The sequence below is a fragment of the Cyrtonyx montezumae genome, unplaced genomic scaffold, assembly GCF_038088225.1.
Source record: "Cyrtonyx montezumae isolate F1298 unplaced genomic scaffold, pur_monq_1.0 scaffold_7, whole genome shotgun sequence".
NCBI classification, from domain to species: domain Eukaryota; kingdom Metazoa; phylum Chordata; class Aves; order Galliformes; family Odontophoridae; genus Cyrtonyx; species Cyrtonyx montezumae.
This window is the reverse complement of record NW_027072078.1, coordinates 1,142,136-1,285,530: the sequence shown is the minus strand read 5'-3', so window position 1 is coordinate 1,285,530 and position 143,395 is coordinate 1,142,136. Positions and strand designations below refer to the sequence as shown.

The 143,395-nt window shown below is 47.2% G+C and overlaps 3 protein-coding genes across 3 annotated transcripts; 2 read left to right on the top strand and 1 right to left on the bottom strand.

The window, feature by feature from the left end:
* Nucleotides 1-69,318: 69,318 nt before the first annotated feature.
* On the bottom strand, nt 69,319-106,558 carry NDUFA10 (NADH:ubiquinone oxidoreductase subunit A10). Its single transcript, XM_065751373.1, has 10 exons — nt 106,457-106,558; nt 106,020-106,188; nt 104,541-104,756; nt 103,739-103,825; nt 102,781-102,902; nt 100,660-100,739; nt 97,828-97,882; nt 90,338-90,423; nt 81,615-81,723; nt 69,319-69,765 (listed from the first exon to the last, which is right to left on the bottom strand). Exons 1-10 carry the CDS (start codon nt 106,544-106,546, stop codon nt 69,697-69,699), a joined length of 1,083 nt encoding a protein of 360 aa, XP_065607445.1. The 5' UTR covers nt 106,547-106,558; the 3' UTR covers nt 69,319-69,696.
* Nucleotides 106,559-110,219: 3,661 nt separating this feature from the next.
* LOC136057879 (aryl hydrocarbon receptor-like) lies at nt 110,220-129,386 on the top strand. Its single transcript, XM_065750923.1, has 10 exons — nt 110,220-110,299; nt 113,079-113,266; nt 122,356-122,474; nt 125,721-125,814; nt 126,695-126,769; nt 126,933-127,057; nt 127,214-127,416; nt 127,517-127,626; nt 127,906-128,047; nt 128,195-129,386. Exons 1-10 carry the CDS (start codon nt 110,259-110,261, stop codon nt 129,384-129,386), a joined length of 2,289 nt encoding a protein of 762 aa, XP_065606995.1. The 5' UTR covers nt 110,220-110,258.
* Nucleotides 129,387-130,295: 909 nt separating this feature from the next.
* Nucleotides 130,296-142,855, top strand: LOC136057878 (aryl hydrocarbon receptor-like). The gene is made up of 10 exons (XM_065750922.1): nt 130,296-130,476; nt 134,852-134,958; nt 136,548-136,637; nt 137,213-137,336; nt 137,538-137,668; nt 138,503-138,705; nt 138,814-138,923; nt 139,245-139,386; nt 139,553-141,149; nt 141,903-142,855. The coding sequence occupies exons 1-10, from the start codon at nt 130,296-130,298 to the stop codon at nt 142,050-142,052; spliced, it is 2,835 nt and encodes a 944-aa protein (XP_065606994.1). The 3' UTR covers nt 142,053-142,855.
* Nucleotides 142,856-143,395: the final 540 nt, after the last annotated feature.

Here is a 143,395-nt window from a genome sequence, read left to right as displayed (position 1 = left end):
TGCCAACTCACTGCTGACCCTAAGGAAAGGAGGTTTAAAATGCAAGGTTAGGAGAGTTAGGCTTCAGGCTCAAGGTATGAATAGTTGAAAGAATCTGGGTTGTGAGAAACTTAACATACAGTGTAGCTGTACCCTTCCATTAAAACAAAATGACTTTACTGTGAAGAACTGAGGAGCTCAAAGGAGTTGTGACCTAGGATGTTCTTGCAGTGATCGTTGAGCTGATGGGGCAGTGAGTCTAAATCGTAGACTCACAGAATCGTAAAGTTGGAAGAGACCTCTAAGATCACCAAGTCCAACTGCCAGCCCATCCCCACCATGCCCACTGGATATTAGATATTACACAGGGGCAGGGAAGAAGTGAATAAGCTGCATGGCATTTCAGTGTAAAACCCAAGGCTCAACAGCAAGAAAGCAGCCCCCCATACCAGAGGGGACTTGCATGTTTCATAGGAGAGAAAACATCAGCACTGATGACACCTCTCCTGCTTGAAGAATAGTGATTAAGAAGGAAGAATGGTGATGAGTGACCCTGATCACCCAGAGCTCAGGGTGGATGCGAGAGGCACCTCTTGCACAAACTGCACAAGGAGCCATACCATACATTACCTCTACAGTCTTCCCTGTGTACAGCCAGCATAGCTAGTGCTGACCATGTGCCAGGGTCAGGAGCATTTCACAGGGGTAGCAGGATGCCTCCAGCTTACTTGCTGGAAATTCATCCTTTTGGTTCCATATAGGAATTTTCCATAATCATTTGATACTTAATCAAAGAGTTATTCACCTCCAAGCTGTAGAGACAGCAGAATGTGATTCCAGCAGCTTGCAATGGCTTATTAAACCCAATGATCCTTTGAAGAGAATAGGAAGGAAGAGATGAGAAGAAACTATCTTACTGCATCATTAGGCTTGTTTTTCTGAGAGGGCATGATGGCTGGTTGAGAGATTGGGCAGATTTCCTGGAGTATTCCCCATCCTTCCCTCAACCTGGTAAGGACAGCAGTTTGGCTGCAGACTGCATCTATACAGGACCCCTCAAATCAACTCAGAGTCTGCTGGCTTAGCTACGCTCCCCTGCTCATTCAGGCTGCTGAGCATTGCTCTACAGCACCTTTATACTGTGGGTCCACAGGCATGTTTGGATAGATAGCAATTGGCAGACCCCTATAGCTCAGCACTGCAAGAAATTCAGCTTTCCACTGCAGACATTCAGTGAATGAAAGAATGTAGAGACAACTAAATTAGGGTACAAATCCTGCAGTAAGGATTCAACACATAGAAAGACTTTTCCAAACTGCATTCCTCCCATTCATCTGTTTGGAAATGTGACCTCTTTAAGAGGAGAGATGAATGCACAATTGCTTCTACAGGAAAAAAGAAGCACCACATTTCTTACCTGTATAGGCAACAGAATGAATAATGCCAAACTGTTTTGTAGCTGAGATACTTTACAGATGGCATAGTTAAAAAGACTATTGTGATGAAAAGACAATCAAAATAAAGGAAAACGCTCACCTGCATCCAAAGCTCACAGTAGGAAACTCCAAAAGAGCAATCTCCAGAAAGAAACTCTTCCCCAGTGCTGGTCAGCCCTTAAATGGGGTCTGGGAGAGGTGGAGCCAGACTCCGCCCCTTCTGGTCACACAGGTGCATTGCCTTCACCTGTGCTCCTGCAGCTGACTCAGTGCTCACCTCAGGTGATCCGTCAGTGGTTCAGGCCATGATTCAATAGTTCTCCTATATTACCATAAGTGTTCACTCCGAAATGTGGATGTTAGCACCTGGCAGTTTATTTTCTAAGGACACAGAGCAGTACGAGGCAGGACTGGCTCTGGAGACAGTTGAAAAGAAGTTTCAGGACCAGGATGCACTGGAAAAGGAAATAAGAGAAAGGAGTAAACGATGAGGAAGAATGGCAGGGCGTCTAACACTTTGCATCTAATGCCTCCACATGGCTGCAAGTGCCGTGGCAATTTGGCCCTGATAACACGGATGAAGAGACGTTGCTAACATATTGCTTCCTTGTCAAATGTCTCACTGGTTTTGCAGCCAAGTCTCCTGCCAGCAAGGCCACAGCAGCGCCTCTCCGTTACTTTCATATGCAAAGAGGTTTTTAACTCAATTGCCAATAAAATTCTAGTGGGTGGAGAGGAGGACATCTGCCTGTCTAGTCCTGTGCTTGCCAACATGGTTCTTTTATTCCTTCAGAAGCTGCGAGCTCCTACTCGAGCTGGTATTTTGACAAGCATTTCTGTTTTCTTGACACAATGGGCAAAGTGGGCACAGATCTTGCATGCCACTTGTAATATGTCTTCTGTGCCATGATTTGCATCCTTTCTGGAGGATGCCTGGCACGGCGCTGCACAAAGCAGAACGAGCAGCTTGGACAGTGGGTTTAGTCTGACATGTAAATGTACTGCTTAATTATGTGCAATTGCGTTAGGAGAAATGTGAAGAGGACGCTCTGCAGGCTGTGATGGCTGCAGGACTCTGACGAGTTTTGGTTTGGGGGGGGTGGGGGTAATGGAAGTGGCTTTGGAGAAGAGAGAAAAAGGGATGGAATAATATCAAAGCAAATGAGTTTTCCTCAGAACTGCACAAAACGGTGACAGCCATTTGTGTTAACTAGCCAGTGATACTCATGGCTGCAGGAGACATGAGGGTCCCAACCGATAGAAGCTGCAGCCCCTCAAAGACACTTTCCCAGAGGAGAGGGGACTTATGGGGCATCTGTGCTTTTGGCATAGTCTCAAAACTGACTTTAAGACCTGCCAGTAAAATTCCAGTTTAAAATGAAAGAGATCAAATAAACCCCAGGGGCAGCCTGGTCACCAGCAGTGGGGTAGGTGAACTTCATCCCTGTCCGTGTCATCTCCTACAGCCCTTTCCAACCCTGAATTTTGTTTAATCTCCGCCTTCTTTCCTGAGGATGAGCCACTACCTTTGCAAACACGCAATGTGTTTATGCCTAGAATATGAGGCCAATAAGCCAGGGGGACTGCTGCAGAAAAGGTGTAGACACATCAGACTGTGCAGATGATCAGAGCCAGAATCTCTCAGGTATCACACAGGGCACAATCAGCTCTCCTCTATCCTCATCTTCCCCAGGCGCTTTCTGCGTGCCAACCATGCTGCCAAGCCTCATAAATTTCCCTCTCTGAGCACAGCTCAACAGAGGGATATCGAAATGTGGTCCAACTGCATAATCCTACAGCTGCCCAAGGGCACAGCAGCCAGCACTGCTCGGCCTCCATCCCAAATATAGACTCTCTCCTCTTTCTGGGATAACCATAGAGTTAAAGAACATCTAATTTCATGCCTTATAAAACAGCTTCACTTTAGCAGAAGAAATAAAAAAGAACTTTCTTATCTCTCTGGGGAATGTCTTGAGACTCAAGCTGTATTATTATCTGGGTTAGTTTGACATCTGAGAGGAGAAGATTACAATCTGAAATCTGGAATGGAAAGGGAGTTAGTCAATGTAATTTCCTATGTTCATAAATAAATGACCAAAAAGAGATATATGTCACTCTGCCTTCACTTACTGGGCTGAAGGTTCATCTTTAAAGCAGAAGATCAGGAATTTATTGTCTTAATAAATATCTTGGGGCTTTTTATAAGGTACTTTGACCATCTTACCCTCCTGTAACTTGATTATCCAGTCTTTCCGGTTCTTAATTGATAATTAATTTGAATAACGTGCAAAGAATTGAATGATGGAAAAGAGAAGAAGAAACAGATGGTTGGTCTATGCAGCTAGAAAACATTTAATGGGGGAGAAAGGCTTTGCATTCTGAGCATAACAATATAATTTGTTCATCTCTAAGAAGGGAAAACGGCATATGTTGCAGCTCATGTCTTCAAACGTCTGCACAGGCAAAAGAAAGGACAGAAAAGTTATTGAGATTGTGCCATTGAAAGGTGGATAGTAAACACGCAAGGGTTAGAGAGCTAGCACATGTGAAGTCTAGCATAGCTAGAAACTGGAAAAAAAATGGGATCCAGCACACAAAATTTGTTGGAGGTCACGTTGTTGTGGGCAATCTTAAAGTGAAGTTTGTCTTCAATGGGAAAAACATTTGAAGACGGAGGGATGTGAAGCCACAACATAAAGGGTTCCTTGAAAGACATCTGTATATTTTACATTCTGAGATGAATTCATTGCCTCTGACTACATTACAGAGAAGATCCAACTTTAGGAAATAGATTAAAGAAATTCACTGAAACAATAGAGTTTTTCCAAAAGCCCTTGATGAAATGTTCTTATATAATCTTAAACTTCCTGAAATCTCACTGGCTGTCATCCTCAGCATTTCCACCAACTAATGGATATTTGGGTAGAGATTAGGTACCAGAGTGGCTGAAGAAGGCATTTACTCAGGAGTTTTTTTGCACTGCGAACCATCAGCAAACACACCAGGCTATTCCCCATGAACAATACGCCATGTTCCTGCTTTTATAGGGCATTTCAAGACTGAAACTGACCATGTATTTTTCAAGCCATGGCCTCTCATTGCAGAGCTCTTCCTTTTGGTGTTTCTAGCCATTACGTGGCTAAGCCTCCTACAATGATGAGCTTTAAGCAAGCATTTTTCCTGGAATTGACATGTACGTGTTTGTAAAGGATGGTATCCAGATGTATTTGTTTTTCTTCTAAGAACAGTCTACGCTTATAAAGACAGGATAGAATAATGACTGAAGGTAACTCTGGCTGTGACTCCAGGAGGGTAAGAGGAACAAATAACCAATGTATTTGCACCCACAGATTTCAAAGACTTTACATGGAGCAGACAGGAGCACCTACATCACTTGAAAAATGAATCCGAATCCTAAAAACACAGTTGTTTTTGTCCCTTAGTTGGTGCTGTATTGGTTCCAGATCCGAAAGAGATCTCCATAGCACAAAAGGGCATGCAACAAAGGCCTCTACAGTACTCTTCCTTTCCTTTTGCAAGATGAAACGATGGTGTGTTTTGCATGTAGAATATGTTTAGGAGAAATAATACCCATGTTCTCGTGTTCATTTAGACATGAGAGTGCAGACAATATGGTTTTGAGAGGTGCCACAAATCCTCCAGAGAAAGGGGGATTTCTTAAGGGACCTGGTGGAGTATCCTCAGCTGGTGGATTTACTTGCACATGGAATGACATACTGGTAAGTAAAGTCCTAAAGAGTTCACGTCTGGTTACTAGAACTCTTATTTTTAGCAGGGCAGACCTCTTATTCTTGCCAGGGCTCTGGCACTGCCTCATGTGATGACTGGGAGGCAAAGACAGCATTTCAGGTCTGTGCGGCTAAAGCAGAAATTTCTGGATCCGTATTTATGAAGTGGGATTTCTGATGTGCTGAGCTGGGGTGAGAAAAAGCTCAGGGAAGGACAAAGTGGCAGAAGAGGCAGTGGTGCTCACCAAACCTGAGTCAGGAGGAACTGACCCCTTGAGTGGAGTCTCCATTCAAGGCAAAGTCCCTCCAGCAAAACAGGGTCTATCTTTTCCACTTGCTGCCCTCTGAAAGGAGCTGAGTCATTCACCATCACCTTATTAGGTATTCATTTTACATGCTTCCTCTCTTCCACGTAGATATCTTAGAGGCTTAAAAATGCCATTCTACCTGTCACTGCATTCTGTCCCTGTCCAGCCAGTGCACCTTCTGTCCACCCCTGAGATGCTCCCAGGGCTGCTGACTAAGAGCCAAAGATTTTTGGATTCAACCAAGAGAACCAGTGTTGAAATCAAGAGGAGCACATATAACTCTTGAAGTAAAGATGCTCTTTACCTCCACCTTTGCTGAGGCACTTGTAAGGTGTTGGATATTGATAATAACGGGGATCACAGCTTTCACTGCTCAGCACAAGCTGAGTGCTGTGTGTAGTAAGACCATGAATAATAATAACCACAACTGCAGCTGTGACATGACTACTCCTTGCAATCTTCTTCCAGTGTTCCTAAGGAGACAGAGTGCTCAAGGTCAAAACACAAACGCAGTGCATTTTCATAGGGCCTACAAAAAATGTTTCCTTTCATTTCTCACAGTTTTACAGCCCCCGTGGTGGAGTAAGGAGACAAAAAATATGATTAAAGAATGTCAGATGCAAATGGCTTGCAACAGTTTTTAGACCAGTTAAATTTGCAGCCCGAACTACTCAGCAGAATCTCTCTAATAGTTATTCTTTTATTCATAGCAGTAATAAATAATAATAAACCTAAACATTTCCATGGCTCCCCACACCTCCTGCATCTCCCTAGCTGCAGATCTCAAATATGAATAATAATTACAGCTTATCAAATCAGCCCATGATTAGAGACAACAGAAAGACATTTTGCATTGTTAACTTCCTCATACGAGAGGAAAAAAAAATCAGGTCATAGGGGTATTAAAAATTTATACCATAGCATTTGACTTGACTCGTCTCTTAAAAAGGAAAAAAACCGAGCATGTATTATGTATTTAGGCAATTCCTCTTAAAACCTTTCTAGAATGAGCATGAGATAGGCCCGTCACTCAATAGATGGATGGCTCTGTCTAGATAGTGTGTGTATTTTATACACATAGACGTGCATACACTTAATGTGTGCTCACACCTATATATAAAACCATATCCATAGAGAGAAAGGTGTAAATCTATTTATACCTCTTTGTTGAAGACTGATTCAGAGCTCATGTTAAAAAAAATCTCTGCACAGATAGCATCTTACTTAAATCTGGCAGCCTTAGAAGAGTCACTTTTTTGCCAGTTTTTGTGGTGTTGCAGCAACCTCAGCAGAGCTCGGTTCATAACAGCTTTGTTCCTGTTTATATTTGGTGGCTGTTTTTTTTGTTCTGTTCTGTTCTCTTCGGTCATTTTTCTAGCTCCCTTTGTCAAATGCTTTGGGGAAAAGAAGGCCTTGATTCTTGCGTGATGGCTGAAGCACAGGTGACTGGAATTCATCAAGTCAAAAGAGAGGCTAAACCTTCAACTCATCACTCAGGAGATTAGCAGAGGAAATCAGCAGCTGCTCGAGTGGCTTTCAGGACCCACTTCGTGCCCTGTTTATCAGTCCCGCTGCTGGGGCTGCGAATTTGCCACAGGAGTTCCTCCTGCAGAGGCAAAGCAGGATGATGAAGGACTATTCTGTGTATGCAGCCCGTATGTAAATATGCAGCAGTCCTCTGATAAGCAGACAGCCCAGAGTGAAGGACCAGAAAACAAAGAAAAGGCATTTGTTCTGCTCTGCATCAAACCTGGGAACATAGCCACTGCTCAGGGTGGGCTGAATGGGGAGCACTGCAGGGATGGCCTTCCCCCAGACACATCCCATGGTGCTGGTTGTCCCAGTGGTGTGTCCATGGGTTCAACAGCCAGGCTGGTCAAAGGGAAGGGAAAGTAATTTCAGCCTCCTGTTGGCCAAGGCTGCCCTGATCTTGGTGCCCACTATTCTCAATGGAAGAAGTCTCCACAGACTTCTGGATGCCTCCTGGCTGCTTAGGGACTTGTCATTTTCTTCCACCTCCAACATATAAAATGCAACGAACATCCTCATGGTGATCAGAAAAACTCTCCTACATGTTTCCATGTAAAATGCATTTTTGTAAGAGGTGTGGTTCCATGTCCAAGGTTGTCAGCCGTGCGTGTTTCCCAAAAGATGCTGGAAATCTGGGAAAGGTTAAGCCTGCAGAAGAGCTGCAGTGAACACCTCTGTGTAAATGCCCTGACATCAGCTTGCTGCTTTCAGGAGAGGTCAGCAGATTTACGTAGATGCGTTAATAGGGCAGTCGCCAAAATCTCCTCCAAGATGTTTTGAAAGCTGTAAAAAAAAAAGGCCCTCAAATATATTTTTTTCAACATCTGCAGTCAATGAAAGGAGAGATGCAAATCTGCTGTCATTTGCATGCAAATTTTTTTACATCAAATCAGAGACAGAATGCACAATAAACACACTTTAAATTGAAATATTCCACATTCACTTCCTCCTACCCTTGCCTGCAGCTGGGATCCAATTTTCATGCACAGCTCCGCACAGGTGACCATCCTCCAGCGCCTCTGAAGCCAGGAAGAGTGTGAGGAAGATGGAATTACAGAGGCAAAATAATTGCAACCAGCTCGTGACTCAAAAACCAGCTGTCATGAAAGAGAGTAAAGACGAAGGTTCTTCAGAAATAAATGCTTTTAAAAGAGTTTGAAGCTGTCTTAAACCCTAAAGGATCTTTATGATAACTGCTATCATTTTGATCAAGGGGAAAAATGATAATTAGTTACCCTGGAGCCCACACAATCAGAAATAATAGCAAATATCTCTTTAAGGCTTGTTTGCTGCAGACTTTAGACATCTCATTTGATATATAATACCCATGCAGGAGAGGGCAGAGTTCACAACACCAGTGCAGAGGAAGGCAAAATGCATGCATTAGGGCCAAGGGTCAGGTCATGCTGAAAGTGCAGAAGAGCTGCAAATAGGGATGCATTCACTGTCATGTTTTTGTGTCCCATCTCTATCCCCCTCCTGTTCCCTATGATTTTTCTTTTCTGTATAGGACACAGTGGCCCAGCAAGGCTCTCCATCTCCAGTCTCACATGCTGCTGACCTTAGGATATGCACAAAAGCACTTCAAAGCCCGTGCTGCTTGAATTCCTCCATGGATGGCAACTCCATCACTTCCCTGGGCAACCTGTTCCAAAGCCTGACCACTCTTTCTGAGAGTAAATTTTTCCTTATATCCAACCTGAACATCCCACAGCACAACTTGAATCCATTCCCTTGGGGAACACCTCTCGTGACCCGTCACCAGCTGTATTTAACTCCATTTACCACCACTCTCTGGGCCTGGCCCTCCAGCCAGTTCTTTTCCAAGCACACCTGTCCAAGCCATGGGCTGCCAACTTCTCCAGGAGAACGCTGTGGGAGACAGTGTGGAGTGCCTTGATGAGGTGTAGGGAGACTATGACCACCTAGTGGGTCATAGGAGATCAGGCTGGTCAAGCAGGAACTGGGCCTGATCCCACGATTGTCCTGCACATGCCGTGTGATCGTACTCAAGATGATGGGCTCCATAATCTTTCCGGGCATTGAGGTCAGTTGACAGTCCTGCAGTTCCCCAAGTTCTCCTTACGATCCTTCTTGTAGATAGACATCACATCAGCAAATCTCCAGTCATCTGGTACCCCTCTGATTGACCAGGATCCTCTCAATGTCTAATGGCTCCTGCAGTGTACTCAAAGCTATTTTCTTCACTTTTCCTACTGATAGAAAGTGTTCCCTGATGTCGGACCATAACTCTTCCCCAAGTCTTTGGGCTGCTCAGTCTTGATGGTGGTGCTCCCCAGCACAGCCCTCTGCAGTCCCTTTGTCCCTACAGCTCTGACCCAGTGCTGGGGACAACTGAGACTTCCCCAGGGAATGCACAGAACCAACAGAGACCATACAGGTAAATCAAGCATTTAAAATCCCCAGGCCATTCTCCTTGCAAACCCTCTGCATGTTGCTCCTGGTACCTGGCAAACAGATTTGCCCAGGCTGAGCCCTGCCAGGTCCTGGCTGGAAGGTTCATGGCGTGGGAGCCTTCATCAGTCCCTGGGTCTGTCCACACCCTGCAACAGTTCAGCTGCTCTCCCTCAGCGCAGACATACTTTGCTCTGACTCATGAGCTATTAAAAGCCACATTTCCCTCCATATCTCTCTACCTAAAGATATAGATAGGCACCCAGTGAGTGCTGTAGAAGTACTTAGGCTGGCTAGTTAGATCTCACTGGAAGTTAAACACCAAATTCACCTGCCTGTTAGAAATGAAATGACTTTAGCAATCAAGCCCCAGGCATTTCTAAAATCCTTGTGCAAGCTGGAAACCTTGGGTCACTGAGACACAGGTCAGCAGAGAATGAGCTGTGCACTTCCCCGTACTTGCCTCTGCAGGTGGTAAGGGCCATGAGTCTGGGGAGCAGGGGGAACACACAGCAAATATTGCACAGAGCCAAGAGTTACAGCCTACTTGGGCACATGGTTTGGAGGCAAGTTCTCAACAGCATCCCAGGAGAGAAAAAATGGACACTGAATGAGCCACAGGTATATCTGTTTCTCCTTTGTCTGCAAAACTCCCTGCAGAACCTAAGAGGAAATGTCGATGGAAAGGGGAGAAGGGTGGGATGCAATGTTATCTGGCCACGGTGGTATTGATATGCAGGCACACATACATGGGTCTGTGCTCTCCTCTGGCTTCCTGATAGGAAACAGAGTTTGCATGTGCTCTCTGAATGGCATTTCAAATGCAGAATCACTTAGTCGCTGCATTTCTCCTTCCCTTTTTTTTTCCCAAGAAATAAAAGAAACTATTTGAGATCACCTTATCGAGTAGGTGACAGGATAATTGGATATGCCTCAGTGTGGTTGACATGTCCACAGATGCATAGAGAAATAGCATGAACATCTCAGCGACAGGCTCAAACTTAATAAGTGTTAGGGACAAATCTAATAACAGCTCTGCCGGTCTCAACAGCTCTTTAGCTGATAAAAGCACCATGGGCTCTTTCTCAGTGCCTTCACTGCTATTTAACCCTGAGAGAGCATAGGTTCTGCAGCAGCAAGCCCAGTGTTTCCCAAGTGGAGCTGAGCACCTGCAGAAGGGTCACCTCACTACCACTTTGCTAAGGCTCTGCGAGTGCCTGGAGAACACCCATGCTTGGACATGTCCTAACTCAGCAGCACATCTGCCTGAGGCCTCCTTGGCAAGCCCTGTTGGCCACCCCTGGAGAAGCACAGATGTTGTCAGCTGCAGGATGGAGATCCAGCCAGCATGTATTTCCTCCCTGGTTTGTGATGGAGACAGCTGGTAGGAGACTGAGAGATACGATTGCCCTCTGAGAGATATAGAGAAGTAGCAAGCTTGCCTTGAATGAGCTGAGAAGGACATACATGACCTTACAGCCATGTCCTAACCCCCTGTGTCCTGCAGGGAAGCTGCATGATTTCCCAGGTGTTTTCAGGTTGGGTCTTAGGAGAAATTTCTTCTCAGAAATTGTAGTAATGCACTGGTATGATCTGCCCAGGGTGGTGGTGGAGTCACTCTCCCTGGAGGCAGTCAAGAACTGGGGAGATGTGGCACCGAGAGATATGGTTTATGGCCAGAGGGGGATGGACTGATGGTTGGACTAGATGATTTTGGAGGTCTTTTCCAACCTTAATGATTCTGTGATTCAGAACACAGCAAAGACCAAGGAGTGGGGACACCTCTGTGCAGACCCCATGAGCACATCCCACATCCAACACCCCACATCTCACTCCTCACCACTTGACTCTTCACCACCACAGAGATCACATCTGGTGAATCAGGCTAAGCCCTTGCTGCAGAATAAGTGTGCCTGTGCAGGCAGTTATCCTGGGAGAGGAATAATAAAAACAATGCCAACTGAATTTCCTCACGCACAAGCAGGTTTACCTGCCCTTTGGCCTCCCATACAGCTTGAATTTTATGGCAAAGCTTTTAAGAAAGACTTGCACAACCTTATGCACTGGCCGTTGTCTGGCTTCAGGATGGTGTGACTGCTTGCCTGTACAAAGGCTGAGGAAATTACTGCATGGGGGTTGTGAAGCAAATGCTGGACCAAAGCATTAGCTGGCCTTTCCCATCCCAGGGTCCATCAGCTCTGGAGCCTGTGCCAACACCTCTCTGCACCAGCAGCAGGACAGTTTTGGCTGGGAAGGGCCACTGGGAGTGGGTCTTGCAGGATGCTCGAAACCGAGTCAAGATCATAAAATCATAGGATTTTTAAGGTTGGAAAAGACCTCTAGGATCACCTAGTCCAACCAACCCATCGAGCCATTCCCACTATGCCCGCTAACTCTGTCCCTCAGTGCCACATCTTCATGGTTGTTGAACACCTCCAGGCACAGTGACTCCGATATCATCAGAAGGTAAGTGAGCTGGGGCCTCTAGGGGCAGGCAGCTCTGTCGGATACTTTCCAGGGATAAATAAAGGCACATCATCAAGAGGAAGGGTAGCAAAGTGTATGTGCAGAGGATTTACCCAATCCCTCAATGCCTACCCCATGTCCATGCCCTTCATGGGGAAGAGATAGAACTGGACGTGACAGAAACTCAAGTCATGAGGAATCCAGTGAGAGCACAGCCTTGGTTCTGTGAGATGGAGACAGCTTTGTCCCATGGAGGGTGAGCTGCAGCAAAGCACATCCACTGCTCAGCCCAGGCTGAGTCACGGCCTGCAGGAGTGGTTTGGCATGAGAAGATGAACGTGTGAAGACAGACAGACAGCCTCCCTCCCCCAAAGGCTTCAGTGAAAAAAAAAAAAACCAAAAAAAACCACTGCCCTTTTCCAAAAGTGCTTTGCAATCCGATTGCTCTTGTATCTGTTTATTAAACAGAGGTTTGAGAAGGAAATAATGCATTTCTGAGGTTATCTGGGAGCACAGAGCAAGAAGACGGTCATTTTTCATCCTGATATTTAGAGAAATATTAAGTGCTGAGCATACATACAGTAACACGGTTATGGGATGGTGCACCTAATCAGACCTGACTGCAAGGTATCCATAGGATGCCACCAGCATTGTTTCAAATATCTGCTTCCCACGCTGCTCATTGGATCATGGGGCTCCTTTGCAGTGGTGGTGTTCAGGCCCACGTGCCTCTGCAGTTCGGATTTCCCAGCAGAGGTGAGCTGGATTTTATTTGCTCACTGCTGAGTAAATCCCTGCCTTGGTCATGCAGGTCTCACTGGAAGGGTTTGCGTTGTATATCAACCACAGCCACAACTAGAGCTGGGCAGGAAAATTTCACTGGGAGAAGCCAGCAAGATAGCCAGCATCATAAAAACGCTAAGAATTTGGCATGCTTTTCTCACAAAGTTTGTACTTTCCTGTACATCAAAGAACAGCTTTATCCAAGCAGAAAAAAAAAATGCATATTCCTGCTGCATCCCCATGCTGAGAGCACACCAGCTTCCCTGCCCATGGAGCAGCCACCCGCAGCATCCCCAGCAGGCCTTGGCACGGAGCATCTCCAGGCTCACCCAACCCCCTTTGAAGAAGCACCCCGTTTTCAACAACCCCCACCCCCAAAAAGTCGAGAGCCCAGCCACTCCCAGCTCTTCCATAGCCACTTTCGAGGTTCACACACTTAGCTGTTGAAGGCTGTAGACACATTTATTATCTTTTTGCAGTGCCATCTGGCATTTGTGTATCAGAAGAAGATTACATATATGTCAAACAGGGGGAAAAATATCTTTTCCTGTAACAGTTGTAGAAGCGGGGGGGGGAACATAAAAAAATTAAATTCTGTGGACCATATGGAAGGCTTTTTCTTCAGCAATCCATCTTGAGCAATTAGGAATTGTCACAGCCTACGAGCAGAGCCTGTGATTGCTGTGGACGCTGGGTGAGCTGTGAGGTGACAGGGTCAAGATACCTGGGATACTGCATGGCCTGACATAACCTGGGAGCACGAAACCTTCCCCCACCTCCCCAGAAGAGAAAGGGAAGAGAAAAAAAAAGAAGAGAGGGAACGAAACAGGACAGCTTGCAGCATGCTAAGTGAATCAGAGCAATGGCCTTTCTTTGCCTTTCGGGGTTTTATCATCACACGTCTTGCGAAAGCAATAGGTGTGAACCCGTGGTGGAGCCTGGCCAGGTTTTCACTGCTTGCTCTGTGCCTCTCTATGCTGGGGATAGTGGAAAATTACCAGCGTCTCCTCCCAGTGCTTCCATACAAGCTGACTTTGGCAGGGCGAGGGAATCCACCACTGGCACAGGGTGGAGACAGAGCTGCAGGGGTGCCCTATGGAGCATGGCATGCTCACAGTGCTCTCCTCTCAGCCGTGTCTACCTGCCTGATAAAGCAGCTGCACGGTCACAGCTTCACCCAACAGCTGCCAAAAGCATCCTCAGTGAGGGATGCACACAACACGTGGGCCTTCCTTTCCCACCCCTAGCCTGCAGTAGCCCCTTGCCCATAGGTGCCTTAGGATGGGGTGTCAGGCCCCTTCCCCACCCTGATGAGCTCCAATGACTCATGCCACCCTGCTCCTGTGGAGGTCTGCTCCCGGTGGGACTCCCAGGTTCAGCCACGTATGAGGCACAAAGTTGCTTCCACACCATTTCCCTGCATTGCCTGACACCAAGTCGGGTGTTTTCCTCCCACTGCTGAGCTGAGGACGAGCCTGGTGCACCCCACACTCAGGGTACAAAGAGCTGTGCCACACACTGCACCCTAGTGCAGCACAGTAGGTGAGTAACAGTTTCAGGAGCTGGACTCAGTGATCCTCACTGATCCTTTCTGATCTGGGATATTCTATGATCGATGCCATGTCTCTCAAAAATAAATGTCGCTCAGCACCCCACCCAAAATAGAAACCTCACCCAAACACAGAAGGAACATTTTGGAGGATGTTTGTGGTCTGCTGGCTCAGCCTTCCCCACTCTCCCCATGTGGGCCAGGACACCAGCCTGACCCTAGGGATGCTCCCACTTTTCTCACCTCATTCCCCTACGAAAGACTCCCTCTGGCCCTGAAGGTTGGGTTGGGGGTTGGGCAGGAGGTCTAACCCCACACATCACATCAATTCCTGGCCGGCAGGCTGCACAAAACGGGGAAAGCTGCTGCTCCCATGCAGACGCACTGGCACCACCACACTCCCATCCGCTCACCTCGAGGTGCTTCAAGTGGCATGAAACGAAAGCAAGTCACCAATGCAGCAACTGCCTACATGAATACCTATGCAGCCATGTGGAGTTCAGAACCTGCTTGCTGTCAGGTACCAAACCCCAGGCCTGTGAGTCCCTGCCCTGCAGTGCTGCCCATCCACAGGAGGGAAATGAAGAGGTGAGATGGGAGGCTGGATGCAAGGATCCCCGCCTTCCATCTGCTACCCATTACTTCAGGTTTTATTCCTATTCTGAAAACCGGGGGAAAACATGTCCAGGCTCAAATGAAGCATTTTCTTTTGCTAAAATGGGAAGATTTTGTCTCTCCCTCGGCCTTACAATAATTTCCATTTCAAAAGTCAGCTACGATTTTGAAGTGAAAATTCAGACCGTCCCATCCCTGAAAGCTAACAAGGGATATTTTGACTTTTTTTTTTCCTAGAGGGCACTTTTGCCTGAAATCAGCACACCCCTGCAGCACGCTTTCCATCTAACAAGCAGCAACATTTCACCAGCCAAACATCCCCGTGGATCTGCTCCGTCCTTCCTCCGGGATATCGCCTGGCAATCCCACACGCGCCTCTCATTAGCACTTAATACACAGCAAGAAGGAGATTATACCTATTTCTTCCAACCAAATTAATCTTCTAATGTTTGAAAATAAATTGCTGTAATATGTACCAGCAGGTGTTACCTCTTCAATGTTGTCTTGTTTATAGCCAGTCACAAGACAACATTCTCATAACATCAGAGGTAAGCAGATGGCACTTATTAATTTACATTGCAAATGTATTGCTAATACGTACGTTGAAAAGCAAGTTCTGCTGAATGCAGATTTACCTGGCTCACAGTGCACATCACAGCCCAAACTCCTGAGCTGAGATCAGAAAAGGTGCTGGAACGGTTCTGTCCCATTGCTCTTGCTGAAACAAGACAACAACTGGTTTTCCCAGCCCCCTAAGTAGTGCTCTTCCTTAATTATTGTTCTATAAGATGTATTTATTTGGTGCAGAACGTGCCATAGCCACGCTGGTGAACTGGGTGCATGCAACAAGGCACTGTGGCACAGAGCTGTGGGCTCAGCAGACCCCCTTGGGGTGTTATTATAGAGGAGAAAGTGAAGTAGACCAGAAAAATCGGGATGTTGTGCTACTTTTTTTTTCTGCAAGGAGAGATTGTGTGTGTTAAATGCACATCTCCCATCCGCCCAGGCAGCTTCCAGGTGCAGCAGAGACCTTGCAACAAAGGCTCAAGAGAGACTTTGTCCTTGGCAGCACTGTTTGCTCTCTTTGAGACACACATGCCTATCGTTATAGCACCATACACACACACAGCCATGCAGATCCACGCAGATGCAGCCTTCCTTAAGCTTCCCGAGGTGGTTAATTGCAGCATGCTCCTGGCTCCTCCCATCTCCTTCCTGTGACTTCCCATGGAGGATCTGTGCCTCAGGAGCAACATGTGCAATTTTTTAATAGCAGCAGTAAAGGAACTACCCCAGGGGAGCAAAGTCTTTTTGCACCCCCTTGGAGGCCCGTTTCCACAGGTGTCAATCAGTGCCCCAGGCATCAAACCGGAGGAAATTACACCCAAAGTTATTAGAGGCAGTGAGACTCCAGGCTGCATGAACACAGCATATGTTCAAAGTAAACAGATTGCATGAAACTTTTCTAACACGCTAAGGGGCCATCAGTGCCGAAATCGCTGTTCCTGCGATGTGGAACTGACTGCAGGGAGAGGAATGTGAGGTGGAAAGGAGCTGATGGCTCTGCCTGTTCCCCTTGCTGGTGTCTGATTTTGCAGCTCTGCTGATGGCTCTGCTGAAGCACGTGCTGACCCACCATGCTGCAAGGAGAGATGCATGGGCGTGCAGTAGCTGAAGCATTTGCCAAGCATAGAGTCAGGATCAGAGTATCATTCAGGTTGGAAAAGACTTCTAAGATCATCAAATCCAACTGTCAACCTGCACCCACTGCCCCTCAGTGCCACATCTGCACGGCTCTGGAACACCTCCAGGGACGGTGACCCCACCACCGCTATGGGCAGCTGTGCCACTGCATCACCTCTCCACCTGAGAAGGAATTTTTCTCAGTATCCAACCTGAAATAGAAGGTATTGGCTTGAGGACACCTCTCAACGAGTTTGTCAGTGCTGTCCTGATCAGCAATTCCAGTAATGATATAGAGTATTATCAATGCAGATGGAATTAGATTAAAATAGCTCTGTCCCATCTCACATCCCCCCCCCACCACTCTTCCATCTTCTGCCAACCAGCACACTTGAAAATTGTGGACTAGATTTCTGGAAGAAGAACAAAAACATGGGCAGCAAAGGTAACACAACATCAACAAGGAAATCATGGAGGTGCATTTTCTGGTTAAAGGCACCTTGAAGGTTCTGGCAGTCGTGACCAGCAGCCCAACCTTCTTGTAGTGGTTGCAAAACTCAGCTGTGGCAAGGGAGAGGGATATTCAGGTTGGATATTAGGAATCATTTATTCTCAGAAAGAGTGGTGGTGCAGTGGCACAGTTCCCCGGGGAGTGGTGGAGTCACTGTTCCCAGAGGTGCTCAAGAGCAGTGGAGATGTGGCACTGAGGGATGTGGACAGTGGGCACGGTAGATGGGTTTTGGTGGTCGGTGACTGGACAAGATGATCTTAGAGGTCTTTTCCAGCCTTAACGATTCCATGATGCTATGGCAGCTCAAGGACAACCACCCTGTGCAAACTCCCAGCTTGTCCAGCTAATTCTCTCAGTGTTGCCTAATGCTGGGGCTAGGCCTGAATTTGAGCTACCACAGACACAGGCTCAGGACTTTCACAAAATGGTACCAAGGTCTCTGCCCTGCCTCGTGTGGTTCCAGCAGCACTATTCTGGGAGATGCTGTGGGGCATGCAGGAGTCTTGCCATGGGAAAGGAGCGGGTGCTGGGAGAAGGAGTCCTGGCAGCTGTGAGCTCAACCCAGTGGGGAGCAACGCAAGACAATAGATGCCTCTGTTCCAAAAATAGCTGGCTATGTGGATGCTTTCCAAGGAGGAACCCAAATCTGCAGTGTGCACGAGGCAGGCAGCAGCACGTTGGATGCCAGAGGAGCCGGACAGGCACATTTCAGAAAGCCAAACAAACACGTTGGCAAATAGGCAACGTGGCAACCAGAGGCCGAAAGGAGCAGGTGGTGAAACTGCACATCTTGCTGAAAGACACACTGGGCTTGGAAACTGGTCATTCAGGGCTGGCAGGGAAGCCTGCACCATTGCAGAGCCAAAGCACATGGCCGTCGTTGAGCAAGTCTGATTGCCACAGCACTGCTTGTCTGGTCCCACCATGGCCACCTTGGCCTGCTCTGCTCCTTTGCCAGGGGGTCCCAACTCTTCCAGAGGGATGTGCTATGGTCCCGCTCCCACAAGTGAGCCTCTTCTGTCCTTCCCAGGCACAGAGAGTCAGAGCCAGGTGGCACCCACCAAGGCTCACCAAGCTTTTGGAGCTGTCATTTAACTTCTTTGAGCTCCAAGGAGCACAGGCAAAGAGTCCTCAGTTGGAAGATGCACCCTTTCCATGCTGCTGCTTCAGTGTGAGGGGAATCATGGCTTCCTGGCAGTCACCCCACTGGCCAGGCAGTTCAGCATAGCGAAAGCATTGCTTCTAACCCATGTCTCCAATGTCACTCATATTCAGCAACTACTGTGGATCTCAAGGGAAAAAAATATGTGCATCAGAAGGCCTTGTTAATTTGGGTTCATTTGCATTTCGAAAAAGCCTTCAGCTTCTTGAGCCTGCCTGGGCTCCATCTTCAAGGTCTGCCCTTCAGGCAGAGGAACACAAGTGCTCTCATTCGCTCCTCCCTTCAAACAGAAATAGAACTACTGATGGAGGTAGCTTAGCAAATATCACAAAGTTAAAGGGGAGCATACAATCTTCTTTGTCACAACATGCAATCTTCCTGTGTGGTGGGCCCTGAGGGTTGCACACTAGCTCCAGAGTGGTTTAGGGACATCAAAACTGTAAGTGGGGGATCAGAAAGGGGATGTGGAAAGAAAGCCTATAGAAGAAGATATTTCAGATCCTCCAGGAGCAATGCAGACCACTGGAGACAGACATGCCATTATGCAGCCCCACCAGCTCCAGGCAACAGCAGTGGGAACCAGCTATCATCCACTCTTTGGCAATGTGAAATCCCAGCATGGCAAGTAGAGTGTTGGATCTCACTTGAAGTCAAGATGCCCCTAGAGAGCACGAATGTGGGAGATCCCCCTGGTCGTAGTTGCAAAGTTATTGCGATAGGTTCTTGTAATTCCACATATCACTGTCTGTGCTGGGTTGGTGCCTGTCATTATCATCCGGGCTGTGATTATTGTCTTTTCATAGTGGTAATGGGCAGTGGTAGTGAGTAGTGACTCAGTGCAGCTCAGGTGGGATGCTAGTGTAGATGTTTAGTTGTTGCAGGAGGGACTGAGGAGATCTAGTTCCTTTCCCTTGAGTCAGCAGCCATATGAGCAGCATCATGGTGATGCAGATGTTTTGGCTTTTTACTAAGCTGTTCTTCAGCCAATATTCTTAAAGTCTGTTTAATACCTGTGAGTAAGATGTAAAATTAAGGTACCTGGGCACACTGGCATAACGTTATTCTCACAAGTTTTAAAATCCACACTCCATTGGGTCTGAGAAACATGCCTACCGTGAGGACTGGATCTGCAGGACCCAACATCAGCAACGTCTGCAAAGTCTGCACTTGGGAGAGGAAATTCACACTGCCTGCCATCTCTGGGTGATAAGGCAATCTTCCTTCTTCTCTTATTATCAGTTGCTCCAACTCTGATAGTTTTTTCCAGTTGCACCCAAAAGCCTGCTCTCCCCAGCATTTCATATCCTGCTCTGCATTTTCCCCAGATTACACTGAGTCACATTGACGTCAACCAGGCAGCGAGGGGCACGCTAATGGGGCATCTTTCATAACCTGCCTGCCCCGGGGCACTCATTACATGCTGGGGCTGCAAGATACAGGTAACGGCGCTGGGACTGATTGCAAGCAGTCCCCAGGGAACTCACACTGGTCTTTCCACACAGAAATCATGCTGGGAACAAGACTGGAAGGGGGCAGGTACCTTGGCTGGCATGCACCAAGCTGTTTGCTGTAGTTATTTTTACATGCATTGATGAACGCTGATGCCCTGCTCCCAGGCTCAGCAAGGTGGCTCCAGAACATATCACCTGCACAGGACCCACACATTCAGCCCAGGACTAAGTGCAGAGGTCTGACCACAAGCTTCCAGCTCGGGTGATACTTCTGCTGATTCATCCTGAGGGTATCTGTGCTGAGCAGCAGTCCCATCAGGAGTTATCCCTGCTGGTCACAGCTGTATTGCAGTGCCAAACAGGACTTTTTCCATTTCCCTTTCACTTGCATGTCTTCTGAAAAAAAAAGAAAGAGCAATAGATCAATTATAATCATTAAGAGCTCTCCAACCCTGTCTCCTTTGCCCACATATTTGCTCCTTGCTGGAAAACTTCAGCTGCTGGATTTCTCTTGCTCAAGGAGAGTTGTTTGCATATCTCCTGCCAATGCTGGCCCAGCCTGGGATTCAAACGTTTGGGGAACAGGGCACAAATCTGGGCTCTACTTTGGGCCACAGCCTTAATTTTCAGACTTTGATGTCTCCTTCCCACGTAAGGAAAATCCATTTCTTGTCTTAGGGAGGTCTATTGAAGACAGAAGAGACTGGCATGGTTTGCACATGGGAAAGAATTACTATGAGTTGCTTTTTAAAACATTTTTATTGATGTGCTCCCGGTCTCCTGTTTGCTGGTGGGTAATTAAGTCAATTAACAAGCATCTGTTTATTTATTTCCCTCGTTTATGAATGTAAGCAGTTTGGGTAGCAGTTTGTAACAAGGGCCTGCTGTAGCTTGCCTGCTGATACATGAATATTCAGGCGATTGCTAGTCTCCATCCATGGCGACTTGCCTCCTCCGCCCCAGAAATTGGATGGAGCTCTGCACCCTTCACAGAATTCCTGTCTCTGGTTCCTCCTGGTGCAAGAAGCAGCAGCAGCATCTTGGAAATGTATCGCCTCTGCATCCCTGAGGAGACCAGAGTTGGTCCTGACCTGCTGGTGGCCCTGACCTTACCTCCCAGTGGCCATGTTCTCTTGGTGGAAGCTCTGGTGGGCCCTGAAGGCTCTGTCCAGAGCAAAACAGAGTTACAAGAGCATCCAGATGCTGCTTTCCCTTGGCTCCTTTGCAAAAAAAATCTTCATCTCTCTGCAAGTGACATTCCTGCATGGAAGAAATAACTTCTGGTAGTGTCTTCAAAGAGTTGTTTAATCACAGGGAGACTAAGGCGGCCTAGGAGCAAGAGAAAAGGGATTAGCAGTATCTGGGAAGAGCATTCATCACGGCGAGCAGTTTGCAGGGGCACATCTGCTGCTGACTCCTCTCTTCCAGATGCACCGGTTTTATTGCTGTGTCAGCAGGATGAATGTTTACTCCTTTCTAAAGCTGTCAGGCGACTCAGATGCCGAAATTGTGTAAAGCTAAGCATGCTTGTTATGTAGAGGGGGAAACGATGCTTTCAGGCGAGAGAATTGCCAGAGAGAATTAGACTGGGCTGCATTTTCTGCTCCTGATGTGAGACATCCTCAGCACCTCCATAGGAGGCGGCAGGAAAGCCCACAGCCTGAACATGTGCTGGGATGTGAGAAGACAGAAGTCCCACTCAGAATTCCCGGACTTCAGTGATTGAATTAGTTTAAAGGAGCAACTGGAACTCAGTGTAGTGTCATTTGGTTGCAGCATCCACCAGTTTGTTGGACTTTCCTCTACTCTTCAAACTTGATGACCTCATGTTGGGGTTGTCAGCTCCAAGTCTGGTGTGCAAGCTAAGATGGAGAACCTTGCAGGTCAAGAAGGTGCAGGTGGCAGGGGTGAGGGAGGGAGGCAGTGCCCAAACTGATGATGCCCCAGCATGTGTCAAGGTTCAGGATAAACAGCCCCCTTTTCACTCCTGTCTCGCTGCCCTTCTTTCTGCAGGCCTCCTCTTTCCCCCCACTGTCTCTCCCCATTGCAACCTTAATGCCTGCAGCTGTGAGCATGCCAGGGTGCTGACAGACATCCCACCAACCACACTCCACGAAGGTCCATGCTGCGTGGAGGTCCCACTGGAGCACAGCATGGTCCCCCAGCCAGCATCAGGCTCCATGGGCTGCCCAGGACTCAAGGATGGTGACAACAAATCTAGCCTGAGCACAGGGAATGCTGACTCCAGCTCTTGCCCCTCTTCAGGGCTGTCCGTGTTGCCAAGCCCCAGGAATGGCAGGCTGACACTGGGTTTGGTGCACAGGAACATTCTTTGGAAACAAAGAGAGAGGGAGATGTTCTGCCCTCCCTGGATAGCATCCCATATCGGGTGGGATCTGGATTAAAAGCTGCTTCTTGTCAGCTTTTGGTATTTGGTCTGTTCCACTGTTCCATTCTAAGTGTGTATTACGGAGCGTAGAGTGGGGGGACAAGGAGTTACCAACACCACAATAGAGGAAATGAATGTTAGGGCAAGTACAAACCTCTGGGTTATGACGGAGGAGGGGAGTTTCTTCCTCTTGCTTTGCCCTCAGAGAAACCACACTCATAATTGTATCCTCTAACCCCTCATTTAATCCAAACCCTCATTTAATTCTTTTTAAGTCTCTGGAAGACACACACAATGAATACGTATTATTTTCCTGGGCAAATGAAATGGTACACATTTCCCCAAGGAAATAATTTCAGTTCTGCACCTTTTCCTTAATCCCACACAATTTGAGAGGCAGCTGATTTATAGATTTTGGAAGTTCTCCTTTTCCCCTCCACTGCTGCCAGTAACAAAACAGATCCTATGTTACTTTATGTGGGGTGGGGATGAGCAGTCTCTGCTAGTGCAGGACTTGGTGCCCACAGCATGGCCGTGTGCTCACCAAGCATAAAGGTTATGGCAGAGGCATGCCACACGCTTCAAAGGCCAACAGAGGATTCCTTGGTATTGCAAAGTGACTTCTGAGCACGGGACATGCCAGGGATTGTCCATGCTTCTCAGTATTCGAGGTCCCTAGCAGGACCACGAGATCCACCTTGGATTTTGGGGTCAATAGAAACCAGATGCTGCAGCGTTGCATAGGAGAGGCTTGGGGGTGAGGGAAGCTGGGAAGCTTGCTGTGCCCCAGGAAGGGAGAAGGAGGGCCTTACTCCTCACTGTGTGCATCCAGCTGAGAGTCTTTAATGACTGTCTCTGGCAACTGGAGCTGAGCTACGCATCTGTGCTACCGCTTTGTCTGGCCTTTGGATCAGAAGACACAGTGAGAGGCATCGGAGGGCTCACAGGGATTAAAAGAATTATTATTCTCCCTTCTTCTTTTCACAGGACAAGGTAGGAGGAAGATACAATGGCCACTGAAAGGGGATCCAAATCTCAGGGAGGAGAAAGAAATACATGAAATGGGATGAGTCCAGTAATTGGTGCACAGGAGGAGGAAAGACAAAGTGGAGCAGGCAGAGAGGTTTCTTTGCAGATGTGGGTGTTTTCACAGCATTTTTATAATGCAGTCCAAGCAGGGTCCCTCTCTGCAGTTGTTTTATTACCACTAATGATTACTTCTGTCTAATGCCTTTCCTCTTCCACAGCCTCTCTAGACATTGTGTGTTGTGCATGGAGCCAACAGAGATGCTGTGAGTGCTGGGTTGGGTGGGGGAAGGGAAATGCTGTTGTTCAGTTAAGACTCTGTTTAGTTAATCTTCCCAGCAGGATATCTGAGGGTCCAATCCACCCTTCACTCAAACTGTGTGCCTGATGCACCGTGATTTTATTCTCTCCTTCAGCACATCTTCCTCCATACTCCTCAGGGCAGATATGGGGTTGAGCATCCCCTGTGGCTGGTTGCTGGAACATCTTGTCCTTCCTGGAGAGAAACTCTCCAGGGCTTGCACATGTTTGTGGCTCCTGCCCTGCAATGGTGCAAGAGCCCCACACACGAGGATTTCACTGACAAAGGGACTGCTCTGGGCTCCTGTTCAACAGGGAGATGAAATAATCCTAAAGGCATCATCTCACTTGGCCTTTTCTTTGCTCCAGCTGTTCCTGCTTCTCCTTCAGAGATGCAGCTGCCTTCAAGAGTCGCTGTATTTGGGGAAAAGAGTTTTTGACTTCCATTCCCTCATTGCCCCCTGCACTTTCTGTGGTGATGGAGCCGCTCCTGAGGACGGTAACACAAGCAAGACAAAGGCTGTCTGTCTTGTGTGGCCACGTCTGGATTTCAGGGCAGGCTTTCCTGTTTGGACAAATGCACAGCTCAGGCTGAAATTCAAGAAGGTGAAAATCCGTGGGCTGCACATCCAAGAATATATCAAAGCAAAGGAAGCGAGAGCAGCCATTCCCATGGAGCGTCTGCTGGCCTCGCATCCCTGTGCAACCATGGTGCAAGGAGATGTCAGCAACAGTGCAAGCCACGGTCTGCCTGGATTTCCTCCCAGAAGTGACCAAACTGAGAGCTTGGAGGGGGTAAAACTAAAAAATACCCATGTACCTAACTGTACTGGAGGCACCAGCATGGCTAATTACAGTGTCTCCATGAGTGGTAAGGTTTTGGACTGTTGGGAAGCAAGCAGGGCTGTGATCCCACAGCAAGGTCAGCCTGCAGATTTCTGACCTCCCACCACTGCTTTGGTTCAGGCATGAGCACTGCTGAAATTGCTCCCAGTTCAGAGAGGAGGGTGTAAACCTCAGCTGCAGTAGAGTTTGTGAGCAGATGTGGTTGCCATTCTTTCCTCATCCTGCTCTGCAGGAAAGTCTCCCTGGTGGGCTCAGGTTTTCCAAACAACAATCACTGCCACCCTGTGCCTTGCACTGCTTCCACGTGGCCCAGGAGCCAGATCCTTTCTTCTGTCCCTGTCCACTGAGCACTGGTGCAGCACTGTGCTAATAGGACAGAGCAGCAATGTCTGCTCCCAGAAAACAAGCAAACAAACAAACCAAAATCCCTCCAATACTCACACGTCCCAGAAAAAAAGAAAGAAAGCAAAAAAAAAAAAAAAAAGTAAAAAAAACCCAACAACAGCCATGCACTTGCTCCGAAGATCCCCCTGATCCTGACTTTGTGCAGACAGAAAGCATTCCCAGACAGAGGGACAGTGGCAAGACCCACAGAGCTGGTGCACGGAGGGCATCCAGCACAGCGGACCCAGCAGCCCTCTGTGTTGCCAGTTTGTTCAGCCTCCCTGCATGCTTCATGTGTCATTCCCAATTAGGGGCTGACAGCAAGGGACCTTGAGCCGTGTTTCTGATCAGCCTCTGGCACTGGCAGAGGATTTTCTGCAGAACAGAGCTAGGCAGGGGACCAAGCACCATGGGGTGGGCCAGCGGGGACCCGGCTGGCAGCCTTGGCTGAGCTCCTGTTACTTCCATCCTTTACCACATGTACCTGCTCTTGCCACAAACCTGAGTTTTTCCTGCACCCTGGCAATGGCTCTTCTTTTATCTCAGGGGCACAAGTGTGTTGTGTGAGGAATAAGAGAAATCACGCTTGCCACACCAGGCTCTACTCACATCTCAAGGGTATCCCCGAGGAGGAGCCTGTGAATATGTAAAATATGGGACCTGGCCTTGGGGGACTGGGACAAATGTCCACCAGACTGTTTTTTCCTTGGCCTTCAGGTGATCTTTGACCTGGCTACCAGAGAAAAGCACTGTATAATGTCTTCTCAGAAAGAGTGGTAATGCACATTGCCTGTGGAGTCATCATCTCTGGAGGTTTTCAAGAAACATGGAGATGTGACATTCCAGAGTTAGTGGCCACGGATGTGATCAAGCTGGATGATATTAGAGGTCTTTTCCAATTTCAGTGATTCTATGATCCCATGAAAGCACACCCCATGGGTCATGACGTTTGCTTAATGTTCTTTATGTCCACCCATTCAGGACCACATTCAGTAAAGCTACCACATATCACTCTGGACTTGACACCTGTAAAATATTCACCAAAAACCTCCCTTTTGGCGTCAGACTACATATTACAGGCAATAATGGCTGGCAACGTGTTCCCTGAAGGATGCAAGGAAGTCCTCAGGTCTTTTTTCTGTCAGCTTTTCCAACCTTCATTACAGGCATGACAGTGCTTCCACAGTGATGGCTTCATGTAGAGGAAGATGAACGTGGGGGATTCAGCTACAGGTCTGCAGAGGGAAGAATGGTCACCAGTAGCAAAGCAGGCATCTGACTGCACCCTACTGCCTCAAAAATCCCTGCCTCTTCAGCATGCATGCCACTCACATCTCCCTTGCATGGCTGGTAGAGGAGCCTGTGCCTGCAGCGTGAGCCTTTCCCTGCCATGTTCTGCTTGCATAGGCAACATTTCTGCTATTAAATTCAGAAAGGCAATAACATCCCCAGCAATAGATCCTGCTCACGATAGCTCAGGGAAAAGATAAGAATCCAGGAGATAAGTTATTCCTGTTGAAGTCTTGGTCACAGTGACCTCTGTGGATTATTTAAACCAAACTGATCTTTATTTGTTTATTGTTCCATCTTCTTTTTAAAGGAAGTTTCACAGACCTTCAGCCCTGCTGTGTATCTAGGTTGCCTTTTTCATTTAATGAAGCAAAGACATTTTAATTTAAAAAAGATGTCTACCTCCTATGCATGGAACTATTGCTGTGCCCATGTGCAGATGCCATCTGTGCTGGAAGAAGCTTGCAAGCACCCATCGGAGACTGTGGAACTGGGGAGACCCAACTGAAATAGGAAGGCAAAGTGACAACAGCAAAATGGAGCTGGCAGAGCAAGAGCTCCCTCTTCCTTTTCCTCCTCCAGAGAGATCTCCCCTTGGGGAGATCTGATGTGCCATCTTGCCTGCCATGAGGGGGATGTAGGCCTCCGTGAGGGAGATGTAGGCTGCCTCAGCCTCCTCTTCTCTGGGCTGAACAAACCAAGGGACCTCAGCTGCTTCTCTCACGTCTCACCCTTCAGACCCTGTGTCATCTTCATAACCTTCCTTTGGATGCTCTGCAAGGTGTCCTTCTGATATAGTGGTGTCCAAATCCATACCTAGAGCTCGAGGCCAGGCCACATGGGTCTTGATTTCCCCAAACGAGGTTCCTTCCCTCCTGCTCTTACAGAAGCTCTGTTGGCAACCCCAGCATCTCCAGATGGGATGGGTCCAGCAGAGCACAGCCAGCCTGTGTCCTGGGAGGTGCAGAGGAAGGGTGGGAGATCTGGTGGCTAGCGGTGAGCATCCCGTAGAGTGGGGGAGAGGGCTCTCAACCACTCCAACAGAGCTCCCCATGGCTGTCCCTACACCATTTCTGGGGGGCTACTTCTGGAGCAGCAGGCGCACACAGCATCGTTCAAAAACCCCTCTGTGTAATTACAGATCCGTGGTTTCTTCTGGGCTTCCACTTCTTTAATCTTCCTGTCTCATCTGCATTGAATACCCTGAGCTCCGTCAGAGGGCAGAAACGCAGCCTTTACATCCAGAAGGACACGAGTTCCCTGCAACAGCTGCTATATTTAACAGAAAAATACACTGCGTCGCCGTGGCAACCGTGCTTTCCAAAAATAGAAATACCATATCCAGCACAGCCGAGAGCACAGGCAGCCGCTCTGACAGCGCTGGGAAATGCAAGCAGACTTCTGTTCTTCGGGGGAATCGGTCTCAAGCAAATCAAGCAAAATCACCCAACCCTTCGCTAATTAAAACCTCCGTTTCCTGCACAGGATCCCCATTTCCCTCGGCTCAAATACACTCTGTACCCTCTGTCAGTGCTGTGCAGGGTGGGAGCACCGGAGCAGCTGTGCAGCGATGCACCGTGTGCTGGCCTGCTGACCCACGCAGAGCAGGCTGCCCCAGTGGGAGCCCTCCCCTCCCTGAATTACTGACCCCACCAGCACAGCACTGCTAGCAGCGGGCACCCTCCAGTATAAGCCAGCCGAGCATCTCCCGAAATCTGATTAACGAGGCTGAGTAGTCACAGCCTGCTTCAGAACAGCAGTTGTTTCCAATTGCAGCCTGGGTCTCCAGTCATCTCACTAATCCTCCTTGACGTTTCTTGCTCCAAGTGAAAGGCGCACGCTGACAGATTGTGACCCCCCCGGTGCTGTTTCCGTGCCCCGCTTCCCCGCAGGAGGAGCAGCAGCACGGTTGCTGCAGTGCCCTGCTTCAGCAGTCCCCCTGCAGCACTGGCTTCTAGGAATCCTCAAGAGCAGCATGCTTTCTGGATGATGCACTGCTTGACTTCTGCCCTTTTCTTTAAAAGGAAGGCATTGGATTAGCAAGGAAGGGCTCCTGAAGAGGAAAATACTTCACATTGTTGTACCACTGAGTGCCCATTGTTTTTTCCCCCTCAAGAAAAAACAAAACAAAACCAAACCAGCTGACCAGACCTGATGGGAACCTGAGTCAGTCCAGCTCAGTATTAGCCCTATTTCATGGCTATCACCAACCACCCCAAAAGAGCCCAAGAAACCCTTCAGTGCTCAAAGCTGTAATGGTTTGCATCAGTGCCAGCACTTCCCCAGCGCTCAGTGTGCACTCTGCCTCAGCTTTCTGCCACTCTTGTGTTTCCTAGGTGGGAAACATCACCCCTTTGACTGCAGTGTTTGGAGTTTTCCCAGTAACTTTCAAGGCAGAATCTTTAAACAGCTAAATTTAGACATCTGTTTAGAGGAAGGGATTTGGTGTACTATGTGGTCCCTGTGGATAAATTGGCTGAGAGGGATTAGAGCAATCATACGTACTGAAAATAAACAACAATGCATAGTGTCCCTGTCCGAGAAAAGTGGAGATATGGCACCTGGGGTCATGGTTTAGTGGGATGGTTTCACAGTTGGACTACATCTGAGAGGTCTTTTCCAGCCTTAATGATTCTTCAGTTCTCTTCTATAATAGTGAAGTCTTACTGTGAGTTGAAGTATCACTGAAGAGGATGGCTCTTGGCTTCAAACCCAGCTCACTCAATAGCTCGGCCTTCAGCTGCAGGCGCTGCTGGCAGCTCGTGGTGCCCAGCAGAGATGTGCCCACCAGCTCAGGCACTTACAGGTGCAGATGTGGCTGTTGCTTCTGCAAGAGCAGCTTGTCAGGTGGGTGCACAACATTTAAGCAACCGGGCCACAGTGTGTTCATGGCTGAAGCCTGAAGCTGAACCCTAGGGATGGATAACCAAAGACCCAGGAGAACAACGGCCAAACCTGTACCCACTTCACATCCTTTGTGGTTGAAGATAAGGTCATTGCTTTCTCTGGGTGATTAAACACACATCAGGTGCATCACCTGCCAGTTTGGACAGCTTGACGATGCCATGCCAGGTCCACAGGCCTTCTCTGCAGGCTTTCACACAAATTCATCATCCAGAACTAAAACCTTTGCTCTGCACGTGTGAGCACCAGGTGTTGTCAAATTCAGGAACCCACTCTCCCTGACAGCATACAGGGAGACCAGTGTGTGGAAGGCTGGCAAGCAGCAGGGATCTCTTGGCTCACTGCATCTCCAAGCCATGATGGACACATCAGTGCTGCCTCCCTTTCAGCTCTTGGCAAGGGATCCCAGCTCCATCAGCTGGGTCTCTGCCTCTGTGTTTGCACAGTCTGGACAAAGCAGCAGCATACCCTGTTAGCCCAGAACCTGATAAGATAAAAACATTTATCTTGGTCTTTAAACTGGTATGTGCCCAGAGTGTGTTACTGGGCACACTTGTATGGCTGCACCCATCACGGTGCTGTGGCTGCGGGGAGGTGGCTGAAGGCACTGCTCAGGAGCACCAGCACAGGCTCGGAGCAGCCTTGTTCAAGGACTTTGGGTTTTGTTTGCCTCATCCCACTTCATCCTGACCCAGTTCCTGACCAATCCTAACTCGCTGCGAGCTCTCAGCAGAGGGTATATAAATAATGGATGTTTCTTTGACTCCTCTCACCACCTGTGCTGTCCCATTATCATTTCTGCTCAGCATCTTTCTGCAGCCTCCCTGGGTCCCTAGGAGCTGAGCATGCTTGTCCTCCTGTATTTTATCTTAGCTCTGGCCTGCATTTAGTCCTTTCCCCCTTGCAATGGCCAATGATGGCATTGCTTCAGCTTGTAGGCTGACACTGGAGGTGGGATCAGCATGGCAGCAGTACCTTCTTGCTACCAACAAGGGCTGTGAACTCCCTGACACTTACAGTGCACAGGTAAATCCAGGATGCATGTGTGGTGTCTGGAAAGAAACACTGAGTACCACAATTAGAAAAATGAAAAAGGTGTGGATGAGATTGAAATCCCAGTATGATGACAGGCAGTCCATCTCCTTGGGCTGGGCGTGGATGTTAAGCATTGAGCCAGACCAGGTAGATCAAGTGGAGGATGCATGCTGCTGGGTGCTGATGCTTTTAAAGAAGAGCAGGGAGTTAAGTGCACAGATTCTGTTATTGCTAATGGTGTTTGTGTTTGCAGCTCCCCAGGCGTTGCTTTAGAAACAGCCATGCCCTGGCTGTTAACCCAGTCTCACCTGCTGTTTGGCTTTGGGTACTCAGATGAAAAATTACATTTTGTTTGGATGTGCAGAGCATGTCATGAAATGCTCGCCATGAGAGCTTCAGTTTGCCTCCTGCACTCCTGACTTTTGGCTATTTGAAACAAAAAACAGCACCTCAGGAAGAGCGGGCAAGCAGGCAGTGGTCTCACCTGCTGTCCTGGATGCTTCTCAGCACTGGATGAACACAACACTCCATAGGGTAACAGCAGCAGCAGAGGTAACATGAACAAAGATCAGTTTCTTAAGGTCCTTCACTGTCCCACCTCATCAGCTGCCAGTGCAGAGGTGAGCCATGCCTTCCTGCTGGGTGTAGAAGGAATTTCTGTAGAGGACTTTTGTTAAAGGAAAAAAGCCCTGGTTTCCTTCCTGCTGAGCACTGCAGCATCCCCTTCAGGAACCTTTCTTTCCCGGGGTCTTTCTCAAAAGAGATGAGCTGAAGATTTCATGAGGGCATCCTTTCCTTCCCAAGAGGATTTCCATTGCTTTGTGAGGATAGATCACATGTGTAATGGCAGCCTTCACAGACTGACCCTCCCAAGAAATGCTCACTGTCAAGGTAGGTGCTTTCACAGGGAAACCCAGCTAACAGAGCTGTCCCAGACTCAGCCTACTGATGTCAACCACATGCTGACAGATGATGCAGAAACACAGTATGTTTCCTAATTCTGTTGTAGATCTGAATGGATTCATCTCCACCTCCGGGATCTCTGGAAGTAACTCTGTTAGCTGCACAGGACCAAAGATCCCAAGGAGGCACATCCCTGCAGGACCATGGCACCAGCAATAGAAATGGAAATGATCTGATCTCTTCAATGACAGCGAACATGGACACTCAGCATAGCTGCTCTCTTAACGGAGGGTCCACTCACAGAGACAGCATGATCTGATAAAAATTTATTCAAGTTTCTTCTTTCCAAGAATCACAGCTGAAGAAAAAGAATGTGATTCATTACCAAGCCTTCCCATTGGCAGCAGTGCTCTCTAAAATAAGAGCAGACATTTGCTTCTCCTTGTCCCTCACTTTGCATGCACTTGTATTGCTAAGATGACTTTTCTTCAGGGTTCATTCACAATTTCTAGGTCAGAAGCAAGCCAGAGACACACTATGAACTCACTCTGTTTTCCCATTCAGGTTGAAGACCCTAAAACCAAACCTGGCTGATGTTGTAGAGCCAAGCAAACATAGATCCAGGACTGTATCTCACTATGACTTCTCCCTCTGGCCTTTTCCTGATCAAAATGCCATATAGCCACCCTGAGATTTGCTTTGCATTTCATTTCTTTGCTCCAAGTTCTTCCTTCAGGAGGCAGGAATTGAGCAGCACTATTCTAAAATAAACAGCTCCACGACTGCTTTTCCATAACAAGGAAAGTTGTTTTCTCAGGGCAAACCATTTTAGTTCTGGAAGAGAATGTTGGTAGGAGGGATAGCCGGAGAAAACCCGGATATGTGGCTCTTCTGGAGCTATTATCAAGTAGAAAAGCCAGTGAGTTTCCCCTCTGCAGTGTTTGTGGCCAAGTCAAGCTGGCACATGGGAATGACCTGATCCTTAACTCTGCCACTCTGCCTTAGCACAATGGGAGATGTCAGAGTTGGGGTTCTCAATAAATACCCAGGGCAAGGAGCTGCAGTGTAGGGAGAACGCTCTGTCTCCAAACCAAAAGGGCAGAGAAAACATGGAGCTGCTCCAGCAAGGGAGAAATGCCTGTAATTAATGCAGTGGGAAAATTACACGTTTATATAGCCCCTCCAAACACAATAGCAGACATCCATTTCCTGCAGGGCCATGGACGCTTGCCAATGTGCAAATAAATCACAAAAGCACAAAGCCAACAAGGAGGAAAAGAAAGAGGAATTATCACATAGGATGCAGTAGCCTTTGTACCAGGAAAATAATCAGCGTCTCCATCAGACAGCTATTGTTTATCAGTAATGTTCTCTAACACTCCAGCCACTGAAGCCTCAACAAGGAAGCGATGATCAAACTGAATGATGGAGGTCTCCTTGGGCTTTGCAAGCTCCAAGCACGCAACGGAGTGGTAGAGTGGGAGGTGCACTGACCTTCCCAAGAGGCAAAATGAAAAGAAGAAAACCTTAAACACAACAAACCTGGTATTGCATAGGCTTTGGCATGAGGAAAATGTGGAATAAAACCAAAGCTCCCCACTTTGTTGTAGGGAGAGGGTGCCTGGTGTGCAGGAGTGGAGGCATGAAGGCACCTCAACAGCAACTGCATGCACTGATGCTGGAGACAAAAAATGAAAGGAACAGACAGTTTTAGTGAGGACTTCCAGTTCTACTCCCCTACATTTCTCCTCCTTTTGCCTATCCCCATCAAGGTTTAATGACACAAACTGTAACCTCACAGCACATTCAAACCAATGAGAGCGTCTCCATTGGCTTTCAGCTGCTGAAGCACTGGGATCGTGGCACCAGTTCTATGACTTTCCCTGTGGCTTATGAAGATGGGCTTTATCAGAAACAGGAGGATGGAAGAGAAGGTTTCTTAGCCCAGAGCTGTGACAAATGAATTACAAGTGCATGCTACACTTCCCCAAACATGTTTTGGCTACAGCTAGCAAATTCATGAGCAGTCCCAAGTGTTACCTTCCCTGCCTCTGCTCCATATATCGCAGGGTTAATGCTGCTGGCAAGACTCGTGATAAAGACCACAGAGAAGCCCCATGGGGCTCTGGTGCCACCACACTGATCTCTGTGCCAAGCCTCGGTACACATCCTCAAGACCCTTCACAGCACAGTATTGATCCGTTTCCTTTGAGCTCTGGTGTGACAGCTGGACCTGCTTATGTGCAAACTCCATGAGAGAACCCCCAGATGTTTTGTTGGTCATGTGGAAGCTTCCCCATCACTTTTTCACATGCTAGAGGAATATTCAGATGTGATCACTAGGTCTGGGATTGGTATATCACACTGAGCATCCTTATTTTTCCGTCTTGCCACCAGAAGTCCATCATGAGCACAAGCCCCACGACCAGAGATGAAATTCCTACCCCAACTTGGGCTTGCCAGCCCCAAGTCCTCACACCTCCTGCTCTCATGTTATCATTTCTGGGAGACAAGGGATAAACATAGCTGGTATTCAGCAGTGTCAGGGGATCAAGCAAAATGCTTTGCTGCACCTACAGCACTTTAGCTTTTCCTTTCTTTCCTTGGACTGCTAAAGAAACCCAAGACTGTATATGTTGACACACACACAAGTAAAACATTTATTTAGCAGAAAATTGTATTTCTCTCACTGATTACCAGCTGCCTTTCAGGAGACAGGGAGAACAGCAGCCATTAATGCCTGCCTGTTCTTCAGTGATTTGTGCTTTTGTGTTTTGAAAGACATACATAATTCTGGTAAAGGTACATGTGCATTTCTTGGACAGAATAATGAATTATTAAATGCAAAGCCCTTTATTTATGTGCTTCAGTGCTGAGAACTTAAATGCAAAGCACTAAAGACATCCAAATTCTCAAGGTCCCCACAGCAGATCTTTCCATATCCCATGAATGAAGGGTCCAAACTGGTTTGCCTGTATTTATAGGGTGCACATTTCAGGGGCTGCTAGGGCCTAATGCAGGAATCTTTGGATATTTGTGCAGCTCAAAGGTGTCTGGAGCCCACCATGCAGCAGCCAGCAGTATTTGAGAGCAGTGGCTCTAGCAGCAATATCCTCCAAACCGAGTACATAGCAAGCTCCCTCTTGAGCTCATTATGACTAAGCATCACACAGGAACCAATAAGCACATTCAGGATAAACACATCTGGAAGCGAGTCGCAAGCTACAAAGAAATGCTTATTAACACACTTTTCAGAGTGAAAATGGAGCAAAACTAAAATATGGCAAGCACAATTTAAAGTTTTTGTTTTTCTGGATCGGAAAAAAAAAAAAAAAAAAAGCCTTTTTCAAACCAGAGGATTCTAAAGAGTTTTGACATTTTCCAAACAACAAACTGATTTTTTGTTTGTTTGTTTTGTGTTTCCATTTTCTTCTAACCAACACTGCTCCTATTCAGGCTTTGGGCTTGTGGAAAACTGTCATTTCCATGCTGGAATGAGATGCTGAGATTTTCACAGCAGCAAATGCAGCCTTGCTGTTTCCACCTTGATTCTGAGAGGTTTGGCAGGGCACAGCTCACCCTGGGGCACAATGGCCCTCAGGGCCACCTCTTTTTGACAAGGATCTAAGATCCTGGCTTGGGAGCAAGGAGTGGGTCCAGCCCTGTGCCCCATCTCATTCTCCTGTTACTCCTGGGACTGTTCCCATTTCATCCCTTCTTCCTTCACCTGATCTCCACGGATTCACACTTCCCTCCAGCTCCATGTGAGAAGGGAGATTTGATATCACAAAACACCAAACCGAGCCCTACCTCATGTCTGTGTCTCCAGACAACTCGTGTGCACCACTCCTGAAGCATTCTGCAGCCCACGTAGTGGTGTGGACTCAGCTCAAAGTCTGCCATTAAAGACGTAATAGGACGTTCCAGAGTCATCAAGTGCTCAGTAATTCAGACAACAGTTGTCAGAGCCTTGTGTCCTTGTTCAGTGTCGAAATACTGAAGGGGAGAGCAGTAACAAGGTGCAGCTCTAGAAAAAGGCAGCAAGCTCACTGAAGGCAATGTGGGCCTGGAGGAGCATAGTTGGCTGTAGAGTGCAGGTCATCCAGGGCATAAAATTCATGAAAGCAATACTCAAGGCGAGTCCTGACCTGGGTGGAGAGCAAGAAATAGAGGATATGCACAGAGGGGAAAGCCAGGTTAGTCTGTCTGCACAGGCAGTTGGAGTTGATGATCTGAGGGCCTTTTCCAACCTATTAGCATTTGATGTTGAGAACATAGAGCATGAAGTTTCAAAGTAGGATGGAATCCACGAAAGCCAAGTGTTGGCAGCATCATATGCTGGGTGCTACAAAGCTGGATGCTTTTTCTTTTGAATGCCAGGCCAAGGAGAGGGCACAAGAAAAAAACAATGTATTGAGGTCAGCAAACGCTGCATTCCTAGATATGGTGGTTACCAAAGGCTCCCATGCACACACATGGCAGGACAGTGGATGTGTGATGCTGCACCCTGAGAATCTGCCTTGCTCACCCCTCGCTGAGGATCCCTAATACTGCACACATTTCCCACAGGAAACACCGCATTGACCCAGGGACAAGCTGCTCTAGGATGCTCAGGCTACATGAAGGATTTCAGTCTTCCTCCCCAGGCTGAGCTGCAGCTGAAGATGGGCAGTCTGGCACACACACCTGTAGCATCAAACAAATAAAGGAGGTTCTTTTCCTTTCCACTTCCAAGAAAAGGGAGAAAAAACCTGCACAGCTTTATTCCAGACCAGTCCTAAAGTGAAAGTTTGTGTTTTTTAGATAGACTTCACAAACAAAATCTTTGACCTGAAATGTTTAATTTGGCTTAAAATCTTCTGCCTCGCTTTTGGTTTCTGTAATATATTGAGGAAATAAGACAGTATCAAAACCAAACAATAGTTTAACTCAGGCACTTTTTACAGCCTCCTGTAATTTATTTTTAATTTTGAAGTCACTATACAAGCAGCCAGATTGTGAACCCTGACACAGTGACTCTAGCCAACAAAAGCTGTGGGACATTGTCCTGTGCGTGTAGACATCACTTCGTGCTGTGAAAGATCCAGGTCTGGGAGAGAAATTTTTGCTTTTGACTAAAGGCAACAAAGACAACTAAAGCCACAGCTCAGGCAGGAGGTCAACATGCTATTAGTCCAGGGCTGCCTCCTCTGTGGAGCTTTGTCTGGGTATGGTGATGCAGAGAATTTTCTTCCCCAGTGTTCCAACTCATTGAGAAGAGCCTGAATGTCCTGGCCTGGGGACCCCAGGCATAATATTATCTCCTCTGAACATGCTCTTGTGGCCCATCTACTCCATTTGGTTTATCAAATGCTTTCAAATGCCCCTGTCCTCCCAGGAACTTAACTTGCTATTGGATTTAACTTGTGGTGGAAACCAGCTCTGGCTTTGGTCTTCAGCAGCTCTTTCATACAAAGAGGGTTTAAATCTAGAGTAAGGATTTCCTATGATGGGCTAAGAACTCTGGCTGGTGAAAGAAGAGGAAGACAGCCCTAAGATATCTCAGTGAACCCCTGCTTTGAATGCTAAAATTGGCATGTTCTGGAATGATCTGCAGACCAAAATAACAATTTGCTGCACTTTGATATCTTCTCCCTTCCCTCCCTCCCTGCCTCTCTCCCTCCCTCCCTCCCTGCCTCCCTCCCTGCCTCCACCTTCCTTGCCTCCACCTTCCTTGCCTCCATCCCTCCCTTCTTCCCTCCCTCTGCTCACAGAACATTTCTCATCTTCACCACGTGCAAGGTGCTCTGCCAACAGGGCACACCTTTTTTTCACAAAAATAGCATAATTCATTTTTGCAAATGGGAAATGGCACTCCCCCACACCTATGAGTAATTGCTTGTGCTCAGTGGGGCTGTGGTTCTCCCCAGGTACTCAGAGAACTAACATTTAGCAAGGAAAGGAAGTATAACACAGCACTACTCTGGGAGACTCAAATTGTGCAGCACCAACAATCCTGACCTCAAGGGGAGAATAAAACCTACTCTGGGGGCCTGACTGAAGGCAAACTGCACCTAACTTGGAGGCATCACCAGCCTTGTTCAGAAGGCAGAGGATGGAAGGTGGAAGACCATGCACACCAAAACTAGGACAGCAAAACAGAATCCCTCCTTTATAAAAGTGCTGGGCAGTAGTGGCATTTCTTGAGGATGAAGTCTGATAGCAGGCACATGGGCTTGAAAAGGGCTTAAGAGTCCACCATTCATACCTTTGCTTGTACAGCCCTGGGGAGTGAAATCTGCCTTCTTTCAAGACTTCTGTAATTATCCTTAACACAACTATATAATTCTTCTCTCCCTTTAGCAGATTGCTCATGTAATTTGCAGGCTTTCTGGTTGTTGTATACACTCACTGATAATGACTCAACAAGAAATCTTAAGCATGTTACAATAGCAGAATTTGGTCACTGGAACTTTTATCCAGTCAGACACATGGCTGTTGTGGGCAGAGGATTTCATTTGTTGTGTCTGAGACCATTGCTCTAAATACTTCCTACTCCTCTAGATTTTCCCAGACACTATATGATCCCAGAGGGTATTTTGTATTCCCTCCAATTCATCTTAACTGCAGCAGAGTCCTAAACGTGCACTGCCTTTTACAGCACCTAATAAAGTCTCATGAGAACAACAGCTTTTTGTGTGCAGTTACTTTCTATATACAAAGGATATTCCTGAACTTTAACCTGACTTTTACTTTTGGCTCCTCTCCTAGGACTTTGATCCAAAAAACCCTCTCAACATGTTCCACTTGCTCAGCTGGGGAATTCGGCGCTGCAGTATCTTGCATTGCAGATTATTTTTAGGGATGATCAAATCAAAACAGATAAAATAAGAAACAAGCTAGAGCTGACTGCGAAATGCTGTGACCTACAGCACTTGCTCTCATGGCCAGACTTGGATTCCTGATGCAAGGAAGTGGAAAGCACATAACAAGAGACCACATTATCTACTGAACCAATGAGATTTCCATGTGCAAGCCTTATTCCAAAAGAATTCTGGTGCCCCTAACCAATCCTGGACAGCAAGAGCACACCTTCATCTAGAAGAGGCCGAACAGGCCAAGGGTGCATCATCAGGCCTTGGTGGCTCAGTGATTCTGCCTACAGCACCCAGCCAGTAGTACAGTTAATTAATTTTAGGACTAAAAGCACAGATCATTATAGGTCAGCATAGTCATCTGCATGTCATGATACCAAAATTAAATTCAAATTTCTATTCAAAGTCAAGCAAACATCATCCCTAGCTGTGAAAGACAGCCTGAACAATGATGGCCAGCAAGACTGGAGAGGCACAGCAGAATTCCACTTAAGCCTTTTAATGATTATCTGATCTTTAATACACTCAGCTAGGCTGTCTAATCTCAGCTGTCATAATCTTAGTACTTCATTGGAGGGAAAGGAATGGTAGAGAACAGAGACACATGCCTCTCTGTGTCATATTCCAAGACTTAAGTAAACTGTTTTGGGGAAAACTCTAGAAAACAGCGCAGTAGAAATGTGAAGGACAAAATCTTACTTCTTCAGTGGTGTGAGGAAACAGGCTTTGCTCCTAAGTGGTCAGTGTTACTTGGGAAAGAGAAAAAATAACACAGCAGTGAGGAAAGAAGCAGCTAGTCTAAACTGGTCTCCTAGAGGCATTTATTTTTTAGCAGGGAATTTTCCCCCCTTTTTTTTTAGGTCGATTATTGCCAACAGTGTTTTAGCCTATGCTGTGCCTGCTGACCTACCACATTTGGCCTACTTATACTAATTAAACTTTAATTAAGTTTATGAGGCGTTCATCTAACATCAAAAGTAAGTCAAAGGCTTTGCGAAGTGCTGGCTGGAGCTTTAGCATGACTGGGCAGTTTGGGATTAAATAACTGTGTATGTGTTTATATAGAGTGTGTTTTAAAAGAATAAGTCATTTCTGTCTAACTCACCATAACCTTCCTTAAAGCCAACAACAACTGTGTCTACATATTAATTCAGGACCAGCATTACACAAGAGGTATAATGGAGTATAATGGAGACCCTAAGAGATGGGCTTGTGTTTTAGAAGACTGCTGTGAGTTCAGACCCCTCAGGTATCCCAGGTCTCTTCTCCCAGGCTGTGTCTCATTACATTTTTCTCTCCTTAAAAAGGCAAGGAAAGGATTCTTCCCCAGTTTCATCCTGTCGGTACAGAGTGGAGTCTCCACTTTGTGCATGGACAGCTGTTTTCCTGACAGATATTTGCTCAAATAACTTGAATAAAGATCCCTCACAGGTCAAATCGTATCCTCACAGAATCAAAGAATCATTAAATTGTTTGAGTTGGAAGGGATCTTTTTGAAGGCCACCTGGTCCAGCTCCCCTGCAATGAACAGGGACACCTGCAGGTGATGAGGTGCTCAGAGCCCTGTCCATCCTGACCTTGGATGTCTACAGGGATGGAGCATCCACCTTATCATTTCCATGTTTTCCCTCACCTGACATCATCCAAATCAATTTCCCTCATGTCCTGGGATGTTTGCCACCACCACAAGATTCTAAACAGTGGTGGAAGTTCCAAGGGAGACCAGTGAATCCTCCCCTCACCTTTCTACTCTTTAAATTCCACAGGATTAGCATGAAAATCGTCCTCTCATCAAAATAAATCTCTTGTGCTTTTGTCAAAAGGCACTGACCTGTGCTAGGGGTTGTTTAGATGTTGTATTAAGGGGTATGGTTCAATGTGGAAATGCTGGTGGTATTGTATGGCTAGACTTGAAGATCTTGGAGGACTTTCTCAACCCATGGTGATTTTATGATTCTAAGATTATAGAAGTCACAGAGGAACTTCCCTACTGCAAAAAAGATAAAATAAAACAAACTTGCCTCAAAAACAGCACACAAAATTTTTGAGAAGGAGAAAATAAGCTTTTGGAACAAGACGAGTTTTCACTTTGGACAAAGCTTTCCAGACATGCTGCGATAACCATGGCACAAAAAATTATGCAGATGATTTTCTGCATAAAAATTCAGGGGAAGAAATGATTTTAAAAAACTTTTTTTTTTTTAAAGCAAGTGTCAACTTTAAAAAAGAGGTTTTGGAAAAGAGTGTTTTGGCAACAAACCTCTCAGCTTAGAGCTTGGCAGCCGCCAAATATTTAGCTTTGGAAAATAAGAATTTGTTCAGTGCGTGAGATTTATATTTTATAATGAGAGAAAGTGCATTGGTACTGTGAGAGAGAAGGGTGTGACAAACAACACACCAGTGCATTTATGTGGACTTTCATTTAAGAAGATCCAATCTGAGACCAAGTCCAAATTCCCAGGAGTGTGTGTACCTGCATGGGTTTGATGACAGATCAGTGAGCATTGGAAGGCATTTGAATGGGTGTCAGAGTCACAGAAAAGCAATGTGTCTTGACTTACAAAAAGTCAAGAGACTTACTTCCACATTTCTAGATCCACACAATCAACAAAGAGGTTGTTTTTAATTAAGGCATGGGAGGATGGCATGTTCTGATGCTTGTTTCTCCAGCCATCAAAGTCACCCCAGCAGAGTCTGAAAAGCTACAAAAAAATATATATATATACAAGTGACTCTGCACTGATGGAAAATGCCAATTCTAATCCTAACCTACTCCCACTGTCCATAGGTTCATAGGCTCATAAGGTTGGAAAGGACCTACAAGATCATCTAGTCCAACCATCCTCCTACCACTATCCCTACCCAACTACTAAATCAAATCCCCCTCATGGTGACACATCCTCGAGCCAGAACTCTGCCATATTTCTCTTTGGTTCCTATTTCCTGACGATCCTGCTGTCTCCATCCCTTTTACCACACCGTTCAGTTGCTCCCAGTGCTTGTCCCAGGGTACTCACAATGTCCTGCAGCACCACTGCCTTCGTAATGGAGATGAATGAGTCAGGGCCTCTTTTGGCTGTGTGCATCTGGATGCACTGAAACAGAGCTCCAACTTTAAGAGAGAAATACCACTTTGTAAACAAACTGAGATGAGATTTATCACAAAACAGCCATTGTTCCAAACTGTAATCACCTATTTATTTTATTTTCCAGTGTATCAAAAGAAAAATGTTCACCATGAGTTTTCTGCACACAACCACAATTTACTAATGAGACATTCTGTACATCAGTTAAACCAAACAACGGAAATTCTCTGTGCAAGAATGGACTGGGTGCCTTTACCTCCTCCAGCAGAAGGGAAAGTTTGGAGTCAGTGCTCCTGGTGACTCCATTCTAACTCTGGAGGTGCTCAGGGTCAGGCTGGATGAAGCCCTGGGCAGCCTGAGCTGGTGGGAGCAACCAGCCCATGACAGAGGTTGAGGCTGGACGGGCTTCAAAGTTCCCTTCCAACCCCACTCTGCTGTGATTCTGTGACTCTAGGGTTCTCAGATCCCTTTCTTTGCAACGTATAGGATACTCTTGCTTCCCAAGGTGAACACTCCCCCTTCTTGCTCTGCTTGCACTGACATTGATTCGCAGCCCTTCATGGAATACATGCTATAAATATAGATGCCAGTTTCCAAAATAGCCTTGCAGGGCTGTGCTGTAAACAGTGCTGCTCCCTGATATTTCCTGCTTCTATTTTAGTATCTGTGCATAACCCGCAGTAAACCCCATTTTCTGGGCTCCTCTCTTGCAGCCTCCCCTTCCTCTCAGTGCATGGAGGCCGGAAGGGCTCCAAGCTAATTTGCTTGATGGCATGGGAAAAATCAGAGAGGTAACTAGAGAAACAGAACATTTGGCAAATGTGCATTGAACTTCTCACAACAAACCCATTAGTTCGTGAGGCCCATCTCTATGGCAACCAAACAGCAGAAAAACAAGACATCAACACCTAAATTTATTAGTGTGCCAGTGCCTAGCTATTATAATTCCAGGGGTATACTCCCCCTGCCCCCCACCTCATTTTGGTTCGTAATGAGGGCAACTCAATTCTAGTTCAAAAGCCAATGTAAACATCGGCACACAATTTACAGACAGCGTATCTAGGATTTCACATTTTTAATCACAGTTTGAAAAACAACAACAACAACAAGCTGTTTTGTAGAGAGTTACTCAATTTCCATTTTATTTTGCAAAATTGTTGAAGATTGACAAGTCATGGGGATGGAGGGAGAGATGCTATTCATCCTACCCCCTGAAAGATCTACAGAGCCTTCCTAAGAAGGAGGAGCAGTGTACATGTACTGCCTCTCCCCCAAGATTTCAAAGCAGTTTTTCTTTATTTTACATGACCATTACCTACAGCTCCCTGAGAAGGAAAGTGTAATACAAATGGCACTGTGGTCATAGTATGTCACTGTTTGAGTATGTTCCCTCCAGAAGAATGCAAGGGGAGGGGGGGGTTGCAATAAGATGCTGGGAAGTGAGGATGGAGCACAGCATCGTGTTCTTTGGCAGCCACACTAATGTTTCCATACATTTTTGGAGATCCAAGTGTGCCTGGGGGGTCTGAGTTCAGTGCCCTCAGGAGCTCAGATCACACTGGGACAGATTATGGACAAGGGGAAATGATGGTGATGGTTTGATGGTTGGACAAGATGATCTTAGTGGTCTTTTCCAACCTGAATGATTCTATGATTCTAAGACAATGAGGTATTAGGTCTCTACCTTGGCGAGGCAACATGATGTAGGAATACAAAGGATGCGTCTCAGAACAATGCAAGCACATCTGAAGTCATGCTGACCATTCATGACACTGAGATACTTCAGGTTTAATTAGTGTTCACTGAGTTTCTCTCTCTGGCTTTCCCAGAGTGGATGTTCTTAAAGAGAATCACTCTACCCACTGTCAGAGACACATGCACTACGTGGGCATCCCTGCACAATTTGTCACAATAGGTATGAAATGTCAGATCTGTCTGATCAAGGCCAGGAGAGATGTGCCCTTCATTAACCTAAAGCTTTCAGCTCCATCATAGAATCATGGAATTGTTGGAATGGACCTTAGAAATCATCTAGTTCATGCTATAGGCAGGGATGATTCCTCTAGACCAGGTTGCTCAAAGCCCCATCCAGCCTGGCCTGGAAGGAGAAAGTAGATGCTCGCATGAAGAGGGAATGCTTTTTCCTTCTGTGTGTAGACCATATAACCCAGTGCTACTTCCTAGTGCTGAAAGAAAATTGATTACAGGGAACAGATGATAAAGAATCAAACCAACCTTCTCCTCCAGCTTCGCTCAAGTGGAGTCAATAGAGCATTTCTGAGCTTAAACCAGTGAAACCATGAGCTGGACTCAGCCTATCACTGTGCAGAAGGTCTAATGGCAAATTGCCTGTCATCTAATTTCAGACGTGATCAGAAAATGTATAACGTAGGGGTTGCAATACATTAACCACACTGCCATTAGCGGTGGAACAATCCATTACTAATATCCCTCAGTCCCCAGGCAGCACCTCCTCCTGAAAGCCTGTTGCCAGGATTTAAGCTGACCAGGGCCCTAATTTCCAGCCCCTTCAGGCAGCTTTCAAGAAAGCAAATTAACAGGTTGAAACCCTGACAATTTGCTTCTGAAATAAAGTCACCAAGGATCCCAAAAGTCCCTAACTAGCTGGCTCACTATCATCTGAAAGACTTCACAGGAACGTTAGTATCAGTGCCAGAAATGTCTGGGCTTGTCCCTGCAGCAAAACAGCTTGAGGAGAAGAAGGCTGAAGGCAATGTCAGTGTCAGAGCAAGTAGAGGGGTGGGTGGGTTGGAGCTGCTGCCATGTCATTTCCTGCAGTATCGCCACTGTCAGGATGGGTGAAGCAGTGCTGGCAAGGAGGGGATGTGTCTCAACAGCAGAGCAAGGGCAAAAGCATGCTTGGGAAATCACTGCTCTGCAGAGTCCCTGTTGACCACTAATGAGAGCTCAAAAGGGCCCAGCAGGCAAAGTGGTTGTCCTGCTGCAGGCAGGAGAGAATGGCCAGCATCACCCAACCCACATCACTCCAGTAGATCTCTTGCTCTCTCCTCAAATACTCTTTGTCACCAAGGGTCTCCATCAGCTGAAGTCCTCTAACAATTGTTTTAAGCACACAGCAGCCGTGCTGGCTTGAATGAACTTTCAGCACATCTCCTACAGAAGATATTCCACCAATACAGCATGCTTGGCAGCATCGTGCTCACTTTTCTTCTATGGGAAAATCTCTTCCCACACTGGTCTCTTTTTTCAGTCTTGTCAGAAGGAAAGCCTTCTGTTTTTCTCCCATGAATTATTCCTCTATAACAAAATCTAGCAGTCGAAGGATAATCCATAGCCCCAAATTTCCTTATAAATCCAGCCCAATAAAAGTTTGGGATTGACACAGTATATGAGCAGCAATGCACTGGCACGGGCTGCCCAGGGAGGTGGTGGGGTCACTGTCCCTGGAGGGGTTCAAGAACTGTGGAGATGTGGCAGATGGGCACACGGTCAGTGGACATGGTGGGGTTGGGATGATGGTTGGACCTGGTGATCTTAAAGGTCTTTTCCAACCTGAATGATTCTACGATTGTAAGACGTCTCAAAACCCTCTTTCTTGACTTTCTCTCGTGTTTTGGATGTATTTCTAAATTCAGGATCTGGAAATCCCCAAGCTGTGTCTTGGTGCCCTTCTCCTGGAGTCCCCCAGGGCTGGTCCTTTGCTCCTGCTTCATGGGGACACAGGCCAGCTCTGATTCCTGAAGTTCACGTCACCATGCCACTGCTCTGGGGGAGAGAGATGCTGACTTGTACGCAGACCCTAGGTACAAGCTTTATTATACCCTCAATCCAACATAACTATGAACATAGATGCAGATTGTGCAATAGCTTTGAAAAATCATCTGGGCCCTCCAGAGACTGTGCCATCTTGAATCCATTAGCTTTCTTATGAATAAATGAATGAACAAAAGCCAATTTTTTTTCTGATCATGTGGCAAAGCCACACCTAACAACAGAGCGTGACTCTGCAGATGACACTGGTGGAGCCACACAGGACCAGGAGGTGCCCGAGCCCAGAGCTGGAGGCTGTTGTTAATGAGGGCTTTTATTTCTGTCCTGTTTGCATGCCCACATACATGTCCACAGCCTGCCTAGCCCAGCCCTCCATCATCAGGCACGTGCCAACACCATTCTGCTCGCACCAGCGAGAGGTCACATTTCTTGGCAGAGAGCTCCGCTCCTTCTCCCCTCTCCCATCCCCCAAGCTCCTGGTAAAATATGAGAACAGCCTGCCACCTGCCATTTGCCTGGCCCGTTTTTCTCTGCCTGCCAAAAAATCAGCAACGTGCCCCCAAATATAATTGGAAACACTGCACTGCACTGCAGGGGTCCCATTTCTGTTGCACGGAAGAGGCTTGACAAAAAGCCAATTTAATTTCTAGATTCCCCGGGCTGCGTATAGCTGCTAAGTGGGGAGGTAAAAAAAAAAAAAGTCACTTTTATCAGGCCAATTCCTATTAGTAGATTCAGATCTTCTAACAAGCCATGCTGTAGGAATCAGCGAGCTGTCATTGCAAGCAGATTTAGGGCATTGTTTCTTGGAACTGGAGTTGTGTGGGAGGTCAGAAGCTAGAGGCCAGCATTCCCAAACTTCAGAGTGGAGAGTTGGGTGCACGCAGCAGAGCTTCAGTGCTGTGTTCAGTGTTGGGCCCCTCACTGCAAGAAAGACACGGAGACCCTGGAGCGTGTCCAGAGAAGGGCAATGAAGCTGTGATGTTCTGGAGCACGAGTCTTATGGGGAGCAGCTGAAGGAGCTGGGATTGTTCAGTGTGGAGGAAAGTAGGCTCAGGGGTGACTTTATCACTCCCTGATAGGAGGTTGTGATGAGGTAGGGATTGGCTTCTTAACCCAGGTAACAATAGGACTAGAGGGAATGGCCTCAAATTGCATCAAGGGAGGTTCAGGTTGGATATTGGGAAGAATTCCTGCTCAGAAAGAGCATTAATGCAGTGGCACAGGCTGCCCAGGGAGGTGGTGGAGTCACTGTCCCTAAAGGTGTTTAAGTAAAGGGTAAACGTAATACTTAAGGACATAGTTTAGTGGGCAATATTGGTGGTAGGTGAACAATTGGACCTTGGAGGTCTTTTCCAACCTTAATGATTCTATGAATCTACAATCTGCCAAGCAATGGTGCTGTGCTAGAAACCAGATCTCCCTGAGGAAATGCAGACACAGGGAACTCTGCCACCTGCACAGCAATAGACACTGGAGGGCTTCAGCTCAGAGGACAGCAGTTGGGAATGCATAGCCAGGCAGTGAGCGTTTCACTCATCCCCAGAAGTCAGCGTGGGCCATCATCTATTTTCCACAGGCCTCATTGAGGTAACTCATGTAAATGAATTACCAGGTCATCTTCAGTCCCAGAGGACACAAGCAACCACTTCACAAATGATGTGCTACTAAAATAAACACTCCCTGCCATCCATCCCAAGCAGTAATATTACCTCCTGCTTGACAAATGACTTCAGCCATATCACCCATCCTCCAAAGTAGGCCTTGACTACTTTACCTGTTGAATTCTGCTTTCTTCTTGACCTTATATAAAGACTGCTACAACACAGTTGAATTACAGAATCATAGAATCATTAAGGTTGAAAAAGACCACTAAAATCATCTAGTTCAAATGTCAGCTCATCACCAACATGCCTGCTAGCCCATGTCCCAGCACTACTACATAACTCCCCATACTGCTCTGAAGAGGCAGAGTGGAAGACAGTCTAAGGTTTTGTAACACTGAGGATGGGGAGGCCTTCAGTGAACACCAGGAGAACAAGGTGCCCAAATCTGGTCCCGAAAGTTTGGTAACCCAAGGGACAGATCACCATAAGAGGTTCAGGAAAGGAAGCGTGCCTCTCACAGTCACGTGGGGACTAGCTCCAAGAGGACTAGAAGCGTCCATACCTGATTAAAATCAAAACAAAACAGAATCATCAAAAACCAAATCCAAAGACCTCCACTGTCTCAAGATGTTTTCACTACTCTGTTTCTACTCTACAACTTCATCTTGCTGAAACAGCTCTGATTTGCAGAGGATATAGAAGGTACTCAGCAGAGAATGATGGCTCTAAATCCATCCAAGATTCAAAAATGGATTCAAAATGGAGTCTGCAGCATTCAAGAGAGCAACATTACCTTTGGGCATTAGCCAAAGATTCTCATTTTGACCATCTCTCTTTTGAGACCATACCTGGGATGTGTGTTCTGAAAGCTCCTCTTTGGCCAGGTTCCTCAGGGAAGATGCATAGGATCACACAGATCAGCACACTGAAGTGTAACTAAGAGCATTATTGAACAACACATAAGGCACTGTGAGATTTGGATGTCTCTAGAGCTAGGGCAAGACACTATATTTAGAGATTGGACTTGAATACTTCCATCCACTTATGGATCTGGTGCATGAGACTCTGGCTTGTCTTAATTTCAGATTCAGAAGGGGAGAGTAAAAGGGAGCCTTGAAGAGTCCCTAGATTCTTTCTCATCAGGTTGATTAATTAATAGAGTTTAATAGATTGGGAAATGAAAAAAAACAAAACAAAACTGAGATTTAGTTATCTTGAAATGAGATTTTTTTTGTCTATATCAACTACGGCATGAAATGATGGGATGATGACCTTCTGTTTCCAGAAAAGAAAAAGTCATCACAAAATCCACAGCTGCTCCTCATTCATAATAAGTTGTTTAAAACAAAATAAACCAATACATTTGCTCCAAGAAATATGCATTAGGCACTGGCAGCTTGCGTCCCTCATTCCTCCATCCCCAAGTACTTAAGCTGAAAGGAGAGGAAAGCCTTGAAGTAATATGTGCATGAAACAGCCCTGGGAACAATAGCTGTTCTCCAGTTGACTCAAAAGCTGTTATTAAACTTGAAGTTCCTGTGCTAGCGGAGCACAGCTTGAGCAGAATGCTCTGCATTCACCACCACCATCACCAGGCTCTGATAATGCAAGCGAGTCAGATTTCCACCTACAAATTCCTGGAAGTTCATAGCCTAAAGAGCAGTGTGCCAATGGTATGAGCAGGCTCAGCTGGATAGCATTATGAAAATCTCCCCTGCTAGAGCAAAATATCAACAGATTAATCCTCAGATCAGAATGGACAGGCTCTTGCTTGGAGCCAAGTTTCACCACTGTGTTTTAAATGGAACATTTCTCCATGGTCTTCAAGGTGCAGTCAATGTGAAGCAAATGGAGCATGGCATGCAAACCTTACGCAAAAGTTCAGCTCCTGATGAGGAGAAAGGTTGAATCAAAAATGGAAAACTCCAGAAGCTGTGCAGTGGACTCGTTAAGCCATCATAAACATCTGGCTGAACCAGGGTATGGTCCTCACCAGTGGGTAGGCAGTCCAGCATTTCACCAGCACCACGGGAAGAAACAGACTCATTCAGTGAGCCACAAGAAGACACAACATGGTGGGAAAATAAGCAAAAACCAAGGACTGCACCACTGCCCAAGACCGAGCATGAAAACGACAGACTGGGACCTGTTTGCAGATGTTAGAAGTCTCCAGGGAAGAAGAAAAGAAGAACAAGGAAGGAAATCCAAGAAAAAATAGGGTTCAATTGAAGGCAGCAGTTCATGACTATAAATATATCTATGCAGCATGCGTTGTTGATTTTCAATAAGCCTAGCCACCTATCATTTCAGCCAGGCCTGACACAACTATTCATTATTCAAGTTTTGCCTGAAGGAGCATAAACCCTGGCCGCAGAGCTGCCACCCCAGAAACACACCATAGCATCACTGGGAGGGCAGGAAGGGACATGGCCTTCTGCATGCTCATCCTGCACTGCAAGCACAACGTTTGCTGGCTTGTTCTCCAGGGGAAACAGCTTCTGTTCCAGACGGAGGGGCTAATAAACAATCTCTGACATGAAGCACTGTGCTTCTGAGACAACTGGGAAGTACACACCAGGGACACACCACAGCTTGTGGTCATGCTGCTGGGCTACGCAGAGCTCCCGCATGCACCCTGCCTGACAGAGGAGCCCTGGCAGCAGCAACATCCACATTTCATTGGTTTTCTTCCATCATTTTCAGGATGTGCTGCCTGTTGGTGCATGGGGATGGGAAAAGCAGTCAATAAGTAATGAAGCAACTCATTTCGAAGGCTAAGGAACCAGGCTGGGAATGGGAGCTGGAGGTGGGAAGATGTGCTGCAAGCACCAGCCCACAGTGCTCATGGATTAGCAGCACAACCCCTGGATGTACCAAACAGGGTCAAGGAAGCGGAGAGCAGCTGGTCGCATCCAGCTCATTGCTCCTGTTCCTCCTGAAAATGGAAAGAGGAATTAAAAGATTTGTCCTGCTCTGAGGAAGACACTGAGGGTCTCCTTTTTCTAGAGGCTGACACTGGAAAATGAAGCATCTGTAGACATGAGTAACTACAAGTGCAAAGGATTTTTTTTTCTTGGTCCCTCGGACCCTGAGCTGGCTTTATGAGAAACAAGGTGTGAATGCTTTCTCTAATTGTGTTTAAGATCTGAAGAAGCCCGTGAGGCACCATTTCCAAATCATGTCTTCACCAAGAGACACAGCCAAGAAGAGTAAGTAGCCCAGCCTAGCTCCTAACAGAACACACCACAGAGCAAAAAACAGACATGGAGGAAAATCTGAGCAGGAATAAATTACCGTGCTTAAAACCAGATTTCTGAGCATCAAGGATGGAAAAGTGGGAAAAGGAAGGTGTTGGAGACTGCAGATAGCCAGAGATTCACTTCCAGCCCAGCACGTTGCATCTTTTGCACACAGTAGATCTGTAAACTCTTCATGGTCGGAGCAAGCCATGCATGCTTGGTATCTGCAACTAATCTGTTTCTCGTAATAGCCAAATGGAAGCAGTTAAAATTTATAGTAAGAATCCAACTATCCATCAGCATTCCTGCACAATGACAAAGAGGAGGTCTCCCCTCCTCCCATTCTGTGGGTTCCCTCAGCACAAGGGATGAAGCCAGCTGTTCAGAAACAGGCTGCTGACAGTGCTGCAGAGCACGATGTTGGGTATTCTGAGTCAATTAAAAGTGTATTAGGAGGAAGAGCACGAGCATGAGATAGCGATGCTCTGAATCCAGCTGTTTCACCCTTCTTGCAGGACAAGGGCCAGGCTGCATCACCTAAGAGCTCCAACAGAGCACAAACATGAAACTGGGAGTGCTGCTTTAAGGGAGAAAATGCAAGTCAGAAGAGGGCTTCAGGAGACAGCCTGGGAGCTACATGTACCTCGTGGCAAGCAAGACAGTTGGAACCGTAAGAGAGCAGAGTGGAAGACACAGGGAAGAGGAACACATCAGGCCAGCACTCCTAATAGATCCAAAAAGCAAACGGATTGAGGACAGAACTGAGCACAAAACCCAGAGACATCTGTGTGTGATTTTATTACTCAATGAGATGCCTACATCCAGATTTCTACATAGAGTTGAAAGGGATATTCTAGGAAAAGAATGGTGAAGGATGGCCAGAGGGATTGTCCATCATCCAAATGGAGATGGAACAGTCAGCCATTATCCCATACAGTCCGAGGCCTGAGGGACATACAGTAATAGAGTGAGTCAGAGGGTTTAGCACCACAAAAGGAAACATCTTCTTTGTCCAGAACACAGTAAAACAGCAGAACTCATTGCTGCAGGACTTTGCTGGAAACAAGACTATAAGAAAGCTCGAAAAGAATTAGATCTGCTTTGGGACAATAGACCTAACAATGGCTATTAAACACCACTGTATAATGGAAACTTCCAGGCCTGAACATTACCCCAAATGCTGGAAGCTGAGACAGTAGCTCATACATGCAGTAGTCTAAGGTTTGTCTCTGCTCCTGGGGTGCTGAGCTTCAGATGTTGGCTTAACAGCACTGATACGGCCACACAGGATAGTTTTATATCAAACAGGCTGATTGTCTCTGCAGCAACCAAGTCTATCTCTTGAGTTTGTTCCCCTTTCCGAAACCATTTCTGAATGTGCTGTCCCTTTTATCAAGGGAGGCTTGGAGGTATTCAAGATGAGGAAAAGCAAAATTTGGCAGTGCCACCTTTCTTACGGCGCATGCATTACCAAATGGAAAGGTAATGCCAGCCTGAGCTCAGAAACAGCAGGGACTGAGTTTTGACCATTTCATCTAAGGTTCATCCCTAAGGTTCTTCCATGCCAGGTTGTAGGAACAGTAGCTGGAATCCACAGCACTCCTGCCCAGAGTCCATTTGAGAAGGGAAGAGATGTGGGTGGCAGGAGCAGCACGGTGGGAGCAGGTACTGCTGGCTGGGAGTTTTCTTACTTGGAGTCATGAAGGCAAAAAATCCAGGAGCTCTCCTCGAAATGGGAGAAAAGCAGAGCAAGACCTTCCTCCGGCATCTTGAGAAGGCTTGATTCGCAGGATGCTCTGCCAGGCTTTCTGCAATATTTCCTACAGCCAGGCCTGTTCCCTTATTTCCCCACCAAGGAACATTCTGTTCAAAGTCAGCTAATGACCCATTTACAAGTGCCTACAAAGTGATACTGGTTTATTTCTCCTCTCCTCTTCCACCACTTGGCTGCCTCTGGTTTGCTGAGCTTGTCAGGGCTAATTACATCGACTTTTTCATTGAGGGAGTTTTTCCTCCCTGCATGTGTTTTCTGTTCTGAGCATAGCACAGTTTCAACAGGTTTTTGATGCTGTTGTTGTTGTTCTTGACAAGAGCTGCTGTTATGAAACTCATCCTCATGGCCCTGCCAACACCCCAGCCAAGTGAGAACCAACTCCATTTGACGCAGGAGCAAATTGAGACCATTTGGGTAGCTGGGGCACTGGACATTGCGCTCAGTCTGCTGGAGGGAGCTGGGAAAAGCACTGAGTTTCTCCTCCCTCCCCTTCCCTTTCAATACACTCATTTGTTCCTGCAGAAACAGCCTGTTCCTTTTCCAGTCTTCCCTTTTCCGTAATTTTATCCATATGCAGTCCAAGATAGACGTGGAAAATTACCTGCCTGTTACTCTGAGCAGCTGCCTTCTGCTGGTGGGGTCGATAAGTTAGGTTCAGGGACACAAGCCGTCCCTGACACCAGGTTCAGATGGCATTGAAACCAGAGCAGCCCAGGCAAAGGCTGTTGGCCAGCCTGCCAACAGAGGGCAGAGACCCATTGCAATCCATGAAGCCAAACTTCAGGAGAGCACCCTCTCTTCCAGCACACTGTAGGATTTGAGATCTAGAGGAATAAACAGCAGTTCCCCTACCAAAAGAGACCTTCTCCTCCATGGAGAGAGAGTGCTTCATCCTTGAGGGGGCCCACATCAAGATCACAGCTGTTGTGTGCACTCTGGGCAATAGTTCCTCCTCCCCACTCTGCTCTTCAACGTATCAGCTCATTTATCAGAGCAATGTGCCAATGAACCAAGGTGGTGGGAGAGCTGAACCACAGCTGTGCTCCCAGCAGCCCTCCACTCACAGGGAGTTACGATGCAGCGACCAAGCAGCAGCTTGATGGGAATGAGATGAAATGGAACCATCTGCTCTTACATGCCATGAATGCCAGGCCAACAGGCCCAAAGATTCCTCAGGAAGGTAAAGGTTTTTGTCCACAATCAAGGAGTTACACATAACATTCTCATTGCCCAGCAACATGGCAAACTGCAGGGTTCAGCATTGATTCCCTATGGGGAATCAATTAATTTTTTAGGTTGGAGGGACTTCTGGGTTCATCTAGTCTAACCCCTGCTTAAACAAGGACACCTAGAGCAGGGTGCCCAGGACCACATCCAGGTGAGCCTCTCTGGGCAACATGTGCTAGTGCTCAGCTGCCTGCACAGTACTACACAGAGGTGCTATCTGGTGGTCAGACAACCTTCTGTGGCACTGGACACCACTGCAAACAGCCTGGATCTTTCCACCCTACACCCTCCCTTCAGGTATTTATTGATGAGATCCCCTTGAGCTCCCTCTTCTCCAGGCTGCACAGTCCCAGCTCTCTCCTCACAGGAGAGATGTTCCAGTCCCTTTAGCATCTTTGTGACCGTACCTCGGACCCACTTCCAGTATGTCCAGGTCTCTCTTGTACTGGGGAGCCCAGGACCAGACCCAGCACTCCAGATGTGGTCTCATCAATGCTGAGTAAGAAGCAAGGATCCCCTGTTTTGCCTAATGAAGCCCAGGATACCTGGGCCATCTTGAACTTGGTGCCCACCAGGCCCTCAGCTCCTTTTCTGCAAACCTACTTTACATATGGGTTCTCCCAGCATGTCCTGGTGCTGAGGTTGCTCCTTCCCAGGTACAGGACTCTGCTCTTCTCCTTGTTGAACTCCATAATGCTCCTGTCAGGCCATGTGTCCATTCTGTTCAGGTCCTTGTGGATGGACACATTTTCAGCTGCTCCTCCCAGGCTGGTGAATGAGCAAACTTCAGGAGAGTGCACTCTACACTGTTGCCCAGATCATCAATGAAGATGTTACACAGGACAGGACCCAGTGTTGACCCTTGGAGCACTTCACTCTTCGTTGGCCTCCTCGCAGGCTTTGACTTTTTGATCTGCCTCACTGTCTATGCATCCAGCCCATACATCAACAGCTTCTCTATGAGGATCTAATGGAGGACGGTGTCAAAAGGCCCTAGTGAAGACCAGGAAGAGAATATCCACTGCTTTCTCCTCATCCATCAGATTGGCCATTTTATTGTGGAAGCTTATCATCAGGCATGACTTCTATTTGGTGAAGCCATACTGGCTACTCCTGGTGATTTTCTTCTCCTTCTCGTGCCTGGAAGTGATTTTCAAGATAAACAGTTTCATCATCTTCCCAGTAATATTAGCTTTCCTCCAGTCTTCAAGCACTCCTAGCATTTGCCATAATTAATTAAAAATGGAGAATGATCTCACAATGACATCTTCCAGCTGTCTCAGTATTTGAGTGTCTCCCATCAGTGCCCATGGACTTATTTTGCTTAAATATTCCCTGACCCTCTTCTATAAAAGTCTTCCTTGCCTTCCACCTCCATAAATTCCTGGATTTTTTCTGCCTAAGGCTGTCCCAAACTAGAAGCAGGCCAGAGGACCAGGCAGCCAGAGACCATGGTTTAGAGCTGTACACCCATTCCACATACAGGGAGTAAAATTTCCCATAGGCCGACTCCATCAAGAGCCCAGGTATCTTTTCAATCGATGGGGATGGACTGTTTTATGATGCACCCCATCCCACCAGCCCTAAAACAGGAAAACCAAAGGACAGTAGGTGGGAGGTTGTACTATTCAGTCCGAGGCATTGAACTCAGCCAAAGTGCCAAGCAGCAGAGCCCACATTCAGCCCCATGCAAGCCTTGGGGAGCAGACACGAGAGAGCATCTCAGCAGCACCTGCTGTTACCCTGCTCTGGGAAGCCCCTCTGCAGCAGGAGCCCTTGTAGCAAACAGCAGTAATTACACATTAAAATCTCCACTTCTAGTAAAACTCATTCTTACACCTTCAGAAGACTTGTGTATAAGTTTTAACTGTTCCCAAGCCCTTCTATTATTTTCATCCGTTACAAAATTGTCGGATAATTACAATAAAAGTGCACGCGGGGGTTGGCTGCTATTATTTTTTTTTTAATCTCATAGTTAATTTTTTAATAGCAGCAGTGGCAGCTCTGGTGAGGGGTTGCAGTGCTGCTCTGCTCACCACCCCAGGTATAGCAGCGTGGCTTCACCCTGCCTTGGCAGCAGCCCACACAGGTCCTTCTTTCCACACCTCTGCTAAAGAAACACTCTGTATTACTTCCCTGCAATTAATCAAGGACCTTTCAGTGCAAAACAATGATTCTGCATGGTGGAGGGGATAACTGCATCCCCCCTTGCATTGCTTCACCTTGCCTGGAGGAGATGTGAGAGCATAAAGGCCAGGTTGTAAATCATTTTCACACATGCTAATGCAACTGTTGTTGCCAGAGAGGCTGGGGAAGTGAGGAAATCCATGCAGATGATCTCCAGCTATTTTTCATAAAGAAAAGCCCCCTCTCTCCCCAGAGTACACAGGATCAGAAAAGCACAGGCTCGTGTCTCGTATCTTAGCTGGAATGCTGGAGCTCCTCGCTGCCCTTCCTGCCCTCAGCAGGCTGCCTGAAGGGCATTCATCACCCTCATCACTGGCCCTGCTGCCTTCCAAACTCATGCTTGAGGAACTTCCCTGAGCTCCATGGCGACTCTCTGCTGAGCCCTGCAAGCACGACTGCAGGAAAGATGCACGACCTGCCACCCCTTCTTCCTACAGCAGCCCAGATCTAGGCATTTCTTGTGTGTTAGCAAAGAAACAAACAAAAAACAAATGGGATATCCCTCTCAAATAGAGCCTAGGAATGTCCTCACAGATCTATCTGTAACCAGCGCCCCATGTGGAGAAAGAGTAGTGAGAATGTCATCACATGCAAAACACTTCCTGGATCACTGACTATATTTAATTCATCTGTACCAAACCCATTTTAAAACCTTCAGCAGTAAAACCACATCACCTTGAGCACAGTTTTTGGTGTGAGAAACAGCAAGTTAAAAAAAACGAGTAAGTTTACTTGAAGACGGATAGGAAAGCTGCACAGGTTACATGTTTGACAGAGGGCATGAAAAGAGAAGATGAATCTGTGGAAGGGAAAATTTAAGAGGGAAGCGGGTGATAGGTATATTATTGCACACTTAGCACTGTTGAATGGTGATCCTTGAAGTCAGACACATACCACCCTTCCTCTTCTGACTGCAGAAAGGGCATGGGTGAGTGTCAAACATGACCAACCTTGTCCCTGGCTCAAGCCCAGGGAAGGATTTTGGTCCTTGAGCAGTGGTGTCATGTAAGGAGGTCACAAGCCTCACCCCTTGGGGTGAATGTTTCCTCTTCCTTCCACTTGCAGTGCTTTGCAGGGGCAAGCACAGGGTGAACTGAGTAAGGCAAAACAGCCTGTGCCATGTAAATGCCTGTGCTCAAGGGTGCCTTTGTTTTCCAATGAGGTCCAGACTTGCTTGTCATCTGTCTCCTGCCATGGACAGGAGTGGCTCTCCCTGGGCTAACTGTTCAAAGGACATCAGCTAATGAGCTGCTGTGATTTCATGCAGCCAGGATCCTCATTTCAATGGAAATCTCATTGAGGAGGAAGTAGAGTTAAGTGACAAAGGACTCAAACTTATCAAGGTCCAGTTAGGGACAGCCAGAGGAAATGCAGCAGCCAGAGTACATGCCAATATTATTAATGCTTTTTTTTTCTTTTTGTCTGTATCTTAGAGAGGGTTTATTTTGGCAGCTGCAAAGTGTATTAAAAAAAAAAAAGTCCTTGTGGTATAGATTGAATAGTCCATCGAAGAGAGCCAAAGCTACTGGAACACGACAGCACTCCGACAGCTGATGGCAGAGCCGAATCCTCACCTGGCAGAAGTCCACCCAGCTTCAGCAAATCCAGCAGCACTGCATCACTTTACACTCACCAAGCATCTGGCCTCAACGTGCTGCTTGGTCTATTCACTGTTTGTTTTCTAACGTGTCCTTTGGGCTTCTCGTGTTTCATCAACAACAAGGTGGCTTTCTGGGTGCCTGAGGGATCCACAGATCCACCGTATTGTCATCAAACTCAGCCTAACACCGTAGTGGTTCAGCAAAGTTGTGATGGGCTCTTCGGGAGCCAAGCCTTCCTCTTTGTGTCAAGATGGCTTTCTCATCTCTAAGAAGAGACCAGGCTTCTGGGAGCAAGCTCAGATGTAAGAAGTCTCAATTGGCCTGTGTCCATTTGAGCAAGTTTTCTCTTCTCTCCCAGAATTTATTCCATGAAAAGCATTGGTATAGAGGGCTAAGAAAATGAGCCAAATAGATTGGCTTGTGGTGCGCAGTGACTCATCAATTAATCAATAAAAAATGACAGATTTGCATAATTAGACAAATTTCAACCACACAAGCGCCTCTTGCATGCCAGGAAGAGATTGCTCTGAATGCATGATGTCTTTCCCAGTGCCCAAAGACAGCAGATTGGAGACCATGGGCTATTGGTGATGGTGTCCTAGAATCATTAAGGTTGGAAAAGACCTCGCAGATCATCTTATCCAACCGTCAACCTACCCCCACCACGCCCACAGATGGTGTCCCTAAGTGAACACCTCCAGGGACAGTGACACCACCACCTCCCTGGGCAGTCTGTTCCAATACTTCATAACTCCTCCTGAGAATAATTTTTTCATTACATACAACCTGAAACTCCCCTGGAACAACTTAAGGTCATCACCTCTCACCCTAACACTGTTAACTGGAAGCAGAGGCCGACATTCTTCCTTTCTCTGCAGCCTCCTTTCAGATCTGCCCCTCCAAGAGAGGTCAGGGTGGTGGCCCCTCACATGGATGGTGGTAACCAGCATATTTCTTGTGGGGCTCATCAAAGGAGCGACTGTCATAGTAGCACAGGCAGATGGTCATCTTTGTGAGCCCATGGAAATGTGACTACAGTAGCATTCCCTCCATGTGAGCTGGGATTATATGTGAGCATGGTGTACGTTAACACGGGGGTGAAGTGCCTTTGCCATGCTGTGGTTCACTGTTTCTGTGACAGATGGGAATCTCTCTGCACAAACCACTTCCCTGGTAGGGCCAAACACATCCTTCTCTTTGACTACAGGAGGAGACACCAAGTCTGACCAAAAGCATTTCCTTACAGGATGCAAATAAAGCTTTAAAGAGAGTGAACCATCAAGAAAATGAATAGCTACTTCAGAAGTACATCAGGGATGCCTGGCATGTTTCTCAAGCCACACACCGCTAGGACCATCTGGTGACAGCAGGTAGGCTAGTACATCCAAAACAGGCTTGCTCTGGCCAGTGGCATGTGACAAGAGCTTCGTGTCCCTGTAAGACAGTGCAGGTGATGAAGGCAAACAGTATTGCCTGCAGCAATCCTCACGGGGGGGACAGGGAACAGAGAATCCCTTCGCTGAGTTTTCTGCATGCTCATTTGCATCCTGGGCTTCCTTCCTTCAGCCCTGCAAGCAGCAGAGGAGCTGAAATCATACCCATCACATTGCTATTGGCCACTCCATCTTTTCTCCCCCGACTCTCCCTTCTGCCACCCCCACTTCATCTCACATTTTTCACATTTCTGGGGATTGTTTTTCACCTCGCAACGCTTTCTGGAGCTTGCCCAATAGAAATAAATGCAGCCTGACCATTGCTGGTGGGGCAAGGGGGGGAGGTTATACTCTCAGTAAATTTAGCCTCTCACTGACAGATTTATCTCCCTTAATCAGAACCAAGTGTAGTTAGCGAGGTTTGTTTTTGTAGACTGAACTTCCCCAAAGTCAGTGCACGTACACCTCCCCCTCCCTCCCCAATTACATAAATGCTTTTAGTTAAGAGCTAATTTCCTGCAGTGTTTGCCAATGCTCTCTCCAAGCAAACAAAACAAAGACGACACATTAAAAAAAAAAAGGAAAAAAACCCAGCATTTTGCATTGAGAGGAAAGTTTATGCTAATAAAAAACCCAACAGGAATGTGGAGGTGTCAAAGGGCTCTTTTCTCCTCCTTCATTTGCCTCACACAGGACAGAGCAGAGGCCTTTCCAGCCCTCAAACACAGGTTGTCGTGGTAGATGGCCTTGTAAAATACTTGAGCAGCCTTGTTTGACAGCACAGAGGTTGGTGTGCTGTGTTGCTGAACTTGCTGGCATCTTCCTCACCAGACCTTGGCTGGCTCAAGCCAGGGGGACCCAGAAAGACACACGTGCCATAACTGGCCGTGTGTTGTCTAGTACAGGCACTGAGCCCTCTCAGATGCTTTGGTGGAGGAAAACGGCTTTAAAATAAAGGAGGGAAGATTTAGATTAGATATCAGGGGGAAGCTTTCCACTGAGAGGGTGGTTATGTGTGAGCCTCACCCCTAGAGGTGTTTAAGGCCAGGTTGGATGGGGTACTAGGCAACCTGATCCACTGGCTGTCAGTCCTGTCACAGCAAGGGCTTGGAAATTGATGATCTTTGAGGTTTCTTCCACCCCAAGCCATTCTAAGGTTCTAATGAATCTACACTTTTGCCTTTTCTCCTTTTGCAAAATCCCACTTCACCCAGTTGAGATATTTCCAGCCAGAAACCAAGACATGCCTTTCATTAGGCAGGCAAGCCTGGCAGATGCACCAGGAGAACTGCACAGCTTCCCCATTTTAAATCCCAGCTGTCTGCTCTCGTCCTTTCCTCATCCTACACTCACACATTAGCACCACCCAACTGTCCCATCCCATCACAGCTTGGATCAGCAGGGGGCTGATCGAGCCAGGGCTTGGCTCCACAGCCCTCCCCTGGGAACAGTTTGGAGTCTGTACGGTGGGAGAGACTTCATGGACATCCTCCTTCATGGGCTCCTCCTCTACATCTGTCCACGATCCTGCTCTAACATTTCCCTTTCGTTTTAATTCCCGTTGTGCTATTAATTAAGAACACTTCCAACACGTGCCAGCCTGGAAAGAAACGTGCTGTAATGACCATTTTTCTTCTGTTTCAGTTCAAAAGATTTTTTTTTTAAACTGAGGTCCTAAAACACAACCAAGCCCATAAAGGAAAGATCTGAAGAAAAAAATTTGGATTCAGACTCCAGTATGGTTCAATAAATTCACATTAGGTTTCAGACAGGTGGATCACGCCAAGGGCAACCATGACTTCTGCTTCTCTTCATTGCTGTGTGTCATGCATGAGGAGCCTGGGTAATATAAGTGAGCCGTGTTGTTTCTCCATTTTCTTCAGGCCATGCTGGTTGCCAGCTAGGAGGCTGTCATTTCTTTTAGGAAAAAATTAAAGAAGGAGAAACGGGGAGGGAAGCCCAGGCTACCTCTGGTCTTGTTATCACGTTCCCACAGTCATCACAAGCTTTTATTGAATCTGTTTTAAAAGCAACGCTGGTCCTAAGTTCTGTAGCACTTTTGGCAGATCAGGGGGTTGATGATGTTACCACCACTTGTACCCCAACATTTCTCATGGCTACTGGGCCCAGTAAAACATAAAGGCCAGAGCAGACATCTTCAGGCTCAGCTGTGTGGTCATTCAGCCCTCCAGAGCCAGGATCTCAGCTGGAGCTCCCACGTGTGGTTGAAAGGCACACAGAGATGAGGAGGGATGCTGCGTGCTGTGTTCACTGAATGGGTGTGCAAAGCTCAGCACAGGCCAGCTGAGGGTGGCCTGCAATGGGACAAGGTGCTGGAAGCTGTAGCATCCAGAAGGACCAGATCTAATCACAGCTCATTTTGGCTTTCACATATTAATTACTCCGGGGCAAAGGCTACCATTAGAAAAAGCACTCTGCTCTGACCTGCTCAATGCATGGAGTCATCAGAAAGAGTTGCTTGTGCCCTGTTAGCTTGTTCTCCCTGGTATGCTTTCCTTTCTGTCAGAACACAGGAAATTAAGAGGATCTGCGAGGATGAGACAAGGCATTTAATAAACTGATTTCTTATAAATCAGCCCATCTCTTGGTCTTCCCACTGCTGCCCCTGTCTCTGCAGCAACAAAGTGCAGCTGAACTTCAATACTTTGGTCACACGTAGCTTCTGATGCTTGTCAGCTCCAGCTTCTGTGGCTAATCCCAGGCAGCTCCCTGTTCCTCATCTTTAGTGGGAAGATTTGACCTTTGAAGGGTACACCATGGTGGACAGGTGGCTACTGACAGACCTCTGTGCCTCCTGTTAGGCGTGAAGCTTGCAGGACCACCTGCACCACCACAATGGCACCCTCAGCCAACTGTGAGCATGGCATGGGGCTGCATCAGGGGCAGGCAAGTGGGCGTCAGGAAAAGATCCTTCATTAGAGGGCAGGAGGTGTGGAGCAGGCTCCCCAGGGCAGTGGGCAGAGCCCCAGGCCCCCAATGTGCTAGAGCTCAAGGAGCTCTCAGACATTGGGCTTGGTGGTGCTGTGTGGGGCCAGGAGTTGGATTTGATATCTGTGGGTCCCTTCCAACACAGGTTATTCTGTGATTCTATGCTTTCTATACTCTTAGCACATCATTATCTTATGCTGCGTGGCATTTAGAGACCAGTTCTTCTTCTCTAGCTCTAACGTAGCCAACTACCCTCCATTAACCCAGCAACAGGAATCAAGCACCTACTGAAGACACTGGAGGAGCACCCACACAAGGAAAACCTGTAACGTGGGACTGTAAGGGGTGAAGTGCAAGAAATGAATAGTACCAAATGGTATTGTTAGGTGATATATTTTATAGATAGCATAATTAGAAAGATTATTGGGATGGAAAAGAGGCAATCAATATAAAGAGAAATGCTCACCTGTCTCTGAGGATCAAGGCTTGCAAGGAAAAACTCCACAGGGGAGGGATCTCCAACAAAAGACCCTTCCTCAGTGGTGGTCAGCCCTTAAATGGGGTCTGGGAGAGGTGGAGCCAGACTGCACCCCTTCTGGTCACACAGGTGCACTGCCTTCACCTGTGCTCCTGCAGCTGACTCAGTGCTCACCTCAGGTGATCCATCAGTAGTTCAGGCTGTGATTCAACAGCTCCCATACAGGGACACATCCCCACATCTCACCCTGAGTCCTTCTGGACACAGGGAGCTCTGCCTGGTCCTTGCAGTGCTGTGCTGTGCTGCTGGGCAGACAGAAGCCATGGGGCGAGCTCCAGCCCCAGCTGCCAGCTGCCAGCTCCCAGGGCCTGTGCAAGTCTAGGTGGGGCTGTGCTTCCATTACAGTGCCATTAAGGCTTTCTTCTCCCACTGCTGCAATTAAGGATGGATACTTCTGCTTCCTTTTGCGTTCAAAACGTTAGGTTTGGCCGAGAGAGTTGCTCAAGCACAGGCAGCTTAGAGCTGGGCAGAAAGGGAGGATACAGCAGCTGAGGGAAATTGCAAAAGATGGAAGAAGCCACACAGAGGGGAGAGGTGCGTTTACATATCCTATGAATTAGCAAGGGCTGAGGTGGGGACCCTACCCTGTGACACCTTTAATCCCGATTGGGCATCTTCCTATGGGAAATTGCCCCACATGACCCCATTTCTCATCCAAACAGCACTTTTTCTCCTTGCCCTGTGCAGGCGAGCAGCAGCTCCATCTGCACTGAGGACGGATGCAGCCAGCAGCTGCTTCCAGGGGCTGCAGCAGAGCAGGGACACCCAGAGGGAAGGCTGCGCTCCGATCTTTGCTTCACGTCAACATTCCCCTCATCCCCCCCAGCGGGCAGGGGACACGTGGGACTATTTTTAACCTCGGTTTATTTTTGCAGTCTTCCCAAGGCTGGCTCTCGCACGGCTGCAGGGAGCTCGGAGCAACTGCAGTGCCGTGATTCCACCTGCGGCTCCTCAGCCCAGAGGACATGCAATCCAGGTCCGTCCCCACGCTGCCTCTGCGGCTATGTCACCTCTCCCATGACACAGCCATTTCCCTGTCCACATCCCCAAGCGATGCAGCAGCTAATTAGGAGTGCTCTTGCGTTGCACTGCCTGGTCCCGAGCCGTTAGCTAGCCGACAAGCTGCTAAAAGCTTCTTTATTTTCAGCTGCTGTAAGAGATTAACCTGACTTCAGTGGCAGAGACCCCGCAGCAGAGCTGCTGGCAGGGGGAGGGATGCAGGACAGCACCCACGCCCACCCCGCTGCCTGCAGATGACAGACACGGAGTATTGGGGTGGGTATGGGAATTGGCTCTGCTCTGCATGGGCTCCCATCTTTTCCAAGTGGGACAGCCCTGAATTAAACGGAGAGCTCAGATGGCAGCACAACCCCTACCTGAAGCACCCCCGAAGTGGGGAGGTGTGTGTGTGAGCAAGCTGGGGTTGGGGTTATTCTTTTAGCCACCACTGATCTCCAGGATGGTGCTTTGGCAGGCACACCGGGCAGCTGGAAGATCCCCATTAGCTGAAGTGTGGCCATCGTTCCAGGAAAAGCAATCCATTTATCAAAGTGCCTGCAGCTCCCCAGTTCAAGGCAGGTGAAGCACTAATAAATATCGAGCAGAGCAAGTGAATCAGACTCCAAAGTAGCTTAAAAAATAAAAGGCTATTAAAACAAAACAAAACAAAAAAAAACCCACATGCAGGTGCTTGCCAACTTTCCTTTTGCTCTGGGTGCTGGAGCTCTGCATTCCCACCTCGAAGGGACAGCTCACTGGGTGGGAGAACTGCAGGCCCTCACTCTGCAGAGTGGCAGTTTCAAGCTGAGATGGGATTGAAGGTTGTTTGTTTGCTGGGTAAACACTTCCCCACCATCACAGCCATCCTGAGGATGCAATCAAAGCATGCCCAGCTCCTTCCAGCCACGCCAACATCCGAAGGTCCAACGCGTGCTGCAGGCTGCATGGATGGGGCCTGTTGGGAAGTGCTGCCTCTCAAAGCAATGAGCTGCTGTGGCAAAAGGATGAGCTGCTGATTTACGCTGGGGCAATGCATCCGAGTGTCCCCCTCTCCAGAGAGTCTCTCCATCCCTATTCCTCCTCTGGGCCATCTCCTGCCCTGCCTGTGGACATGGGGACATCCAAGTAGAGGTGATCTTGAGGTCCCCCGGTGCCCAGTGCTGGGGCCATCCTTTCCCATCCTCCTCGTACTCACACTTGGCAAACAATGGGACATTCAGCCAAAATGAAGAGAAAGTCGATCCAGAAGTGGTGGGAAACAAGGACTTATTTTCACTCAGTTCACCTCGGGCCATGAAGCGGCCAAGGGCAGGGATGTGGGGGATCAAACTGCTGGGCTGACACCGAGGACTTCTGTTATTTGTACTCAAAATATATATTAAATGTAAATGAGGAGGGACTGCCAAGAGAACCACACACAACATCGAACAACACTGACAGGGGAAGTTTTGCCCATAAAACACCACACTGGAGATTTCCAAAGGGGAGATCACCTTATCTTGGAGCAGGTCTGGGAGTAGCTTGGACACAGGCTGCAGGGATCCGTGCAGCTCCCTCTGAGGATGGTGGTAAGTCAGAAAACCCCATGATGTCACTAGGGGTGGCATTTCCAACACAAGGATGGGAGCCAAGATGGGATGGGAACCGGGATCAAATGGAAACCGGGATGGGACAGGAACCAGAATGGCATGAGAACCAGAAGCGGGCAGATACAAGGATGGGACAGGAACCAGGATGGAATGGGAACCAGAATGGGACAGGAACCAGAATGGGGCAGATACCAGGATGGCATGGGAACTTACACCTTCATGCTTTCCAGCTGCTCCTAGATTTCCCTTGCACCCTGCCTGCTTCCTGCACCTATCTGTGAGGGGATGCAGCGGTGTGCAATCCCAGCTTTGCAAACGGAGGGCTTGACGTCTTGCTTGAGATTCAATGATTTCTGAGATCTGAGGACATGCTTGAGTTCAAAGCCCCCACATACCTGCAGTTAATATTCAGAGGAGGTTAACACACCAGTGCCCGAGAGGGGACACTGCTTTCGGAGCTCTGAACAACTGCTGTTTTTCTGTTTTAAGTCACTCAGATGAATGTTTTGAGAAGACATAATAAAATCGTGGCAGCTTTCTCCAGGGAACCATCAGGACGATTTTATTTGGCCAGGACGTGGTAACAGGGTCAGGCTGTCAGCTTCTATTAAGATTTGGATGTGCGTCACGGAGCTGGAAGCACTTGGCCATACCACTCCTCATTAGATTGCCTTATGGTGAACCTCTTTGTGAACTTAGTCCACGTGGCTGATCCGAAGGCTGTGAGCCTGGCTCTGCAGCTACCCCGATGGGATGCTCACTGACACCCGGCTTAGGGTGCCCAATTCCTCATCCCAGCAGGATGAAGCTCTCACACCAGAGGACGTTTTGGGCTGATGGCTTGGTGTGAGGCTTCCTCTCTGCCTCTCTACCTTTCATCCTATCAGCAACAAGAGTTTAGCTTCCCATCTTCACTTGTTTTTAGGCTAAAAACACAACAAAACGCCAAGAAGAACACAGCTCCCTGCAGTGCTGCGTGGCTCCCCATGCCCTGGGGTTACTGACAGTCGGGGTGAACAACCCCTGCTTTGTGTGCAGGGGGTTGGCCCCGCAGCTGGTGCACCCCAAACCAGCTGTGCCCCAAATGGGGCGGTTGGGGCCACGCTATCTCATCTGCAACCACACACGGAGCGGCAGCCGCAGCCGGGAGCAGCTCCCTCGCTGACTCCAAAAGGGCTGGGACTGCAGTTCAAAGTTCTCCGTGCTACACAAACCAGCTTTGAGGGTAATTTGCTTCAGCTCAGAAGCAGCTGAAGTTAATTACACGGCAATGAAGCATCACGTGTTAATATTACTTAACTCTCTTCGGCCGGGCTGCTGCCGAACGCCGCTCTGTCGGAGATTCGGACCTGGGAGTGTTCTGATCTCCGGATAACGTCTCTGGAACACAGGAGATATGGGAGATACAGGATGCTAGGCTTGTGCAGCCCGAGGGCTGGCCTTGCAGCTGGGTGTTCAGGGCACCACGGACCCACATTTCAGCCCCTGCCCAAACCTGGCATCTCCTCCAGGGGTGATGCTCCCTCTGGTCCATGAGTGATGCTGCCTGGGAAGTCCCCACCACAGCCAAGCATGCCAGTGCTTGGCCAGACAAGCTCCTTGCTCACATAATTCTTAAGCAAGAGCTCAAGCAGCCCGGCCAGGGCACTGCAGGTGCCACCATCCCCTGCAGCTCCAGGGTAGTGTGCTGGGAAGGGCAGCACAGAGTTCCAGTGGCCTTCTTGTGTGCTGGGAGCCCCAGTGCCACCAGCCCATCACAGTGCAGCCTGCAGACCCCAGTCTGAAGCCCACACTTGCTGCCTTCGCCCTCGGGTGTTGCATGCAGGAACAGGCTGCATTGCCACCTAATGGGACATGCTGGGAAAGCCCTCTGCATCCCACTGGGAAGCAGCAAGTCAGGGTGGGTGCCAGGGGCTCTGCACAAGGCAGAGATGCTCACGCAGTTGACCTGCACTTTGTTAACTGTTTACTGGTCAAGATGTCCTCTGCACATAAAACCATGCACAGGGAAATCAAAGGGGATGGGGAGGAGCTGAGTAGCTGCTGCAATAGGAAGCCAAAGACAAGAGACCTCGCACTCCTGCAGACAACAGGAGTGTGAATTTCACCCACACCCAACAGAGAGAAGCAGCAAGGGGGCTCCTCCTCTAAGTGCTCAGGGATCCCCTGTAAGCAGGCAGAAACCTCTGTCTCAATGACCAATCCCACCCACTGGCCTGAACACCCTTTCTCCTAGGGAGGATAAAAATCAACCTCATCTCCCAAGGCAATCCAAGACGACAGCAAACAGGCAGAGCCTGGAGACCAACCACGCCATGGCTGAATGGACTGTGTCTGCTTTTGGTCAATTTTCTGCAAGCATCAACTGTTATCTGTGCCACGGGGAGAAAGCTCAGCCATCTCCAAAGGCACTTGGCTGCCACTGAGCTAATTGAGACAGTTTTCTCAAGATCTGGGTATTGTCTGTATCTGGAGCTCTGCGGGGCAGGGTGGAGAAGCCCAGCAGGAATCAAACAGTCGGGAGTGGTCCCATCAGATAGAAGCAGCTAGGCTGGGCTCCAGCAGAGGAATTACACGGCACCGGCAGGCAACACTTTTGTTTTGATCTTGCTGTGCATATGTATTTGGCAAATAAAACTTAAAGCTGGGAACTGGAGCAGAACTGGCAGGTTTCGTGCCATCCCACCGCCCGCACCGCTCCTGCAGTGACGCTATCTGATCAGCAGCTATGTGAGGAATGCTGTGCTCTTATCAAGGTTAAAAGGGTCAGATCAAATTAAGAGCTCCTTACTGAATAACTGCGAGGGGAAATAGTTTCCCTTTCTCAGAAAAACTCCCAATCTCCTTCCTCTAGCACGATGGGTATCTCCAATCCACAACAGCAAACCTGGAGCACGGCGCTCCTGGGTGGCCACGGCCCAAGAAGTTTGCTCATTGAGATGTGCAGCAGGAAGAGAAGCTGGAGATGCAAAGCTGCACAGGAACCCAGACCCCTTCAGCATGGAAAAGATGTATCAAGGGATGAGGGGTCAGGCTAAACCTGATGAGGAGCTCACCTAAGATCACACGCAAGATTACAGGTAGCCAGGAACTGAAGGAGGAAAGGCAACCTCCTTTTACTGAGCTCTGGACCTCCTCCAAGGCCTGCTTTAGCACGTATGTATCCTTGTGAGGACTTTCCTCAGTGCCTGCAATGAACCCAAGCATGCACATTCCTGGAAAGCAGCTCATCAGGGTATGGTGTGCAATCCCACCTCTCCATTGCCCCGCTCGCTTCCATTAACTTTTACACGAATGATTCATTTTGCCCAGTCTTTTGTAAACAGCATTCAAAGCCAGCTGGAATTGGTTGTGCATCCAAATTACACTCGCTCAGCAAGCTCTTCAACAGAAGGGATTCACTGCACTTTGCATTGGTGGCAGGGGCACAGCAACGTGCACCCTCGGGTTTCATTTCAGCACCAAGGACTCTTTGCTTTCACAGAACTTCAGCAGCACAGTTAACACCTAAACCTCACGTGAAAGTGAGGTTATGTTAAAACACGAAAGTTGCACCTTGAAGGAGGAAGTGGAAGAAGAAACTCATCGGATCTCTTCATTGTAGCCCTGGGTCAGATGTTGGTGGATGCAAAGCACGAGGGGCTCAGGCACACATACTCCAGCTAAGGCTGACCTGGTTCCACTCTGGGCAGCTACAGCTGTCCCCAGCTGGCAAGGTGGCTATTAAAGCTTGTGCTGGGAAAGCACAAACACTCATCCACCAACCACAGCAATGGCCAGAGGGGCTGGATAGGAGACCAAATCTGAAGTGTGGTAAGCCAAGCTGTTAGTGTGGGACGAGCATCAGCATGAAAGCACGGGCTCCTGGGGCTGAGAGTCACCACCTCACCCAAGGCTGCGCCGTATCAAGCCTTCATTTTGGTGGCAGGACCTGCTCCCACCTCCTGTTTCTTTCTTTTCATCCTCCTTGAGCGAGCAAGGCAGTGAACCAAAGGTGGTGGGTGTTGCTGGGCTGATGCAGATACTGGGAAACACGGCGGTTCTGCCCACAGCATGGGGTAGATGGCTCTAAGTGAATCAACACCTTTCCCTGTGAACCTGCCTCTGGAAAGTAGGCAGAATCAAGCATGGGACATGACAGGCAAGAGGCAAGCTTCCCCATGCATTAATATAGGCAATGGGAACTGGGGATAACAAGGCAGACTGCAGATAATATCACACATGCACCTACGCAGTAGTGAGAAGAGGACTTGAGTCATTTTATCTTCTCCAATCTAATAAAGAACTGGAGACAGTTTCAATTTAACTGGCACAGAATAGTCTTCAAAAGTCAAAGACTTTACAGCTGGTTTGCTAAGAGATTTTTTTATTTGAAGTGTTGGAGTAGGAAGGAGGGAAGAGAAAAACACAGCTAACACTCCTTCCCACAGCAAGGGGGAGAGAAAGTTATTTCCTTCACAGAATTAGTTTATAAACGGCTTTACTTTGGAAGGAGAGTCGAAACTTGGATTAAAACTGCATGTCCTGTACGTATTTTGTCACACCACACTGCTTGCCACACAAGCCAACACTGGAATTAAACTCCTTCACATCCAAAGCTGAAGTCGGGCCCACTGGAGCAGGCAGGGAAGGCTCTGACAAATGCTCTGCACCACATCGTGCCCTGCTAGGGTGAAGCTGAACTCCACAGCTGTGCCAGCACCACACACACAGCACAGAACGCCCTTCCAAGAGCTCTGACACCTCGCACGCTGCCAAGTGAGTTACAACACCTGGGAAACAGAGCAACACCGAGATGGAGGACACCTGTAAAAACAGAGCTGGACTACTCCAAAGGGAATCGAAAGCCCCAGCAGATGTTCTTTTCATCTCCACACTCATTCCTGACTGCTGTGAGACAGCTAAAGAAAAGCTAGCACGCTAATTGCTCAGCATCTCATCCACAGGAGCCAGTGGCTCAGGTTCCCAGGCACTGGACCATCAGGACATGCCTTCCTGGGAGCAGCATGGGGTGAGGAAGCACGTGGCCTTGCTGGAACACACTGAGGTCTAGAAGGTGAAAATGCACAAAAACTCCAGCGAGGAAGACTTCATTTCCACCACAGCTGGGGCCAAGAGTGACAAGGTACCAAGAAAGGCACAGCCCCTTACAAGCTGCCTCGTGCTGACAGCACAATCCTGCAAGGACCACACTGAGCAGCTCCTGTTGCTGACCAGGCCTGGAGACTGGAGAACTTCAGAGGGCTGAGGACGACAGGTTCACACTCACGTGCTTGCTGTTGCATCCAGCAATGCTGCATTCCAATGCTGAAGTACCCTCGCTGGAAATGCAGAATTTCTCCAGACTAAATCTGGACAGCAATGCTTGAACCGATGCCAAGGTGCCTCATTTGTGTGACTAACTAATACCAAATGAATCACTGATTTAAAAAGAAAGAACTTGGATTTTCAGGGACTTACGAAAATAATAATTACTTCTGCCTTTCATACCCCACGAACATCTTGATCTATGGTTTCCCTTCACGGGGAGAAGCTATGAGAACAACTGCTGGCAATTATTTTCCTTTCTTGTTTGTTTTAAGCACAGATATTTTGCTGTTTGCATCGAGGAAAGTTCTTTCCTTCTCTCAAAAACTTTTCCCTACGTTTTGTTGTTTTGATACTGATGTCTGGTAAGAGGCTTTCAGAACATGATGTGAGCACATTATTTAAGCAGGTGCTCTCTTCTAATGAAGCAAATAAAACACCATATATGACAGAGCAAGAAATTAACTTTGTGAGAACCAGGAGGATACAGGTTTAATTTCTCTCGATTCAGGAAAACAACAATAATTCTGTATAATAGCATGCCACAGTCTTGATGAAGAAGTTCAGCACTGATCTTAAGTCTGCTTCTGTAATACCACTTTTCTATTAAGCACAGACTATCAAGCATCCAAAGACAAAGCACCCTGAATTCAGCAGGGAAGAACAAACCAGAATGAGGTGATTTACATTTGCCTTCCAGGAGTCTTATGCTGTAGCTGGAAGATGATTTACCCAGCATTTTCTTTCTGCTAACACAGAATTGATGCAGAGCAGGCACACTGAACTCAGCTTCCTCTCCACTCAAGCACTGTGGTTAGGGCTCCTGAGTGAGGCAGATTTCATTTCAGCCAGATCCATTTGTCACCAACTTCAGCATTGTAGCCTTTCTTAAAATTGCGACCTGGAAGCTAGAGAAAACACGAAGTTTAGTCAGACTTTTTTTTGTTTTCTTTTCCCATTTACTGAAATTTTTAGATTCTCAACATCAGTCGCTTTGTAACCTGCAAAAGAAACACACAATTGTTTGCAAAACAAGGACCAGTAGTTGTAGAAAAAAATAATCCCTTCGAAGAAAAATAGAGCTGGAGAGGACAGACCCACAGAAAATACTATTTCAATCAACACATATATATAAGCTAAGCCAGTATCTCACCAACAGAAAAGCACGTTCCATCTGGATTCACCCTTTTCTATCACTGTATGCCATCCCTTGCTTTAATTAGAGATGACCCCCTGATCTTGGTGCACAGTAGAAGAATGGTGTAAGTCAGTAGAATCTCATGCCAAAATAGGCAGGCACTATTAAATGCACAAGTTTCACGCATGAAACTCTGAGTTAATTACTACATCAAATTAAGCCATTCAAATGAAATTGCATATTTAGCCTTCAAGAGATCAACTTAACTTCACAGAAGCAGAATGCAACGTCTGCCTGTCTCCATTAGCAAAGACAGAAACCACCACTTGCTGGAAAAACTCAAGTTTCTCAACACCCTACCCACCCAAATTTCACAGGTACCCTTGCACTTCAGCAGCAACCCTCACTTGCAACCTCTGACCCTCACTGACCTTAAAGAAGCAACTCTTCCACACAGACCTTTCAGGTTTCTGGGAGCTGACCTCTGCACACTTGCTGGTTAGCATGACCAACCCTTCTGTGCCACCAGTTCCCAACCCAGGGCTCGTGGAAATACTGCTGCTGCAGTCTCATCTCTTCTTCCCTGAAGTGTGTTACCCACTGCTATGCATAAGAAGTCAGATAAGAGAGGTGATGGCAATCAGAGTGTGTACAAATTGTGGGACCCAATCAGGATGTAAATGGTATGGAATAAGAGTCTTCGTTTCAGCTGGGATGGAATTTTTTCTTCAGAGTGCCTGGTATGATGCTGTATTTTGGTTCTAGGAGAAAAACAATGTTGGTGACACACTGATGTTTATAGCTGCCTGCTAAGCAGTGCTGTACCAAGAGCCAAGGCCATGTGCACTGAAGGGCTGACAGAGCTGCGAGGGAACAAGATTAGTACAGCTGACATAAACTGGCCAAAGGGACATTCCATACAACATGACATCATGCAGAAGGGGTGGGAGTTCATCTCTCTCTCTCCTCTGCTGCTCCTGGGCTAGCTGGATATTAGCTGGAGGTGCTGAGCAATTGCTTGCACATCACTTGTTAGATACATTCACGTAATTATCATCATCCTTTATCTCAGTAAATAGTTTCCATCTCAGCCCATGAAGTTCTACTTTTTCTACACTTCTTCTTTTTCTCCTCTGGTTCTCTCCCCAAGCCCAACTCCCAAGCCATTCTACTTTCAGCTTTCAAGACTTGGGGAAAGAGGCTGTTTAGGCAGCAGCCATTTTAAGAGATTACAAACACAGCATGCAGGACTGTGAGAGAGAGCCTGCCAGTACAGCAAAACAGCACACGTGCTCTGTGCAGGCTAGGAGAGCAGAGCTCAGGCTGCACCAGCAGGTCAGCAAAAGCATCTCTTAGCAACTCCTTTTGCAAAAGCAAGGCAAAATTTTAGTGCTGTTGCTGCCTGAATAAACGTGAACTATGCTCTGTACCCACAAGATAACTGAGCCACAGGGCAGCACAACTCCCAGCAACAGGATCAATACCTGAAGTCACTGTGTTGGCAATTACTCTAAACTGAGTGATCCTACAGACAAAAGAGATGCAGGTATGAAAATTAAAATAAAAAATAATAATGTATCAGCTACACTCGCTGTAAATTAAGTACAGAATGTCCACACAACTCCACACAAAACCTGGTTTCACACAGGACCCTTAGCACGTCCCAGTGATCTTTCCTTTCAAAGAAACTGGGCAAGTATCCTGTTTAAGAGAGCTGCCTTGGTGAAACCTACACCCGGGCCACAATAAGAGCCATTTAATCCATACTGAAACCTGTTTTAAGGAAGCTAGAGGTATTTTTTGTTTTTGAACTTATTTCTTTAAGGTGAGAAGACATCTCTTTCTATCAAGCCAACTGAAGACTTCTACTCCCTTCATGAGACATTCACCACCCTGCTCTGTCACAAGCTATTACAAGTCATTCTTGATCAGTTTTTCTAGGGTTTTTCATTTCAACTTGTCTTTAATGTCTTGTCTAAACATCAGAAGAAACCATGCTGTCCTGTTAAAGAGTTACTCCAGCTGAGCAAAGAGGAGATGTGAGATGAAAATAAATGATTACTATCCCTGCCCTACAAATTTACAGTGGTGAGCTAGGAAGGCATCAGACCTGCTGTGACCAGCCTGCATCTATTAATTCTAGCACAAAAACATCTCTCCCTGGTCCTTTCTGGGCAGCACATAATTGGCCCTCTGATACCTAAGAGATTCCCAGATAACAAGATTATTAAAGCAACAGGAGCTCTCTGGGAACATACAGGACTTTACAGTTTCATTCCTGGGGAAATCTCCCCTCTTAAAACAACACAATATCAATCCCAGCAGAATTCATATTCATTGTCCAAAACAAATTCCACATGTGCCTTTGGTTAAAGACATGCAAAACATCAAAGCAATTTTTATAATAAGTATTCATCCATACCCCATCACTCACAGTGGGCCTTGGCAAAAGCAGTTGAGTTTCAGGGTATGTTAAGGGGCCTTCCAAACAGCCAGGAAACTGCACATAAACAAACCTCATTTTACCTAGCAAGCAGAATCGTGTGAGTTCATGTTCTGTGCACTATTTACTTTAGCAACAGAGACGACTCTGAGAAAGAGCCCTTCAAAGCTTGCATTTTGCAGAACTGCCCATAGTGAAGGTGCACAACTAGGTACAAGGCTGGTCTAATCCAGAGGAGAGGAAACTGTTCCACTTTCCACATTTGGAGAAATACTACAATGGGAGTTGCTCCTGTGGTGCTCTGCCTCCCCTCCACCTCCTGCTAGAAGCAGCAAAACTAAAGAAACACACCTCAGTGACCATGCAAAAGATGGCTAAATGGACCAAGCAGCTTGATATCAAGATAAGGGAGGGATCCCACAGTACTCATCTTCTTCACAGTCCCTCTGCTGTGCAGTCCCAACCCTCTCTGCAGCTTGCTGCATCATTCCACAAGCCCAGTCATCTCCCTCACCCAGTGAGAAGCTATATACTCCTTTTGGCTGGCTTATTTTCAGTGACTCAACGAGATCCTTTGGCCAAATGCATACCCAGCAGCTGCAAGAGAAGTGGTGGGAGGCAGACATGGAGATGCAGGAAAGCTGGAGGATGTGTTCCTTTGGGGGGCAGCAAGTGGCTATGCTGAGACTCCATCCATTCTTAGCTTTGAGCCAGCTGAAGCTCCCAGCCTGCTTGCTGCTGAGCCAACAGCATAAGGGCAGGGATGGGAATAAGCAGCCAGCACCAAGGCTGCCTGTGCTGCAGACAGAAAAGGTGATGGCTGGAAGAGAGGTGCCTGGAGGGAGATGCTCCACAAAACTCACCAGTAGGTACGAGAACAGAAAGAGGGGCTGAATATTTGACTGCTTCTTCCAGTATAAGATACAGGTGCCAATAAACAAAGCCAATGTCTTCATGGATCCCTTGCTGAAGGACACCGCTGACACTAAAAATTCAGTCTCTCAATGGGAGATCAAGCAAATACCTGGAAGAGACTTTCATTTTCCAGAGACTCAGTTAAGAGTAAGTTTCCCAGGCAAACTTGCAGCAATGCCACAGTGGCTGGCACGTTCACAGGACTGCTCCACGCTCTCTACCTTCAAACCAAACTTGAATAAGATCAAAGAAGAAGTTCAACTTAATCACCCTAAGTAACAGTAGTGCATCCTATTATGCATGACCTCTATCAAACATTTCCAAGGAAAGTAAGTGTAGTAGCATGTAGGGTGAGACAAATTCCCCCTCAACCCTTTCCTGGCATCATCAGCACAGGCCTACAGAGGTCTGTGTCAGGTCTGTGTCCCAATACCAAGTGTCAGAACACAGTTACAAAGTTGAACCATCATCCCCATGAAAAGTAAAAAAGGCCACCTAGTTACCACTAGTGGCAGTCCAGACACATGCTTTGTAACACAGGATTGCAGCTCTGCCCTCAGGAGCTCGTGGCTGAGGCACTGCTGGAGAAAGCAAGTGGGAGCAGAGATCCCTCCGGAGAGACCCAACGGCCTGAGGAGGTGAATGTCAGCTCCTGCAGGATCACTGCTGAATAACTGTTTTTTTTTCCACTGCATGAGAATGGAGGGGACTGAGAATCAAACCCTGGTCTGCTATGATACACTGCAGAAGCTGGAGCTGGCAGCAGGGATTAACTCAAGAAGTACACTATAAAAACCACCATATGAAAAAAGGAACTAATGAAATAAGTTCTACCCAGCAAAGGTAGAGCTGGCTCAGAGGAATCAAACTGCTCAACTTTAAAAGAACATCAGTAAAAAGATGAAAACAAGATCATCTCATCAGTTAAATTAAGAACTCTGCCACAGAAGTGCCTGTCAAAGCTATAAACCTGATGAAAAGCCCTATAAAGTGGTATATGCTGCAGAGTAGCAACAAACAGCTACAGCCAGCTGTTTGCTATGTGCTGTAGCCACAGCATATAATAAAATCATTTCAAACCAGACATGTACAGGTAGAGCTCTGGAGAATTTTAACGGCCTGAAAAGGTCTATATCCATAAGCTTAGAGTCTGTCTTCTTTTCCAGTATGCCAGGAGCAGGAAAGAATTACCATTCTTTTCCTCTCTGCCCCTAAACATGCATTCATGAGGTGCACAGTTTGATTTCCAGAGGGCTGGCAAAGACAGACGTTTGCTTACAGCTTGACTCCTACCATTCTTTACTTAACACTGTGAACATTTGCTATAGCCCAAGTAAGACAGCACTCAAAAGCTTTACTGAACCAAGGTTAAAATAGCCACAACTTAGTGAAATGGTTCAGTTGTTCAATGGTTCCTACCCTTCATTCATTCATGTAATAAGATAAACCAATAAATATCTCTCTCAAGAAAAACAACCCAGAAAAACAACAAAAAACAGAGAAGTCATGAGAGATCTTACGGAAAGATAAGTGCCTGTAAGGAGGACATGGCTTATTTCTTTAAAGCTAGATTTTCATTTCAAATCACATAGCTGACTATCAGCCGGAATCCAATCTGTAGAAAGGAATTTGCAACTTGCAATTTGAACAACTACAAACACCATAAACAATCTAATGTATATCTCCAGCTCTGCTTTTGCAAGACAGCCAAGAATAAATAAGCAACAGGGCACGGCTAAATATTTTGCTGCAGCGATTTTCCAGTGTCAACTTGCAACAGTAGCTGTGCTCCACACAGGCACAATAAAAGCTACTTCGTTTTTGCTTAGGAAAGATCATGTTAAGAACACCCATTATCCACCTCAGAGTGCAGAGTCCACTATCTAGCATGGGAAAAAGCAACTAAATTCAAGTTACAAAGACCTATGCTAACTGTAGGTTCATTGCTTTACCTGGACAGGCACAACAAAGCTTCTTGCAAGAGGATTCTCAACAGAGCTCTGGTTGCAACTTCAGATGACCTTTAAGGTCCTGTCCAACCCAAGCTATCCTGTGACTCTGACACCATAAGTGAAAGCAGCTCTTTGAAATACCATTTCTAAATTAAAAGCCCCTATAAAGATGCTATCAGCAGAAAAGGAAGACGGCATACTAACGCTGTCCCAACCCAAATCCCACCATCCCCACACAGCCCAACAACTCAAATTCACACAACTTCATGCTTTAAGACCCGTGGAGATGTTACCCCAGGAGCCACAGCAATGCAGGGATAGGAGGAACATTGAAAAACAGAGCCAAGTCCCCCCCGTACATACATGCCAAAACCATTTCCTGATTTAGAGCATGAGCATCAGTCAAAGAAACCAACAGTCTGATGTAGGGTTTCTTCAAAGTTCCCTAAGAGATGCAAAAGAATGGAAACAGCTTGGCTGAAACTTCTTTTCTCCATTTCTCCCCATCAACAAAAGACCTTTTTTCCCCCAACTATTTTTTTTCCCGTGCTGTTTTTTTGTTTGTTTTTAGTGTATTAACTGAGGTTTACCTTGGAGATCGTGCTCCTATCAGGTTATGGGACAGAGGGTTTTGGAGGGTGAGAATGCGCTCCCCAGAAAAGTGCTTTCTTTCACAGGACTTGATGGCAGAACATCAAGTTTGGAGCAGATTATTTTAATAGCAGTGGGATGTTACTGTCTTTTTGATTTAGATAGGCACCCAGTGCCTGGGACAACAAGGCCTGTCGTCTAAAGCAAAACAAAAAAAAGATCTGACATAATCCCAAGGCCTCTCCAAGTCCTCTTCCCCTCCTTATTTGGGATGGATAGCCCTGCCAAATGCCCATGCTGTCTTTGAAGGTAAGCAGGGAAGAGAAGCTACACGGTTCCCAAGTAGCAGAGGGGCTGTTTAAACCTTTCATGCTTCCCATGTGCATTTAAGATCGGTGAGAACAGAGGAGGACTGGTGAGAAGGAAACAGAAGCAGATCATGTGCCTATTCCCACCCTTTCCCAGCAAGCCTTCAGAAACAACATTATTAACCTTCATTTTCAGTTGTTCCTCAGGTTCCTGTAGTTCTACAGCAATCTAGCTAAGCAACATCTTCCTTTATTTTAGAAATGGTTAAAAATATTTTTGGAGAGATAAAGCAGCAAAAATAAATGGAGCTTTTCCTAATTTATTGCGTGCCTGTTTTCATTCCCTCCGGAACCCAAAAGCAGATAGGGCTGGGCATTACAACTGTCAAACATCTCCATAAAAATAAGAAATGGAACAGGAGTCCTTGGTCCTAAAAAACAAAAAGTTTGGCAAGACAAGAAAAAAAAATGGCAAAAGAGGAAAAACAGAAGATTGTTACCATGGCATCCAGCTTTGATATAACTGCAAACATAGAAAGAAAAAAAAATGAGGGTGAGAATATCCTGAACTCCTTCATTCTGCAAAGGCAAGACTACCTTGGAAGCCAACTCTTGTTACCTGAGTAAACTGTGAGAAGCTACAGGCTTCTGTGGAAAAAAAAAGCCCCACAAAAACAAAACCATGACTTTTGTCAAGTTCTACTTATCCACGCAGAGCAGATCATATGCATCTGTGCATGTGCACAAGGTGTCTAATTGCTGCAACATGCCTGTGTATAATCTGAGGCCAAAAGCTAAGGTGTGTACCACACCTCAAGACTTACCACCACAGTAAAGCTCACTGCATTACTTTCACTCACTCCCTGTTGTTTATCCACGCTCTGGCACCCTGAAAGCTACAAGATTTCATAGTTCAGGGTATTTTACACAAGGTACTGCTGAGCCCCTCATTTACAAGCTGCCACCTGTACCCATGGCTGCCAAGAAGAGCCATGCATGCAATGTGGGCCACATCCAACTCACTGAAAGCCCTCTCTTAATACGGAGCTGCATCAACTAGACGAATATAACGTGATGTGTGTAAGGGATGGATGGGATAGCTGAAGAAGAATCAATACTTCAGCCTCTGCTTTCCCTCACACAGCCCAAGTGCAAAGTTTATCTCACGACAGAAAGGGATGTCACACAGTTTGGTTTGGAGGAGGACAGGAATACCACGTCAAGAAGTCACTGGATGGAAGCTGAAGGGATCCCCAGGATGAGCCAGTGCATGGTGGGGAAAAGCAGCACGTGAGCAAAGAGAAGTGTGGGGTTCACCAATTGGGAACAAGAGCAAAAGGACACCTCAGATGGGAAGATGACGACTAACACTGATCTAAGAAAGCTTTACACACACACACACAAGCACTCCCTGGAGCTGGAACTCATATTGCAATAGAAGGGATCTTTGAAGGTAGTTCAGGAGTGTGGAACAAAGAATTCTTCATAAACTGCCTGCTCCAAGGGTAAGGCACACGTCCCTGACTTTCTTCCAGCTGTATCACTGGGGTTAACAAAAGATAAAAAAACATTCTGATAAAAGATTTGCTTTATTACAAAAGGAGCTTCTAGGTGCATGGACCTGTCTTGTGGGAAGACAGTTTATGTGCCCAAGCATTTGTTCATTTTCTTTAATACACACACCCACACACACACTTAAAAGAATCCCAGCAAGCTAGAAAGAGGATGCAATACTCCCACTGCACGTTCTTACCCCCTGGAGAGAGGATGGAAAAAACCCAACAAAAATCCTAGAGCGTTAGATGCAAGCTGTGTTTTATAGCATCCTACTGAAAATAGTCCTGCTCTCCTCATGGATTTCTTAGATCTCTCTCACAAAACACTGGGCAAGCCACTGGACAAGTAGAGGAAAGTGACTGCACAAACCAGGGTTGGGGCAAGTGGGCTAATACGCTTCCGTTAGAAAGGATGACATGAGAAAAGTGATCAGGTATGAGACATTTAGCTTTACTGTTACAGCCAAAAATCCTCCACTCTGATACGTAAATGAACAGCAGGAAGTGCTCCATTCCCAACTCCTGATCACCTCGTGAGAAGCAGCAGCCTGACTAGTTTACTTCTTTGCCTTTTTAAATACGAAGTTTGGGTAAACTAAATACTAATCTGTCCCCCCTACAATCTGCAACAGAGCCATTATTTTAAAAGTTCTGCAGCTTTCTTTTCAGAGCTAAAGACGTAGGTGACAGCTTGAATACGATGCTCAGACAGCTGCACTTTTATGTAGACAGCAAAGAGCATGCACGTAAACAAATTCTCTTTTCACCATCCCTAGGAGAGTCAGGCAGGACTTGCCAACGCCATTCAGGAGCGTGAAGTACAGAAGTACATTATTTAAGTGCACTGATTCCATTAAATAGAACCATTTGTTTTTGTCTTCCCTGCAAACACATCTGCCTAAGCACTCCAGCTTCTGATGGTGCATGTGGAGATTGGAGTGCTATCTGTGGGACTGTGCGTGGTTGGGAGAAAGTACAGAGATGCAGCAGTTGTGGAAAAAGAAAAAAAGACACAGCATTCAAGCCTTTGCTAGTCTGACAGTTCCTAAAATAATGTTGCTTCACTTAAAAATGAACACGCTTATCTCTGATCTACATACCCTGACTAAAAGGTTATTTTTCCCTTGCCAGAAAAGCATCTTTAGAAGTTTATGAATGCCTGAACAGAACGTCTGAGCCCTGCCAGATGAGTCCATGGTAAGAGAAAGAGGCAGAAAGCCACCTCCTCACGTATGAAAAGAACATTTACAGAAGAAATTAAGAGGATATACATAAAAAGCAATCTTATGGTGTTGAGAGCTGAATGTGGTTACCTCGCGATTTTGAGGAAAGGAAAATGTACTCAAATCTTGCTCCCTGAGAAGTGATTCCTCCTCCTCCTCAGCTGCTTGTGACTAATTAATATTTTGAACAAAAAACCAGCTTCTGCCTGGAATTTGCAAATCCCTGAAAACCACCATTATTAGGCAGCATGAATTGTGTGCATGCAGCTCTGAAAAGCACAGCAGTTAGTTGCCTATTTGTATGATCAGGGATGTATAACTAGTTACAGGACTGCCAAGGAAGAAAAATCCCCTACACAAATCATTGTGTTTATTTGGTAAACATCATTACTCTAACTTTAAAAGCACGCGTTTCCCACAAGGAAAAGTTCAAGTTCTGTAATTACACCATAATTAAGCCTTTATTTACAAGTCACGTGAGCCTAAAATCTTTATCTGTCTTCAAACGCAGGAGTGGTAGCAGAGCTGCAACCATCTGTGCAGAGACATGGGCTTCACGAGCTGAGATTCCCTCCCATCAGACCCAGCAAACTCGTAGCCAAGACTTGCATCTACAGTTCATCTGCTTCTCCTGTCTGTGCTGCTTGGTGTCACGTGCTGTATTACCTCTGAAAGCAAGCAAGCAGAAACTCACAACTTCATTTGCTAAGCAAAATTAGAGGAAAAACGCAGCTCTTAAGTTTCAATGCAAATAATTGGATTCTCAGAAAGCTAAGCAGCACACGGGGCTGGCTTTGTGCTCACCTTTCCAGTAGCTCAGGCAAAGCAGGAATGCTTCACATCTTTTCCACTGTACACATTCCCTATGCCTGAGGGCTTACAAGAGTTTAAGCATCCAGAAGAGGAAAAAAAAAATAGTAGTTGGTATTGTATGAATGTAACATAATGCTTTGTGAATCACACATGACTCCTCCTTATTCCAAATGACATTATCACTTTCCATGCTACTTCCCTGAATCAGGGCCTAAAAGCATGCCCACAGATGGGAGATTTTATTTTGGCAATGTTTTTTCCAATGAAAAGCTCAGACTCCTGCTGTCAACTAACTGGCACCGAGCAGAGCAATCCAAGATCCCAGCTTTCCTCCCCAGGTACTCATATACCTACTCCTAAGCACTCTTTTGCTGCAAGGGAAGTCACAACTATCCTCTATGGGAAGAAAGGTGCTGTCAATGCAGATGGATGTTCTGTGCTGGTGACAAGCCATGCAGTACACCACTCTGAAATATGGGCTGCACACACGTAGACATCTCTTGGAGTGAAGGACTCCACAAACTCAAGTTTGGGATTCAAAACGTGACGCCAAAAAGCACAAAATGGGTAGCTCAGATGAACTGCAGCAGTATTTTTTCCAAACATGACACAATCTTAACAAGCACGGAGAAGCCTTCTGCTTGCTTTAACCCTTATCATTAGCCCCTTTTACAAGGTGGAAAGAATAAGTCTCAAATGAGGCAGAACAGCACAGACTTAGAGCCTCTCCACTGTCCAGTTAGCCGAGGAGGAATAAATTCTGTTAACAGTTGTTTCAGAAGTCCCTATGAATATTCAAGAGGAAAACGCTGCTAGTTTTGTTTCCAAATGAGCCCACAAAAACAGTTTTAATTCTATTAGGAGATTGTATACAAGCACGACCAGAAAAATGACAGAGTGCAAGCCATGATTTGCACGGTTAGAAACAATTCACACAGATACTCCTTCCTCTTGCTCAGTGATTTCTAGGAAAATTAAACAAACAAAAACCCAACAACCTAGTGGCAGAGAAGATTTCAACACAGCTTGAAAATGAACCATCACCTGCAACTTCTGCTTGTCCAATCATCATTACTTAATTGCTGTCAGTGCCACAATTTCTCTGACGAGAGCTCACAATACCTGGGTCTCAGGAGAATGCTGCCTGGTGGGGCAGGACCCCATGCCAGCTGAACAACAATAAACGATAAGACAAAGTGCTAAGCCAATTGGAAGCCATTGTCTGCAGAATCAGAAAGGCAAGCAGCTAATTAAAACATTGTGTGGGAGCCTGCATGAGGTGTATGAGAGTGCTGGGCCACAACAGGCTTTGGATGCATGCCCGCTTACAGAAACAAACTATTTAAAGCAACAACAGTTTCAAGATCCAATGTAATGTTCATACCTCCTCAGCCCACTTCAGAAAAACACCCCCTCCCCAAGGGTTTTATAAGCAGCCTTCTTTAGTCGCCATGGGTTTCCAATTTTCTTGTTTGACTCAAAGGATTATTTTAGATTTCAGAGGTCAGGGACTAATCAGGGCAGGAGAAACAAAGACAAAAGAAAACCACTTATCCCTTAGTCCACATCCAAAGATCAAAAAAGAAAATCAGCTTACGAAACAAACCATTTGTTTCATTATTCCTCTTATGTGGAAGCTAGACTCCAAAAAAAAAAAAAAAGAGGAGGGAATCCAGGCAAAATCCAGAACTCGCTCTTTGAAATGTGCATGAGATTAACACCCAGGCTGAGCACAGGACACTGGTGAATGCACTTACACTTTTGCAGGGACATTTGTCTGGCTGTGGGACAAGTGCTCCCCTTCCCAGGATTACTTACCGAGCGAAATTCGTAATAGATTTTATCATATTCAGTGCCTCCAATTGTGATTTCTGGAATGAACCGAGGGATAGCTACAGGATCCAGCACTCCATCTTTGTCCTCAACACTGAGGAGTAACAAGAAGGAAAAGGAAAAATACAGTTAGTCCAGATCCTGCCCAGGAGGGAGCAACACCAGTTCTGAGTTTGACCACATATTAAAGACCAGTTTCTCTGTTAATTAGTTCTCTCACTGCTTTTGCCTCTTTTCTGCATGTGATGCACACATAGCCCTGTCCCTCACACTGCTGCTGTGTTTCCTCCTTGCCCCCAGCTTGATCCTGCTCCAGCTTCTTTCTTTTCCAACTCTTCCCCTAGGTTTTACCTCCCCCAGAAAGGCTCTGCCACTCCTGGGCACCTTCTCTTAGACACCTTTTTGCCTTCGTACCTGAACATGGTAAAATTGGTGATGCTACAAAATTCCACATCTTCATTTTAACTTCATTTAACTTCATTTAATTACCCCTCCTGTTCCATTCACTCTCACAAATGAATCCTCACGAGGACTGTGAGAAGACAGCACTCTTCATCCTAAAGTTCTCATTGTAAAGGACACTGAGGCAAACACGGTTTGGAAGCATCCTGCCTGGGAGCAATCAGGGGAAGCTTGCTGCAGCAGCTGGCAGGACAGCTTAGAGACAAAGGGTGCAAACAGCAGAGTCCCCCAGAAATCTACAGTGCCCAGAGCTTCCAAATATCCCAAATTTTAATGTCTGAGAAACTGCTAGAAAGCCACATTCTGCATACTGCCACTAATTTGCAGATCAACAGTGCCACCTACACGTATCTGGGGAAAAACACATCTGCTGTCCTCTACAGTGGACAAGGACCAAGTTCTGCATTTGACACTTAAGAGCTATTCAAATAATTGCTTGTTAGCCTCCAGTAAACTGCACTTCCTGGCAGACACAAATGAAACGTGTGCCCCAAATAAAACAAAGTTAAGCGTTTTTTCCCCTAAATCACAAAGTTTAGGAACTTACCTCACAGTTTCAATTAGTAAACAAGACTGCTAATACATACTGACCCACACGGTGCAGACTAGTCAGTAAGGAGATGCAGGAATTCAGTACGAGATGAAGAGAAACAAGACAAAGATAAATGCCCATTTAGAGGGCCAGGATGAACACACCAAGGATATTCCCTACGAACTATTCTAGCAGCTACACAATATTAAGCCAAGTATTTTCTAACCACCTGGGCAAACAAAAGCAGAAGCATCACATATTTATTCTGAAGCCTGTGGAATGACACACTGTCTCCATAAGCACTCTGGAGATCTGTTGTTCTGCACTGAGACACAAAAAGTCAAACTGTAAATGCAACGTGAACCTCACTGGATTTAAGTTATCCCTTTGCGCAGTGCAGATGTGGAACTGCACCTAGCAGGGACAGCTTGATAAAAACAAGCAGCAGGAGCAGTCAGATGAAGAAGAAAACCAAAGCTGACAAACCCCACGGCACTCACACATGCTCAAAACCACAAGGAAGAGCCCTCATGTTTGCTTCCTCACTACTACAAAGCAAGCTGTTCTCATGACATGTGGGCACTGGCCCTCCCACAGACCCCTCCAATCCTTTCCACTCCGTGAGCTTGGATAACTGAGGATGGAAAAGCTTGCCCAGAGCTGCAATCCGATTATGGTTTTATTTTAGAGTCCTGGTATATTTAGAGAAGAGCACCTTCACCCCAGCTATGTCTCAGGCCCATGGTTAATTACCAAAGAACAGACAGCAGCTCCTCAGCTACCAGCTCTTCACTACTTAGGCACAGTCCACCCTCCAACCACACCTGGGATCACTACTGACGTCACAAGCTTTCATCTGCACTTTCACCATGCAGAGAGCACAAACAAGCAGCAAAGACACTAAGCTATGAATTGAAGTAGTTACGAATTGCCTGCTACTTGCAGGCAGTGTTTAAATACCTTCCTGAGCTCAGGCTTATCAGCATATCCCGTGGAATACCCACTCATTTATTGGTGAATAAGCATTTCCTGCTTTCTCCCCACATCTATGTCCTATAGAAATGGGAGACTCAGCATCCTGCCAAGCAGCAGCAGATGTTCTGAACCTGACAAGTCTGTAGGAGAATAGAGATAAAACCTGTTCGGGCACAGGTAAAATATAATTTGACATAGGCACAAAGCAAGACCAGCAGTCAACCAGCCTGCAACAAATCTATTCCTTCAGCCAAATGGCAATTTTAAAGGATAATTCCCAGGCACAATCCATTATAGTAGGTGACTGAGGCAGAAAACCTGCTGCTCTTACCAATCCTTTGCTCTTAGAACTGCTGCTTCCAAAGAAAACGCTGTACAACAGAAAATACACACAAACCTAATGCTGCCAAAGATGGCTTCTCCGGGTTCATCTCTGCTTTATACCTTCAGAAAGACTTGGGCATACTAAATAAAAGCACCACCCAAAGACACCTGCCACAACAACGCCTGTAACCACAAAGCCACATTTGCTTGCCAGAACTAATTCACTGCTCAGCAGGAAGCATTTACAGGCGCCTATTAAGTTCCCTGAGCTTTGTCTCCACCAGTACAAAAGCACCACTATTTATTGTTGTCAGGCATCTTCTCAAAGCATAACGCAGTTATGCAGCTACCCAGAGCACACTTTACCTACCCATAAGATTCTGTGACACCATAACTTTGTGAGCACAAATAACTGCACAGTGCTAAGACCACAGAACCACTAGATTTTAGCTCACCATTATGACGGTCCAGAATCCTACTGGCTACATGGGAATCACACGTGCAGCTATGCTATAGAAATATAGCTCTGATCTCTTCTCCAGAAGCCTCTACATACACCATGTTATGCTCTGTGTGATGTGCAGGAGGTGGCACTGAGGAACCAGGATACAAACCTGCCTCTTTTCTATGCCTGTATTACCTCGGCCAGGGATCCTCACCTTCTGCTGCAATGGGGAGGGCAAAGCACGTGGGAGTGAGCCAGCAAGCACATGGTGTGCTCACAGCTTTCCCCATGCTTGTGAGAGCACAAGAAAGGAGAATTGCTCCTGACTCATGCCACAGGCTCACAGGCTGGGTGAGAGAAATGGCCAAAGGGGTTCCTGCACCCATCTCCAACTGCACTGACCTCCTCTAACGATGCTCACACCCAGCAGGCACACAGGGCAGCAACAGGCTGCATCTCCCTGTGCTGCGCCTTTCCCTTGTTGATATTTCCTCCTTGCCCACTCTCTCCAGACCTTCACAATGGCAGAGCAATGAGTTGCAGAGCTCCTTCAGACCAACAGACTCATTGGCCCAGCAGTGCCAGCATGCCATGCCCTAAGTGAACCGCAGCCACTCCCTGGTGAACAACAGGCACAAACAGTCACTACCAGGAAAGAAAAACAAAGAGCTTTCCAAGAAAAGCAAGGTGTGCAAAAGGTGAGAAGGTGCAATAACAATGCTTCCAACCTCCAAAAAAAGCTGCTGCAAAGGGGAACTGACAAAGAAGAGTTGCTTCAGTGGGAGGGACGAAAGGTGCTAAGGAAACAGTTCTCAGTAGTGCCAGAAGTTTTACGATGGATAGTTCATGAGATTTTGGGGGTCTCCATGACAGAAGAGTTGCAAAATCAAGTTCAATACTCCCTATACAATCACCTCAAGTCCTCCTATTTGATGACAGACATATTCAAAATGGATGTGTCTAATTACCAGTTACTGCTCAAAAAAGATCCTTCAGCGGCAACTTCAAAATGTATTTCTGTTGTAATGCCAAACACAATACCAGACAATTTACTACACAGGGGACGTAGCACACTAGTTGTAATTAATGAATAAAACAGAACATATGACAGTGGAAAATCCTTTCCTGGCTAGATTGTTACAGATGAAAATTGATCCCTTTTCATCAAGATAAAATAAATGTCGATACCTACTGTTTTTTAATGAAAAAGTAACAGTGGATGAAAAAACTGAAAAAGCTTGTCCATTAAAAATATGTTCTGCTACAGCAAACTCTGAAGGAGCTGCAGTAATGTAACAGATCTAACTAGGGACTTGTACAACAAGTCAAGTCAAATGCAGTGTTTCCCTCACCCGCTGGCCAATTAACACAGGTGACACTACACCAACTACAGCTCCTTGCTCCAAAACAAAATTTATTTTGCTGGGCATACATTCAGTCACACAACTTTTGCCACGAAGGGCACATAAAAACACACCTGAAACACTGCAGAAACCTGGGAAACCCCTGGGACATTCCAAAAAGCCAGAAGAATGATTTCTGTTGGACTCGGGCACTGGGGAGGGAGGAGAGAGATTCTCTGGGAGAATGCTTACATCACACACATACGTCCTCAACCTTTTAGCAAGACATGCCTCAATCCCACGATCACACTGCTCTCTATTAAGGCAAGGGAGAGAGGACTTGAGCGCAAGGCAGGGAGATAAAAGATCCGTTTTGCAACTGATTAATATGGGTGAGGCTCTCTGGTCTGATTAGCTTGCTTACTATTTGCATTACCAAAGAAGTGAGGCCCTGCTGGGGTTTCCATATGTTGGGAATGTACACATGTGCAATGGAAAAGCCATCCTCACATGCCCATCAACTCCCCTTTGCCCAGATGCGTCGGTGTGGACTGAAGGTGGGAGAGCTGAAAGCATCCCTGCAGCAGAGGAACATGTCAGCAGCAGAGCCAAACCCCTGCTGCAGCCTAATAGTAACACGAGAGGGCAGCAGGTGCTGGTGTGCAGGATCTGTAGCCCATCTGGGGTGCGTGGTGCCACTAAAACTTCCTTCCAACAGGAGGAATTAATATGGGGACAGGGCATCTGAAAGCCCATGCAAGTACCACAAGCTCTTTTGTATTTGTACTTGGTGTTGGGAAAAAAAAAAAAGGAAATTATCAGCTCTAACATTAGCACCTGAGTTTGGCATCTGATGCTCCAGGATGCAGCTCCAACTCTGAAGGAAGCCTGTCACCTGTCTGATGTCATCTCTGGCACATTTTCATGAGTGTTGCTCGTGCAAGCTCACATTTGCCCTGCATTCATAGAGTTAATGGGAGAAAGGCTGATGTCCAAACCTACACATTTTTACAAGAAGTTGCCCACGATCTCATGGACAGTTTTACTTCCATCAAGCCTCTGAACACAAAACCACTACTTAGACAATGTTATTCTGAAGGCAAGTGGAAGCAGTAAAACTCAAACCATATTAACATATAAATTAGCAGTTTGTTGAATTGTGAGATCTCAGTAACATAGCCACACGCTGCCAACAGAAGAAGTGATTTCTTATTATCTGCAATGACAAGTCTTGTAAAGGAAACCCTCTCATCATCGCCTGGGGTTCAATGAAAAATTAACTCCTCAGCAATGCTATTTATTCTCTTCCACAGTTACAAAGCACAATTTTCATACAATATCTTAATACAGCACTCTTTGTGTGCTTTCTTTTAACTCCCTCCTACACTCCACAATTAACAGTAATCCTTCCTTAATACCTGTACCAGTGTGAAGCCATAGGAAAAACAGTAACTTAAAAGTATTTTCTCCTCTCAAAGAAAATCTGATTTCCATAGCTTCACGGGATGTAAGCCACCAGATGTATCCTTTAATTACTACATACAGAAAACTCTTCTGAGATGCTTAAAGGGCACTCAAATCCTGACTTGTTTCTCTTAGATGCCACTCAAAGCTGCTCTTCTGTGGTCTACCTTCAGCCCTTGATAGAAAAGACAGACAAAAGGCACCAAAATTAGGAGGCAATTGTAGTAAGAGCACAGATGAATAACAGAGATTTACAGGATTCTTTTTCACATAATGAATCTATTTAACTTATTATTCCAGTGCTTGTATCACAATCAAGACTGAAATCCTAAGCTCAACAAGAGGAAGCACAGGGCATGCAGGGGGCAACCAGGTGGGAGGCTTTGTGACAAAGAAGGCTGATTGTGTCCTGAGTACACTGAGCAAAGTATTGGCAGCAGCTCAAGGGAGGGGATCCTTCCCTTCTGCTCAGCACTGGTGAGGCATCACCTGGAGTGCTGGGTCTAGTTCTGCCCACCAGAACAATAGAAACCTATGCATACTGGAGGCAGTCCACTGAAGATGCTGAAAGAACGTGCAGTCTGATGATGAAGAAATTCTGTAAAGCTGGAAGCTTATCTCACTTCAGTCAAGGCTAAACCTATTAATACTCTTCCAAGTGTTTCCAATTTTTTTAGTGTAGGATTATCCAGGGAACATTTTGTTCACCAACATGACTTAAGAGTGGCAGTCCTGATGCTTCACTGTAATGCATGTACACTCACTTGCTTACGTGCATGCCAACCACCTTATTCATGGCCCTTTTAAGTTTAGAGGGCTAGCTCTCTTTTCAGCATTGCTCTGTGGACACATGCAACCTTACCAGTAGCACACCACAGCTAAATTGGAATAGAGATCATCTTGGAGTACTTGCAAAGAATTACTTTAATCAAATTTGACTTTATTCCAGCAAGGAGCTTTCTTCCACTGTCTGATTTTGATTTCTTCACACCCAATTAAACAGAAATCTTTAAGGAAAAAAAAAAACCCCAACACAGAACCCTACCTGTTACAATCTTCCTTGTTATTATACAGAACAAAGGAAAAAAGTGCAACACCCCATTCTGTGAATTAAGGTTAAAGCTCCAATTTAGGATTATCTTCTGGGGGTAAGCAAAAGGAGCAAAAAAGCACTTATCTTCCACACAGTCTTCCAAGTTTGGCTGTTTCCTTTTTACCCTACACTGTTCAGCCAGCTTCTTGACTGCTGTGAAGATACTTAAAAGCAGACAGCTAAAAAAATTACTTTTAGAAAAGCACTCTAACTACAACTAAACAGCACCAGACCTAAATCCCACTACAAGGTTGCCCTGTCAACAAGCTCTGTTGAAGGATGTCATGCTGCCAGAACAGCAGAGACACCACCAGGTCAACTGCATAAATGCTATTTTAAAACTGCATGCTTGTCTGTATACAGTGCTTTTAGCCAGGAACAGAAGTGCTTGCAAATTACATTTCCAATAGTAAGAACCACAGGTCACAGTACTTGGGAAATGCCTGGAGAAACTGGTTGCTTGTGGCCTGGACAGATGTACTGATTGCTGGAGAAAGAACAGCCTAGATGGCCAGGCACACAGATGCTGCTAGCAGAAGGCTGATGGTAGCTGGTCACAATTAGTGCTCCCTCATCAATGATCCTGATGATGGAATCAAGTGAACCCTCAAGAATTCTGAAGACACCAAGTTGCAAGAGCTTTGACCCGCTCAAGGGAAGGAAGGCTCTGCAGAGTGATGCACACAGGCTCACCAATGGGCTGAGTCCAACTGCAACAACAAGGCTAAATGCTGGGTGCTGCACTTGGGTCACAACAACCCCGTGCAGTACAGGCTTGGGAAGAGTGGCCTGAAAACTGCCCAGCAAAGAACCTGAGGATGCTGACAGTCACCTGAATGAGGCAGCAGAACAGCCAGGTGGCCAAGGCAGCCAACAGCACCCTGGTTTGCATCAGAAATAGTGTGAACAGCAGCACTAGGGAAGTGAGAAGTCTGGAGAAGAGAAAGCTTTGAGGTGACCTGATAGCAGCCTTCGAGTATCTGAAGTGGAGCTACAGGAAAGAAGGGGACAGACTTTTTAGCAGAGTCTCTGGCAACAGAACAAGAGGAAATGGTTTCAATGGTTTCAAGCTCAGAGAGGGTAGATTTAGGTTAGATATAAGGAAAAAATCTTTTACAGAGAGGGCAATGAGGCACTGGAACAGGCTGCCCAGAGATGTGGTTGATATCCCATCTCTGGATACTTTAAAAGTAAGGCTGGATAAGGCCCTGGGCAACCTGATCTTTGCTGTGGTGCTCCTGCTCATTGCAGGGAAGTTGGACTAGACAACCTTCAGAGGTCTGTTTCCACTCTAAGGATTCTATGACTGTCCCCTTGCACATAGCAGTGGTGAGACAACACCTTGAATACTGTGTTTTGTTTTAGGCCTCTTGTTACAAGGACGCTGAGTTGCTGGAGCAAGCAACAAAACTGGCAAAGAGACTAGAAAACAAGACACAAGGAGAAGCTGAGGGAACTACCATTGTTCAGACTGGAGAAAAGGAGAATGAAGGGAGACCTCACTGCACTACAACTACCTGAAAACAGGTTGCAGTGAAGTGGGTATTTGTTTCTTCAAAAGACCAGTGAATAGGACACAAACAAACGCCCTCAAGTTGCAACAAGGGAGGTTTAGATTGGATATCAGGAATAATTTATCCAGTAAAAGAGTGGTCATGCATCAGAAGGGGCTGCCCAGAGAAGTGATGGAGTCCCCCTCCCTGGAGGCATTTAAGAGACATACGGCTGAGGCCTGAGGGACATGGTTTAGTGGTGGACTAGGTAGTGTTAAGTAATGGTTGGACATAATCTTGAAGGTCTTTTCCAATCTAAATGTTCTATGATTGTTGTATTTCATTAACAGAATGGGATCTGTTTGTCTGAAGTCTCTCCTCCAACTACTTGTTAGCAGCAATAGAACTCTGCACACATATTACAATAGCAACAGTATTACATAAGGCCATGGTCTTTGTTGACTTGACAAAAAACAAAGCACACTGTAAATATAAACATACCTTAAAAAAAGTCAAAGCTTCAACAATTCCCAGCAATTCAATGCTAAACAATACTCAATTGTTGGAAGATACTTACAAAAGTCTCAAATGATGTAAAGAGACATCATCTTGTTCTAGCCATGGGCCCTTGTCAAATTTCAAGTACTCAATGTCTTCAATTACCTGAAATCAGAGGAAAAATTACATTAACAGGTGGTCTAATGGAAGTGTCATCGAAGCAGCCCACTCCAGTCAATGAAATAATTGAAATATGCTCTGAATTCATGCAAAAAAAAAGGTATCCCAGCTAAATCTGTATTAACAGCACAGGTGGTTTAAGCTAATGCATGTTCTCTCAGACACATTTCTGGAGGCAGCAGCCCTGCTGAAGCACTGGACAGACACATGGTGACCAGCACTATAGCTCCTGCTGCACTAAGCCTTGGCTGGGATAAAGTAGTCTGAGAGGTGCTGTGTTTCCAAGTTCTTACACCTCCCTTCTTCAACCTGTTCTTGAGACTGAAAGGGAAAAAGTGCAGAAGCTCGCTCCAAAGACAGAACAAAGAGAGAATGAAGAGCAGTCTAAATTTAACCCTTTCTGTTGCAAGGAAAAAAACATTATGCTTTGTGTCACATAGGAATCCTGTTTTCTTTCAAAAAGACAAAGTAGTCTACAAACTGAGAAAAGCTGAAGAGCAATGCAACTGTTCCTTGATGTTGCTGGGTGCAGTCCAGAAGACAGAAATCAGGGCACACTCCAGGATGGAACAGGGTGCCTCTTGAAGTAGCAGTAGAAGTCCAAAGAATCTGGATTTGATCAGACATGAAAACCTATCCATGCACACATGCATCCAGCGCAGAAAGGAAGGGCAAAAGTCTCTGTCTTACAGCAAGAACCATTCAAACAAGTAACACCTCAGCAAATCACCCTGCTAGCACCCCTAGAATTTCCAATCCCATACTTGAGCTTCATTTACAATCCTGTTCCCTCAGAAAACAGATCTTCACTGGTCCATTGGGCAATTTTTTAACACAAGCCTGAGGTTATCACACATGACCTACTTGCTACAAAGGAAACCCAAACCAGCGTCAGGACGATGCACTTAAGATAAAACCTTGGAGCAACCTGGGAAAGAATAGATCATGACAACTCCCACCACTTCACAGACGCCTCTTGCAGAAGGAAAGGATAAAGCTATTGGGGTCAGGACTGAAATCCTCATGATGCACTGTCGATCCACTGACAACAAAGCAAGCAGACACCAGGAATAAGGTGATAAAATAAAGAATAAAAGCTTCTCTTTATTGATTTCTGTATGTTAAATCCATAGTAATCTATTTCCTGCAATCAAAGTGAACACTAAATCCCATTTATTACCACCTGAAGGGTAACAAAAACATGCTACTACAAAGGAGTCACAACTAAAAAGGTCCACTCTGGCAGTATTACAATTTTATGGTAAGAAGTAGCAGCTTAGAGATATGAGTGACTTACCTAAGGCTTTTTTTTTTTTGCTAAAGACAGAATAAAAGACTTTAAAAATCTGGTTAACGTGACAGCATCAAAGTATACTTAAAATTGCAAGCAAGATGCTGTTTAACCATTTTTGATCTCTTACAAATAAGCAAGTTGTTGAGATACCTACTTAACAACTTACCTTTCACATTAAGAAATAAAGCTGATGACAACTTCACTTGTTGATGGAAAAATGTTTCAAGACTCAAAAGCACTGCAGAAAACTGCACCACAGACAGGAGAGTTTTCAAAATTATACTTGGAAACCTTGTGTTACTACCTGTTTGATATAGTAACACTATCATTTTTACTAATGAAAAAGATGAATGTTGTTAGTTAAAATGTCTGTTATTCTTTATTTAAAAGTTATACTTCTCCTAACGTTCTTGCCATTAGATATGCAAAAGCAATTACTTCCCTACTCCATAGCAGAGCTTTGCAGACTCCCCACTATAGCTGATGACAGGACTAATAATAGAGTTGCTGACAACAGGGCTCAGACCACGCTGAGGAGAAAAAAGAAATTAATACCCAAATTAGTTTTGCACGCTTACTACCGTATCAGAAATCTTCACCAGCAGCTCATTAATAATGGTATCAGTCCTCCTCCTCTGACCAGGCCAGAAGAACAGCTTTTTAATTCACAAGGAATGCATCAGCACCTCCTGGGAATTAGTAGCAAATAAATGGTTTGAACCTGACCAAGCAGCACAGCGCGTAATAATGGCCAGCAGAGATCAGGTCATAATATACCACAGAGTGTGGCAGGATTTAGAAAAAACAGTTTTCAATAATGAGACTCCTTCCCATAATCTTTGCAATTAAGCCAATACAAACAGCTTACAATTCCTAAGCTGGTTTTCATGGTGATCTGGCTAGTTCTGCTGTTAGAAGAACTCCAGAGAGAGCAGAAAGCAACACTGTTATGGGACAAAGGATGGTCTGTCAGTCTTCCCCTCAGATTTCTTTTTAAGCAAAATCCAGGGTACAAGGAGCAATGCAGTACCCAACCCCAGGAGCTCCAACTACAGCTTGCAGGAAGAAGCTCAGCCCACATAGAGCAGCTGCAACTGAAAACTTCATGCCAGCTAGCTTGTAAGCCTTGCAATTCCACACTGGCAAAGGACGTGGTACACAGCTGGTCTGCCAGCAGCCTCCCACCTTTATCATTTCCTCCAATTTGCACAAGGTGAGGTCACTGAATAACATCAATACTAATGCAAAACACTATTTACAAGTGAATTGGAACCGTTTCAGTCTCCCTTGCAAGCTATAACACTTCCACATCCACTCTTCCTAAGAAAAAAAAAAAAAGGAAATAAAAAATTAATTTTTTTGAATTTAAAAAGCCAACTTTTTACTGTTTTATTCTCATGTAAATGTAGTTTGAAATACCCTAACCAATTTCATTTGAGCACTCCCAAATCCTTTGTTACAACCAACGTTAATTACAATATGAAACACCAACTCATCTTTCTAAAAGACACTTCAGAAACAGAAGTTTTCCCTAGGTTGCACATTTTCTATATGCAATTCAAAAGCTATTAAACTATAAAGTCATACGAAATTAAGTTCCCAAATTGCACAGTGAAGAATTTGTAGATGGAAGCTGGCTAGCAGTTAAACACCACGCTCTATTAGCAGGATATAGCTGCATACACAAAACATCCTTTAAGCCAAAACCAATTCCCTCCTGTTATCCCTCATTTCCAAGTTTCAGTTATTCCATTTCAAAGGTAAACTGAATCCAAACAGAAGGGATTCTGTTCTTTCAAGTGGAAAAAATCATAGCTTCTGTAACTAATATCTAACAATGAAAATATGATACCATCTTGTACTTGGACTTCAATAATCCTTCCTCTGGTCCAGATTTGTCCAACTAAATTAAGGAAAGGATCATCAGTGTGCACTCTCATTACAGCCAGTGATGACACAAGACTGCAGAGCTTGGTAGACTTGACTTGAGCAATAAGAGCTTTAGACAGACTTTAAACTCTGATTTACAGGATTAAAATAAAGCCACTAGTAATGGCTTTCCAAGGAAATCTAGGGAGGAAATAAACAGCTTTATTCTGAGCACTTCAAAACACGCTCAGAAAGAAGAAAACAAGCTGAGGAGCTCTTCCTACCTAAACTCTCATTTCTTCCAATGAACACCTCCACCATTCCTTCAAACACCGCCCTCAACTCTTACTATCCTCTCTGATATTTGGAAAAGCTAACAATAGTCCTCAGTATTCTCATCCACATGTTTACCACTTCTTTTTCATTCACTTACAGACTGGAAAGTCCCTCCCAATATTTCCAGCTTTACAGAAACCTTATGCATGGGAACACGAGGCTATTAGGTACACACTACCATAATGCACACTGCACAAAGTAGCATCTACTTTGCACTTCCAAACAGAGTTAGTCTTTAGAGAATAAAGTCTACTGCAGGATTCAACTGAACTAAATCACTGACTCCAACTGCATGAACTACACTTAAAGAGCCAGGAGATTTTCCATCTGCTTGCTCATAGGATTAAGCTTTGCCATCTGGCTCAAGGAGAAAAATGCAAGTCGGCAACACTAACATTATGCTTCTTTCTGAAAAACAAGTAAAGTTCACTATCACTGTACATGCTCCAACATGGGTGGGTATGAGTGTCAGAGCTCTACTAACTGAATAGAGTGACAGCAGAGCCCTTTTGACAGAAAGAAGTCAAGCCTAACTTCCTCTTGTATATGGACATAATGAAATGCCTCTCTTACTACTCCTCATTTCACAGCTGTAGCCTGGCCACAGCAGCATAACATACTTGTTGCCTTATGGGAGCTATTACTCCCAGCCATTACCAGTTCTTTCTGAAAACCTGAAAACACACATTTCAGGATCTCCAAGTTTCACTGCTGCTGTGATAAGTCTTCCACAGCTGTGGTGGGCTGATCCCAGCTGGCAGCTCAGCACCCACCCAGCTGCTCACTGCTCCACAGTGGGATGTGAAATGAAGGAGCAAGAGAACTGGAAGGACAAAAGCAAGAACAATTACTAAGTCAAGACAAAGACAGTTGAATAAACAAAAAGTAAGGGAAAAAGCAAAAAAAACAAGTGATGCAGAGGCAATTACTCAACCAGTTCACAACAGCAGACCTATGCTCAGTTAGTCCTCAAGCAAGGGCTCATGGCAGAGTGTGATGTTTACATAGTACAGAATATCCCTTTGGTCAGTTTGGGCCAGCTGCCACAGCTGTAATGAAAGATTATTTCCATCCCAGCTGGACCAGTACATCCATAAGTGAGCAAAGCAGTAGTAAGTTGCTTCCCTTCCTGCAACACTTCTAAATCTTCAAATATGCTCACCACAAGCAGCAAGCAGTCACATACCTTCCTTACTACAAATGCCAAGGTTGGCAGTAGCGATACTAATTCAGCCTCACAAGAGGGATCAAGGACAACAGAAAGGGCTTCTTCAAATACACTGAAGACAAACTAACACTAGAGGCAGTGTAGGCCTACTGATGAATAAGATAGGTGCCCTGGTGACAGAAGACACAGAGAAGGTGGAGTTATTAAATGCATTCTTTGTCTCTGTCTATACTGCTGGAGTCTGTCCTGAGGAGCCCCAGACCCTTGAGGCCCCAGAAGTCAGGATCAAGAAGGAATTTACCTTGGTTGATGAGGACTGGGTTAAGCACCAGTTAAGCAATTTAGACATCCCTAAGTCCAGAGGATGCACCCGAGAGCGCTGAGGGAGCAGGCGGAAGTCATCGCTAGGCCACTCTCCATGATCTCTGGTAAGTCATGGGGAACAGAAGAGGTGCCAGAGGACTGGAGGAAAGCAAATATCAGTCTTGTCTTCAAAAAGGGCAAGAAGGAAGACCCAGGTAACTACAGACCAGTCAGCCTCACCTCCATCCCAGGAAAGGTGATGGAACAACTTAGCCCTGGTGCTGTCTCTAGGCATATCAAAGATAAGAGGGTCATTAGGAGCAGTCAGCATGGCTTCACCAAGGGAAGGCATGCTTAACCAACCTGATAGCCTTTTACGAAGACTTAATCAGGTGGACAGATGATGGTAAAGCAGTGGATGTGGTCTCTCTTGATTTTAGTAAAGCATGTAACACCATCCTCACAGCTAAACTGAGGAAGTGTGGTCTGGACTATCAGGAAGTGAGGTGGACTTTGTGGCCAAAAAGGCCAATGGCATCATGGGGTGTATAAAAAAAGGTGTGGTTAGTAAGTCAAGAGGGGTTCTCCTCCCCCTCTATTCTGTCCTGGTGAGACCACATCTGGAATACGGTGCTCACTTCTGGGTCCCTCAGTTCAAGGACAGGGAACTGCTTGAGAGAGTCCAGCACAGGGCCACGAAAGTGATTAAGGGATTGGAGCATCTCCCTTATGAGGAAAGGCTGAGGGAGCCAAGTCTTTTTAGTCTGAAGGAGACTGAGGGGTGATTTCATTACTGTTTATAAACACTTAAACAGTGAGTGTCAGGAGGGAGGAGCCAGGCTCTTCTCAGTGACATTCAATGGTGGGACAAGGGGCAGCACGAACATGATGGAACACAGGATGTTCCACATAAACGTGAGAAAAAACTTCTTCATGGTGAGGGTAACAGAACACTGCAACAGGCTGCTCAGAGAGGCTGTGGGTCTCCTCCTCTAGAGTCATTCAAAACCTACCTGGACACATTCCTGTGTGACCTAACCTAGGTGTTTTGGCACCAGCAGGGGGATTGGACAACATGTGATCCTTCAAAGATCCTTACAATCCCTAACATTCTGTTCTTCAGTAATTTTTCAGTTAATCGCCAACTTGGAGGCTCTAAAGTATGTCTCAAGGCAAGACAGAAGTGCCCTCAAGAAGCTACAAGCAAACCTCTGTATAAAGATGGCCTGTTACCTGCCAAAGGGATGTCCTGACACACTGCAGGTGGCAGATAGGTGCAGATACACTGAAAGAAAAGGTTTTTCACTACCACATCTGGATCTCAACACTATCTTTTCTTTCCTCTTGGAGGAACTGGTAGTAAGAAAGAGATATCAGAGCTTTCTAACAAGAAACAGAGGAAAGAGTGAGACATAACAGAAAAAGGACTAAGTAGCAACAAGGGTCTCAACTGCACTACAGAGTGCAAATGAATTTTGAAGGATTCACTTCCATCCCACAAAATGAAACCCATCCACTACAAATCTGTACAGAATTACATAAAGCTTATCACTGTTTTCAGAGGGGATAGCAGCTACAGAAAAAAGTTCAAAATTAAGAAGAAAGAGGTTCCTATTATCCCACTATTGATTTTCCACAAATAAGAACATTTACTGAAATAAGTGTCAGTGTGTCAGGCAAAACACTTTGGAAAAGAAGGTACAGTACAGACACCAGGTGCCAATCAATACAGAACAATAACCCAGGGTTATAAGTTTTGTAACACCTCTGATTATCAGAGTGCTTGCAATAAGCCAGTAATTATCAGTTCTGAGAAAACAACAGCTATTTTACTGCAAAGGAACCTGTGTACCAGCCTGGATCATAAGAAGCAAGAAGCAGCACAGTGGCAAAAGCCAACAGAAATAGACCTTATACTGGTAGGAAGAGTCTCAGCTGGCTGCTGAGTGTGACTTACCTCTTGACTAATGCCTTTAGTTCCCAATTTAAGCTATAAAGAACCTTACCTATCCCACCAGCCATGACAAATCAAAGATGGATAACTAACCAAAGAGTCAAATACTGTACAGCACAGAGACTCAGGAAACGCTGTTTCTACTGCCTCAAGATTTGTTTGAAAAAAATAAAAAACAGATTTGGAAGCACCTAGCATAAGTTAAATCAGCTAAAAGATTCTTCTGAAGAAAAAATATAGCATTAATCATACAGTGGAATTTGCTTGCTCAGACAGACAGGTAAATTGGCAAAAGGGATGGGGGGTAGGATGTTCCTCCCCTGATAAAAATACAGTCACTCACAGAGTAATCCCAACCCAGAACACTGACACAGTAGCAAGCACTAATTGCGTTGAGTAGCTACGTTTACAATCTAGGACAAGGCATTCTCTATGTTTCCATTTTAGAAGCAGCAAATTCTTTACCTTCTCCATATCCTCTGCCTCACTTGCTGTGTACTGCAGAACTTCACTGGTCTCACTGCAATGGAAAAAAAAAACAAAAAGATTGAACTCACAGGATACAACTGCTTTCAACATCATCTCACCTCTACATCAAAATGAAGCAAAAATGACATACAAAGGCACAAAAACAGAACTAACATCAATTTCTTTTTATTTCTTTCCAGAGTACTTACAGAGTCTGCAATAGTAAGTTGTTTCTTTCCTGACATAAAATTGCTTTCCTTAGTACTAATGACCTGCAGTACATCTAGTTTTAGTTCAATAAAGAAAAATGGAAATATTCCACCTATGAATTTGTTTCCATTTCACTGATGTTATTGGGGCAACTATCTAGAACTGCCCAATCTAATCGACATCTTAAAACTGTTTAACCCAAAGCTTCAGCAGACCTTCCATTTTATGTACACTTTAATACTTGTGATAAGTCTGAAGAAAATAATACATTCATCGTTATTTACTAAGTCTGAGCTAACTGAACCAATGCAACAGAGGTAGCAGAATCGATGTGTAGAACAAAAAACTTGTAAAACAGGCAACAGTATGTTTTCTTAACTGTACAGCAGCCTTCATAGAAAAGTCATTCTAAGTTTAATCAGAATTGAGGCTGGCACGTAAGCAACGCTGCTGGAAGCAGGAGTGCTAACAAAACAACTTAGAGCTGCAGCAGTTCAAGCTGGTTCCTATTCTGCATTACCATCTCTCAGTCAGAACAGCCCTGGGCAACAAAAAAAAGTATCATTTATTCCTACGAAGCCCCAGACTTACAATGTCAGCCATTCAAATGGTGCTCCCAACAGTGGGACTGTTTGAAGAGGCTGTTCTTCAACTTGGGGGGGGATAAAAAGCAGAAAGCCTCACACAACTCCTCAGTCACAGAAAGCAGAACAAGAGTGGCCCACTTTATTTTTTATTTTATTTTTTTTTTTTACACTTTTCAACTGTTACAAATCAGAAGGGAGGCCAGGTCTCAAGCCTTACACTGGTGGCAGTGCAGATGAAATCAGTCGGTACTCTGCAGATTATCAGGGCTTTCATTGTGTGAAAACAGCTGCTCAGTGGAAGCATTATTGGATATGAAAGATAGCATCAGTAATCTGAGGCATTGGGTAAGAAAATAAAGTCCAAAAAATGACAAAAGCTGTCTGCTGATAACCTGCCACACAGCAGCCAACTCACAAACTGCATAATTAAAAAAATTATATACATATATATATGAAGACATTCTTAGGCACGTCAGACTAGAAAGGAAGTACAAATTTGAGTGAATATTTGACTATCATAAAAGATTCAAGTATCAGGAAATCAGCATAGTCTGTCAGACAGCAAGTAAACAGTTAAAGACAGTCAAAGCCTGCATGTATCTATGCAATATACAAGTCACAGTGAGGTCCAGAGATGGGCACAGCTGAAGTTTCACATGTTCAGAGCTCCTCCCACCAAGTGGAAGGAGACATCTCTCTTCAGGACTGAGCATGCAGATTGATGTGACAAGCCATTGTGAGCCTGGATGCTGATGAGGATGCCAAGTAGAGGGTGTTTGCTTAACAAGTGTACTGACCATGTACAGACAAAGGGGAAAGAGTTGAAATCACAGCAGGACCAGCTAGGCTAGGTTTAGCCTTGCTGAACAACACGGTGTGTTTCTGAGGCTAGATTTGATCCAAAGAATAAGCAGCATTTTCCTCCTTGCCAAGTAAATTCAAGCCAATTCTGCCCTCAGGGGGATGACAGTCCCACCGTTTCCCACCCTTCCTCCCTGCCACTTCCTTCTAGCAGCTGAAAGGATACTCAGAGGCAGCTAACCATACACTGCAGCAACAGTTTCTGCTCCCATATGAATGACAAGCTCAATATGAAGTTATCCACTTCAATTGCTGATAGCACAATTACACTGATTTACCATGGGAGCTGGAGCAAAGACAGTATTCCTGAAGATGTTATTTGACTTAAAGAAATGAAACACAATAGTCAACTCCATGAACAAAACAAATCTTGCATGAGTAGAGATTGTTTTGATGTAAAGCAGATCTGACTGTGACCTTCAACAGCTTTTTTTTCTGAAAGTCATTTGTTCAGATCAAGATTGCTCACGCTCACATGTTTTCATATTTGTAAGGCAATTCTGATAGAGTTACTTCTTAAGAATCAGGACAGCTGGCAAACTATTACAGTCTCAAGTTCACAGTTCATACATTCTCACTTCCCAGCTAGAGAAAGCCTGGGGAGTTCAAAGACAAGCACTTTGGCCTCTAAAGGCAGGTAGCAGTGCAGTGTTTAACAGTACCAACAAAGTCCTCTCCTGGCTGTAACGTGTATGCCTCACAAGGCAGAAAAACAGAACTAGAAAAGGGAATGACAAGCCCTTACCTAAAGAAACCTCTCTCCTTCTGCATCACCATCTATAAATTAGCCAAAGCTATGACAACTGAAAGGAGTTCTTAAGACAGGAAACATCCTAAGTGTGGTATATAACAGATCATGGCTTATTAGCTCCATTTACAAAATCCAATGGATTTACCACTGTACAACATCTCTCCCACTCTGCTCCTGAAGGCGTTTCACTTTTAATATTCCAACACTGTAGTGGTGGCATCAAGCTTCTAAGAGGTAACAAGTAACTATACAAGCACACATAGACATTATACCATGGATACAATACTACATAATTAGGGCATCGCATTGTAGTTCATAGCAGAAGGATTATCTCACATTATTTTATTTGCTTCTATTTGCCAAGAACTTACATATTTTTTACTCAAAGATTCAGTGGACAGAGCAGCTTGGTTTGCTAACCTGATTTCTGGTAAGAAGGTTTTCTTATAAGCATCCTCAATGTTCTGGAGGTACGAAGCCGATACCTTTTTTTCATAAGGCTAAAAATAAACAGAAAACAGAAGAATAATATTGTAAAGTATATTCTCTTTTCTCCATCAGCTCAGAAGACTAAGCAGAAGTTGGTCTTACACCAGCTATCAAGAGTTGACTCTTGTATGCAGTGAACTGCACTTGAGTTTCAAGTATTAAGGTGTTTAGAGTTTCATAAACACCTAGAGTACCCCAAGGAATGAGTCACAGACTGTAGTAATCACTGCTTTACACCTGCTGATGATTAAAACTACGGAGACAAGAGCAAGAATCTTCTGATGTGATAAACAAAAAGCTTTCTTACAGTCTATTTCAATTTATGGGAAGTCTCTTTTCCTGAGTTCACATGAACCAAACAACGAAACAGCCTCAAAACGTAACTTTCCAAGGACTGATTAAATTCAGATACTTGCATAATCAAGGAAGTTATATGTTATCATCTAAAAGAAAGGAGAGGATTGTCTGAGGGCCACCAAGAGGGACAAGGTTAACCCATTTCTCTAGTTTCAGACAACCATTCTTTGCACTCTCTTCTTTTGGGATTTAAAGGATATCATACCAGCTGTTGGACAGTCCACCACTTGTACAGCACACCTCAATGTCATGTTTGCAGAGCAACAGGAATTTCTCTCATTTAGCATGTGTTCCTTTAATTCAGTCCTAAAATCAAGTTATGATTCCTGCCACTATTCAATTAGGAAACACACATCAAGATGCCCACTACATCAGAAGGCCCTGCATCTCTGCTAGCTGGGCACATCAGAGGGCTTTCCTTTTTCCAGTGCTGAATACCAATCACGTACACTCCAACCACCAGAAAGTTCCATCTTCAAACAAGCCCTAGAATGCCCAACAGTGCCAGTGCCCTAAGGCATTTCTGTTACACTAGCAATTCATGCCAGAATGCCTCAAAAGTGCCACTGACCTTTTTCGTCACAGGGGCAAAGAATGTGTAGGTTCCCACAATACATTTTCTATTTCAGTAGCTGAAGTTGCTAAAACAAAGAAATCTATAGTTTTCCCACACAGGAGTGCCTTGTTCATTAAAGAGAAGAGGCGTGTTTAGTCAGCACTCAAACTGCTGGAGGGCAGGAATGGAGCCACTTGAGCAGTAGGCAAAGGCATTCTGGTCACACAGATCACAAAGCAGCAAGGGCAGCCTTCCACTTACAGCTCTGAAGTCACTTCCCCTTGGCAGTCATCAGCATCCCTCTTAAATGGGCAGGAAATAAAACACTACTGACCTAAACCCAGCATACCAATGTACACACATTTGTTTCAAGAAGCAGACATTGCTCACAAAGCATTTAAGGGATCTGAGAATGTCTTTTGTAAAAAAAAAAAAAAAAAAAATTAAAGCTTTCTTCTAATATACCAAGCTTTCCACAGTTAAATACTTCACTTGAATACAGTCTCCTATAGCCTTTGAATAAGGTATAAAGTAAACATCATTTAACCCTCATGACTGATCTGAGAACAGTTACAAGCACATGTCCAAATATCAAAGAGGGAGAAGGAAAAAAATCCAAACCAAACATCACATTCAATCATTACACAAAAACATCCCACCATTTTTCTGATAAAAGGCAACTTGAATAATCTAATAATCTAGTATGCTGATGAGCAAGAGGTACATTTTAAGAGGTAATGCTATACAAATGAAGTTACTTTTATTTTCACACAATTGATGCCAACACTGGTCTGAAAGAGCAGTCACGTGGGGAAGCTGGAGAAGGGGCTTCTGGCACTCAGCAAAGACCTTAGAGCAAGGAGCACATGACCTGAAAGCAGCTCTCAAAACAGCAGCTAGGAAGGCTAACTTTTAAGAGCTGATTAATTTCATGGAAGGGAAAGCATAGTGAATTAGTCAAAATTTTCACTTTTTTACAGCAGAATACAACACCAACACACAGATCTTACAACTATGTAAGAGAACTAGAAGCTCCTCAGGAACAGAATTCTGCAGCGAATCCAGTGGGATTCACACTCACGAAGGCATGATTACAACAAACAGTAGAAAGGTGTGATAGTGGTACAAGAGAAAATTACCTCTCCTTTCTCTTGAAGCCTCTTCTGCACATCTGGGACAGGTACATCTAAATAAATGACCAAGTGAGGTGGCAGGAATTCACATATGCTGATCTCTTTGATCTCCTTGTAGTGATCAACACCTGCATTAAATAAAACAAACAGAGAAAACACAACAGCTAAAGGCAGAACTTAATCCAAATAAGAAAGAATAGCAAAGGAACAGAATGAGAACTATAATCCATTATTTCTTGAGTGTTTTTCTTGTGTTTGCTAAATACATTCTATTTCCAAATAAATCACATCCCCTACTACCTCATTTGCAGTTTCCTCTTCATGGCAGATATACCAAGCTTAAGGGTAGGCTTACCAGATTCCTCTACCACATCAGCACCTTAAGGCATTCTTTAGGTAATAGTTTGGTGATTAGGAACCTACAGAGGTTCAGGAAAAGCATTCCTTAATATGTTTAAAAATGGCTGCCAGGAGGAACATCTCCATTACCTTTCTACAGATCGAGCTGAGGCTGACTGGTCCACAGTCTTGAATCCTTCTCTTTACCTATTTTGCAGGCAAGAAAGGCATTTGCATTCTCTGAAATTCAAAAGGAAACTGGCAATCTAAGGCAATTTTTATGCCAAATCCTGATAATCTGTGATTTACATCCCACCTAATGCTGCAAGAACAAGGTTTGCCTGAGGACATCTCATCTTCCTGAGTATGCTCACACACTTTATGAGTGTATTACAGAATATATAAGCAGAACTGAGCCCTTGAAGAAAGATAAGGAAGTCTAATGGATTGAGACTGGTCTTCAATGAATGCAGAACCAAGGTACCAAGTACCTCACAAACAACTGCAAATATTTAAAGTAGTCAGTCTTGGCAGCAAGCTTTTCTTTTCTTAAAAAATACTAAGCTATCATACTCTGGGTAAGATTATGACAAAATAACTTCCCTTTTTTGTGCAAGTAACTTACACCGTTTGTGGATATAGCCCTCTTTAAACATGGCATCCAAAAACACAAAGTCACTGTAGGGAGAGCGCTCCATCACCACACCTTGACCTGCAATTGAAAGTAGATTCCAGTCATGCAGAGCTCAGAAAGACCCTTGGCAGCAGCATTCAGAATTACAGACACACATCGTTTTCTGAAAGCTTACCTAAGAGATTTTAAATAAAACAGAAGAGTGAGGGCTGTCTAACCTATACATACTCATACTGTGCCCAGTGTTACAACATCTAAGGATCACTATATTTAAGCAGCACATTTACTTTTGTGTTTGAGACACCTTCTGGTACTCAAACTTTTTATTTTTTTTCTGGAAAACCTTTGTATTAAAGCACAAGGAACAGGTAAATCAGTACTGATTGAGAAAAGCTTTTCACACCAGAAGAAACTCAGAAATTAATTGTTATAATCATCATCACAAAGCAGTACTTAGTGAAATCAAAATGACTGAACAAAAGATGCCATCAGGAAATATGTCTAGGGAATTTTAAAAAGGCTACAGAACTCTCTGCTGCATTGGCATGTTTAAGGTGACCTTTTGACATGGATCAACCAATGAAACTGATAAATGGTATGCATTTCCTTCATTAGAAACAATATCTAACACAAAATATGCAAGGTATTTTTCTAAATGGGCTATACACCCACACTCACTTAAAAGGTCTTAATTCCAAAGCACAGATTCTAGCGAAACAGTTAAAAACACCTGAAGGCTAGAATTTTCACTTAAGTTAATGTAGAAGTGAATGCATTCAGTGTGAAATCTAACCTGTGGTCAGCAGATGCTCCAGTGCATCAGAGTACTGTAAAACACGGTTACCAAACAGCCAAGCTTGTAGCCTGTAAGAGTGTCCATCAGGGCACTTAGGATCATTGTAAAATCTCTCAAGGTTACAGAAGCCATTAAATCTCTCATCCAGCAGAGTTCCATCTCCTGTGGTTCTGTTTTGATAATAGATATCCACTTCCGGGAAATATTTCATTCCTGACAAAAAAAAAAAAAGGATGAAACTCAAAAGAGAACACCAATCAGAATACTAAGTTGTACTTGCTTACAATGAGCATCTCCTATTCAGCTCATTTATATATGAAGGTCTACTCTAATCAGTACTTCAAAAGAGCACCCAAAGCCCTCTGACCTGTCACCCTGCAGAAAGTTGACAAAACTCAATTATTAGGTTTAATAAAACTCCAACTCTATGAAAGCTGAGCATTTGTTTTTAGCAGAACTTTTATCATACCAGTTCTCCACTCAACTGGATGCTCTGAGCACACACCACACAAAAACTTCTAACGGTGCTCAGTGACTTCATGACAGCTGGGAGCTCAGTGAGTAAACTGACCTAATTGGAACCAAAATGTCATTTACAGTGACCTGACAGTGTCTCTGTCACCTCAAGCCTCACCAGCACTTTACTCTGCCTGTATCTATACACCCTGAATATTAACTGTGACACTACGTAACAATTTGCTAGCCAAGAATTGATGTTTTTGGTTCAATTCTTTTATGCAGGAATCACGGTGACACTGTTAAATTCCAGTAAACATTAGAATCATAGACTCATAGAATCAGTAAGGCTGGAAAAGATCTCTGAGATCACCCAGTCCAACCATCCACCTACTCCTGATATTCCCTCACTAAACCATATCTTTCAATACAGCATCTAAATGTTTCTTGAACACCTCCCTGGACAGTGACTCAGCCACCTCCTTGGGCAGCCCGTTCCAGCACCTGAGCACTCTTTCAGAGAAGAAATTGCTCCTAACATCCAACCTGACTCTCTCCCAACTTGAGGCCATCGCCTCTGTCCTACTTTAATCACGTTAGAGAAGAGGCTGACCCCCACCTCACCACAGTCTCCCTTCAGGGAGCTGTACAGAGCAATAAGGTCTCCCATGAATCTTCTCTTCTCCAGACTGGACAATCCCAGCTCCCTCAGCTGCTTCTTATAAGAATTCTCCCTTTGCTGGTTATGCTCCAGGATCTCAATCTCGCGGTGAGGGGCACAACACCAAACACAGTACTCGAGGTGTGGTCTCACCAGAGCTGAGTACAGAGGAACTATCACCTCCTGCTCCTGGTGGTTGCACTGATTCTGACACAAGCCAGGATGCTGTTGGCCTTCTTAGCCACCCAGGCTCAGTGCTGGCTCGTGGTCAGCCAGCTGTTGACCAGAACCCTCAGGTCCATTTCTTCCACACAGTCTTCCAGCCACTCTGCCCCATTACAGAGAAAATAAAGCCATACCTAATTTTTCTGCTATATACTGTGCCAGCTTGCCCTTCCCAGACGATAGGTTGCCCTCCACTGTGAAGATTTTACTGTATTCAGTGAATTTTTTAGAAGCTCTCTCTCCCAGCATGTAAGCCAGCCAGCCATACTGCAAAGCACGCCTGGAGCCGGTGTGAATGCTTGCCTGAAAGTCAACACAGCAGCACGATTAAAAAACGACAGCACCCTCGTCCAAATCGGGTTGCTTCTTCAAGAAAACACATCCCACACGGGGTACTACCGCACAGCAAAGCACAGTGTACAGCGAGTTCTTTATTTTCACTTGACAGCTTCGCGCATCCCACCCCCCACCAAGGCCGCACCGCAGTGCTGAAGGTCACTTTCCCCTCCCCTCTCTTCTCCCGTCCTCTCCGCCCCATACGAGACCCTGCCGCTCCCGGGCTCCCGCTCACCGCCGGCAGGACGGCGCTCCGCAGGCGGCCGCGGGCAGTAACCGTAACGGCGGCCGTCACCGGGCCCAGACGGGCCCGCCACAAGGACATGGCGGCGCCGCGCTGCGGTCGCGGAGTGATGACGTCCCCGCGGCCGCGGAGTGATGACGTCACGGCGCGCGCGGCCTAGGCTTTGCCAGTGGCGTTGAAGTTCGTGGTTGTGTGGCGGGCGGCAGCAGGGGCGTGCTCTGATGTGAAGGAGTGTGACGTGGAAGCGTGGGTGAAGCGGAGGTGTGGAACTGATTCCTCAAAAGACGGCGCCCGCTGACGTTCAGCGCCAGTTGCTGAATGGTTATGGGCTGATCCGACGTGGTGTGTTTCAGCAGTGGTGACTGCGGCAGTGGGTCAGCCCTGATGGTGTGCGTTTCTATGAGCGTGGCATGACGGCTCTTGTTCGTCGCTAATGGTGGTGAGATGTGCCAGAAATGTGCCTCTCTCCTGAGGTAACCTCCACTTTGCTATGTGACAAGGAGCAGGCAGTAACGCTTCAGCCATGCGCACACAAAAGACCTGCGAGGACAGGAGCAAAACAGCGTAGGCACTTTCCACATTTCAGTATGCAGGCACCTTTCAGCCACCAAACTCACAGCCAGCACTGCTTGCAGGTGCTGCATCGCCAAGCCCTCCGTGAGTCTGCTCTCAAGAAATTGTGTTGCTGAAGGAGACCGTGTGCCAGGAGGCCGGCACGGGGGCTGCAGGAGGACAGGGGACGCCTTCAGGTTGGATATTAGGAAAAATTTCTTCTTCAGAAAGTGGTTGGGCACTGGAACAGGCTTCCCAGGGAGGTGATGGAGTCACCATCCCTGGAGGTGTTCAAGAAATAAGGAGATGTGGCCTTTAGGAGGCATGGCGGGGATGGGTTGATGGTTGCACTAGATGACCTTAGAGGCCTTTTCCACCCTATGGTTACAGCAGGCACTTCTGGGGGGGAAAGACACCCCTTGGATATTCCCTGGCTAGTGCTGCTGGAAAGTCAGCTGATGCCCACACGGCGAGCAGAACATCCCTGCTGCTTTCGGAGGTTTTGCTGATCCTTGCCACAAGATGGGGCTGGGTAGTGCTGAAAGAATGCTACTTCTCTGCCAGATTCATTGCATGCCTCTCTTCTGCTGCAGGGTTTGCAAGACATTTGGGTTGGTTTTTGGTCTGCACTCCATCGATGTCAGCTCTTCAGCATTGGACCCCAAATCCCCACCCAGCATCTTACAGACTCCATGACTCCATGCTCTGTCCTTGCCATGGCTCCATGCCACCCTGACATAGCCTGACATAGACAAAGGACTTCAGAAGAGACCTCTCTGTGGTGCTGTGGGAAGTTCTCAACCTGATCTCAGGAGTAGTATATCTTTCTAGTAGAGCACAACAGACAGCATGTCCTCTCACACATCGCCCATTCTCCGCTTCATGTCTGTGGGACAGAGAGAATGCTACAAATCCACAAACATTCATTTCTTCCCATTGCTTCAACAGAGCCACACTACTGAGTTTCAAAGCTAGCCATTGGTGAAGTCCTGGACTCAGACAAGTCCACAGCAATCTCTCCTGAGCAAGCAGTAGATCTCTAGGTGAGCTGATTGTCCAAGGGGGGCAGTTTTATAGCAGAGAGATTAGTGTTTCTACCTAGGCTGCCATCTCTTTTGATATCTACACTGCTGTCCAAATTCCTGCTCATACCATCTTTGTGTGTTTGGCTGGCATCTGAAAACTTATTTGTATGCAACAGATACAGAGAGCAATCCAAAGTAGCTAAACAGGGAGAAAACAGCTGCTAGGGGTATTGTTTTACCTTCTGTTAATAATGATCCAAGCACTTGATTTGGAGTAGGACATTCAGCCCTGGACAGCTCTGCAATCACCTGCAGGTGACTGTTCAGCCTGCTAAAGAGAAGGCTCTGGGGAGACCTGGTAGCAGCCTTTCAGTATCTAAAGGGAGGGGTACAAGAAGGGGACAGACTCTAACAGAACAAAGGGAAAAGGTTTCCAGCTAAAAACAGAGGAGATTTAGATTGGATATAAGGAAGAAGTTTTTTACATTAAGGGTGGTAAAGTACAAAAACACGTTGCCCAGAGAGCTGGCATATGTCCCATCCCTGGAAACATCCAAGGTCAGGCTGGACGAGACTCTGAGCAACCTGATTACCTGTAGATTTCCCTGTTCATTGCAGAGGAGTTGGACCAGATGGCCTTTTCAACTCAAAAGGTTCTAGGGGCTTGCTGGAGTGGCAGTACACAGACTTCCTAATTATTCTACAAACTGTGGCCCACACTGCCTTCCCCATCTTTGCTGCTGTGGTTTAGCTAATATCTGTTTGCCTAGTTTTGAAAAGATTGCATAACAGAAAACAAAACAACACTCAGCACTTGGCAAAGGAATGAAAGATAGAAAGAAATTAGCTTCCAAAGGCTAATTCAGATAGGACTGTCCAAAGTGGCTGTTGGCAGAAGGACAGCTTGGCACTATGTTAACACTTTACCACCCAGGAGATTTTCTCAGGTCCTATCCTATGGAACTGGGCAAACGTCAGAGAGGTCACCCTCTCCCTTTCCCTACCTCATCCAGATTGGAAAATGAGGAGGAAATAGCACTTCTAGACTGAAAGATAGCAATAACATTTGCACTTCTTTGTGGGGTTTTAGGCTTGAAAAATGTGAGATGCTCCCAGTTCCACCCGCTGTGGGTATAGGGGTCAGGTGGGTGTTTATCCTCAGAGGAGAGCTGGCAGAAGATGTAGGACAGTAACACAGAGCTGCTTTGTAAAGGCACTGAGGCTTGTATAAGCTAGTGAGAAGCCTGGGAGAAGAGCCTCACAGCAAAGAGGGCCTGGAGCAGTTTGGCTGAACAAGACCCCACATGTGGGCTATGCTGGAACTTTGTCTGCCAATGTGTCTGACTTTCTGTCTTCAACAGTTGTCTGTGAGATGCTGGCAAATCCCTCCAGTAAGAGAGCAGGAACATCTGCAGAGGCTGCGAGAGCCCTAGCAACTGAGGCTGTCGGGATGCTGGGAGGGGTGACCAGGACTTTGTAAGGGACAAACCTGCACATGTAAGGGACGTACCTGGGCAATGGATAATGGGTTGACAGTTGGCCTAGATGATCTTAGAGGTCTTTTCCAGGCTTCATGGTTCCACGATTTTATTTCTCATCTCCTCTCTTCTTTTGCTGCTATCTACTATATGCGTATCACCACTACTCAGGGTGTTCGAGTCACAGGGCAGGGTGAGGGACATGCCCAGGCAATGCCCCAGGAGGTGACTCAGTCACAGGAGGGGTCTGGTGTCTCAACCAGTCCTGGACTGGAGCCAACTACATTTCAGTCTGGCTGGGGAGGGCATCCCCTTTTGTTTTGGTACTATACCAAGGGGTTGAAACCAGGATAGTGATCTACCTCTTTTCTCTCTTTTCCTTTCCTCTCTTGAAGTTGTTAAGTAACACGAAGCTTACTTGAATTTCCTATAACATTCCTATAATTGTGGGAGAGCCAACACATACAGGATAACTGTCTTGTAGAAATCCCATTATGGTTCTACAACTCTATGGTCCTGTGAGTACAATCACTCTCCGCCAGCCTGGACGGGAGTGGGGTGTTCGCAGGAGGAACACAGCGGCCAAGAAGCGGGGACAGCATTGCGGGCTCCTCGGACGGGCAGGACCGCGTGGGGCGGCTCGGGACCGGGCGGGGAAGGGGCCGGGGCCGCCCCGCTTTAGTACTGTTTAAACTCCTCCTCCGGGAGCGGCCGGCGGTGCTCGGTGCTGCCGGAGGGATGTACGCTGGGAGGAAGAGAAAGAAGCCGGTGCCCAGGAGGTGGGTGCGGAGGAGGACCGTGCCCTCGGGGCCGAGGGCAGGGCTGGAGCTCGCTGCGAGGAAGCAGGGAGGCGGGCAGGGCTGCGCTTCGTCCTGCTTAGCGTTCATTGCTGGTGCTGGCTGGGGTCTGCCGCGCTGGGTAAGGTAAAACAGCAGCCAGCCCGAGTTGTCTCTGGAGGTAGCTCGGCTGTGCGTGGCTGCAGGTGCGGGCTGACGCTGACCCAGCCCTGGGTAGCTCAGACGTGGGGCTCCGTCACGGTCCGACGCTGTTCCCCGACTTTAGGGCCCCATTCCCCCCAACCCTCTGCAGTCGCACCTTGCGGCTTGAGGTCAGCAGGCATGTGGGACACTCGGGTGCCTGCTTCTGGGGGCTGCTTCTGGGATGAGCTGAGCTCAAGCCTGGGGTGGAGGAGAATGTTTGTTCACAATCCACCTGGATACTGCGCTGGGCACCCTCAGTACCTGCTTGTTCTGCTTCTGCTGGATTCCTCATCCAAGAGCAGCCGGGGAGGCAGTGCTGCAGCCTTTGCCCTGCTCGCAGCCATGCAGTCCACGTGTTCTCGCTCCTGCTGGCCAATGCTGGGGCCGTTAGCTTTTTAATCAGCAGCTTCATCACGGACTCTGGTTTCTGTGCCAGGAAACTGAAAGCAAGTCCTGCTTGTGGGATGCAGAGCCCTCCAAGACACCTTTATCTCACTGCTTGTGCAGGCATGGAGCTGCCAGGGCTCAGTGTGTTGTCCCTGAGACAAAGCCCACCCTAGGGACATGGAATCTGAGCATGTTTTGCGTAACACAGGGACCTGTCCAGCCCAAGCCCTGCTATTTCTGCCTTCAGAGGAAGCATGGTTTCCTCACAGTGCTCATCTGTGCAGATTCTCTAGTGGCTAATAACCTGGTTGTGCTCATGTCCATGCCTTTCCCATGCTAATTGTGTGCAGTCGGGACTGGCAGTTTTCCTGCTGCCTTGCACTTTGAAGCTTAATAACTGCTCTGTAGAGAGCAAAGAGTGCCCAGATGTTTCTCTCTGGCATCCGTGAGGATGGTTTGGAGCTCCCATGCTGCAGGGCATGGTGTTGGCCTACGTGAATGAGCCAATGCAATTCTGCAGCTCTCCTGCCCTTTCCCTGCTGTGCCTTGGTGCTGGCCACACCACCCCACACATGCAAGCACCATCGGTGCTCCTGGGCTGTCCAGGAGACCCTGCTATGACTCTGCATATCTCCCCTTCCATAAGAGGCAGCACTACCTGCTTGGCTCCCTTTTCCTTTCTATGGAGTGTGTCTGTGCAGCGAGTGTGCAGATATCTGAGGAAAGTTAGAATTACTTAGTTCACTTTGTATTCTGTTGGGTGTTTGTTGTTGTTTGTTTGTTTTTTCCTTGATGCTCTAATTGAAAACTATTTCATTTTTTTTCCGTGATGGCTGTGGTTTCAGAAGGGCCTGTTAAGCCAGTGGCTAATGGAGTACATCAAAGCATCCGTGCCAGTGTGTTCTGCTTGGCTTGTGTGATCAAGTTTGGCGATGAGTTGCACCTAATCTCTCCAGAAGAGGGTCTGTCCATCCTGATTCTCATCTCACAAAACAGCCTGATAGAGGTTTTCTGGAGAAATGCTACGATTTCCCATCCTTGCTTAGAAGACCCATGGGTAGCTCTCCGTAATAAAAATTCAGTTGGCACCTCGTTGCATTTCATTTAGTACTCATTTCCCCTCTTGTCACACATGTGAGCAGTCCTGCCACATGGGATTTGAGAGCAGTATTCGAGGGCAGAGCTTAAATTGCTTCTAAGTAATGGCAGATCCTGCTATCCGAAGCTGCTTTGTGAAGCGAGGTTCCCTGTGGAAGGAGAGTTTGTGGTTACACAAATTACATCAAAACAATATAGATTGCATGTTAGGAGATGCAATTTAACCACATACAGAGTGGGTTGTGGGTCCCCTGTGAAATCTAAAGTGTTTTTCTTCAAGCTAAAAAATTGGAAACCAAAGGAGACAAGGTGACATCCCAGATTCATTAAAGTCATTAGCCAACCTCTGTCTTCTATGGCTGGGATTTCAGTGGTGGGACTGCAGCTGATGGGGATGGCTCTCCAAGCCAGCTTATGACAGACAAGAGCTGCTGTCACAGGCCCTGCAAGCTCAGTGTTTGTCCCAGAACCTAAGTCTGCCATCAGATGTTGTTTTAGTTTGGAAATGTCCATTTGAAAGGATCAGAGATCATAATCTTGGAAAGAAACAAACAAACAAAAAGAAGGTTTTTTTTTTGTTGTTTTTTTTAAGTGCTGTGCCCTAAAACCATCCTATGTGATATCTCTTAATCCAAGTGCTGCTGTGGATTTTCATGAGTGTTTTCCCTTTATAGCATCAGTTAACAAGTGAAAGAATGGATTCAGTCTCTGAGCACTCAGGCTCTCATGCTGGGTACAGGACGAGGAGGAAGAGGAAAGAGTAATAGTAGCCAGAATGGGATGTGGGTGCAGGAGTCTAACCTGACCAAGCGATGCTCTGATGGCTTGTAGGTCTCCACTTGGCATCCCTTTCCCTTCCAGGGCTTTGTAAAGGGAGCAAGGCTGATGCATTCTCCATGTTCCCACTGGAGAATGTCTACCAGGACTGCATGTTGTCCCCAGCCTCATGGCTTTGCTGGAGCTTGCTTTTACTGCCTCATGGTCTTACCTTTTTCTGCTAGCATTTTACCGTTATGGCTGCAGTAACATCAGCTCTGGGGCTAGGAAGAGCCTGCTGGATGCATTTAATCAAACTCTGCTTTGCCTTTTCCAGCCCCAAACCACCAGCTCCTGAGGGGGTGAAGTCCAGCCCCTCCAAGAGGCATCGAGATCGGCTCAATGAGGAACTGAACAAGCTGACTGGCTTGCTGCCCTTCCCTGAAGATGTATGCACCAGGTTTGATAAACTCTCCAGCCTGCGACTGGCAGTAGGATACCTGAAGGTGAAGAATTACCTTATGGGTAAGTGTCTTGTGTCGGGGTGAAAAAGCTTCTGGGTTCAATCCCTGCTGCACTGTTTACATCCCATCCTGAAGTGATGATCGCTTTGGTGTGGAGGGTTGTATCTCCTAAAGACAGGATGATTATGATATCAAACCCTTGTATGTTAATCGTAGAATCAGAGTATGGCTTGGGTTGGAAGGTACCCTAGGGATCACTGAGTTCCAAATTCTCAGTCACAGGCAGGGCCACCAACCTCCAGATCTGCTACTAGACCAGGTTGCACAGGGCCCCATCCTACCTAGGCTTGAGCATCTCCAGGGATGGAGCATCCACAGCCTCTCTGGGCAGCCTGTGCCAGCACCTCACCACTCTCTCTGTGCAGAACTTCCCCTGTCATCCAATCTAAACCTTCCCTCCTTGAGCTTAAAACCATTTCCCCTTGTCCTGTCTTGTAAGAAGTCGATTCCTCTCCTGTTTATAGCCCTCTTTTAAATACTGTGTCAACATTGCATCTTTAGCTGTGGACCAAAGATACTCTGGAAAACTGGGGAGAAAAGTTCCATATCTCCTAAAATGTGTAGGCAGTGGTTGCTGGGAGATATGATCATAGGACATCAATCACTTGGATCTTCCAGAGGAGACACTTTTTGTCCCCTCTGGAAGGAATCCCCTTCATTTTTGTCTGCTGCACATCCAGATCTAAACCTCTTCAGCGAGTTATAGGTCTCTGAAAAGAAACATGTGAGGACCAGCTTGGGCACCTCCTCCAGGAAGGACATTGCAGGAGCCCACGTGGGACATGGAGGGTGAAAGGGATTATCCTTATGAACATTTTCAAAGATTCCTTTACACCATGGGGATCTGTGGGCTGCTGCATCTCCTCTGGGCAGGTGTAAGTAGGAGATGCAATGCAGGGCTGTTCTGCTTGTCACTCCGATGGTACTGTTGCCCCGAGATAGTTACTGCTGATGAAAACTCTGGTGTTGAGGGCTCCCAGTTTTTCCTACAGACATTGCCTTTGCTGTGAATGTGTGCACAGAGGAGTACTTGCTGTGCATGTGCTTTGGGTACTGCTGGGCTCCTCTAAAGCCACGCTGAACTGAGAGCAAGACTTGCTGAAAGTTTTCCTCTGTCTGCTTTTTGGGGAACAAATCTGGGAAATAGGATTCAATCCCTCTGTGTGGTTGGGTCCTTGCTGACATGCAGCCTGATGCCGTGAGGGCGAGGTAAGTCTGGAACACTAATACTGTCCAAGGTGGTGGTGGAGGTATAGCACCAACCCACCTTGCTTGGTTGAAGTTCAGAGGAGGACAACTCTGTAATGGTGTGATGGTGCTCTGCAGCAGGTAGGAGGTTAAGCAGCCATACAGAGCCAGGCTGGCAGGGTAGACTCCACATGCCCATGAGTCATTTCTGGCTGTCGGGAAATGAACTTCAGACTGCAGCACAAATAAAGCTGGAAAGGCTGCTGGGCATTGCTTTCATAACTTGTTTACAAAGGCAGGTGAATATTACAGAGCAGTGTTCATCCTGCAGCTAGGGGAGACAAGGTGTGCTTGGCATGGGGGGGGAACAGGGACAGGCACACGGTTCTTCACCAGTGCCTTGTGCTCTGTGGGACAGGTGCTATGTGGGAGAAGATGAAGGCCAAGCACACTGAGGACAGAAAGCCATCCTTCTACACTTAAAAGCTCTTCCTAAGTCACCTTTCCTCTAGTACAAATAAACTCAGCTATCCTGGCTTTTGCCCCATGCCAGGTCTGTAACCTGTCCCCTGGGTCATTCCAGCTAGGGATGCACGTCACCATGAGGGGAGGACCCCATGCCAAGCACCACACTTCAGCAGGATCTCAGCCTTTGAGCAGGAGTGCATTCCACTGTGTGCTCTCAGCATGCGTTTTCCCAGAGTGAGAGCTGCTTTAGGAAAGCAATCATCATTGTGTATATTCACATTCAACTTGAAACTCATCCTTGTATTGGAGAACCCTTCTGCCAGCCCAATTACTTCCATTTGGGCACTGTGCCCTTGATTTATTTCCCCTCCCTTGCTTTGCCCATGTCTGCCTTGAAATTAATCTTGTTTGACTTCAGGTCATTCCACCAATTCATGGAGATCAGCATCAGTTCTGGCCCTGTCTGCTGAAGGCCTGTGTCATCAAGGAGTCATGGCAGCCTGCCTGTAGTTTCTCACATCACGCAGTGTGGGGGAAGACAGCAAAACCCCTCCTATTGCTCTCTCTGGCTTAGTTTTGCTGCTGGATATGTTCCATTTCATGCAGGAGAGCATGGCATTGCCTGGCGAGCATTTCCATCCCTTGCTGGCCCCTTCAGCACTCAGCCAGGCAGCTTTGATTTGTGCCATATTGATGGAGCTCCTCTTTCCAAGTGTTTTTAGTGAGTCCAGGCATTGCTCCTTCTCCTAGGTGAAAGGTTCATGTGGTCTGTGTGGAGCCAAAGTACGTGGTTATAACCGGTTTGGCAGGGAGGTGGATGCTGGCAGCCCTGGCCACGTGCCTGCACAGGCTGTGTCATAGATAAAAATCCCACTGCTAGAGGTGGTTCTTGCAAGAAATGCAGTATGTGCCAGAAAATCCATCTGAGACTGTGACCCCTGCAATGACTGGAAGCCAAAGCAGCAGATATTCAGGGCTTTGGGGCAGGAGTTTGCATGTGAAAGCAGGTATAAGCAGATAAGAGGAATGGGCTCATGCCCACTATCTAATCTCTCTCTGATACTTTTTGCTTTGTCATATTTCACATGCAGCCTCTTCATAGAATTGTAAAGCTGTTCAGGTTGGAAGGGACCTTTAAAGGTCATCTAGTCCAAGCTAAGTTGCTCAGAACTCAGTCCATCCAAGTTTGAATAAACTCCAGTGTCATTCAAGGTCAGTTATGCTTCTTCCTCTACTCCAATACTTCCTCTACTGCAATAAGCAGACATCCATGGAAAGCACTGTTTGAGATCCCAGTTCTTATGCATTTTGGAGCTTCTGGATCTGGCTTTTTGGTGCTGGTGGTGCATTACTTCACCTTTTTATTTTCAGTTTGAACATTTAGGTGAGACTGGTGAGAGATGGATGGAACAGTCCCTTTGTCCTCCCTGAATGCATGCATTGGCCATATTTCTTCCTGCCACCTCAGTACAGCTCTTTTTGGTTTGGAAACCTTCTCAAGAAGACCCTGCAAAGGTGACAGCCCTTCATCTGATTTCTTCTTGGTAGTGATGGAGGGATCCATGTACCTTGCTCACTAGATGGAGAGGGGCAGTCTGACCTGCAGAGCATGCAACACCTGCTGGAGTTATTAGGGAAGTCTTCCTGGAGGCTGGCCTCTGTTGAGCTGGTCAGGCTTTGAGTTGGTGTCCAGAAACATGCTTTGTCCATGACAAGATTGCATGTCCAACATGGATGCAGGTGACATCCAGCAGTTGCACCTTGTGGTAAGGTCACATCTGTGGTCTCCATCCTACTGTAGCACATGGGCTAAGCTTGTCTGACTGAAGCTCTTCATCAGAGCAGCTTTTTCCATTCTTAAAGCAGCAAGACTTGCTGCCTGGTCACTGGAAGCAGGAAAACCAGTGCATTTACCAGCACACTTATGAAAATGCATGTGGCAGGTGTGACACTGCCCCAAATCATAAATCATTTGCCCTGCTAAATGCCATAAACAAGCACATGGGGATGTTTCAGAAATGGTTAGTAAGATCTCTGAGCCTGACAGAGATGGTATTGACATATATAGATGGGCTGAAAGCTCAGCGAGGATGGTTAATGTTTTCTGACAAGCTCTGCAGCTTCTGTCTAGCACATGATCTGTGCCCTTTTGGGGGTCGACTACAGTTCATGGAAGAAGTGACCATTTCCTGGTGTTTTTTGGTCCAAGCATGGCTGTCATTTTGAGAGAACAAGCCCAGTTGCCTTCCTTCATGTTGGATTTAGAGCTGGGTTTGTTGTGCAGATTTTTGTGCCTACTGTAAATGTTTACATCACGACTCATGTAAGATTGCATTATCTGCAAGCCAGGTGCATGCTTTTCATGACAGATGCATGCAAGCTCAGTGACCTAGAGGTGAGTTTTCACTCTGTGTCAGCTTTGCATATCCGGCCAGCATGCTTAGTGTGGGCTGAGGTACCCTCTCCTCCTGGTGTTTGCCCATTCATATCAACAAACTCAAAGCAGAAAAGGAATAAATGACCAAACTTTCTGAGAAATGATTTTGCAAACCTCTGGCATCTCCATGGCTTTCCTTTTCTTGCCTGGTGTGAAGCTTGCATGTCCCTCCTGAGGTATCTCTGCATTATTTCCCCGTGACATTGCAACATAGCAAGGTGCAGGTTCAGAGCTTGATCTCTTCTGAGCTTTGTTCATTGAATCTAGCCTTTGACTGCTGGTAGCAAGGATGACTCTGGTGCTATTGAAATGTGCCTGCTAGGATTTATTTCAATGACTCAGCTAGATTGTGCTTTGCTATCATAGGCTGTGACATGGTTTTAAGCATAGAGGTGTTTTAGCAGTAGGAGCAACGGAAGTTCTCTCTCCAGGAGACAGCTTGATGGCAGCCCACGTTTCAGTTAGGAGGATAGCTCTTTTCTGAGCAGCTCTGTGTTGCCAGTGCTGCTCTACATCTGGGAACTCTGGTGCTGTGAGAACTAAGTGACCCACTGTCCCATTTTTCATTTACTTCTCCCTACAGTTGGCCCATCCTGACTTCTTAGCAGCCTCTTAAACCATCAGAAGAGAAAGTCATTTGAAGTCACTTTTATTACTTCTTTTCAAGATAGATGAAGCTCACCGTGTTTCTGTATACAAGCAGTGATTTGCAGTGGTTGCTACTTGGACTGGGATCCAACAGCCTCTTGGATAAATCTGGAGGGACTTTGCCGATCCTCATCTTCACAAGAGTATGCCAAAGGGAAAAAAGCTTGGCTTTGTGTTTGCAGTGCTGCTGGATGCTCTGGGCTCCTCCTGGTGTGATGGGACCACCACTTGCTGCAAACAGTGAGAGCTTCTCAAAGCCTAGTGCTGAGTGGTTTGGAAAGCTTCCAGCTAACTGGAGATCTATGCTGGGGTTAGTTTTCTAGAGTTCATGTAAGAAAAGAAGCAGATGCTGAAGACTGTGGAGAAACATCTTGGAGTAGTTGCTGATGTGGCAAAGTGCTGGCTGTGCTAAGGGCAAGAGCAGCAAAAAAACAAAACAAAACAGCAGCAGTGCTTAAAGTGTTCTGCCAGGTGGAAAGTACGTGCTCAGGGTGTGTGCTGCTATACCATTGTCCCAGGTTAAGGTCATCCAGGTGGCAGCATCTTCAGAAGAGAACCAGGGACAAACTCTCTTCAAGTACAAGACCACGCTGTGGAGCTGATAAAACCAATGGCCAATAGTAGGACAAGCAATTGACCAAGCAGGTGCTGGTGCAAAAATGCATCCCTTGAGAATGAGCTTGGCAGTATGGTTCTGTCATTATAGGGAGCTGATGCCCTGCTGGAACTCCAGCCAGCATCAACTCAACTTTTCTATTCACCTCCTCGTTGATTGTTATTCCCATAGACCAAAGCTGCAGGAATCTAGGCTTGAAGTAACTGATTCAATGCAAGAAGTCAATTTTGTGGGCAAGGTCCTGTAAGGTCATACAGGAGCATTCGCAGCAGCAGGTGGGAGAGGTTGGTGTGGGATCCCGTGGGGCATTTCTGCACTCCTTGGGAGAGTACTGGGTGACTTCTTGAAACTTCTTGTGTCTGGCACTTACCTGCAGAAGGCTGTTCTGCTTGGATGGAGTGCACCTCTTCTGCTTGGCACTGTGCACTGGTTGAACAGCAGAGGTGAAAGTTGGTGCTGATTTGATGGGTTTGGGATTGGGTCCAAGAGGAAAACAGTAGCATGTGGCATGGTGTTATTGAAAGAGCAGGGAGCTCCTGGTTTCATGGTGTCAAACATCTCCAGAGTCTGTTCAGAGGGGAACTTTTGTTATAGGTAAAATCTCTCATCTCCAACTGGTGTAACTCAGCCTATGGGAGCAGAACGGACCCCAGGATCTTTTCCTGATTATATATATATTTTTTTCCATTCATAAAACTATGCCAGAGGCAAGGGATGTGTTAGATTCTGTGGTCACACTGCTGTAATTGGTTTCAAGAAGATGATGAGAAAAGGTGAAGAGTTTTGATTGCTTCTCTCCTTTTTCTCATTCTTGAGGCCTTTCTCCACACTGCAAGGCTTATAAACCTCCTACTGAAGGCAAGGATTACCAACCCAGCAGAGTGCTATTGGGGATGTACATGCAGTTCACTGGTACCAGGGTCTGCTGCACCCGGCTGTATTTCCTCCCCCTCTTCTTAAACACTGCACACCAAAAGCCTCTTTCCTAGCCCACTGAAGACATGAATGGTCCCTAAATTACTTCAGCAAGTGCCTGGGATTTATGTAGTAACTGCATATCATCGGTGTGTCGTGCTATCTCTTATCTTGTATTAATAGCCCATTTCCCTGGAAATCCTTGCTATGTGATTCATTCAACAGGCTGCTCAGGTTTTCTGGCCTTAGCCTTAAAAACTAACAGACAAAAGCTTATATTATGATCTTTTTTTTTTGGCTTAGTGCACATGGGAGCAGGGTATCTAGCAAAGGAAAGGAAAAAAGGGCAAAAAGCATCAGCAGTGGCTTCAGTGTTCTCATGCTGGGCTTGAGAGGGTATACAAGGGAAAGAAGTACAACAGACAGCTAAAACCACTTCTTCTGAATGGTTTTCAGGGAGGCTTGGGGTTTCTTTTAATGTGTGAACTTTGTGGTCTCAACTGCTTCTTGCAAGATCCTCAATGTTATGCTATAATGGGTGTCTTAAACTGGGGGTGACATACCCGACACATCGCCCTGCTCTGTCAGCCAGCCATGCCAGGGAGCCTGCAGGAGGGCAGGGGGCTCAGAGCTGTCAGCCTGTGTCATGGGTGAGCAGAGCCAGCCATCAAGTGCTGTGGGATCTCTGCCTTTTGTGGAGCAGTAATTCTGCTAGTTGTCTCTGATGAGAGTACATTTATGTGCTAGTGAGGTCCCCCAGGAGGTAACGTGTCTTGAGCAGTTGTTTCACAAGTGCTCCCTCTCTCTCACAGGGTTACCCTTAGTACAAATGGGATGCTTTTTCTGTTCTTGCATTAAAAGAATTTGTTTCCCTTCCAAATTAAGGTGACTGGAAATCACCTATGTACCCTTGATTGTTGCGTAGGCCTGGAGTCCTCTGTGTGGCTGTTCTCAGGCATCTTGTGTGGGATCAACTCCTAGCCCCTGTGGTTTTTGGTGGTTTTACTGTCAGTGTGTACAGAAATTTTCCTGGAGGGGTAAAAGCCACAGGGATGCTTTGTTCAAGGCTCATCACTGCAGGTGTCTGGGGAAAGTTATGGGGAACTTTGGGAAATGAAATAGTTACGATGTGGCTGAACATGAAGAGGGTCATCACCTGAAAGCAGGCTGGCTCTTCCCCTGCAGAAGCTCTCCAGAGTCTCTGGACCATTGAGGAATAGCTGTGGTTCCTGAGGACAGCCTCAGCCCAGCATCAAATCCCTCTTCAATCCCAAGACTTTACGAGAAGTGTGGTAATGGTGGAATTAGACAGCCCAGTAGCAGCTGCCTGGGCCTGCTACTGTCTCTCTGTACCCCTAAGCCTTCTACCTAAGGCAGACCATCCTAACATGCCCCATAGGATGCAGAATCTGCAGTTTTCCAGCACGGTTGTACAGAAATTGACCATTCTGCCATTGAGAATGTGAGGGGAAGACAGCAACTCCAAGGGGAAATCAAAAACCCCTTGACAAGATGGGTATTGTACTGCTAGTGGGGAGGGGAGGGTGAAATAACGTTGCTGAAACAATAAAATGAGCAAGCAGGTGTTTTGTGTTGGGTGCTGTTCCCCCTGGCTTGCTGCTGCTCTCTGTGCTGGTGCTGCTGGTGGACACAGAAAAAGCCAGGGACCATGTGCATCCTCTCCACCCTTTGGGAGCTTTGTTTTGGAAGAACTTGGTTTCTTTTTGAATTCTTCTGCCAGCCTGTCCCAGTTCAATGCTTCAGAGAGGAGTCAGCCCTTCCAGAGAATTAAAATAAATTAAAATGTTTTGCCTTGAAACTATTCCACTCCATCATGAGCAAATTGAAACCATACCAATGGTACAAATGGGCTTTGGATATTTTTCCTTGTGGATCACTTGGCAATCATGGGATAAGCTCTCTGCTTGATTTGCTTTTGCCCTGATTTGTAAGGATGTTGACTTTTTGAAAGCCTTTGCAAAATGGGATTGTGGTCCCCCCCCACGGCCTGGTGGGGGCTTCTATCTCATTGCTGCCTTGCACCTGTGAAACACCTTTAAATGTTGAGCCTTTTCCTTCCAAACCCTTCCCAGAGGGCTCACATCCCCTGACCAGACTGATCAACTACTGTTCCTCCAGGTTGGGTACGCTTTTTCCAGCTGTGACTGTGTGCTGCTGCCTGAAACCCAAAGCTTTCTGTACAGCCAGGAACAGTGGCTATACAGAACCGTGTCCCATAACTGTGTGACAAGCTTCAGATTGTTTGAGTTGTTAGAACACCTGCCTTCAGATTTGTTCTGAGGTTGGAAGGAGAGTTTGGGCTTGTGCTGTCAAGTGTTTCTTCAAAGGATAAGACCCCAGTGGAGGAAAGACCTGAAGGCAGGAGGGCCTTTCCCCACTGCAACTTTCACAGCACTGGGGCAGCTTGAAGCTAACAGTGGTGCAGCACTTGGCCCATGGTGGCGAGCTCCAAGTCTACCAGGCCCTCAGCTAGAGATTTCTTGCTGTGGTGATGGCATTTCCCAACCTGAAACATTCCACTCCCCTCTGTTTGTTGTCTCTGACTCAGACTTTGGCGGAAATGGGACATAGCAGGGAAGACACCGTCTTAGAGGAAGTGTTGGGCAAGTGAGTATGCCTTTGTTAAGGGGTTCTGCTCCAGCTCCCACCCACTCTGAACTTCTTTCTCTTTTCTCTGAGCTGCCTGCACGATGCATCCACTCACAAGCAACACCAGGATGGAGAGGAGGACGAAGAGGTGGAGGGAGAGGCTCCTAGTTTGCCCCTCCACGCTGATTTTGTGCTGCCTTACTTGCAGCTGTAGGTACAGATGTTGGCGACTGCATGCTGGATCAGCCCAGAGCCCCAGGAGAGAATGGACAGGCGCATCTGCAGCTCAACGGGGAGCCACTTCCAGAGGGGGACCTGCTGCTCCAGGTACTGTGCCCTAGTTGGGTCATTTGGGATCTTCCGTTAGCTCCTGGCAGACAGGATGGCTTGTCCCTGCCCACCAGACTGCAGCAGCAGCTACAGGATGTGTGGTCCCAGCTGTAGAGCAAGAGGAGACCCTTTTCTTGCAAGGAAGTGCTTGACTGTGGTCTTTGCACCCTGAGCAGGCACTGAGCACCTCAATACAGGCATCAGTGTCACTGCCTGGCTCATTTTCTCTCATCCTCTACTACAGTTTGCTATGGCAAAGGTACTGATTCATAAGCTTGTCCGTCCTGCCTAGAAGGGTGCATGGGCATCATATGTCAGCATAGGGAATGATCCCAATGAATTTCCAGGGTGGTGGGTTCCTTGTGCTCCAGTGGATGCCAAGAGGAGAATGGAGGTAGGTGCATGATAACGTGTCCACTAGGAATTGCTTTCCCTACCACGAGTTCACAGCTGTCTGGCATAGAGAAAGCCCAGGTTCAGTTTGAAAGTGGAAAGGAAAAGAAAGGAAGATGGATCTGGGAAGCTATTGTGGATGAAATCGATGAGCAGTGCAAGCTTTGCCTTACAAAAAGGCCAGTGTACATCTAGTGAAATAGCCCTCGCTAAGCATCAGAGAACTAGAGCTCAGGCTGCAATTTGTGAGTGCAAACCCAGAAGGAAATGAATCAGAAAGGTTCCTTGGAAAGTCTGGGTGCTAAATAAACACTTAGGCATCTCAACTGAAAATACGACGCTCTTTGTGGTTGCAGGGCAGGCCTGTAGAAGGCTCCTTGTGGCTTTGCTCTTCTTGAAGTCCTACCTTGGTGCTTCAACGCTGCTACTGCGTGGTCTTAAATGAATGCCTGCTGTTATGGACAGATGGGCAAATGCAAGCACTTTGGAGCACAGCCCCAGCAGGATCCCCCACGAGAACCACATCTCTTGAGGTGGTGACACCTGGGAGCCTTTGTGTGACTTTGGCAGCAAAATGTGGGCTATGTGATTTCTCCCCCGGGGGCTTTCTTCCCAAGAACTGACTCAGATGTCTGCAAGTATGATAGTCACAGATGAATTGGAGGAATAACACAATAGCCAGAAGAGAGCCAGCAATTGCCCAAGTCTCTCTATGAGGCTGCTCCCACATGCTCTCCAAGGGTTTGATCCAGGCCACATGATGGCTGGCAATTTATTGAGCTATCAGAGCATTGGCAGCTGTGGATGATTGAAGGCATCTGGATAGCATGTGGGGTGTTAACAGAATTAAAATCCTACAGCTGAGCTGCCCAATTTTTTCCTTAAAAAGTATTTTATTCAAACACAATACTTTGCCAAAGGTTTTGACTCAAGGCTCCTTGGGGTAGGCTGCAGCGTGCCAAGGGAAGGGACCAGTCTCACTGCCAGCTGCATGTGTATAGTATCAAGCAAAATGCTTGAACCAACAGCATTTAAAATAATCCAAGATAATTAAAATAATTTTGATTTTCCTGTCCTCTTCTTCCATTGACCAGCTGGCTCTCTTTGCTCTGGAGCATCCAAGCCATCACAGTGCACCTAGGATGAGCTGCAGGGTGGACCATAAGTCGCCCAACCCCAGTACCTTCTGGTGTTAGCAGCTGGCCAACCTGCAGTCAGCTTTATTTAGACACACTGAGAAATCATGCTTCTACCACTGCAGCAACTTAAAGTTGCCCTGAATGCATTACAACTTGAATTTGCCATTTTCTTGGTTGGTGGTGGTCCATGTGTGGAGTCTAAATATACTCACCTTCACTGTGCAAGCATGTGAGCTGTGACAGGGTGAGCTAGTATAGCTATGGTTATGGAACTGGGTCGTAGGGAAAAAAAAGGTGCTGCCTGGGAGAAAGAAATGGAGGTCTGAGCTTTCAGTTGTTTGGATTCTAAATGATGAAAACACCTTTGAAAGTTATTTGGAGAGTGGGAAGTACACCTGAGATGCTCCACTGCAAAGCAGCAGGAAGAGAGCTTGCGTCACTAGTGTTCTGCTGGAACTGCTCAGAGATGGGCACTTGCTGTCTTGAGGCCTGGATGGAATACTTTTCATACAGACTTAACCTCCTCAGGTGTCTCCATGAGCCTTTCTCCTCTGCTTCATCAAGGAAGGAAATCATTTTCCTTAAATTGAATAATTACCTAGAAGTGCTTCTCTGCACAGGGGCTGTGCTGCTCTTTGAAAGCAATGGTGAGCAATTCTCATGAAGCAATCCCACTATTATATATCTTTTTGGTGCAGATTTTACTTTAATTTTGCAAATACATTGCAAATTGGGCAGAGGGAGTTACCCAGGCACACAGGGAGCCTCCCAGCTCACTGAAGGTTGCACTCATGTCAGGTTTGCAGGCTTGGGGGAAGGCACCTGTGAGCCTCAGGCCTTTTTTAAGCAAGTAGCTACTGGTTGGATGTGTGTTTAACTGCTGCCAACATAAGCAATTGTAGAGTGGAAGTCAGGAGGTGAAGTTGGCAGACAGTGTGTTTATAACACAAAGATGTTTTATAGAGTTGACTTTTGCTTTCATTTCTTGCATGTAAAGCCTCATCTTCTGTTATCTGTAACAAAGGCAAGAACAGAGGAATCTTTGCAGGTTGGTTTCTTACAGTGACAGTTCAATGCCAGGATGTGTTTGGAGGCCTTTAGAAGTATGGAGTCACTTGAGACGTTTGTCAGAAACAAGATTAAAATCAAATGGGAAGGGATTGTGGTCCTGTGTGAGAGGATTAGAGGCTGATTTAGAATGGGGTGGTGCTAGCTCCTCAAAGATGCATCAGTTTGCATGCCTAGGACATGGGGAATGCCATACCTTTGCAAATACAGTGTCACTTGGGCTTTGAGATTTCAGATGTAGTCACCTCTGTACTTCCAAAGTGGGTGCTATTTTCAGATGCTTTCCTATCTCCAAATGATAACAGTGGCTGAATTGGTCTTTACTTCTTGTACTTCTTAGCCAGTGCTTCCTGATGCAGTAGTTGCCATGCCTGTAAGTGAACACAGATGTTTTACTATGGCTTACAAAATGACCAGGCTACCTCTGATCATTGCTCATGCTGACTGTGAGACCTCCCCACCAACAAACCAGGGCCAAAAGCCTTCTGTGATCACAAAGTGCTTTCCTTTTCAGTGTGCTCCCTACTAAGGAAAGTCTCTTCCCGTCCCTGGGTACTTAAGGAACACTTTGAGAATAGGCCAGCCAGGCAGCAGCTCTTCTGAAGCTAAGGGGAGTAACTCTGGGTTCAATGTATGCTTTCAGGCACTCAATGGATTTGTCATCACTGTGACTGAAGACGGCTACATCTTCTACATCTCCCCTTCTGTGCAGAACTATCTGGGCTTTCATCAGGTGGGTGCCTTTTTTTTCCTGAGTATGCAGTGCAGACCTGGGAAAGAGGTGCTGGCAGCCAATGCCAGTGCTTTTCTTCTCCCAGCCCACTTTGGTCGCCTCTGATGGATGTTTTCAAATGAGTCATGTTCTTCAGGGGTTGTGAAGGCCAACAATGTGCTTGTGAGCTTAGTAGCCACAGGTGCAAGCTTGGTTTTCTGAAGGGGCTTCAGAAGATGGTTTGCACCAGAGTATCAGCTCCCACAGGCTCAGTCAAATGGCAGTTTCTGTTCAGGACAGGGTATTTCTAATGTGATAAAAAGAACTGAGGCAGCAACGCCTAGCTAGCTTCAGGTTGTACCAAACATACACGTGTAGGATCCCTTCCAAAGGGATTTCTCCTGGTAGCAGTGTGTTTTAGGTCACTAATTTCTGTACAGTTCTTCCCAGCATACACCCATTAGTTGTACTTGCATCTGGGACATCTAATAGTGCAGCTGCCAGAGCTCACTTAACCCTCCTGGTATACCATTGATACCTGTGGCATGCTCTGACACACATTTTCTCACATAATAGGAAGTTGTAGGTTTTGCAGTGCTCTGCTTACAAAAGTATTTTCTGTTTGCTAAAATTAAACCTCTCTCTTCTGCCTTATCAGCTGGAAAGTGTGCTGTTGCTTTAGGATAGAATGTAAAGTCTATGGGTTGTGGGTCAGCCACACACTCTAAGACAGAACCTGTCTGAACCCTCGTGGAGGGTTATTTGGTACATCTCCACGCTGTACTCAAAACCCTTTCTTCTCGTTTCTCTGTTCTCAATAACTGCACTTTTACCACCCAAAAGAAACCCCCCTGCCTTTAGTCACAGGGAGAGCCCCACACTCTTCACATTGTCATTGCAGTCAGATCTCATCTACCAGAGCATCTACGAGCTGATCCACAAGGATGACAGAGCTGCCTTCCACTGCCAGCTGCACAGCGGTGAGTGCTGGGCTGGGAAGCACGGTCTCAGCCTTAGTCACCCCTGGAGAGACCCAAACCACACCTCAGGAACTGACCAGCAGGCATGTGGTTGCACCCAGCTCTGCAGTGTCCTAGCAGGTCTGCAAGGTGTGCCTTCATTTTCCACTTGTTTTTTTGCCAGCCCTTCCCAATGGATGCATTGCTGCAGGGAGCCCCAACCACCACTGCCCAGAGCGCCCTGCCTGCATGGAGAGGAGCTTCAGCTGCCGCCTGCGCTGCTTGCTGGATAACTCCTCAGGATTTCTGGTAATGCCAGGACATCTCTAAGCACTGGCATCACCCCTGAACACATTGCTGTGTGCCCGTGTTCACTCATGTCCCATGTGGATGTGAGCTGGGACAGACCCCTTCCCAGCTCCTGTTTCGTCACCTTGCTTGCCTTGTTTTCTCATCCCCTGCAAGGCCTTGAATTTCCACGGACGCTTGAAACTTCTTCTTGGGCAGCAGAAGAGGGCATCGGTCGTGTCCCTGGGGCCTGTCCCACTTGCTCTCTTTGCCATCGTGACTCCCCTGCAGCCTTTCTCCATCCTGGAGCTACGGACCAAGATGCTGTTCTTCCAGTCAAAGCACAAGCTGGACTTCACTACCATCGCCTGTGATTCCTTGTATGGCATCTCCTGCCTTCATCATGGCAAAACGCATGGCCATAAGTGCAGAACAGAAAGCAAGAGTGCCACAGGGTGCCCATTTGTGCTCTGCCCTCAGGGGGACCGTCATCCTGGGCTACACAGAGGCAGAGCTGAGCAGCAGAGGATCTGGGTACCAGTTTGTGCACGCAGCCGACGTGATGTACTGTGCAGAGAACCATATGAAAAGTGAGTGCTGAGGGAGTAACTTCGAGGTGGGCACTGGGGCTGTGGCAAGTCTGTGGGGTGGCAGCAGTGCTGCCTTGGCCTTGCTCCCTTGTGTTTCTGAGGTCTGTAGGAGCTGTGGTGAAGGTGTCCTGCTTGATACCTGCACAGGGAGCTGGTAAAGTGCCATCCTGTGCAGGGACACCTTGACATGCAGCATTGTGCACTGGCTGCAGCTTTTGACCATGCCCCTGTGCTGTCCAACTGAGCCTCTGTGCCACCTCTCCTTTCTCTCTGCCCCAGTAATGAAGACAGGGAAGAGCGAGATGACAGTTTTCCGGCTGCTGACCAAGAAGGGCACCTGGGTGTGGTTGCAGGCTAGTGCCTGGCTGATGTACAAAGGAGATGAGCCTGACTGCATCATCTCCCAGCAGCGAGTCCTGTCGTGAGTATGGCTGGGTTTCCAGCTGCATTCCCTCACCCTTGCTCTTGGGCAGGTCTGTGAGCTCTCATCTTGCTTCTTGGAGGCTGGTCCTGCTTGGCCTGGAGAATATTCTCATACATTTCCCTCTCTTTTTCCTCCACCCTGAAGAAATGAAGAAGGGGAGGAGCGTTTCCGGAAGCAAAACCTTCAGCTGCCTTTCAGCTTTGTCACAGGGGAAGCGATCTTATATGGGAACAACTTTCCCAATTCCCTGGACTCCTTCCAGGGTAAGGAGGAATTTCAGACAAAGAAAGGCACCCACACAAAGCAGCATGCTGTAGATTCCAACTCTATTCTGGGGGCTCTGATGGAGCAGGATGCATCCATCTATCTCTCCCACACTGATGTCCCTCAGTTCACCTTGCCAGATCTCGATGCTGAGCCTGATGGACCAAGCCAAGTTGGAAAAGCCGGTCACGATGAGGACAGCAGCTCCCTCCTGATGGCTATTGAAGCCCTCTTTGAGAAGAGTGAGGTGGATGGAAACATCTCCCAGAGCTTCAGTGTGGACAGTACAGAGCTACAGCGGTGGGAGGACAGTCTGCTTAACTTGAATGTGGAGGAGCTGCCATCTGAGGACTTTGGTGAGAGGCTGAGCAGTGAGTCGCCCTCCTACGTGGAGCAGATGCTGTTTAGGGAGGGTGATGGAAAGAGCATGGACTTCTTGCACTGCAGGGAGGAGGGCTGTTCTGTGACTCAGTTCTATCACTGGGGGTTTAATCCAGCAGCTTCACAAGCATTTCAAGCCCCACAGCAGCCCCAGGCACCTGGTGCACAAGGCCAGGATGTTATGATCTCTCTGGACTCTGTTATGTCAGAGAGCAGCTCTGCTCCAGCAGAACAGCAGACCCTGATTAGCCCAGCCAGTCTGGAGGAGGGGATGCTCCTGGATGCCTTTGGTTCCAGTAGCGAGCACTGGGTGGCAGATCAGCTGGCCAACTCTGGACTGGAGTTTCAAGCAGGACTTCCCACCTCTATTCCCATAGACAACGTTGTTCCTGATTGTCAGAGCCAGTCCGAGTGTGCTCTGATGGGCTTCAGCTGCCCACCTCCCTCGGCCTCTAGCACTCTAGTGCCTCAGTGGCATGATATCCCTGTGTGGGCAGACCTGGGCAGCACACTGGATCTGAACACTTCCCCAGGAGGTTGCCCACTGGATGCTTGGGGGGCGGCTCCAAAACAGCTGGGAACAACAGGAGCATCCTTGGACTTAAATTTTATCCTGGAGACGCATCCATCAGCCCTGTACCTACCCACACCGCACCGGGATGAGGGAGGGATGCTGCAGGATGCAGCCTGAGCGAGTCAGCAGCGCTGGGTGGGTCGGGGCTGAGGGCTGCAGCAGCAGAGCAGTGCTGGAGGAGCACACACGACTGATCGGATCCTTACACATCGACCAGCCCCAAACCCTGCTGGGCTCTGCCGCTGGGGGCTGCCCCCTGCTGCTCTGTTGCTCGTGTCTCAGTTCTGTGCGTTGTTGTGTATGTGCATCCACGGATTGTTTACGTGGCACCGTCTCATTTTCCACTCGGTGATTTCTTTGTGTGCCTTCTGCCGACGTCGGGGTGAAAGGAAAGATGGACTGCAGCTCAATCCTTGTACTTGGTTTCGTGTTTGAAGGTGCTTTGCTTTGTAGCTGCCTGATGGTTTGTTTGGGTGGGCCTGACCCACCCCCTGCGTTTTCCACGCACAACTGCAGCCTGGTTTGGGTTGGCAGGGACCCCAAAATCCACCCAGCCCCAACAGCCCGGGCTGCCTGAAGCCCCATCCAGCATGGCTTTGAGCACCTGCAGGGAGCACAGGGCGTCCACAGCTTCTCCGGGCAGCCTCGTAGTAAAGAGCCCACTCTACCGCCCGGTCCCGGAGCCCACCCCCTCCCCACGCGCGGCGTCCCCGTGTCCCTCCCTCCCGGCTGGAGGCGGGGCCGCTCCCGCGGGGGTCCCTCGGGGGCTGAGCCGCTCCGTCCCGCTCCTGCGGCTGCCGCCGGCTCGCACCGAGCCATGTACGCCGGGCGCAAGCGGAGGAAACCGGCGGCCCGGGCGTGAGTGCGGAGCGGGCGGTCCGGGGATGGGGAGCGGGTCAGGGGCAGGGATGGGAAGAGGGAGCGGGGCCGGGTTTGGGACTGGGAGCGGGATCGGGGATGGGAGTGGGAGCGGGATGCTCGGCGGCTGCTCCGCGGTAACGCGTGGCGGTGGCTGCGTCCCGCAGGATGCACGTCGCGGACAGCGGGCGCTCCAACCCGTCCAAGCGGCACCGGGAGAGGCTGAACCGGGAGCTGGAGCGGCTGGCCGAGCTGCTGCCCTTCCCCGAGGAGGTGGCGGCCGGCCTGGACAAGCTGTCCATCCTGAGGCTCAGCGCAGCTTTCCTCCGCGCCAAGAGCTTCTTCCGCGGTGAGTGCCCGGCGCGGATCGGTGCTCGGAGCGATGTGCGGAGGTGAAGTTGATTCCGTTTGCGGGCTGAACTGAAGTAGAGGGCCGAGGTTAGGGTTGGAAGGCACGGCTGAGAGGTGGCACGGTGCGAGCGGCTCTTCCCGTCGTAACGGAGCTGAGAAATGCTCGGTGTTCGGGCGGTGGGTAAATACCGCAGTGTGGTCGGAGTTCATTTGGGAACCTTTCGAAACGCACCGCACTGAAGACCTTTCCGCGTTCCTCTGCCTTAGTTAACAGCCCACGGGAGGAGCAGCCCTGCGTTTTCCCGACCAAACAGCAGCAGCAACTCCCTGTGACCTCAGAAACAATTTTTTTTTCTCCCAACTCCAAATCACCGAATGAATGGGAAGTCTTATTTATTCCCCCCCCCCCCTCCCCCCTTTCTCATTCTCGTTTGAGCGCTGCTCGTGGAATAAAAAATTCATGGCCTCAGAGAGCAGCCTCTTGCTTTGCAGCGCCGGGTCGATTTGTTTGTTTGACCGTATCGCCCGCACCCTCAGTGCCACTTTGCCCCACTAAGGGGCCGTGCTGGGTCAGCCCTCGCAGCACTCCGTGCATTGCCCACATCCCTCTGCACGGTGCACGGAGACTCGGACCCGTCGAGGTGATGCTGGGGGCTGTGGGAGCATCACTGCTCTCTCAGACTGCCACGGAGTAGCCCGTGGTGCAGTGCAGACTCGCTGCTCTCCTGAAGCATGAATCATTTAAAGGCTTAAAGAATTTATAGACTGAAAGGGTGCGTAGCGCTTCCTTAAAACAGTTTTGAAATGGCTGCTCTCGTTGTGAAGCATCGGGGCAGAAGTTGTGTGTGGGGTGTGTGGGGTTGTCCTCCCGTCTGGACTGATGGGGTCGGGACAATGTGATGGGGAAGGGAAGCAGGGGCTCCCCCAGCCCTGAGCAGCCACCCTGGGGTCTGACATCCTTGAAGCCTCAGCAAGGTGAGTAGCTCGTGTGCATTGTGAGGAACTGGAAAATCCCTGGTTCTGAGGTTCTCTCTTTCTTTCTTTGCCTCTGTAATTCCTTCTGGTTTGATTTCATCTTCCCAGCTGCCGAACTGAAGCTGTGGGACCAACTTCTCTGCCTTAACCCAGGTCACAGCGATCCGGGTGTGAGAGGGGAAACCCACATCCTTTTTGATACAAACAGTGCTTGTGGATCCAGCTGAAGCCCTTCTGCTGCCTGAAAAATAGATCAATCAAAGTCTGGATTTAAGCAGTTTATCGAACAGCAGCTCCGAGCAAACCCACTGTGATTTTAGAGTGATTTTAGAGTGTCTTCAGACCCTTTTGGTGTGAATGCAAAGTGATGCCACTCTAAGAAGCCACGTGAGATGAAGCTCAGCTTCTGCAGTGCTCCTTTTCCAAATGCACAGCTTATTCTCTCCTCCACTTCTGCTGTTCTGCTTTTTGCTGGTTTACTGATAGCAGGCAGCCTGTCCCACAGGTCAATCAATCGATGCACCAGCAGGTTTATGCCAGCTGCCATTTCTTCAGCCCCAATCTTAAATAATTCACTGCAAGCCTGGAATGCTGGCGTCTCCAGGCTGTTGTTTCTCCCAACCTATTTGAAAATCAATTACTTTTAATTTTATCTGAGTATCTTGACCTATGCATAGGTGGCACGTGGTGGGCTAAAGGGATTAAAAACCAGATGGGTTCTAGATCACAACCACCAGCAGAATCTTTGGGAGCTTCTATCATTTTGTTTCAGCTCCAGTCATCTCCTGGATGTGTGATAGATTCTTGGAAATGCAGAGGGAAAGCCATGCATCCCACATCCCATCCAGGTGGTACTGCACTGAACCAGGCACCCCTTGCCAGGGCCAGGAGGGCAGAACAGAGCTTCAGTGGGCTGCCACCATCACGTACCAGCCCCTGGCTTCACCTCGAGGACACCCAAGGGTTGGCACGTGATGCATCAGCTTAGCTTGGTGCCTGGCTCCCCTAATCCCTCCCCGTGGGCCCGGCACATGCTGCTGGCTAGCAGGGCTGGCATGTCCCCTGCCTCCCTCTCCCCCAGGTGTGGGCTGGCTGTGACCTGGCTTGGTGCTGAGCCTGCCCAGAGGTGCATTGGGCACACCTGGATCAGGCCCAGGCTCGGCTTGGGGCAGCACCTCTTGTAGGTCATGCAATGGGATGGTTCAGAAGGGGCCCCAAAGCACACCCAGCCTGGCCTTGAGCACCGCCAAGGATGGGGCCTCCACAGCATCCCTGGGCAGCAGTGGCAGCACTCTCAGTACAGAATTTCTTCCTTATATATCCGGTCCAAACCTGCCCTCTTTTAGTTTAAAACCACTACCCCTTGTCCTGTCCGTGTGCTGTTGTCAAGGATTGTCACTACTCTGGGATTTATCAATGTTACAAGGGTTAGGACTGCTGCGAAAAGAAGGGACAGCCTGACACGCCGTTGTCCTCTTTGTCCTTGTTTCAACCTCTGCGTGTGCTCTTCCTTTGAGACCCGTGTGCCTTCAGTGCTGCAACACGGACGTGTAGATGAGGCCTCCTTGCTTTTAGATGTGCAATTAGATCTTTTAGCAGGACATTCATTATTCACCACGCGTGGTCACAGAACTTGCTGTTTCTGCACCGTTCAGACAAGGGATAAATATTTAATCTATTTAATGAAATTTGTGCCGGTGGGGATCTGTGGCAGGTATCATAAGTAAAACTGTTGCATCCATTAAGAGTAAGCAAGGAGAAATTTGGGAAGTTTTTACCATCTGCTACAAAATGGGCTCCACACAGCACAGCACAGCACTGGGAACTGAGCCAGGGAGGAGATGGCTCTGCTGCCTGTGTTCAGCAAATCTCTGCTTGCTCCTCTTGCACGTGTGTGATGTTCTCTACTTCTAGAGTATTTCGAGCACTCTGCACTATGGGAGCTGCAGTGTTGAGCCCTACAGTGGGATGGGTGCAAGGAGCACAAAAACCCTCTCTCCTGAGATGTCCTCCTGAGATGTGCTGAAACTAACGTTTGGCCAGATGGGTTTGGTGGCTTTTTGCCTTGTTTAAATGATGCCAGCCAGGTGGATAGGTGTGACCTGTTGCTTCTCTTGAAGAGCCATGTGGTGGTTGAGTTTCTCTTCTACTTCTCCTTCACCAATCCCTGGGCTGGGTTTGGGACTGAATCTTCTTGGTTTTCCCCTTCTTAATCTGTGATCCATACAAAACCTTGTTTCCACTTGAAGGTTTTGCCTGCATGGAAGAAAGGGAAGGGGGCTGGGATATATCCTCTCAAAAATGTTAATACCAGCTTGCTGGTGCAGAGATTTCTCAGGTCTGCAAAGCCCCTGCAGGTTCAGGAGTTCACCAGTGAGATGTTCCTTCAGCCTCCCGTGAACCATTTGCCCAGGCTGGGCATGGAGGAGGTGCAGGAGGACCCCCCACCCTCCGTCCTGTGCCCATGGATTACTGCTTTCAGGGACCAGTCTGTTCTCCCCTTCCTCAGGAGGCTGATGTGCAGCGTCCTGGCCAAGAGCAGGCCGTCTCTGGGACTCTGAGGATGGACTGAGAGGTCAGGAAAACCCTCATGGGGAATGCAGGATGGTGGCTGGGATCAGCAGTGGGTGTTGATACAGAGGACAACGTACCATCTTCTGATTTGAACTGGTGTCTCCTCTGACCCCGTAGCTTAGGAGCAGCCCAGATACCAACAGTCTATATTCAGGCAGTAGCTGTGGTTCGAGACCATTACTTGCAAGTTTTCTTTCTGCTGGCAAATATGAAACCATTAAACCAGACCTCAGCAACCCCTCAGTCACTCTCTTATCACCCAGGTTTATTTTTCTCTTGCACCCCCAGTACAGCCATCTGGGAACTACCAGAGGAGGACAGAAGACCTTCAATAATTCATAGCCCCTGCGTTTGACTCACAGAGATGAGAAGAGCAAGCCACTCTCCTTACTGGAGATACTGGGAAGACTGCAATGCCTGCGGTGCCTGGCTTGCTCAGGCTGCCAAGGAGAGGTGGCATGGCACAGTGCCCAGGGCTTCCTTGCAAGGAGTGACAAGAGGCATTGGCCCCACGCTGGGACAAAGGACCTCTGTGTCCATCACTAAACGATGAGGGAACTTTCTTCCAGCTGATGAGCTCACTAAATGTGTAGACTTTTTTGCAGGATGGAGTGCAGGTGGTTAACACGGGATCTCATAGTTGTTCCACTGATGCTTACCTGTTTTAATGATCCCTGGCTTTGGCTTTGTTGAAGGTATGCAAATGAAAAGAAGAGGATAAAAGAGGAATTCTGAGGTTATGGAAAGGCAGGGGAAATGCCTTTATTCTGGCTGCTCGTGGCATTGCTGCAACACTGATGTCCCTTCACTCTGGTTTTCTGCAGTTGCTCTGAAGAATCACGGTGCTGAAGGAGCAGAGAGGGGCGGAGGCCATGGCAGCATCCCAGCTCTGGGCACAGCAGCAGTACCAGAGGGAGAGCTGCTCCTGAAGGTCAGTGGTCCCCTCTGGCCACTTCTCCCTGGCAGATGCCTTCAAGAGCTTTTTCCTTGGGTCCTCTTTCCAGCTCCTTCGGGATCTGCCCAAACAGCAGGCTGTTCTGCCTCTCTGGCAGCACGAGGTCCCGCGAGGACACGGTCCCCCTGTTCCTCTCCACCTGGTTCCCAGCCTGGCTGTCATCTGGCACCGATCCAGAAGCTCACTCAGCAGTAATTATAATTACTGTCCTGCCTGATTGCTGGAGAGCCACGATCTTGGTGTCTGGGGAGAGAAATGCTAAGGCCAAGCTGGTTAATCATGAAAACCCTGAGTGTTTTCTACTTTCAAAGCACAGAGCTGCACTCAGCAGGGCTGGCTGGGGATTGGTGCCCTGCTCATCAGGCTCCTCCTCGGGTTGGATGCTGCCTTTGTAGAGGCACCAAGCAGGGTGTGAACAGCTCCATGTTTAGGCCCATGGAAGGTATCTTCAGTTGGAGTTAAGCCCCCCAAAAGAAGCAAGGCTGAGGACTGGGTGCAGCATCCTCAGGTATGCAGCCACGCAGGTGGAAATTGCCTTCAGTCTTGCCTTCCTCCAGCAGCACTGAGGAAGGACGGGGTGCTGCCATGCCTCCAGGTCTGCTCAAAGGGTTAAAATGCGGTTGGCAGCACTAATAAACCTCTGCTGCAGATTCCCACACACTGAGGTCAACCCAGTAAATAGAGAGAGTATTTGTGCTTGGGATAAAGGGAAGGAGAGGGGGGAGAAACGCTGACCTGGACAATGAAGTGGGGCATTGGCAGCAACAATAGCCAGACTTGGCTGAGACAATGTGCTAGACTCTAATTGATCCTGATGTCTGTGGATGGCCAAGTGGGGGAAGTGGGATGGGTCTGGCTGCCCTGCCTGCAACCAGGTTTTGGATCCAGGAGGACCTGGCATCGTCAGCGACAGGTGGCTGGGGGCTGGTATCAGCTTTCTGGAAGCACTCTAGCTTCTGGGTGCTAAAACCACCCAGAATAGCAACTGCACGCCCAAACTGGAGAGTCACTTCTCTGTACCTGGTGATCTCCAGCACAAAGGATTCTGGCCTTGGTCCCTCCTCCTCCTGGCCCTGAAGCTGCTGTCCCAGAGAGAACAGCCAAATTACCACCTGAATGTGTTAAGCTGGTAGGAAAGAGCCCTTCCTGGGGAGGACAGAGACCCAGAGTGGCTCGGCCTGGGAATGTAGTGTTCCCTTGGATGTTGGTTTTGTGGTCCTGCAGCTCCAGGAGAGGACCGAAGTGTCGCTGAACTGTAGAATATGTATAAATGAATAAAAATATAAATTAACTTTGGCATTAACAACGCTGAAGTTCGGTCCTGCCGCCATCATGCAGCACTGCCAAGGGATCATTCTGTGTAGGCTGGGGGAGTGCCTTGCAGCAGGTTGTCCTCAAGCAACAGTTTGGTATAAGTCGCTCCTTTGCCAGAAGGAAGAGGCATTCTGAGCTCAGCCCGCAGTTCTTTGGTTTTCTCCTCAACCCAGGGTCATAACCGTGGCATATCCCAGGTTGGAAGGGACCCGTGAGGGTCCAAGTTGGACTCACTGACCTCCCTCTCCTAGGCACTCAATGGCTTCGTGCTGGTGGTGACGTCGGAAGGGCTGATATTCTACTCCTCACACACAATCCAGGACTACCTGGGATTTCATCAGGTTGGTGGGACACCCCTGGATTGCAGTGATGGTTTTGCAGGGAGGACTTTTCCTCGGCACCGGACAGTACCCCAGGTTCCCTGCAGGGAGAGAGCCCTGTGGGTTTGCAGGGCCTTGTGGGGCTTTGCATACAGGGAAGAAGGCAAGGAGAAGCCTGTGGCTGCCAGGGAGCTCTGCTACCATGACCCCAGACTATCCCTTCTTTCTGCAGGCTCAAAAGTCATCCCAGAGGGAGCAGGAGTGAGACCTACGATAGGTGAAGCCTTTTACCCTCCTTGTGAGTTCAGTAGCTTGGGAATTTGAGATGGGAAGTGCCCCTGCTGGGTAATGCCACGGTGGGATGCCTTCTCAGTTTGTCCTTGGAGACTCACTCACCAGGATGACCCGTAGTAAGGCTCCAATACATTTTTGGGGTTATCTGGGCATCCAAATAACATGGAAGGAACCAGGTCAAATGTTCTAGGAAATGGGGCTTTCCTTCAAGCCTGTAGCCACTACAGGATTGGTGTTGCTCACTGCAGCAGGGGCTGGGGCAGGACACGTAGCTCACTCAGTTGTTGTTTTTTTTTCTCTAGACAGATGTTATGCACCAGAGCATCTTCAAGCTGATCCACACTGAGGACCATCAGGAATTCAGGCGCAACCTCCACTGGGCCCTCAACCCACCCCACACTCCCAAGGGTGAGCCCTCTCCTGAAGGTAAGTGTTGGCACAGATGCTCTGCTCCCCACAGACGCTGGGGAAACGGCTCCCAGCTGCGTGGAGTTTACATCCTTGTGGCTACAGGTTCATCCCAAACACAAAGCATTGCTGCTGTTGACATGTTCCACAGAACGTATAGCCCACAGTGCTGCCCTTGCTGGGGACCACCATCCTTTAGCTGCTCCCTCTCTCCTACAGGGAGGAGGAGTCTCAGCTCTCCTGCTGTTGCCTACAAGCCTGATCAACTGCCCTTGGAAAACTCCTCCCTTCTGGAAAGGAGCTTCGTGTGCAGGTTTCGCTGCCTCCTGGATAATTCCTCTGGCTTCCTGGTGAGTGCAGGTCATGCTAAGGGACCCATGCCACTGATGGAGCATCAAAGCTGACACCGAAAAGGTTGAAACTCTCCTCAGCCTGCCTCAGTGAGGAGATTTTTCTGTTGTTTTTTTTTTTTTCTGTTTGTGTTTGGTCTGTACCTACCACCTGTCCTCTCAGTGGCACCGCATCTTCTTTTTCTCTGCTCAGATTTTCAAGTTTTTGTGTTAAATGCATGTCCTGAGAGCAAGTAGATGTTGTCATCCCTCCTCCTTGCTGATATAAACTACTGGGGTTCTTGTGTCATAATCACAGGCGTAATTACCCAGTTTCTCTCTCCCTCCCTCATGCCTCATCAGTTTGGAAGTCCGACATGAAGAAGGAGTCCTGCTTGTCCATCTCTTAGAGGCAATGCTTCTCGGGGTGGTTGAGGAGTAGCTCACTTAGAACAAAGAGCATGCTTTGACACGCTGATGCAACTGTAGCACATGCTTGGTCTTGCAGCTGCTGTACTGCTGGGCCCTGGAGCTTCAGTGGGAGCTGCTGCTGTGGGGAGACAGCAGAGCAATCCTTTAAAGCTTCCCCCTGCACACACCAGGGAACAAGGAGGCCACAAGGAACGATGCTCCAGGAGCTGTAATATTACCCTGGCCTGGCCTGTGTCAGACTCACGCAGGACATGTGTACTTCCTCTGTATGGAGGTTCACTGCTCCTGCTGGGCAGCCTCTTTCCCCTGGGGCTTGGTTATTAACTCTGCAGTGATGGCTTGCTTCCCATGCAGCACTCCTCCCTCTCTTTCCCCTCCACCCAGCTGTGTGTGTGTGACACTGTCCTCACCTTCTCTTTCTAGGCTTTAAACCTTCAAGGCAGGCTGAGATTCCTTCATGGGCAGAACAAAAGGTCTGAAGATGGGTCAGCACTGCCCCCGCAGCTGGCTCTTTTTGCCATCTCCACCCCCCTGCAGCCCCCATCCATCCTGGAGATCAGAACCAAGAACATGATCTTCAGGACAAAGCACAAGCTGGACTTCACTCCCTTGGCGTGTGATGCCAGGTAGGTGGCAGAGCTGATCTGTGGGGCAGTGCTGTATGCCAGGTTCGTGCTGTGCCTGCCCGATGTCCCACCCGGACCTGCCACCGAGCTGGGTGCACTCTCCTGCAGGGGGAAGATTGTTTTGGGCTACACTGAGGCAGAGCTGAGGATGTGCGGCACCGGTTACCAGTTCATCCACGCTGCAGACATGCTGTACTGTGCTGAGAACCACATCAGAAGTAAGAGTCCTTTTCCCTGCTCCCTTTGTGCCCTCCTCTGAGGACAAAGTTACAGGCAGCTCCTTTGGTAGTTGCGTTGAGCCGGGCAGCTCTTTGAGTCAGGCAGCTCTTTGTCCACAAGATGCTTTCTGTTATGCATTGCTGAGATGCTCTGGGGAGGTGTTGCTGGTCAGGGTGGTGTGTCCCGTGCACGTGGAACCAGCCAGGGTGTCTCTGGTTGTAACTCAACCTGCTTAGCCCTGCTAGAAACAGCAGCACTGCTTGAGGCAGTGCTCAGGTGGCATGCTGATGGGCACCAGCATCTGTGCTTCCTCCCGGCAGTGATGAAGACAGGGGAGAGCGGCCTGACGGTCTTCCGCCTGCTGACAAAGGACAAGAGCTGGAAGTGGGTGCAGGCCAATGCACGGCTCGTCTACAAGAACAGCAAGCCCGAGTACATCGTCGTCACGCAGAGAGCCCTCGTGTGAGTGCTGGTTTCTGTACAGAAATGCACCTGTGTGTGCATCCATCAGTGCACGTGGGCTGGTTCTAGCAAAGGGGACACAAGTTGCAATTCTGCATTGCAGAAGCAGCTTGCAGCAGGTGCTTGTACGCATACAAACTGCAGTCTCCTCTTCCTCCCCCTGCAGAGATGAAGAAGGAGGAGAGCACCTTCGGAAACGATCCATGCATCTTCCCTTCACCTTTGCTACAGGAGAAGCACTCTTATACCAAAGTGCTTTCCCTCTCCCAGGTTTCTGTGACGCTTTCCAGATCAAAGGGAAAACCAGCAAGTCCAAGATGACCTCACACAGCAACGGAGGATGCTCCTGGAAGGACAGCATTGCCCCTGGTTCTCTGCTGAGTGCTGTGATGCAGCAGGACAAGGCAGCATATGCCCCCCATCCAGCTCCTTCACCCAGCCACACCTTCAGCAGCAGCTGCTTGGACCACCTTGAGGACATGTCCTCGCTGGGTGCAGGAGAGGCCTGGAGCACGAGCCCTGCTCCAGTTTCCTCAAGGAAGGACAGCCTCAAAGAGGAGTGGGTGGATGTGCCGCACGAGGACCCTCTCCTGACCACCTTGAACTCACTGACAATCAACAGTGATGAGAGCTGCCCCAACAACGAGCTCTTCAGTGCACTGGAGAGCCTGGGGCTGAACGCTGAAGACCTGGAGCTCCTGCTGCTGGATGAGAAAATGGTGATGGTCAACATGGACCCTGATCACACTCCGTCCTTGAGCGACTTCCTCACCAACAACGAGATTCTCTCTTACATCCACACCATGCTGGGGAACAAGTACAGGGAAGGCCAACAAGCTTGTCCCCTGCCAGGCACAACCTGGAGCCCTGCTGCATGCCAGGCCCATGCAGGGGGTGAGGACCTGCAGTACCCAACCCAGCAAATGCAGCAGCCTAGCATGGTGCCAGGCCACGCTGCTGCTCTGCTATGGGATCATCCTCTCCATGATGCACTGGCACAGCTGTCTCCGCTGCCATCAAAGCCAACAGAGGCCGAGGAGGAGCTGTGTGCAGGCCTGCAGAGTAGACCAGCTGGGGAGGAGGGTCTGCTCCGCTTCCTCCAGCTCTCTCAGGTCACTCCATGGGCCACAGCTCCAAGTTCACACCTGGGAGCTCCGTACCCACTGGAGGCACAGCAGCTGGAGAGTGGCTTCCCAGCTGTGCATCCCACCCAAGAGGGCGTTCTCCAGACCTCTTCCATGCCCAGCCACAGCCGAGGGCATGGGGCAGCACCGAGGCAGCCAAAACACAAAGCTGGCCGGCGCTCGCTGATGAACGGGCTGTGTGGCCACCATCATCCCACTGCTCCATGCTTCCTTCCCACCAGCAGCAACAGCCCATGGCAGGACTACGTCTCCCCTCTCCTGACATCCTCAGCTCAGCCTGATTTTTATGGCATCAGCCAAGACTTGATCTCCCAGCATCAGGGTTACTTGGGTCCTGGGCCTGCCGTGCCAGCAGTAGACTCTAACCTGAATGGACTATGCAGCATGGGCACTGTAGGCAGTGAGAGGTCCCAGGAGGAGATGATTCCATACTCTGGGCTTTTCCCATCCTCCTCATATCAGCTTATTCCTGAGACGCATCCAAGCTCTATTCCCTCCATGTACCCTTTCCTGAGCTCATCTGCAGAGCACTTTGGAAGCACTGACGGTGTGCTGGAGGCTCCTACAAACTCCTATGGAGTGTACACCTCCAGGCTGAGCCAGGAAAGCAGCCACGAGGTAAAGCTTTCTCTTTGCTCTTGAGCTCACTATTTTCTGCGCTGGGATTTCCTGGAGTTCTTAGCACAAGGCAGGCAGTAGACAGGAATCACCTTGCTTTGCCAGTGTGTGCTCTGAAAGAAGGGCTCCAGGAGCTTTTCTCTGCACCAGGCATTGAAGAATGGAAGATCAGAATGTGGATTTTTCCCTTTAGACCTTGTCTGTCTGTGGGTCTGGTTTCCATGTGCTTTGTTTAGTTGCCCTTTCTATATAGGCATATTCCAGCCATGCAGCGTTAGCTTTGATGGTCCACGGGAGATGAAGATCTGCTGTCCCGTTTTACAAGTACAGAGAGAGTTGTCTAAGTGCTTCTCAAGCTCCATCAGGCTTGGTGCCATGACCACTGCCCTGTTTCAAATGCAGATCAGGAGCCTTTCATTTATGGATATGGTTAATGAGTGAACTGTAGGGCTGCAATACACGGTCAGCTCTGCAAAGGTTGATTATGAAGTCAGTGGGTGAAAACTGGAGTCCACTGGGGAGTTTGGATGTGCTTGCACTGCTTTCAACCTCTTGTCAATGAATTGAAGGGACAATGAGAGATGAGCTGGGTGTGGAACATGTAGTGGGATTGCTGCTGAGCCCCTGCACCTCCAGGGGAAGCAATGAAGGAGCAGACCTTCCCCACCCAGCACCTTTCTCTGGGTACCCAGCCCACCAGTGTCAGTAAAATCCTACAAAATGCTTCAGCACTCTCTTTCCTCTCTCTTCTAGCCTCACAGCAGCTGTGTTTTGCCTGGCTCTCACATGGGACTCCCTACAGATGTGCCCCTGAGCAGCCCTGCCTCCTCCTGCAAGCTGCATCCCCATGCAGAAGTGCTGCCGGATCACCCCCACGCTTTCAGAGGTGACTTCTATCTTTAGGAGAGCAAGATCAGACTGGGCCAACTGGGATTATTCACTGCAGAAGGAGCTGCCCTCCAGCTGCAGACAACAGACCTTCCCCCTGCCATGTGTGTCCCATCTTTGCTCTTGGTGATTTGGCTTGGCTGGTTTTTGTGTTTTATCAACTTCACACCGTCCTGCCCTGGCAGAGGCTGCACATGCCGGTCCTCTGGCTTGGGGAAGGAAGTGAAGGCCATGGCATGGCAGTTTTCTCCAGGGCACGGTGAGGAAGGTGTAGCACTGTCCTTATTTTGCATCATCTGAGAGCTGTGTCACTTTGTTCAGTTGGAGGACCTCCAGTTTTGGAGCACCTTGATCCCTTGCAGTCTCCCATCCAGCCCACAGCCTCCTTGCTCTCATTTCCCCTAGAGTGTCTGCTCATGTTGTCTATGTAGCTTAATGAGAGTCAAATTTGAATTGTTCTACCTTTCTGTGACTGCTGCTGTTTGTAAGTGGCATTCAGAGACTCTATTAGCTCTAGAAAGAGAAAAGTTTGCTCTCCAACAGCAACCAGGTAGCTGCATTGGAAGATGTGGTGTTCCTGTGGCAAATGCTGCACCATGCCAAGAAATCAGGGAGCAAGCTCCCCTCTACAGCAGCCTTTACAGTTCTGCCATGAACTCAGTGCATTTCCAGAGCAGTTTGCTGGGCTCCTGGAAATCCACGCTGCTCCTGTGGCTCTCACTTGGCCACCACGGTTCAGTTCTCCTTGACTGTTCCTGTGCTTGACAGCATGGGACATGTGGATGGCAAAGCTGGTGTCCTCCAGCTTCACTAAAGCTTTGCAGGAGTTGTGTGTAGAAAAAAAGATGGGTGTTAAGCTTCCTGCTGGGCATCTGCAGCCACACTGTATGGACATGGCCTGTTTTATGAAGAAATCTGAACCCTGACTCGTGTTCCTGTGTTGCACTGGTCCTTCCCCATAGCTGGATTTCCACGTGTCTCAGGCACTGCTGTTTGTTAGTGTCCAGATGAGCAGTCCTGTACTGAACACCCTGGGCCACAGTTTTGCTGCACTGTGTGACATACCCAGGCTGGATGACCACCAGTCTTTCTTCAGGCTGGCTGGGTCTGACCCTCTCCACCTGCTCTTTGTCAAGTGCTGGGAGCAGGCTGGCAGATAAACCATAACTTGTATCTGTGCCTAAAAAGATCACAGGTAAATAGTGGAGCTGACTAAGGAGATTTTTGATTTAGTGTACAAAAAAAAAAAGCCCACAAATGTTTTCAGTAAGATAAATAAAATAGTGTAACGATTCTTAAGTTTACCTATGGAATAGTAATATTTTTTCCCACGGAGAAGAAGTGCAGCCTATACGTAT

Coding starts and splice junctions, on each gene's coding strand:
- NDUFA10 (XM_065751373.1), bottom strand. CDS start 106,546: ATGTCCTTGTGGCGGGCCCGTCTGGGCCCGGTGACGGCCGCCGTTACG. Junction 100,740..102,780: donor GGCTTCAAGAGAAAGGAGAG/GTAATTTTCTCT, acceptor GTTTATTTTTAG/CCTTATGAAAAAAAGGTATC. Junction 81,724..90,337: donor TTACATCATTTGAGACTTTT/GTAAGTATCTTC, acceptor GTTACTCCTCAG/TGTTGAGGACAAAGATGGAG.
- LOC136057878 (XM_065750922.1), top strand. CDS start 130,296: ATGCACGTCGCGGACAGCGGGCGCTCCAACCCGTCCAAGCGGCACCGG. Junction 134,959..136,547: donor AGGGAGAGCTGCTCCTGAAG/GTCAGTGGTCCC, acceptor TCCCTCTCCTAG/GCACTCAATGGCTTCGTGCT. Junction 141,150..141,902: donor GCCAGGAAAGCAGCCACGAG/GTAAAGCTTTCT, acceptor TCTCTCTTCTAG/CCTCACAGCAGCTGTGTTTT.
- LOC136057879 (XM_065750923.1), top strand. CDS start 110,259: ATGTACGCTGGGAGGAAGAGAAAGAAGCCGGTGCCCAGGAG. Junction 110,300..113,078: donor AAGAAGCCGGTGCCCAGGAG/GTGGGTGCGGAG, acceptor TGCCTTTTCCAG/CCCCAAACCACCAGCTCCTG. Junction 127,417..127,516: donor ACCATCGCCTGTGATTCCTT/GTATGGCATCTC, acceptor CTCTGCCCTCAG/GGGGACCGTCATCCTGGGCT.